This window comes from Sphaeramia orbicularis, chromosome 8 (genome assembly GCF_902148855.1).
Source record: "Sphaeramia orbicularis chromosome 8, fSphaOr1.1, whole genome shotgun sequence".
NCBI classification, from domain to species: Eukaryota; Metazoa; Chordata; class Actinopteri; order Kurtiformes; family Apogonidae; genus Sphaeramia; species Sphaeramia orbicularis.
This window is the reverse complement of record NC_043964.1, coordinates 53,819,935-53,942,434: the sequence shown is the minus strand read 5'-3', so window position 1 is coordinate 53,942,434 and position 122,500 is coordinate 53,819,935. Positions and strand designations below refer to the sequence as shown.

The 122,500-nt window shown below is 37.4% G+C and overlaps 3 protein-coding genes across 3 annotated transcripts in view; 2 read left to right on the top strand and 1 right to left on the bottom strand.

Moving 5' to 3' along the window:
- Positions 1 to 21,125, top strand: part of naa60 (N-alpha-acetyltransferase 60, NatF catalytic subunit) — a 23,162-nt gene extending 2,037 nt beyond the window's left edge. Inside the window, exons 3-7 of the mRNA XM_030140382.1 lie at positions 2,087 to 2,216; positions 11,096 to 11,192; positions 16,902 to 17,136; positions 18,419 to 18,584; positions 21,004 to 21,125. Coding sequence (XP_029996242.1) covers positions 2,087 to 2,216; positions 11,096 to 11,192; positions 16,902 to 17,136; positions 18,419 to 18,575 — 619 coding nt within the window. The 3' untranslated portion in view covers positions 18,576 to 18,584; positions 21,004 to 21,125. The remainder of the gene's footprint in view (positions 1 to 2,086; positions 2,217 to 11,095; positions 11,193 to 16,901; positions 17,137 to 18,418; positions 18,585 to 21,003) is intronic.
- A 17,813-nt stretch (positions 21,126 to 38,938) lies between these two features.
- LOC115423528 (calcium-regulated heat-stable protein 1-like) lies at positions 38,939 to 102,051 on the top strand. The gene is made up of 5 exons (XM_030140384.1): positions 38,939 to 39,148; positions 87,812 to 87,937; positions 90,183 to 90,291; positions 92,732 to 92,854; positions 101,366 to 102,051. The coding sequence occupies exons 2-5, from the start codon at positions 87,844 to 87,846 to the stop codon at positions 101,526 to 101,528; spliced, it is 489 nt and encodes a 162-aa protein (XP_029996244.1). The 5' UTR covers positions 38,939 to 39,148; positions 87,812 to 87,843; the 3' UTR covers positions 101,529 to 102,051.
- Positions 102,052 to 111,796: 9,745 nt separating this feature from the next.
- The window catches only part of LOC115424887 (uncharacterized), a 12,831-nt gene continuing 2,127 nt past the window's right edge, over positions 111,797 to 122,500 (bottom strand). The window contains exons 2-7 of the mRNA XM_030142283.1: positions 122,003 to 122,171; positions 119,351 to 119,710; positions 118,675 to 118,992; positions 114,926 to 114,977; positions 111,943 to 112,003; positions 111,797 to 111,838 (exon numbers count right to left, since the gene is read on the bottom strand). Of these exons, the coding sequence (XP_029998143.1) occupies positions 111,797 to 111,838; positions 111,943 to 112,003; positions 114,926 to 114,977; positions 118,675 to 118,992; positions 119,351 to 119,710; positions 122,003 to 122,039 (870 nt within the window). The 5' untranslated portion in view covers positions 122,040 to 122,171. The remainder of the gene's footprint in view (positions 111,839 to 111,942; positions 112,004 to 114,925; positions 114,978 to 118,674; positions 118,993 to 119,350; positions 119,711 to 122,002; positions 122,172 to 122,500) is intronic.

Sequence of the window (122,500 nt, the reverse complement as noted above, 5' to 3'; positions counted from 1 at the left end):
GTGGAACTGTGGAGACGCCCAGATCCACCAGCTGTTGGCCCTTTGGGCGGAGGACTCTGTTGTTGTTTTGAGCCAACACTGCTATGCTCGGGGTATTTCCAACGCACAAGTTATACGTCATACTATACACCGCCCTGTCACCGCCCCGTTGGTGAACGCAGGTCCACTGTGTAAAAGTCCAACCTGTCTCACCACTGCTACTCCTTTGACTTGGCTGTGGAAATCAGTCAATGGTGGAGAAAAGGTGGGATCACCATCTGACCTTTTTTTCAGGATCTACTGTGTAAAAGTGGCTATTGAAATGTGACAAACGTCACAATTCTGCGTCCCAGGAGGAGGAGTGGCAGGAAAAACATATTTCCTTCTGCATGGTCACATATTCCATCAGGACCTCTTTAGTGCATGTGGGTCACTTCAGGGTTGCATTCAGTTCAGAGTCAAAACTGATAGAAGTCGCATTTAATGTGGAATATGAACCAAAACAGAAAAAAATCTGATTTCACCAAAAAATCCAAATTGTGCCTCAAGACCTGCTGTCTGAACGTAGTCTTAGGCTGAACCTCAATTCACCCCTTGGCCCCTCCCCCTTACCCCTCCCCCTATGTTTTGCGCATGCATGTGAAGGGATAGTATTGTTAGTATTGTCCTGATTCTCAATTAGGCGGAGGGGAGAGGCTAAGGCAGAGGGCTGTATAGACCTCAAAATGGAGATTTTTCAGGACCACACTATGAATGAAGGAGTAGGAGAAATTTCCCATAATTCTGTTCGAGTCATTGGCAAGATGGAGGTTAACACAGCCAAAAAGTGCAGCAGTATGACGAAAGAAACACACACGTACGTATTTTCTTCATAAACAACTAATGCTGTTTCAGTGTGTTGTAGATTAGTGGTCCCCAACCTTTTTTGTACTACAGACCAGTTTCATGCATGAAAATTTTCCGCGGACCAGGTAGAGGTGCGGGGGATCCAAAAACAAAAAACTTTGTCAGTTCAGAGCATGTGATCTGAAACACTTACACTGCATATCAGGCAATTCCACTGATTCTGCAGTAAAATATGAACTCACCCTAATGCAGAATCAGTCGGAACCCTGGACTTGTTTCCCTGCAACTGGATGGTCCCATCTGGGGCTGATGGGAGACACACAGTCCAGTTGTGTTCCGTAGATCCAGTCCACTGCTTGATAATTCATCATCGCAGAAAACCCAGCCACACAAAGATATGAGGTTGGAAACAGAAGGATTTTCAGGGCTTTTGTGGCCATATCCACATGTTCTGCTTTGACTTGAATCCAGAATGCACAGAGGTTTGAAGCTGTCTCAAATATGGATTGATGTGCCAGAGCAGTTTGGAGGCGCTTATGTGTCACCTGTTGTGATGAACCTGGAACTGAGGCAGGAATCCTCACATTTCCTTCTAAATGCAGCGTTCTGTTTGCAGGCAGTCTGTGACCCTTCTGCAGAACCAGCGTTTCCTCACGTCTTCCTGAAAAAGTTCTCCAGTGAATTTTGTTTTTGGCTCATATCTTTAGCTTGTATTGCTAGTGATTCATGAAATGGCTCCAGAGTCTAGCAGTTATGAGGCGAGGGCAGAAACGGTTGCTTTTCAAAATAAAATCTCCGCAAGACTAATGGAAAAAATTGCTTTAATATTAACCACTTTTTTTTTTTTTTTCTTTGTGGCCCGGTACCAAATGATCCTGCTCCGGGGATTGGGAATTGGGGACCACTGTTATAGATCGTATTTCTGCAGTTTGTTGTCGATAGGTGCAAAAAGATACCCAAAGCCCATGGAGCAGAGATGGTTCCAGCTGCTGACAGCATGGGGAACACCTTCAGAAACAAACTTTTCACATCTGTTAATTGCAGCATCGATGACTGATGATGATGTAACAGGGTTGGAAAGGTTGTCCCATTTCACAGAGGAATGTTTCAACCCCTACCCCTTACAGCTCCATTTCAAGGGGTAGTCCCAAGGGGGAGGAGCTAAGGGATGAATCGGGATTGGGCCTTAGATTATTCCAAAGTTCTTCATTCTGTTTCCTCATCGTGTGCCAATGCTTAGTGTTCTGATCTGTCGCTGCAGGTACCCAGACTCATGGTATCAAGACATCACATCCAACAAAAAGTTTTTCTCCCTCGCTGCCACCTTCAGAGGAGGCATCGTGGGGATGATCGTGGCCGAGATCAAAGGCCGGACCAAAGTACACAAAGAGGTATGACGTTCAGCTCTGTTCCACTGCAGCAGCTCGCACACGACACAAGGCTCCTGTGAAGAGTTTTCTGTGAGGTAGCGCTCAGTGAGAGGGCCTCTGTGTCAACCATCTGCTCTGATGTAGTTCATTTAGGGACAGAGTTACGAGGTGGTGACTGTCCTCCATCAAATGCTACGCCATGTCTTGACAAAACTGACAGGGTTCCGCATTACCATTAATTTATTCAAACGCTTAGACTCAGTGAATTTCAGTCATTTGTGATTGTAGTTGCAGTGTTAAACAGATGCCCTCAAACACTCCAGCCAGTGTTACTGTCCATGTATTGACGTGTAATACTGAGTTTTACCGCCTTGAAGAAAAGAATAGGACATAATAGCTTTTACTCTTGCACTTCTTTCCACGTCTGGTTTGCTATAGTACAATCAGCCTATTTATTTATTTATTTCTTCTCTCTCTTTTTTTTTTCCTCTTCTCTCCTTCTTTTTCTTTCTTTTATTTCTTATTCTTATTCAGGAAATGTTATTTGACTTTTAGAGCGTAAGCCCCTTTTTATGTATTTGGCTGTGCCTGTTCAGTCTGAGTAAACTTTCCTATATCTGTCATGTTTAACGCTTTTCTTCCAGTGTATTAGTGCTTTATAATCTATGCGATGTTTTATTATGTTGGTCGTTTTTCCAGGACAAGAGATGGAAATTAGCTTCTCTGCTAAATCTGGTGCACACGTTTTGTTCTTTGAAACTGATGCCAATACGCACTGTCCTGGAACTAAATAAATAAATACCAATATGAATAATAATATGTAAATATTATACTTAATGAAGTTAAAAAGGTATGTAGTCTCTGATGATGCAATACTTGGCAAGGGGTATTGTTTATGGTTCAGTTTGTTTGGTTGTTTGTTAGTTTGTTAACACTTAAGCAGCAAAACTATTGGTTGAATTCATACTAAATTGGGTTTATAGATTGCCAGAATTACCCAGAATAGATGTGGTTACATTTTGGGAAAAGTAGGTCAAAGTTCACATTTTTTATGAATTTTCAATATCTTTTTTTCCCCATTTGCTTATAATGGGTGAAATTTGTCTATGTCTATGCTGACTCGGGGTGTAAGAAAATATTGATTGTGCAGTATCAATCAATATTGATTGTATTGTATCATTTCACAATACTGTATTGATATTTGTAGGTATTTATTCAAATACAGATATTGTGGAGGTTCATTTATGGTTATTTTGGTTTTCTTTTTTGTTTTTCTTTTATTTATTCTTTTATTTATTTATTATTTATTTAACATTTTTTATTAAATAATGCTAGGTCCTTCGTTGGGATTGCACAAAAATAATGTTCTGATGTTAGTTCTGAACTAATAGAATATGAACATTTGAACAGGATCTTAAACTGTAATGTCTGTAAAACAGAATTTAAGTTTGAACACAGGAACATTTTGTGATGTAACATTAGATCCTGTTGTGATCAAATAAAAATGGGTTTAATGTTTGTGCATATTTCTAGAGTATTTCAATTCTTCAAGGAAATAATCATTTTAAAAAAGAAACAAAGAAAAAATTGCCTTTTTAACAGTATTGTGATATATCGTATCATGATCCTAGTATTGTGATTTGTATCGTATCACCAGATTCTTGCCAATACACACCCCTACTACTGACATGAGCGCACACATAGATGTAATGACATCAGCTGGATCGATGCCAAAATCAGCTGTAATACATGCGAGGGGCGGGGTTTGTTGTGCCTGGCACCACTGTTTATTTCGACTGAATTAAATCAAAATTAGAAAAATGACTGTAAAATTAACTCTTATTTAATAAGACAAAGACAATATAAAAGCCTGTTATCGATGCTATAAACTACTTTTTCGGAACATTACAAACAGCCAAGTGACATAACATTAAAACAATTCAAAGGTAGAACATGTAACTCAATTGTGATGATAAAAACCTTTTTCAGCATCAAAAATGCAAGAAAAATACAAGTAAAATGAAGTAAAACAAAACAACAAACCATTTTAGCTGAGATTGTAACAAAAGTAATCCCAAAGAAGATAAGATCCCAGTCATGATATTAACGACGATATGAAATCCTCATTTTTGTTGTGTGGCCCTGCCCTAATTATCTTCATTTTCTCCAATCATATAGTTAGTGGAACTCCTAAAATATAAGCACATTGAAGCCCTTAGAGCACATGCTCTTCATCTAGATGGTACCAGCGCCGTCTGAATTTCAGCCCAGAACAGCCCTGTTCTGTTCACCGGCCTGATGGGACACCGGAGCTGAGGAGGAGGTTTTCCCTTCTGCTTCATTCACTGTCAGTCAGTTATCATTTGGACGTTTCTGAAGTGGAACGCTGACGGTCTGTGTTCTGTTTTTAGTCTGCTAATTAGATGAACTACATGCCCTTGACTGAGTTTGACTTTGATATTAGACAAGGAGAGGAATGGAGTAGTTAGAGCAGGGATGTCAAAGTCATGTTGGTTCGGGGGCCACGTACAGCCCATTATGAACTGAAGTGGGCCAGATCATTACAAAAGTAACATAATAATATATAAATAATACCAGTTCCAAAATTTGTATGTCCAACTTCTATGTTTAAGAGCGAAAAAAGTAAATTTATATTATCAAAAATGTTTACATCTACAAACTATCCTTTAAAAAAAATGTGAAAAACATGAACAAGCATGAACAAAATGAAATGTATTAAGAGAAAAAGTGCAATTTTAACAATTTAAGTAACCAAGTAAATTTTATTTATAGAGCACTTTTCACAGACAGGGAGTCACAAAATGCTTTACAGTGCAAGACAATTAAAGTACAGTTTAAAATACAATTTAAAATGCAATTAAAATACATTTAAAATGCAATAAATACATTAAGTGCAATCGGTTTGGAGCAGCCCTGAGTCAGTTTGGATTTAAAATGCCTGCTTAAAAAAGAGTGACTTAAAGGTGTGGGAGGCTTTCGTGACCAATTTTTCATCAAATCTGTAAAACCTCAGTCATATCCTCAGTATCATGAATCTGTAAGTCTGTCTGAGATTACTCAGCTGAATCTCTTGCATTACAGTCAACAGTGCCATCCACTATAAACAAAACGTGTGTTTACGAACAGAGCCAGGAGGTAAATCGGGCATCTTCGGAATTTTGTACAATGAAAAAGGCAGGTTTTCTGTGAGTTTGTTTTGAACATCCTCTTTATCCTTTGCCTCATATATCAGGGTTCGTACAGGTGCTTGAAATCCTTGAAAATGTTTGAATTTCAATGTTGTGTTTTCAAGGTCTGAAAAGTGCTTGGATTTTAGTTTCAGTGTTTGAAATTCTAAGTTTGTGATGGGGTTTATTTCTTTATTTTTTAATATTAACTCTGCCAGTTTAGATGGGAAGCCAAAGCTACTTCTAGAGACGTGAATCATTTTGAAAAATAAAACATTTTATTAAAAAAAAGAAAATTAGCAGGTGTTCTCAGGTGGACCCCAGGTACATTTTTATTTCAATCTTTGTCTTTGTGCGAGTGTGAGTGAAGAATGCCAAGTGTCTTCCCTTTTTTATTAGATAAAACTTTGTGTTCTCCTTACTTTTTGCTATTATGAAACATTAGTTTACATGTTTATAGCAAAATGCAGTGGACATCATTGTGATAAAAAGGGAAAAAATTATGAATATTAGAGCTGAAACAATTAATCGACTCAAAGTGATCCAAAAGACATCATTCAATCACAATTCTCCTGAATCAAAGTTTTATTTCCTTCATTTCTCTGCTGGGAAATTTTGGTTCCACTGATGTGTTTCATACGGATGCTTATTGTGACGCACAAAGAAGCTTCAATTCAGGAAAACTGCAATAGAATATTTCCCTTCAATCAATTCAAGTCGATTAATCGAATCGTGAATTTTTGCATTCGCTTCAAGCACCTAATCGATTAATCATTTCAGCTCTAATTAGTATATGTATTCCTGTAGATACTGTATGTATTTTACCCCAGTGATAAGGTGCTGTGCTGGAAAAATGTGAAAATAACCCTTAAAAGTGCTTGAAAAGTGCTTGAATTCGACTTTGAAAAATGTGTGCGAACCCTGATATATGGAATGACTATGTGTAGATGTCCATCAGATTCATTCTAAGTTCTGTTAATATGCAGTGGTGATGTAACCGAATTATCAATTTATTAGAGTTTTTTTTTATTTATTACTTCCATCAGGAAGTATTGTGATCACTTTGCTTTGTTTGTTTGTTTGTTTTTGTTTGTTTGTGTGTTTGTTTGTTAGCAACTTTATGGGAAAACTATTCCAACAGTCTTTACCAAATCTTCCCCACAGATAGGCCTAGGCCCTGGGACCAACCCATTAAATTTTTGTCCCAGTAGGCCAAAGTTCAAGGTCACAGCAAGGTCACAAAATCTACAATTTTCCTATCTCTCATCATTGAGCAATTTTCAAAAATTTATAAAAAAATTCAAAACAACTTCGATTGGCCTCCAATTTGATCCACCTGTAGCTTATAACAATATCTTGTATCTGGCACAAAATTGTCCACATCCACTGTGGAATGTGGACTCTGTGGACATTTACATTTAACACTGAAAATCCCATTTACCACACATTTTTCATTATAACTCAACAAATACTGATTGGAATTTAATATAATTTGACGAGCACATGACTGGTACCAAGCTTCAACATTTTCTGCTGTATGGAACAACCTTGAAACTGTTTAATTTAAAAAGAAATAGTCGATTCACACATGCACACTGTTCGGGGTGCTTGGCGGAGGTTTGCGTTCTCTGAACACTTGCTTATTTTTATTTTTAATTTTTTTTTTTTTTTTAGTTTTTTCTTTTTTTTTTTTTTTTTTTTTCATTTTATTTTCTTTTTTATTTTTTTATTTGATTTATTAGAGGTTTAATTAACATTAATGTGAGTTCAGGTTGAGTTATAGGAAACAAATTAGTTATGAAATGGACTTGAATTTATTCTGCTGGACCCTCATCAGAAGTCTGCTCCTCTCACTTCATGCTGTCATTTTTTCACTGAGTTCAGAGTCTGGTGTGGGAACAGAATTTGCACAGAATTTGTTTATGAGACTCTGCCTTCCTTCCCCTGGGCCAGTGGTTCCTAAATCTGCTTCTGCTTTTCCCTCTTATTACTTTTAATGTCACAGAAATCCAAATATATACACTGTAATATCCCATTCATTTGCAGTTGCCTTCATTTAATTATCAATATTTTGTATTTTTCTGACTCTTTTATATGAAGGAAGTTGAAGAAATCCTTTCTGGTCAGAAGTGATGATGTAACTGAATACTCACTATTTTGTAACCCTTTGAATAATATCAACAACTTGTTCTCTTTGTTTTTATTTGTATATTATTATTATTATTAACACACGATACAAGGTAGGTACATTCGTGTAATCTATCTTAATACATTGCGTAAATCTTGTAAAATTGATGTACAGCCAGATTTGTGTAATATATTTATTTTAAATAAATAAAAAGTTCATCACAAAAAAAAAACAACTTCTGATAAGTGAGGAAAACATTTGTAGATTAATGACAGTGATGGTTCGTTGCAGTTATAATTACGTATTTGGAACTATAAAATTTCAGTATCACTTGTAGACAAAAAAGATATAAAGATATAATCAATATAAAATGAAACCTAAAATGATCATGCATCAGTTTCTACTCTGTTTTGTTGTTAAAAACGTGCCTGAGAATCAGCTGTCTGACTGTTTCCATGTCTCCAGCGAGGATGGAAGTTCACAGCTGGGTTTGAGCCCTCTACGTCTAAATGTGTTTATTATACACTGAACAAAAATATAAATGCAACACTTTTGTTTTTGCTCCCATTTTTCATGAGCTGAACTCAACAATCTAAAACTTTTTCTATGTACACAAAGGCCTATTTTTCTCAAATATTGTTCGTAAATTTGTCTAAATCTGTGTTAGTGAGCACTTCTCCTTTGTCCTTTGCTGAGATAATCCATCCACCTCACAGGTGTGGCAGATCCAGATGCTGATTAGACAGCAGGATTATTGCACAGGTGTGCCTTAGGCTGGCCACAATAAAAGGCCACTCTAAAATGTGCACTTTTACTGTATTGGGTGGTCCAGGGGGGTCAGAAAACCAGTCAGTATTTGGTGTGACCACCATTTTCCTCACACAGTCTTCTTCATGAATTCTCTGACACAGCTTTGGAGATGGCTTATGGTAGAGAAATGAACATTCAATTCACAGGCTAAAGCTCTGCTGGACATTCCTGAAGTCAGCATGACCAGTGCATATTCCCTCAAAACTTGTGACATCTGTGGCATTGTGCTGTGTGATAAAACTGCACATTTCAGAGTGGCCTTTTATTGTCACCAGCCTAAGGCACACCTGTGCAAAAGCCATGCTGTCTAATCAGCATCTTGATATGCCACACCTGTGAGGTGGATGGATTATCTCAGCAAAGGAGAAGTGTTCACTAACACAAATTTAGACAGATTTGTGAACAATATTTGAGAGAAATAAACCTTGTGTGTACACAGAAAAAGTTTTAGATCTTTGAGTTCAGCTCATGAAAAATGGGAGCAAAAACAAAAGTGGTGCATTTATACGTTCAGTGTATGTATGTAATGGACATATTTACTGATGGAGAGCTAAAACTGATGCCTTTAAGGCAAAGATGAAATCCAAAAACCTGTGTGGAGACGTTCCATTTATAGTTCTTCGTCTCACCTTGTTTTCTTCGTGAAGAGTGTGGAAGGTGCAAGGTGATTATGGGAAAGAAAAGTGAAACACAGCTGGTAACAGTTGAACAACAGAGCCCTCTTGTGGATAAACCATGCAGATAAATTTATTAAACTAACAGCAGGTGAAGTGCTAAAAAGAAAAAGGAAATAAATACATTGACGGGCAATTTAATTTCATTTTTATTTCTTTGGTCCTTTTATGAAAGTGAGAACCTCAGAAATATGAGCATAATGTCTCAGAGGAGTTTTTCTCTGAATGTGAGTTCCTTTTGCTTCTTACAGGGACAGAACCTGGAGATAGAAGGTGTAAATCAGTGGGGAAATTTAGATTAGATTACACTAGATTAGATTAGATTAGGTTAAATTAGATTAGATTAGAACTTTACTGATCCTTTGGGCAGAACTCTTAGGAAATTGAGGTTCCAAAAGCAGCACAAACACTGAATATACACACAAGAAATACCTCAAGAAAATAAGAAAACAATAACTATAAAAAGCAGTAGTGGAAAAAGGCAGTTGTACATTGGAAAAGTTCTAGTAGGAACAAGTGGCAAAGTAGTAGTAGTAATAATAATAATAATAATAATAATAATAATAATAAGTATCTTATTATGTTATGAAATTATAGTATGCGCAATATATGTATATGTGTGTGTATAGTTAAATAATCACAGGAGAAAAGTTATAATAAAGTTATAACTGTAATAATCAGCATAACAATGATATACAAGTAGGGTAATATAAGCATGTAGGTAATAATGATAATAAAAATAATAATAATGATGATAATATTAACTAGTGCGTTGACCCATTTGGATCCACAGGTTCTAGATGTGGTCGTTTTTATGCTGTTGTCTATTCGTGCATGCTGTACCGGATTTGTCCAGCAGTCACTGCCAAAGTGTTCTGGCCATAGCAACGTGATTATAAGGCTATTGTATTAAAAATTAATATCTCCCAAAATATTGGTCCTATCAACTTGGCGTTTTCACTAGTCTGTTCATTGACCAGAAATACGTAAGTATGACAAACTGCAGCTCTGTACAGACCTAGTGTGAATCCTGAGACACACACACAGAGGCCACTTGTCTTTTATAATATAGATAATAATAAGCAGCGGTTAGAAAACTAAATTACCAACAGAAAGAAAACAAACATTTCACAGTTGAATAAACACTAAACCACATTCCACCACAGAACACAGACAGAGCAGATGTCCAGTGGTCTGTCTCCTCTTCCTCTTCTCAGAGTAACAGAACTGGTTCTGTCTTGTTGGTGGAATAATCTTTGGGGATTTTTTGTGACACTTTTTATTTATAAGCATTTCAATATTTACAGAACAAGAACAAGAAAGTGAGGTCTGAGGATGGCAGTTATAACATAAACATGCATACAACTTCAGCCTTTTTTTTTTTAAATTAGTACTGTTACAGTTTGTAAAGATTGTCCATTTTCTCTAGCGTCTTTTTCCCAGTTCTTCCTGGAGCCACAGGGTGAAAGTCATACATTCCATAAGTCTCATGTTTTCTACAATTGAAATGAAAAGTTTCATTGTGGGTGGCTCCTTCTGTAGGCAACATTTTGTTATGGCTGTTTTAGCTGATGTCAACAAAATCTTTAGGAGGTAAACATCGTCTGAATCCAGTTCATCTGGGAAGTAACCAAGATACAGTACTGTGAAAGAGCAGCTGATGGTAAAGCCCAGTGTTTTTGATATTATTTTGGATACCTTCGACCAGAAGGGCTGAATAAGTGGGCACAACCAAAAAATGTGCCCATGATCTGCAGTAGCCTCTCCACACTCTCCAACACTGTGCAGAAACAGTGCTGAATTTGCACTTTCGTTTAGGTGTTATAAAAAAACGGATAAGGTTTTTCCAACCAAAGTCAGGCCATGTGTTGCAGTTTGTTGATGAAAAATGTACTTCCCATGCCTTTATCCACATGGTCGAATAACCTTTGTGATTTAAAGCGTCCTGTAGTTTCTGACCCACTGGTCCAGATGAAGGTGAGGACTGTTCCAGATGGATCCACAGAGCCCATTGTTCGTGGTTCATGGTTAAACTCTACTCCATGTTGAAACAGAATGATGATTTTTCCTTTTCTTCTGTTTGTCCTGTGTGTCTGTTAGGATGGAGACATCCTGGCGTCCAGTTTCCCTGTGGACACACAGGTAGCCTACATCCTGAGCCTGGGCGTGGTCAAAGAGTTCAGGAAACACGGCATAGGTACTGCTCACCTTTAACCAGAACAACTCCAACAGGCTTTTCCTGAAGCTGATGGAGGACACACACTGGGATGTCATGTCTTTATTTGTGGATGTTTTACCAAAAAAATGCATGAAAAAGGTCTTTTCGTTGCAGTTTTGTGCGATATACCATTTGCTATATGCCCGTAGAACCACCTCTTGCCAGTGCAAAAGCTTTTAATCCAGAGTTTTGGCGACATTGTTGTTTTTCCATTAGGTACAAGTGTAGAAGTGTTTTTCAACCTTGGGGTTGGGACCCCATGTGGGGTTGCCTGAAATTTCCAGTAATTGATAAAAATTACAAAAAAACTTACTAACAAAAATATATGGTGAGTTGCGAGAGACAATCATAATACATAGAAGACATGACAAACTGTGGTTGTGAAACTGCAGCACTGGGGTTCTGTTTATCTGTCAAATGTTCATTGTGGTCAGTTTCAGATGCTGCAGCTCTTTCATAATTCATAGTTTCAGTTCTTGTTTCTTCAGTATTAATTGTCAGCCTTGTAAATCTAAGCTGGACTGACGGTACATATCCTGACCAAGGAAAATAAAATTCTCCCTTTGTGCAGTAATCTACACCTGGATTTACTGCCTCCGTCCACAATAATATACATTATATAGACTAAATGTCCTCTAAAATTAATCTTTATTTGATACATAGTATAGCAAACTATTACATGATCAAAAAAAAATTAATTTTAGCAAAAAAAAAGTCTGGGATCACCAGAAATTTGTGATGGTAAAATGGGGTCACGAGCCAAAAAAGGCTAGGAACCACTGCCATATAGGGTCTCGACCCCAAGGTTGAAAAACACTTGTAGTGTGTGTTTGTCTCAGTATTTATAGGATGTAGTTTCCCTGTCACTAAGAAACGGAGTGTTATGAGCTTTTCCCCAGGTGAGGTGTTGTCTTGACAGTTGTGTTTTGTAACACTAAGCCCTGGAAGTAACAGAGGTGAATTCAGCTGATGGAACAGTAGTAAAGGGAGTCACTGCCATGGGCATGATGGGATATGGCTCCTCTAGTACTGGAGGACACTGGCAGGTTTGAAGGTTGCTAAGCAAGGCAAGGCAAGGCAGGTTTATTTCTATAGCACATTTCATGTACAAGATGATTCAAAGTGCTTTACATAAAACATTAAAAGCATTACAGCAGAAGGTATGAGAAAAACAAACAACAAACAAAAATCAGATAAATAGATAAAAGCAATAAAACAGATAAAAACTTTTAGCTTAAAAGGAACAGTGTAGATCTGAACTGATGAATACAAACTCTATTCAAATGCAGCCGAGAACAGGTGGGTCTGTAACCTGGATTTAAATAAACAGTGTTTCAGCTGATCTGAGGTTTTCTGGAAGTTTGTTCCAGACATGTGGAGCATAGAAGCTGAACGCAGCTTCTTCGTGTCTGGTACTGACTCTGGGAACTGAAAACGGACCAGATCCAGATGACCTGAGGGGTCTGGTGGGTTCATACTGAGTCAGGAGATCACTGATGGATTTTGATCCTAAACCATTCAGAGCTTTATAGACCAGCAACAGAACTCTAAAGTCTGTCCTCTGACGGGCAGGCAGCCAGTGGAAGGACCTCAGAGTTGAACTAATGTGGTCCGCTTTTCTGGTCTTAGTGAGGACTCTAGCAGCAGAGTTCTGAATGTGCTGCAGTTGTCTAATGGATTTTTTAGGTCGACCTGTAAACACACTGTTATAATAATCAAGCCGACTGAAGATGAATGCAAGGACTAGTTTTTCCAGGTCCTGCTGAGACATCAAATCTTTTATCCTTGAGACGTTCTTAAGGTGATAGTAGGCTGATTTTGTGACTGCCTTGATGTGTTTTTCAAAATTTAGGTCTGAGTCCATCACTACACCCAGACTTCTGGCCTGGTTGGTGGTTTTAGGTCAATAGACTGAAGCTCTGTGGTGACCTGCAGTCGTTTCTCTTTGGTTCCAAAGACAATTACCTCAGTTTTGTTTTTGTTCAGCTGAAGAAAGTTGTGGCACATCCAGTCATTAATCTTCTCAATGCATTTACCCAGAGCCTGTACAGGGCCTTGGTCTCCAGGTGACATTGTGATATAGATCTGTGTGTCATCTGCATAGCTATGGTTGCTAATATTGTTGTTCTTTATAATTTGCGCTAGTGGGAGTGTGTAGATGTTAAACAGAAGAGGCCCCAGGATGGAGCCTTGGGGAACTGGCTAATTTCAACTTGTCTTGTTGTGAATTTTTGGCCTGAACAGGTTTAAAAATGTCTTCACAAGTTGTTCTCTTACTACAGGGGTGTCCAACTCCAGTCCTCGAGGGCTGGTATCCTGTATGTTTTAGATGTTTCCCTCTTCCATCACACCTGGAAGGCATTACATCATTATCAGGCTTCTGCAGAGTTTGATGATGAGCTGATCATTAATTGAACCAGGTGTGCTGGAAGAGGGAAATATCGAAAACATGCAGGATACCGGCCCTCGAGGATCAGGTTTGGACACCCCTGACTTACTATATTACATATATTTCTGTTTGTTTTGTGGGTTTTCTGTAGTAGGTCACATCAGTGATTAAAACTGTGCTTGGAGGGGGTTCACAGCTACAGATGTTTTGCATTGTTTGTTTTGTTGTTTAAAGAAAGAGAAAAATGAGATAAATACCACAGGAGGTTATAAGGTGAGCCAGGTTAATCCAGCATGCCCATACATTTGACTAGGTTGTAAAAGAGTCAGATATCCTTACTTACTTATTCATTTGTGTAGTTAAATCTTTTTCTTTTCTGTCTTGTTTTTTCCTTTTTCTGTTATTTATTTGTTTCTTCTCAATAAGATTTTCGGTGTGGTAATACATGAGGCTAGATCTAAGTTAAAAGAGGGTTTCGGCAGGTCATTAAAAAGCGTTGAAAGTCATTAAATAGATTTAGTGAAAATTAAGGCCTTCAATGACAATAAAAAGCACTGAATTACATGTCCAGAGGCATTAAAAAAATTAAATACAGCATTTAGAGCTGCAACCGATTAAAAGTGATCCAAAAAAAATCATTCAACCACAATTCTCCTGAATCAAAGCTTTGTTTCCTTCATTTCTCTGCTGCTAAACATTGGTTCCACTGTTGTGTTTCACACGGACGCTTATTGTGACGCACAAAGAAGCTTCAATTCAGGAAAACTGCAATTGAATATTTCCCTTCAATCAGTTTGGGTCGATTAATCGAATCGTGAATTTTTGCCTTCGCTTCAAGCACCTAATTGATTAATCGGTTTCAGCTCTAACAACATTGTTATTCACGATTTATTTTGATTATATAAACATTTAATAGTTTTGATCAGAAGTATAGTGTGATGATTGACAGGTGGAATCCTTTAATTGTCTGTTATTTATGGCTGATAGACAAAGTCACAACACTGGATGCTTGGAATGCAACGTGTTGCGAGTGTGTTCATGCTGTGGTGAAAGAGTGGAAAGAATATTAGCAGAAGTGATTGGAGGAGGAACTATTCAGAACCTTGTTAAAGCCTGTCGACGGTAAATGCATATATAAAACTATGTATAAAAGTGTATCTGCAGTTGGACATGGGTATAAATGTGTTTAAAGTGGCATTAAAAAGCATTAAATTAGATTTGCTGATACCTGCAGAAACCCTGTAAAAGAAAGTGCTCGTAAGTGAACAGTTCCGATAATCAGCCTGCATGAAGATATACCACGGCAGTATCCTGGAATTTTAGAAATGTATACGTCACCTCGCCTCTGTTCACAGTAATGCGTAATTTGGACTTTTTTGTTCATTTTTTAATAATTTTTTTTAAGCCTAATGTATTTAATGGGAATTTTCTTTACGGGATTAACCAACCTATTGTATATACAATGTTGAAGTACAACAACTGTAGTATGTCAGTGTATATTCTTTTTTTTTTGTTTCCATTTTTTGTCAGATTGTAATGGAGGGTCATGTGATAACCTGTGCTTTTCATTAAAGAGGAAGTTACAGTAAAGAAAACCCTCCTTGGAAATCCATTATGAAAAAAAAAAACATTTTAATGTCCTACTTTTTTGTGGTTGGTCACAGTAGGCAAGGTCAGGTTATTTGTATAGCACTATTCATACCCAGGGTAACTCCATTACAATCTGACAAAAAATGGAAACAAAAAAAATAAGAAAAACATCAAAAAAGATCACAGAAGAAAAAAAGTCATTGAAATTCCATTAAAAAAGGGGAAAAAAGACATTATTTTAAAATGCATATTGAAATCGTACATTAAAATTAAAACAGAGTAAAGCAAGACATTAAAATCAAAAAGTGCATTTAAAAGATAAGACTAAGAAGACTTTACCCATACAGTCCCCCCCCCCCCGACAATCTGTGTGTGCACCAAGGTTATATAGTTTTGGATTTTTCATTATAGTTTAGTTTTATTTAGTTTTGACTTTTTTTCTCTAATTCAGTTAGTTTTAATTAGTTTTCAGAGCAGGTTTGCTAGTTTTTATTAGTTTTTATTATTTTCTAAATGCTTAGTTTTAGTTTAGTTTGAGTTTTTTCGTACCTTTTATCTTCTCGCTGTCATATTCAAATAAATCCCAGACAGGACTCTGCTGCTTTCTCCCAACTTTAGTCTCCATGTTTCCAGGTAGAATGGGAATGAGAAGACAACTCTAAACCACAAGTGACGGTCCGTGAAGTGCTGCTAGCTAAAATTGCTCGAGCGAAATAAATCGATTTCATATCAGTCCGACATTTACGAAGACAAAAATGAAGGGAATTTTATCCATAATTTTTATATGTTTTAGTTTGTTTCGTAAGCTCACAATACAGTTTCAGTTAGTTATCATTTTTTTTCTTTTAATTATAGTTTTTATTTATTTCAGTTAAAGAAAATGTTTTTTCAGTTCTAGTTTTCATCATTTCGTTAGTTTTTGTTAACAGTAATAACCTTGGTGTGCACCCACATATTGATTGTCCAACAAATATCTAATATCTTTTCTGACATTATTCAGGCTATCAGATCTCCTCCATATGAACGTGGTAACTATCCCCCTTTAGCACCAACATCGGTGACCCCTAGAGGTAGAACTCGATTGATTTGGGGTGTTCCATCCAAGGTTCGAATAGTTTGGGATTTTTCATTAGAGTTTAGTTTTATTTAGTTTTGACTTTTTTTTCTCTAATTCAGTTAGTTTTAATTCGTTTTTAGAGCAGGTTTGCTAGTTTTTATTAGTTTTCTTTTTTTTTTTCTAAATGCTTAGTTTTATTTTAGTTTTAGTATTAATTTTAGTTTTGTCGTATCTTTTCTCTTCTTCTCCATCGTATTCAAATAAATCCCAGACAGGACTCTGCTGCTTTCTCCCAACTTTAGTCTCCATGTTTCCAGGTAGAGTGGGGACAAAAAGACGACTCTAAACAAAAAGTGACGAGAAATGACGGACCATGAAGTACCATATGGTGCTGCTAGCTAAAATTGCTAGAGCAAAATAAATCGCTTTTGTATCAATCCGACATTTACAAAGATGAAAATGAAGGGAATTTTATCCATAATTTTTATATGTTTTAGTTAGTTTCGTAAGCTCGCAATACAGTTTCAGTTAGTTATCATTTTTTCTTTTAATTAGAGTTTTTATTTCAGTTAACGAAAATGTTTTTTCAATTCTAGTTTTCATCCTTTTGTTAGTTTTCGTTAATGATACTAACCTTGGTGTGCACCCCCAGGCTCCCTGCTGCTGGACAGTCTGAAGGAGCACATCTCGACCACGGCCCAGGACCACTGTAAGGCCATCTACCTGCACGTCCTCACCACCAACAACACTGCCATCCACTTCTATGAGAACAGGGACTTCAGGCAGCACCACTACCTGCCCTACTACTACTCCATACGAGGCGTCCTCAAAGATGGATTCACATATGTGCTCTACATTAACGGGGGTCATCCGCCGTGGACAATATTATATCCTTTTACTAAAGCAGCAGAAAGTGTTTGTTAGTCTGGATGTGTCAGTTAATGTTTAGTCCGACAGCCTGAAGGTCCCATGGACTATTGGTATCAGCTGATTTTTCAAGAATCGTCTTCAGTTAGAATGTCTTGATATTTGTTGTGGAACATCTTTGGGGTAAGGTCTACCAAGTTTGATCAAAGGATTGGGAAATATTGATTTTTGAATTTTATAAGATGTTTTTTTTAAATTTTATAACATCCCCATTGGTTTATAATGGGACACATTTCAAAGTGCTATAACTTCAAAACAGTTGAATATATTGATTTAATTACTATTGGCAATAGATAAGAAGTCACATATGGGCTTTCATTTGGTGCCATGACCTTTGACCTTGTGTGAACTTGAAAGGTCTCTTGGTCCTACATAGCCGTTTCTAAATACGCGTTCTTGTCTATTCTTCCATTCTTGTGAAACATCATCAGTCGCAGCCCAAGTTCTGTTCTAAATTCACATGGTAAATGGACTGAACTTATATAGCACATTTTCTACACCTTCACGGTGCCCAAAGCACTTTACAGTTCCTCACATTCACCCATTCACACACACATTCATACACCAGTGGGCATGCAAGGTGCTGCCAGTCCCTACTGGGAGCAATGTAGGGTTCAGTGTCTGGCCCAAGGACACTTTGACATGTAGACAGTTGGAGCCAGGATTCGAACTTTTGGTCATTGAATGACCCGCTCTACCAACTGAGCCCCAGCCACCACACATAAACCCACACGTAAACTACGAACACATGTAATACTCGGATGTTGTTCTTGTCAGCTAGCTTAAACCAAGGATGCACTGGTTGGTGACTCGTGTAGACTTGGCTGGAAAATAATTCCCAAGATGCAGTTCGTGCCGGCGTGGCCATGAACCCACCAGTTCAGGTGTCACCAGTTCGGCTGTGCCCGGCTGAACCGATGAAATGTATTACATTTTTGAAAAATATACAAAATGTATACATGACATGTAAATACTAGTACAAATGTATTAAAAAAAAATCAAGTGACATTGTGTGGATTTGAGGGAAATACGTTCTGGAGCAGATGGAGTAAATACAGCAGAGACAGGGAGGAAAGTTCACAAGTACCAGCTGTTCAATTACAGATAGACTTGAGTTCTGAGGAAGTGTGTTCTCTGAGACCGTTCTTACCAAGACCGTCTCTGCATTCTTGGTTTTGAGAAACTGCCCTAGTCATTGTTTGCTGATGGTTCATGTCATATTTTCTTTAACGTCCTCCTCACTGACTACATCCATCACATCGGTTCCACCCTGGCCAGCCTCAGCCCCTGCTCCATCCCTCAGCGACTGTACCGACAGGCCCAGTCCCTGCTGCGCTCACTGCTGCCCTGGTCCAACATCGCCTCCAAGACCGGCATCCAGTACAGCAGAACCATGTGACACCATACGGTGCGTGCGATTCTATGATCTCCTCTAACCTCTCAATCAATCAAATTTTATTTCAGGGTTCCCGCAGGGTTTTAGAAAGTCTTAAAAGTCTTGAATGTCTAAATCTGGCTTTAAAAAGTCTTTAAAATGTATTCAGTTTGAAATGGTAGGTCTTAAGTTACATTTCCATGAACTTGTTTTCTGTGTTGTGTTTAAATGTGTCTGTGAAATGTCCAAACTACAAAGACAGTTATATTAGTCGACTTAAGGCGAAGACACACCAACCTGACTTTTGGTGGTAATATTAACATCTCAAAAGGAAAAATCGACGACAGTGAGCTCTGTGTTTTGGTCTAGAGAGATATTTCATCATTTCTGATTTTACGTCTTGCGCAAGCGCAGAATGTGCGCTGAAATTGGTAGTTGATTTGGTGTGTTCTTCACACTTTTGACTGCGTCGGGGAGATGGGAACTGACTGAAGTCGGGCTACCTTTTCTGGTGACAATAAGCAGTCGGGTTTAGGGATGCAAATTATCGATTAATTCATTAATCGTTAGTTGGTTGCCCTTATCAATCAATTAACGATTAATTGATAAGCGGCGATTTTCCTGAGAACCTGAATTTCTTTTTCAATACGGTCAGTAAGAATAAAAGCTAAATATTGTTTATACACTTCATGAAAAAAGCATGTCATATTCCTTAATGATTGATTTATTGAATTGGAATTCATCTGTTGATGTGGTGGTGTGTACTGGGGGGATGGACGCGTGTGTGTTTCGCCGGTGGGTGGTTGGGTGCACGTGTGTGTGTTTTGTCGGAAACGCAGTACGGCCAGGGGATGTGTGCATGCTGATTGGTAACTGCGCGCGTGCGTATGTGTGTCCCTTTCCGTCGTACTTCTAATACTGTAGGGGTACAGGCCAGTACAGTCTGTGACCCCGCAGAAGTGAAAGTGAAACTTTTCGCTCATTCATCTTTTCCCCACCTCCTGAAGCAAGAATAAAAAGTAGCAGGAAAGAAATTATCAATACAACGAAAAAGAAAAATGTATACTTGTATAAAGCTCTAAATATACAAACATATATGCAGCTTTGAACCAGATATACATATTAAGACACAAAATTAGAACAATTTGTACAATATTATGTACTGGACAAAATAAAAGGTCCAGATGTCCAATGAACATTTCTCCAGTATTTCTCCATAATTATTTGTGGTCATCAGCGGTTGTAGTCCAGACTGAAAATATGTCCAAACTTGGAGCCCATTACCTCAAATGTTCAGTTGTTGGTTGAACGGGACAGAGCAGCACAGCCGACAACCTGGAGGGGGCGGGGCCTGAAGTGGCTCATGTGCATTTAAAGGGCCAGCGCTCCAAACCACCTTTCTGGTGTCATTACTCAGAAATAGGGTTGAAGATGGAGCTGTGGAGTTGAATGAATGAAGAATTCAGACCTAAGCAGAGCATTTACAGTTTATGGAGAACACAGGGAAATGTTGGAAAATGAAGAATAACATTTAAAAAAAGACAAATATCACTGTTTTAAAGCTGACAGATCACAGTGGGTCTACAAATGCACAAAACATGTAGTAACAGGCAGAACATTGGTAAAACTGCACTCACGTCTCTGAAGATGTTTGAGGTTCTTCATATTTGTTCAGGTTTTTCACATTCAGAAAGGCAAACATTTTCATGGAACGTTACTTTTTTACACTAAAATAAAGAGAAACATTTGGAGTTGTCAGTTTTTACAGGTTACACAACATAATATATATATATAATGTTAACTCCAAACTTTTTTCTATGTTTTACAGTGAAAAAAGTAAAATTACATAATGGAAATGTTTACATCTACAAACAATCCCTTAAAAAATGTAAATGACATGAACAACTATGAACAAACAGAAATTTCTTAAGAAAAATAAGTGCAGTTTTAAAAGTTTTATGCCTCTGCTTGCCATCTACACATGTGCATTTTAAAGGGCTCATATTTGTCTAAACCCACTTTTCTGAGTCTGTGGTTCATTTCTTTGTGTATTTGGACCCTAATAGTTCATACAGTTTGAATTTGAACCAATGCCGTGAATGAATGAAGAATTCAGCCCCAAGCAGAGCGTTTACAGTTTATGGAGAACACAGGGAAATGTTGGAAAATGAAGAATAACATTTAAAAAAAGACAAATATCACTGCTTTAACTAAGTCTTGATGCTCTTTACTTCAATTCTTGAGGTCTGTCTTATTTTGATGTTATTTTAATGTTTTGTGTGTAACCTTTGAGATGCCCTGTCCAGACTGCAGAACAAATCTACCTACAGGTACCAAGAAGACATCACCCTGACCCTGACCTCGAAACTCACATTTGGTTTTGCAGTGGGTCCACCTTTGTTTTGACGTGTTCACTCAGTGTGTCTCTGATCGTCTCTCTTGTCTTTTACAGGAGTGTCTCATCAGTCTTCCCTTGTACACGCCCAGATGTACACACACACATTCTCAGCCGACTGCTTTCCACACACTGTGTTTCCGTCACAGGACTCAGGTCGGGCCTGCGTTTGATCCTCCTCCTCCTCCCAGATGATTATCTCCACTGAAACTCACCCACTGTTCACACAAGATTCAGGTCTGCAGCCACCGGTCTGTGCTCACTGACAAACAGGGTTGTTGCTTATTTGCGACATCGTTATAAGTGCAATGTTGTGTTTGCACTGAAGAAAACTCATGTTGTGACCTGGTGAATCCACAGGAAGTTATTCTGTTACTCTACAATCCCATATCCTGTCCTACGGTTACTATAGCAACCTGTGTTTACCCAGTCATACCAAAGCTGCACAAAGAGTCCAAGCTGCACACACACACACACACACACACATACACGTACACACACACAGGTTGTTGTTTTGGTGTGAATGGGCTGTAACACACACCAGGTTCAGACCCTTTGTCTCCTCCATCCTGTCCACCACTGTCACAGAGACTATGTATACTGTTTGTATATTATATATACTAAGCTAATATATAAAATTCTCTTAATGTATGTCTATTCTATGCTGTTGGTAGTCGGGCGATAGCTCTCCACTTCCTTTTCCCTTTCTGAACATAGACTGAATGAGTACGATTCAATTCCAGATGTAAAAAAAATAGAGAATCAAGGTCGAGGTGTTTGAAATGGAACTGGTGATTGAGAAACGTTAACGGGCTGGAAGGGTCCGATAAACCGGCACGACTCGTCTGAAATGGGCAGTGTATTCAGTAGCAACATGGGTTTCCAGAGGGGAGTGTTTCCTTTTAAAGATGCACTATGGAATATCTTCACATCAGGTGGTCCGCTTAAGTCCAGTTTATGTGGGAGTGTGTGTCTGCGTTGGGAGCTGGACATGTGTCGACCACAGATACGCCAACAATGGCTGAAGCTGCAAACGTCTGTAGAAGTTTCAGGTTGGAGTTTCCTCAAGAAACCCTTGCAAAAACAAAAAACCTGCTCTCAAGAACATCAGTTTTCATACTCAGGTTCATACCGGTTACTGAGAATAGAAGGATTCCCCGTTTCTTTTTTGTTAGATTAAAAAAAAAAGTTGATTTTTTAATTTTCTCTTTTTTTTTACTTTTACATGTTTCAGACAGCAGGGGGCATAATCGTCCTCTGTTGTCTGGTAAACTTGGGATAAAACAGCTGACAAGACCCTTCTGAGGAAGACTACAAGTGTGTACATGAGAAACATGTAAAGGTAAAAAAAAAAAACAAAAACTAATAATAAACTTTTTTTTTACCTGTCTGATGAAAAAGAAACAAGGAATCAGACATTTTGAAGCTTGAATGCAGCATATCATTATCTTTAGGTCATAACTGTCAAACTCAGACACAAATGGACAAAAGTATGTGGACACGTTGAATCCAGGTGTTTCTTTTCTAACAGGGGTCTGAGATACAAAACAATAAGGACTAATGTCAGAATATAGTTTTATATCATGAGATAAATATCATTGCATTGGTTAGTTTGGTTTAAATTGTTATCTTTGTTTTCAAAATGCCTCAGAGATGGTTGGAACTGAATTTATATCAACATTGATTTTTTTTTTTCTTTTATCCATGACTCTGATTTTAACTATTGTGAAATATTGCTGTTTCTAAACTATATGTACATAAATATGTGGACACAGCACCCAAAAATCACCCAGAAACCACTCAACAATTACCCCCAAAACAACCCAAAAATCACTTAATAATCACCCAGAAACCACCCAATTTTTTTTTTATCCATGACTTTGATTTTAAATGTTCTTTCTCTAAATTTCTATAATATTTTTCCTGCTCTGACTGTAACTAATAATTTTTTTCCACATCTAACATCTACTTTCATCACATCTGACTGAGGAAGAAAAATCTACCTTCAAACTATAGTGAAATATTGATGTTTATCAACTATATGAACATAAATATTGGGACACAGCACCCATTAATCACCTAACAATTACCCCCAAAACAACCCAAAAACCACTTAATGATCACCCAAAAATCACCCTTTTTTTTTTAAATCTGCGACTCTGATTTTAAATGTTCTTTCTCTAAATTTCTCTAATATTTTTCCTGCTCTGACTGTAAATAATAATTTTCTTCCACATCTAACATCTACTTTAATCACATCTGACTGAGGAAGAAAAACCTACCATTAAATTATAGTGAAATATTGATGTTTATCAACTCTGTGGACATAAATATGTGGACACAGTATGTCTCCAGCTGTCAGATGTCCTGTTCATGAGGGTCGGACACAGAAACATCAATATTTGTAATCAACTAGTGTGTTTGTTGGTTCTAGATGTGGTTGTTTTGATCCTGGGCAGAGCTGACTTTTAGGAAAACATGTTCATCTATATTTTATCAGTTCTGATTTAAAAATAGTTTGGTAAATCATTCTTTAAAATTTAAATCACAGTTAATGTAGTAATACCGATATCGAGGATTGAAGTCAGTAAAGGTGTTGTTCCTGTTTTTAGCTTCATTTCCCATCATGCAGCGTTGATACTGTGTTTCCCGTCAACTGTCATGGCCATAGCAATGTAATTGTAAGGTTATTGTATTAAAAATGACTAATATCTGCCAAAATATCGGTCCGATCAACTTTGTTTTCACTAGTTTGTTCAATGACAAAAAATATAAAAGTATGACAAACTGCAGCAGTCAGCTCTGTACGGATTTAGTGTGATGCCCGACACACACACACATACACGAACATAAACAGAGTCCACATCCCTTTTAATATATAGATCTGATATTTATCCCATAATATAAAACTATATTCTAACATTAGTCCTTATTGTTTTGTATCTCAGACCCCTGTTAGAAAAGAAACACCTGGATTTAACGTGTCCACATACTTTTGTCCATTTGTGTCTGAGTTGGGTCATTATAATACGAGGCTAATGATATGCGTATTTCCATCAGATAACAGACTAGGCTCTGCTGTTTTATCAGAAGGTGACAATGGAGGCTATCTTACACATGTGACCCACGTCCCAGACACCCAGATGACCTCTGCCTGGGTACATTTGACCTGAACTGAACTCTGTATTTAAACACATTAAGAGTTCAACAGTTTCAACATAAACTGATTTTCACGGCTTTTATCATTATCTGTTAAATTGACTAACATCATATGTAGGGGTGTGTATCGACAAGAATCTGGCAATACAATACAAATCACAATACTAGGATCACGATACGATATGTCACGATATATCACAATACTGTTAACAAGGCGGTATTTTTTGGTTTTATCTCTTTTTTTAAAATGATTATTTCTTGGAAAATATAATTACACCAGAAATATGCACTAATCCTAAACACATTTGTATTTGATCAGAATAGGATCTAATACTATATCATTAAACTTTCCTCTATAAAAACTTAAAATGCAGGATTTGGATAAATACAGGTTTAACGTTTATTTAATGAATTAAATCAGTGCACAGTCCTTGAATCCAACACTATTACATTTTTTTTTGTCCAGTTCCAACCAAGGTTATTATCGTTAACGAAAACTAACGAAATGACGAAAACTACAATTGAAAAAAAACATTTTCGTTAACTGAAATAAATAAAAACTATAATTAAAAAAAAAAAAAAGATAACTAACTGAAACTGTATTTTGTGTTTACAAAACTAAAACGGATAAAAATTATGGAAAAAATTCCCTTTGTTTTCATCTTTGTAAATGTCGGACTGATACGAAAACGATTTATTTCGCTCTAGCAATTTTAGCTAGCGGCACCATACGACACTTCAGAGTCCGTCACTTCTTGTCACTTGTCGTCTAGTCGTCTTCTGGTCCCCACTCTACCTGGAAACATGGAGACTAAAGTTGGGAGAAAGCAGCAGAGTCCTGTCTGGGATTTATTTAAATACGACGGAGAAGAAGAGAAACGATGCGACAAAACTAAACTTAATCTAAGCATTTAGAAAAAAATGAAAACTAATAAAAACTAGCAAACCTGCTGTAAAAACGAATTAAAACGAACTGAATTAGAGAAAAAAAAAAGTCAAAACTAAATAAAACTAAACTAGAATGGAAAAATCCCAAACTATTATAACCTTGGTTTCAACAAAAGAACTAACATCTGCTTCTTTCTGACAGCAAAAAGTACTTTTAGGACGATTGAAATGACCATTATTTAACAAATTAGTCTTATCCATTTTTAAAAAACTACATGCATGACCTGCAATATCACAGTAGTACTTTTTTAGTTTAGAAACAACAGAGAAAAATACCCATGTGAATATAGAAATAAGAGAGTTTGCAAGATTCCCAAAAATATAAAGAAAAAAGAAAAACAAAAAATTAACCCCTGCCATGTCTGCATTTGAATAAATACCTACAAATATCGATACAGTATCATGAAATGAAATATCACGATATATTGCGGAACTGATCTTTTCTTACACCCCTAATCACATGTGTAAATGCTGCCTAACCCAGACTGGATCACAGACTTCCATTCTGTCACCGCTGACCTTAATTCAGTTTTTTTTTTTTTTTTTTTTTTTTTTTTTACATAATATGGTCATGTGGAGCTCAACCAGAAGAGACGGGACTTTAGCTCTGTTCAAAAACTGTTTCCATTTCTCATTTGTCAAATCAACAACTTTTCTAACAAGGCCAAAATCACCTCAGTTGTTTGCAGGTTTTCTTTTGTGTTTTTTGGAAAGTCCATAAACATTTCAAACAACTCAAAATGTGTGTAAAATAACGCAGCTACTGTTTTTTTTCCTGCTCATCTACAGCCTGCAACACAACCTACCGTCAGCTTCCATCAAAGTCATTCCAGTTCAGGTTCTATGTACAGCCTGACATGATCTGAAGTGGGCCGGACCAGTAAAACAATAACAACATAATGTATAAATAATGTCACCTCTAAACTTTTCTCTCTGTTTTACAGTGAAAAAAGTAAAATTACATAATGAAAATGTTTACGTCTACAAACTATCCCTTAAAAAAATCTTAATAACATGAACCACTAGAAAAGCACTCCCACCCACCCCCCAAATCGCCGCCAAAATTTGATCATTTGTTCCTTGTGCCAGTATCAACATTTCCTGAAAATTTCATCAAAATCCTTCCATAACTTTTTGAGTTATCTTGTTAACAGACAAACAAAAATGGTAATGAAAATTCCAAAACTACTATTTTTTCCCGTTCTGGATCATGGTATCCAGAATTTTAGGAGGATCCAGCTCATTCTTCAATGTCTTGTAGAACCTGTTGGGAAATTTTTTTGTCTAACCACTGGGAATTTTACCGTGGTTTATCGTTATACTGGTAATTGTTACATCCCTACTTTAGACATTTTAGGTTGTTCATATTTGTTCAGGTTAGTCACATTTTATTGTTACAGGATAGTTTGTAAATGTCAGTATTTTCATAATTTAATGTTATTTTTTGCACTAAAACAAAGACAAAATTTGAAGTTGTCATTATTTATAGGCATAGTGTAATATTTTTTTCACATCAAACCGAGAAGAAAATATGGAGTCATCCTTTTTGGTTGTTTTTTATTTTTCTGTAGATCACATTGGTCTGTATGTGGAACCTGAACTAAAATGAGTTCCACAGCCTTAACTGTGGAATTTTTGCACTTTATCCCACGGGCCGCATTGGAACCTTTGGTGGGCCGCATGTTTGACACCCCCTGCTTTAGGTGATTCTGTCTTCTTTTAAGTGTGATGAGATATTTGGACTTGAAATGAGAAAAATACACTTGGTCAGATTTAGATTTTTGCAGCGCGTGGCTGACGTTAACCCTTTCATGCATGAATTATGAGAACCTTAATCAAGATTTTTTTTCCTGAGTGTTTTTATTCCCCTTTAGGCATGAAAAAAACAATATGATTGATATTTTTCTTTTTATGAACCTGTTTTTCATGGGGTTACAAAAATGTCCAGTCAGCTGGACACCATGCATTTACTGACATACTGTGTGAAAACTATGAAATACATTCGTTTAATGCTGTTAATCTGTTCTCACATTTTAACATTCTAGAACCTCCTGAGACCCAGCAATGCATTTGTGTCCTCTGTAGGGGACAAGAGTTTTACAGCTTTATAAAAAAAAAAAAAATGTCCACTGCAAAGGACATTCCATAATTAAAAAAAAATCTGTCTGAAAAACTGTTGCACCATGCTGTTCCTAATCAAGACAATTATTAAAAGTAAAAAAAAAAAAAAAAAAAAAAAAAAAAAACTTTTCCTTTCCTGGGTCTCTAGTTATTTCTCAGATATGCCAAAAAAAATGTTTGAAAAAAACACAGTTAATTACATTCTAATAACCATTAGCAATTGATTTATACTCAGATATGTTACTGCAGATCAGGTTGATCAAGAACAGTATTGGTATGAATTGCAGTGTATGGGATGATGCATAAGCGTCCACTGTGTTGGTTGATATGCAAGTAAAACAACAAAATCCATGAAAATACAAGAGAACAACTATGAATAGCAGTCCACTGTAGTGGGGGGGGTGCTTATTTCAGGAAAATTTTCAGATTCAACTTTAGCCCTGATTTTCTGATGCAACAAGATGTTCTAAGCACTCCTGTGTAATTTTTTGAAATTTTCATCCAAACACCCCCACCACCACCACCACCCCAAAAATTACTTTTTCAATCCTGAAAATATGGGGTTTTTTGTCAACTTTCAAACTTTCTTCACTTTTGTTAAAGTACAATGTGTCAATCTGCTCATGCTGGGCCCTAAATGTTTTTTGTGAGACATGTCATGTCTTCAGAGTGCTTTGCACTTCAAAAGGTGTAGAGTCAAGGTCAAATTATAGGTCAAAGGTCATCCAAATGGTCCAAATCTCTTTTGATGGAATTCAGATGTTAATGTGGGTTCTTCCAAATGTTGGGCTCAGGTTCTCTCCTCAGAACACATCTACTGACCACAAACAACTGACATTCAATAAGACACATTCAGCAGAACTATTCACTCATGTATTCTCCACACAGACATGTCAAAAAGAACAAACAGTAGTTTCACATGACTGACATTTACATGTGTTTGTCCTGTTGTGGGTGGTGCAGTGGATAGACCTGGGGCCTCACAGACAGAAGGTCCTGGGTTCAGTTACAACACCAGTCCATGGGGGTGGGACCTTTAGTCCATGGGGGTGGGACCTTTAGTCCATGGGGGTGGGACCTTTAGTCCATGGGGGTGGGACCTTTAGTCCATGGGGGTGGGACCTTTAGTCCATGGGGGTGGGACCTTTAGTCCATGGGGGTGGGACCTTTCTGTGTGGAGTTTGCATGTTCTCCTCGTGTCTGCATGGGTTCTCTCTGGTACTCTGACTCCTCCCACCATCTAAACATGTGCACTGATAGGTTAATGGGTTCATCTAAATCATCCATAGGTGTGAATGTGACAGTGATTGTTTGTCTCTATACGTTCAGCCCTGAGATGAACTGGTCACATGTCCAGGATGTACCCCGCCTTTACCCATAAGTAACTTGGATAGGCTCCAAGTGACCTGGTGAGGATAAACTGGGTTCAGAAAATGAATGAAGTGTTAGTGATTCCCTCCTAAACATGTGCTAGTGTTTCCTCCACACTAATGGCGGCAAATTCAAATGGAATGTACATGTGTCAATATTTAGTCTGTAATGTGTCTTTAAAGGGCCAAAGGCCTGGGGGGGTCCCACCAGGAAACCAGAGGGAACAGAACTGAGGACACATGTGATAAAATGTTGGAATAGTATGAATTTTTGAGAAAACTAGGCATTTTGGTGACCTTTAACCTCCAACATGACCTTGACATTAGACTTTTCATAGTACAAAGTACTCTTATGATACAGTATGGCACTGACAAGATCATTAAATGTCCCATCATGAACATATTTATACATTGCACTGGACAAAAGAGTGGAGGAGCTGGGAAAGCTGCGATTTTCAGAGTTAAAAAAGTAATTTTTGGGGTGGTGGTGGTGGGGGGGGGGGGCTTGGACGAAAATTTCAAAAAAAAACTACACAGGAGTGCTTAGAACATCTTGTTGCATCAGAAAATCAGGGCTGATGTGGTATTTGATATTAAGCCCCCCCCCCACTGTAGTGACTACTATGCATGAAAGGGTTAAACTGTGAGCAGCTCCCAGTTCAGCACAGACTCCCAGAAACACTCCTCAGAATCACGCTAGTATGAGCCAGTCTTCCATATTGGAACTTTTAAACCTTCATGAAGATGCCTGCTTTGCTGTGTGCAGTAAATGCAGCGGACCCTGTCCTGGTGCAGATGCATTTGGACATAGAGTTCATCATTACTCAGTCTGCATTCACATGATAGTACAGGACTGTTGGGGACATTTCTCTGTGTTAGATATTTGAATGGTGACTGGTCACAGCCCCGTCTCTGCTCTATGACTGTAAAACAAATGCTGCTAATGTAGAGAAATAAATGACCTTATGTTTTTTGGAGATTTTAAAATATGCCCCAGATTAGATTTTTACAAAGAAATAAAACTAATGGATGCACATATGGTTCAAAATTAGCACTGAGCACGTGCCAAATGTAGGTCTGTGAATAGTTCTATCACCGCTGGTAACTGGATCAGTGAGTGGATTTCTTACATTCGGTTGTGCTTCATACTGATTTTTACTGTGGCCCAGAGGTGCAACAGCCCAAACAATTATCCACTATATGAAAAAAAAGAGAACAGACCAAAAATGTATCCACTGTAAGAAAAAAAAGAGAACAGACCAAAAATTTATCCACTGTAAGAAAAAGAGAACAGCCCAAAAAATTATCCACTGTAAGAAAAAAAGAGAACAGCCCAAAAATGTATCCACTGTAAGAAAAAAAGAGAACAGCCCAAAAATGTATCCACTATAAGAAAAAAAAGAGAACAGCCCAAAAAAGTATCCACTATAAGAAAAAAAAGAGAACAGACCAAAAAATTATCCACTATAAGAAAAGAGAGCAGACCAAAAAATTATCCACTATAAGAAAAAAAAAAAGAGAAGGGACCAAAAAAATCATCCACTAGCCCAAAAAATTATCTTATTTCTTATAGTAGATAATTTTTTTGGCTGTTCTCTTTTTTTTGTATATTGGCAAATTTTTGGGCTGTTCTTTTTCTTATTCTTATAGCGGATAATTTTTTTGGGCTGTTCTTTTTTTTTACTTATAGTGGATACTTTTTTGGGCTGCTCTTTTGTTTCTTATAATGGATAATTTTTGGGCTGTTCTTTTTTTTATTATTATAGTGGATAATTTTTTTGGGCTGTTCTCTTTATTTTCTTATAGTGGATAATTTTTTGGGCGGCTCTTTTTTTTCTTATAGTGGATAATATTTGGTCTGTTCCCTTTTTTTTTCTTATAGTGGATATTTTTTTGGGCAGTTGCACCTCTGGGCCACCGTAGCTTTTACACACTTGAGCCAAACTTTAGATCCAGTGATTCTGTGAACGATGTGTATTCATTGGCCCAATCCACCCCTTGGCCCCTCCCCCTTACCCCCACCCTCCATTTTGCACGTTCACATGAACGTGTAGGAGTGTCCCGATTCTTGATGAGTCAGAGGGGGAGGGCAGCTTGACCTTCCAAACGGACATTTTTCAGGACCACACTACGAACAGAGGGGTCTGAGAAATCTCCCATAATTCAGTTGGAATCATCGTCAAAAAGATGCCCAAAGCCCATCCAACAGAGACGGTTCCAGCTGCTGACGGCATGGGGAATTCTGTCGGAAACAAATTTGTCACATCTGTTTATACACTGCAAAAAAGGTGGGTCTAAAAACAAGATAAAAACACAAAATCTGATGGAAAAGGTACAAAAAACAAGCGAAATATCTGCCCATGCAGCGAGATCATTTGACTGGACAAGATTTGTTGAATTCAGATTGTTAAAGTTAGAAGTAAGTATGTCTACAGGTGTATGAACACCTACAAGAAGACATTAACTCGTAACACAAGATCGATTATCTAACACTTAAAAATCCAAGTTTTGTTTTTTTTTTTATCTTGGTAAGACCCAAATTATTTGCAGTGTAGCGACATCAATGACTGTTGATGATGTAATGAGTGTGGAAGGGTTGTCCCATTTTATAGGGGAATGGACTACTACCCCTTAGAACTGCATTTCAAGTGCAAGGGCTAAGGGGGAAAGGGAAGGGCCAAGGGGTAGGCCAAAGGGGAGGGATAGCAGTATGGGGGAAGGTCAAGGGGGGAGGGATAATAGTAAGGGGGAGGGCCAAGGGGTGGGGGGAAGGGGAAGAGGGAGGGCCAAGGGGGTGGGCCAAAGGGGAGGGATAGCAGTAAGGGCGAGGGCCAAGGGGGGATGGGTAGTGGTAAGGGGGAGGGCCAAGGGATAGGGGTAACGGGGAAGGGGGAGGGCCAAGGGGGTAGGGGTAAGGGTAAAGGGGAGGGCCAAGGGGTATGGGTAGTGGTAAGAGGTAGGGCCAAGGGGTAGGGGTAGGAGTGTGTGGCAAGGGGTAGGGGTAAGGGGGGGGGCAAGGGGTAGGGGTAAAGGGGGAGGGCCAAGGGGTGAATTGGGGTAGGGCCTCAGTTTGAAGGTGAGCATGTCCAGCCCACGTCAGCTGACCTGACAGTGAACGTACGCCAGTGTGTGTGCGATAACAGAAGGGAGTGGAACCGCAGGTTCCCAGTAGACTGGACTGACCGCCCCGCTCTACCACTGTTTTATACTGTCACAACATTTGATTGTCATAAACCTGAGCCTTGTTTTCATTCACAATATTTCATGATTATAAATGTTTTTGTCTATTCCAACCGCCTCTGTTGTGTTTTTATCGTGTGAAAACGAGGTTTATGAAACGAGTGGAAATCAAATCAACGTTATTTATAAAGCATTTATAATGTGCCGTACACGGATTTTGAAGATTATTATTGATTAATGTTCAAACTAGACAAACACTCTGAGAGCGCAGACCTCCGCCAAGGCAGATCAGCCCCCCCCCCCCCCCCCCCCCCATCACCACCAAAATTTAATCATTTCTTCCTTGTGCCAGAATCAACATTTCCTGAAAATTCGTCCATAACTTTTTGAGTTCTCTTGCTAACAGACAAACAAACCTGATGACAACATAACCTCTGCCGTTTCAGTTGGCGAAGGTAAAAACTGATTTTCAACTAAAGCGCCCCCATGTGTGGACCCAGTGTTGGATTAAAAATTCATTAATTATGGGATGGCTCAGAGCAAGAGGATAATTTATTGTCATTTCTCTGAGGTCATCATTAGGTCCATCCTGGGGTTAAATCTGTCTACATTTACCTTCTATTATTGGGTCTGAAAAGATGGAAAAGTGACAGATACTAAAAAACACCCAGTTTCATGGACAGACCCATTTATTTTTGACTCATATACACACATATCTGTCTTATGCACATGAATACTTGGATAACTTCCTTACCCCATAAAAGTGTCCCAGTTGAAAAAGATGGATTTTACCACTCATTTAATCTGTAATCAGTGTCCAGACTTCCACCCAGGTCAGTTTGTTGCTGAATGTGTCACATATTTGATGTAAAGGACCCAGATCAACGTGGACTTCAGAGAGGACTTCATCAGCAGACCCAAACCACATGACCTCAGTCTTTTCATCGTTCTGCTGTAAGAAATTTAGTGACTTCCATGCCTTAAATTCTGCAAAGCACTGGAGTAGGTGTTCCACTGAGTATGAATGACTTATTTTGTGCACACAGTGGTGTCCACAATGGGTGAAATTTACAAGAGATACAAAATTCCATTCATGTATTTGTTTTGAGCAAAGAAATAAAAACATTTTAGTTGTACAAGGAACTACGGAAAAGGATTAAGGCCGCTGGAAAAAAAAAAAGTCCTATATTTTTATTATTATTATTATTATTATTATTATTATTATTATTATTATTATGAGATTAAAGTCAGAATTCTGAGAAAAAAAAGTCAGAATTCTGAGATAAAAGAATTCTGAGGGAAAAAAGTTAGAATTCTGAGGAAAAAAGAATTGAGAAAAAAAAATCAGAATTCTGAGGAAAAAAGAATTTTGAGAAAAAAATCAGAATTCTGAGGAAAAAAGAATTCTGAGAAAAAAGTCAGATTTTGAGAAAAAAAGTCAGAATTCTGACTTTTTTTTCTCTGATTTTCATTGTTTGTATGTATATTTTTAGTGTGGCTATACGACTATGATTTCCATTCTGTTTAACTTCTGCTGTTGTCTGGGCCAGGACGCCCTGGAAAAACAGATATTTAATCTTAATGAGCTGTTTTTCTGGTTAAATAAAGATAATGATAATAATAATAATACATTACTTTTACTTCCTTAATGATATAGTTCCATTTGTTTTGAGTCCTAATAATGTAAATAACATTAGGAAAGCTGATGTATATTACACATAGTAACTTTCTAAATAATAGTCTGCAGAACTTATAATACAATATATTTCAACAATAATTACAAACCAACAATGGTAATGGAAGTGAATGAATGAATGGTTTCGTTTTGGTTTGCACAGTAATCACAATAACCACAATACACACAAAAACAAAAAAAAAGGAATGGGCTAGAAGCAAAAGCTTATTTTTTGTCTCTCCTTTTCACCTGACACACCGCTTGCATTAAATTAAATGTGTAAAAACTAAATAACCAAAAAACAAAGACTCAGACGTATAGAAAAGACTGAATTAGAACGACTAACTGTCTTAACATCGTAAATACCAGGAGAGAGATCTGGCTGGCACCCCTTAAAAAAAACAAAACAAAATAATATAAAATAAATTAAAGCTTCAAACTCAAACTGTCACATTGTGTAGGCAGTAGAACATACCGACATGGTAAACAACTGCGAATACAAACCAACAAAGCTAAGACAGAGCCGAGGATGGTACAATAAGCCCCGCCCTCCCTGCTCTGTGACCACACCCTATGTTTGTTCAGTGTTTTCAAACTGTGGATATTCGGTCGTGCTGCAGATCCACACGCTTCCACAGTTTCACCCACAAACACAGACGGACTAAAGCTCCTCCTTTTTGTTCTTAAATGAAAGATGACATGTGATTTTGACGGCGCAGCAGAAGAGCCTTGACATTCTCCAGCTCACAACAGCCTTTTATGGAGTCTAGTGTGAGCGCTGAATACAGTCGTGACACATTCTAGTCCTTCTGCCACGGTTTATGATGTCACACCACAGTGGACTCAGCGTCCAAAACACACCATTCTTTTTTTTTTTTTAATTTATCTTTTTTTTTTTTTGTTCAAATTGTTTTTATTACATATTGAATCACAGAAAAGCGTAATACAGGTTTTTTTTTGTTTTTTTTGTTTGTTTTTTAACCCAAACCCATGAAGATTCCCACCATGTTGCACCAAAAGAAAAAAAGATAATTGACAACAACAACAACAACAACAATAATAATAATAATAATAATAATAATAATAATAATAATAATAATAATAATAATGCTAATAATAAAGATAATTGACAATAATGCTAATAATAAATAAATAAGGAACAGATATTAGTCACAGACTCGTATTAATCAGACTACTGTGGAATAAGTGAAGGATCTACCTCTTTTGTGTGGTTCAGAACAGGTTGCCAGGTACTGAAAAACTTATTGGCACATCTTCTTATAGAATATCAGATTTTTTTCCAATGTTAAATGATGTAAAAGATCCAGAAACCAAGATTTAAATGTTGGAAGTTGTTTATCTTTCCATTTTGGTAGTATTAGTCTATGAGCTAGAAGAGCGGTGAAGGCAGTTAGATTTTTAGATTTTTGGTTAAAATGAAAAGAATAGAATGGAATGGACTGGAATGTCAAATATCGCAGTTGTTGCCTCAGGTTCAATACGAGACCATGTTCCATCAGAAAGAAATTTAAATATACAGTAAACTGCCAAAAGTTTTTCAGTTTAGAACAAAACATTACATTGTTTTCATTTTTATCTTTTTTTTTTATTACATATCAAGTCGCAGAAAAGCATAAAACAGTCGTTGCTTTTTTTGTTTTTTAACCCTAACCCATGAAGATTCCCTCTATGTTACACACACAAGAAAAAAAAGATAATTGACAATAATGCTAATAATAAATAAATAAGGAACAGATATTAGCCACAAACTCGTATTAATCAGACTACTGTGGAATAAGTGAGGGTTCTATCTCTTTTATGTGGTTCAGAACAGGTTGCCAGGTACTGAAAAACTTATTGGCACATCTTCTTATAGAATATCAGATTTTTTTCCAATGTTAAATGATGTAAAAGATTCAGAAACCAAGATTTAAATGTTGGAAGTTGTTTATCTTTCCATTTTGGTAGTATTAGTCTACGAGCTAGAAGAGAGGTGAAGGCAATTAGATTTTTGGTTAAAATGAAAAGAATAGAATGTCATGTAATGTCAAATATTGCAATTGTTGCTGTTACATCAGAAAGAAATTTAAATATAGACTGCCAAAAGTTTTTCAGTTTTGAACAAAACATTACATTTTCATTTTTATTTATCTTTTTTTTGTTCAAAGTGTTCTTTATTACATATCAAGTCACAGAAAAGCATAATACAGTCATTGTTTTTTCAAATCAGATTTTATATTTTTTGTGTGTTTTTGTCCTTTTGTGTTGATATAGTAGGTTAAAGTGAAAAAATAATAGGCAGATGAGATAGATGAAGTTGTGCTGAAAAAGAAGATACTGAACATGGGTATAGTAAACATTTGTTTATATAGTATATAAAGACAAAATCAAAAGAACTCAAAAACAGCCAAAATAGGCTCAGACCACTAACAGTCCAGATGCCGCAGCTCTTTCATAATTCACATTTTTAGTTCTTGTTTGTTCAGTTTTAACTGTCAGCCTTTTAAATACAGGTGCAGCTCAAAAAATTAGAACATCATGAAAAAGTTCAATATTTTTTGTCACTCATTTCAGAAAGTGAAACCCATATATTATATAGAGTCATCAGACATAGAGTGAAATATTTCAAGCCTTATTTCTGGACATTTTGATGTTTATGCCTTACAGAGAATGAAAACCCAAAATTCTGTCTCAGAAAATTAGAATATTGCATAAAATCAATTAAAAAAGGATATTTTCAACAGAAATGCCAGTCTTCTGTAAAGTCTGTTCGTTTCTATGTTCTCAGTCCTTGGTTGGTTCTACTTTGACATGAATTCCTGCATCAGTGTGTGGTGTCATGGAGGTGCTCAGCCTGTGGACCTGCTCAGGTGGAATGGAAGCCCAGGTTGGTTTGATCGTGTCCTTCAGTTGGTGTCTCTGATCTTCCTCTGGACAGTCCTCCATAGCTTCTCTCTGGGGTTCAGGTCAGGTGGGTTTTCTGCTCCATCAGTCCCAGTAACATCATGGTCACTGAACCAGCTTTTGGATCCTTTGACAGCGTGGGCAGGTGACAAGTCCTGCTGGAAAATGAAATCAGCATCTCCATAAAGCTTCTCAGCAGAAGGAAGCATGAAGTGTTCTAAAATGTCCTGGTAGATGGAGGTGTGGACTGTGGACTTCAGAAAACACAGTGGACCAACACCAGCAGATGACATGGCACAACAAACCTGTGACTGTGGAAACTTCACACTGGACTTCAACGTGGATTCTGTTCCTCTCCACCCTTCTTCCAGACTCTGGGACCTGGATTTCCAAATGACATTCAAAAAGTACTTTCATCTGAACAGAGGACTTTGGACTTTCCACAGTCATTATTTTTGTTCATTTCATCCACTGTCACTGATCCAACTCCATGAGTTTTACTGGTGAATCAATCTTTAAATTATCTTTTTTATTATTAATTTTGTTTTTTTATTTTTTCATTTTATTTATTATTTTATACATTTTCTTACTTCCTTTTGTTGATATAATTTATTTTTGTTCATTTTGTTACCCGTTTTTACATTTTGTTTCCTTCAATTTTGTTCATGTTGTTGCTTATTTTATTCTTTTAGTCAATTTTTTGCTTATTTTTTCCACAGCATTATTTTGTAGGCTTTTTTTAATTATTAATTTTTGCTCATTTTATCTACTGTCATTGATCCAACTCCATGGGTTGTGCTGGTGAATCAATTTTTAAATTCTTTTTTTTTTTTTTTTTAATTCTTTTTTGTTTTATTTCATATTTTTTCATTTTATTTATTATTTTAGACATTTTCTTACCTCCTTTTGTTGATATCATTTATTTTTGTTTGTTTTCTTGCCAGTTTTTACATTTTTCCCTTCAGTTTTCTTCATTTTGTTGCTTATTTCATTCTTTTTAAAATTTTAGTCAATTTTTGCTAATTTTTTCCGCAGTATTATTTTGTAGGGTTTTTTTTTAATTATTAATTTTTGTTCATTTCATCCACTGTCACTGATCCAACTCCATGGGTTTTACTGGTGAATCAATCTTTAAATTCTTTTTTTTTTATTATTAATTTTGGTTTTTTTTATTTCTTTTTTTCATTTTATTTATTATTTTATACATTTTCTTACTTCCTTTTGTTGATATAATTTATTTTTGTTCATTTTCTTGCCCATTTTTACATTTTTTTTTCCCACTTCAATTTTCTTCATTTTGTTGCTTATTTTATTTTTTTTTTAATTTTAGTCAATTTTTTGCTTATTTTTTCACAGTATTATTTTGTAGGTTTTTTTTTTTTTTAAATCATTAACTTTTGTTCATTTTATCCACTGTCATTGATCCAACTCCATGGGTTTTGCTGGTGAATTATTATTTTTTTGTGGGGCGGCCATGGCTCAGTTGGTAGAGCGGGTCGTCCAATAACCGAAGGGTTGGCGGTTCAAATCCCGCTCTGTCCTAGTCAGTCCGTCCAGACACTTCACCCTCCTTGCCTCCAGTGCCACCCACACTGGTGTATGAATGTTCGGTGGTGGTCGGAGGGGCCGTAGGCGCAAAATGGCAGCCACGCTTCTGTCAGTCTGCCCCAGGGCGGCTGTGGCTACAGATGTAGTTTACCACCACCAGAGGGAGAATGTGAGAGCGAATGAATAATGGGTCAATAATGTAAAGCGCTTTGGGTGTCTAGAAAGGTGCTATATAAATCCAATCCATTATTATTATTATTATTTTTTTAAAATTAATTTCATTTTTTTTTTATTAATTTTTTTTTTCATTTTATTTATTATTTTATACATTTTCTTTCTTCCTTTTGTTGATGTAATTTATTTTTGTTTGTTTTCTTGCCCATTTTTACTTTTTTTTTCCTTTCAAATTTCTTCATTTTGTTGCTGATTTTATTCTTTTTTTCATTTTTGTCAATTTTTTGCTTATTTTTTCCACAGTATTATTATTATTATTATTATTATTTTGTTTGTTTTGTTTTGTAATTCATTTTTGTTTGTTTGTGTGAATCAATGTTGTAGAAGACGACGGTGTTTCCACGGTAACTACAAAACCCCTTAACATCCAAATGGATCATATCTGATGACCATGAAAAGATGAATAACTGTATTTTACACCAATTATTTAAATATATTGATAGGATCAGTGCATCAATAGCTATTAAACAGTTTAGATAAGGAAATGCTTTTAGATGCCAGTAGCTGTTTGGGTCTTTATAGGTTAAAAAAAAAAAAAAAAGTTGCACACAAAAAACATTAATTATAGTATGTTTATGCTATTTAGAATGAGTCAAAAGTCAAAGAAACTACTATTATCACTACTTGGTTTGTATTTTTTCCATAATGTCCCATATTTTTCTGATTTAAGGCTATTTTTTCATGTTTTTTTACCGTCTCCTTTGGCTCGGTATCCAGTTCTGTGGTTTTCATTTACGGTATGTTGTGTTTTGCGGTAGCGCTGCCGTATGCTTTACGGTAAAAGAGGTGGCTCGTGACGTCACAGTACCGCCCATTCACAAATAGGAGAGCGAGGGAGCGAGAGAGAGAGAGAGAGAGAGAGAGAGAGAGAGTGCGCGAGCAAGTATTTACGCTGTTGTTTGCCTCCGGACACCACTCTACGTTATCATTGTCGCGTCCTTTACGAAGCGGACAAACGAAAACTAAGAAGCACTCAACGAAAAGTTTTGCTTTTTCATTAATTGGACACTTTTTCTGAGCGCTCGAGGACGCAGCTGCAGTCCGTTGTGAAGTTGGAGTCAAGGTGAGTGACAGCAAACATATTCAAGCAAAGTGATGTGGTTAGGGTAGTCCGTGAACGCAGCACGGTGGAGCGGAGTAGTTTGACGGTAAATGTGCCAACAGTTGGATTCGGCTGTGGTTTATGTGTCGGTGTGGTGTTCAGGGGCAGATCCAGAGGTGGTCGGTGTTTTTCTGGGTCTTTTCGGTTCAGTCTGTTGAAGTGTGTTTGGCTCTCGTGCGGGTTCGGGTGGTGTTCAATGGAGGAGGTGGAGGCGCGAGCCCAAGCAGAGAGAGGAGGCATCACCCAATAAGACACAAGGAAAATGTGTGTGTGTGTGTGTGTGTCATCCAATTAACCATTCATAAGAAGTGTGTGTGTGTCCAATACAGAGGAGCTTTCATTCAGAGAGTTGAAAAGATGTCCTCCTCACACAGACTCTGGTTCTGAGTTAATGAAGGGCTGGAAGATGAGCCTGTGTGTGTGTGTGTGTGTGTGTACTGTACATGAACAAGTGTGTGTGTGTATATATTTTTTTGTTCAGAGTTTTTTTTTTTTACATATCTGGTCAGAGAAAAGCATAATACAGTCATTGTTTTTTTTAACCTAAACACATGAACATTCCCACCCTGTTGCACAAAAAACAAAACAAAACCAAAAAAAACTAGAAAAGCACTTGGATAGCGCAGACCTCCGCCAAGGCAGATCAGTGCCCCCCCCCCCCCCCCCCCCCATCACCACCAAAACGTAATCATTTGTTCGTTTCCTGTTACATTTCCTGAAAATTTCATCCAAATCCGTCTATAATTTTTTGAGTTATCTTGCACATGGACAGACAGACAAACAGACAAAGTACAAAGTTGAAGCTTGGTACCAGTCATGTGTATGTCAAATTATATTAAATTCCAATCAATATTTGTTGAGTTATAAAGAAAAATGTCGTAAATGGGATTTTAAGTGTTAAATGGAAATGTCCACAGAGTCCACATTCCACAGTGGATGTGGACAATTTTTTTGCCAGATACAAGATATTGTTATAAGCTACGGGTGGATCAAATTGGAGGGTAATCGGAGTTGTTTTGAATTTTTTAATGAATTTTCAAAAATTGCTCAATGATGAGAGATAGGAAAATTGTAGATTTTGTGACCTTGCTGTGACCTTGAACTTTGGCCTACTTGGCCAAAAATTGAATGGGTTGGTCCCAGGGCCTAGGCCTATCTGTGGGTACAGTTTGGTAAAGACGGCTGGAGTAGTTTTCCCGTAAAGTTGCAAAAAATACAAACATGCAAACAAACAAACACACAAAGCAAAGTGATCACAATACCTCCTGGCAGAGGTAAAATAATAAATAAATAAGGAACACAGATATTAGTCACAGACTCGTACTAATAAGACTACTCTGGAAAAAGCGAGGGATCTACCTCTTTTATGTGATTCAGAAAAGGTTGCCAGGCACTGAAAAACTTATTGGCACATCTTCCTATAGAATATCTGATTTTTTCCAATGTTAAATGATGTAAAAGATCCAGAAACCAAGATTTAAATGTTGGAGGTTGTTTATCTTTCCATTTTAGTAGTATTAGTCTGTTAGCTAGAAGAGTGGTGAAGGCAGTTAGATTTTTACCTCTGCCAGGAGGTATTGGGATCACTTTGCTTTGTTTGTTTGTTTGTTTGCATGTTTGTTTGTTTGTTTGTTTGTTAGCAACTTTATGGGAAAACTATTCCAACCATCTTTACCAAATCGCACTCACAGATAGGCCTAGGCCCTGGGACCAACCCATTCAATTTTGGGCTAAGTAGGCCAAAGTTCAAGGTCACAGAATCTACAATTTTCCTATCTGTCATCATTGAGCAATTTTCCAAAATTCATAAAAAGTTCAAAAGGACTCCAATTAGCCTCCAATTTAATCCACCCGTAGCTTATAACAATATCTTGTATCTGGTACAAAATGGGCTCTCTGCACAGCTCCACTACTTCCTGAACTTCAGGTGGGTCCTTTATTTCCTGTCTTTCATTATTGGACGCACTGATTAATCCAGGTGTGCCTAACCAATCAGTTGTCCCAACAAGTAGCAGACACACCTGGATTAATCAGTGTGTCCAATAATGAAAGACAGGAAATAAAGGACCCACCTGAAGTTCAGGAAGTAGTGGGGTTGTGCATAGAGCCTACTGTCCACATCCACTGTGGAATGTGGACTCTGTGGACATGTCAATTTAACATTGAAAATCCCATTTACGACACATTTTTCATTATAACTCAACAAATATTGATTGGAATTTAATATAATTTGACATACACATGACTGGTACCGAGCTTCAACTTTTTCTGCTGTATGGAACAACCTGGAAACTGTTTAATTTAAAAATAAATAGTCCATCCACACATGCACACCGTTTGGGATGCTTGGCGGAGGTTTGCGTTCTCTGAACACTTGTTAGATTTTTAGTTAAAAGAATGTAATGTAATGCCAAACATTGCAATTGTTGCCTCAGGTTCAATATGAGACCCTGTTACATTAGAAAGAAATTTAAATATAGACTCCCAAAACTTTTTTAGTTTTGAACAAAACCCGAACATATGAGACAGTGTGGCCAGTTCAGCTTCACAACGATCTCAAGTAGGATTCAAGTCCGAATTAATTTTTGTCAACGTCACTTTAGACCAATGCAGTCTGTGAACCACTTTGAGTTGAATTACTCTGTCTTAAACAGATTGAGGATGAATGAATGTTGTGAAGTATAGATTGTATAGAGTGTGTGTATATTTTTAATACATATAATAAGTAGGGGTGTAAGAAAATATCAGTTCTGCAATATATCGCGATATTTAATTGTACAATACTATATCAATATTAAGTAGCTGGGATAGGCTCCAAGTGACCCTAGTGAGGATAAAGCAGGTTCAGAAAATGAATGAATGAATGAATGTATTGACATTAAAAAGTACGGTATCGATATTTTTAGGTATTTATTCGAATGCAGATATTGTGGAGGTGCATTTTTGTTTTTTGTATTTGTTTTTTGTTAATATTTTATTTATTTTTATTTAACACTCTTTTATTAAATAATGTTAGTTCCTTTGTTGGGATTGCACAAAAATAATGTTCTGAACTAATAGAATATGAATATTTGAACAGAATCTGAAACTGTAATGTCTGTAAAACATAATTTAAGTTTGAACACAGGAACATTTTGTGATATAGCATTAGATCCTATTGTGATCAGATAAAAATGTGTTTAGTATTTGTGCATATTTCTGGTGTAATTCAATTCTTCAAGGAAATAATCATTTTTAAAAAAGAAACAAAAAATTGCCTTTTTAACAATATCATGATACATCGTGATCCTAGTATTGTGAGTTGTATCATAACGCCAGATTCTTGCCAATACACAGCCCTAGTCTGAAAATTGTGACGTCAAAGTTCCAGTCTAACACACCCCCCCCCCCCATTTCAGCAAAAACATGTTCTGTGATAGCCATATGCTGCGTTCCAGGCCATTTTTTGAGCCTGTAATTCACGACTTTGTAACGTTCCAGGTAAGTCACGCCAAACTGCCTGAGTGCAAGGAAGTGTGGTAGCTAGATGTAAACAAACCAGCATTTCAGACTGTACGTTATGTTCATTCATAATCATTTCTATCGCCAAAGGTGCTTGCTCCTTGGTTGTTTGAGGGAAACAGAGGAGTAAAAATGGCACATAAGGCAAGAAAAGCTGTTCTACCTTTTATGTTATGTCATTTGTATATTTGGATTCGTATTTGGTATTAATTTATTCTTGCACTCCATGGACTGAAAATTAGTTAATGCAAGAGTCGCTGCTGATCATACAGAACACTTGCAGATAAATACTGTTAAAGCAATACCTTGTTTTAATAAACAATCTGCATAAACACCACATCTATGGGGGTCACCATTGCTATGTGATGTCAGAACTCATAACTGGGAGTGCATCGACCTAGTACAAGTTTACAGGTGGGAAGTCACAGGTTTGACTGCCATTCAACGTAGAATTAGTACCATGCAAATCAACTCGCTCGTGTGTGTGTGTGTGGTAGTGTAGCAGAGGTGGAGGGAAAGCCCTTGTTTTCCCACTTGGGGTGGGGGGCTGGTCTGGTCTGGATCAGGCCTTCTGTTGTTGGTCAAAACAGAAAACATCATCTGATGGTGGGTGGAGTGTGGTTGGTTGCGTGCGTCTCAGTCCCAGATTTCTAATGAAGAGTAGAGTCAGGTTTCAGTCAGGATGTGGCTGCTGCTAACTGACAGACACCACACACACACACACACACACACACACACTAACCCATGAAGACCCAGAGCTACTTTTGCGTCAGTTTCCAAATAATTTTTTTCTCTATATCTAACCTTTCTTAAGTGATTTATCACCATTTTTTCTAATATTATCTTCTGTATTTTGTGCTTTTTCTGTGATCATGTGCTTTCCTGTATTTAATTCACTGATCATGTAGATGTTCATTAAAGCTCAGAGTAAAGTTGAGGGTTATTATTGGGGTGGGAATCTTTTACTATCCACGATTCAATTCAATTCTGATTTTTGGGCTACGATTTGAATCAAATCAAATTTTATTTATATTGCGCCAAATCATAACAAAAGTTATCTTATGATGCTTTACATATTGAGTTGGTCTAAACCAGACTCTAAGCCAATTTACAGAAACCCAACAGAATCCTCCAGGAGTAAACACTAGTGACTGGTGACAGTGGAAGGAAAAACTTCCCTTTAACGGCAGAAACCTGGAGCAGACCCAGACTCCTGGAGGATGGACGACTGCCAGTTGGGGTTAAAGAGAGAGAGTATAGGAGGAAAAAAGAGAGAGCGATAGAGACAGACTTGGGGAGAAGGGGGGCAGTAGGGGGATTCAAAATCGATTTTCGATTCAAAACGATTTGATTCATGATGGTTTCTGCTTCAATCTATTGGTGTGCAAAGGATCCTCATTATATACTCTAGTCTAGCCGCTAATCGCACTAATGGCGTGAGACTGCCGGTGGATTTGTTTTATTTTTTAAAATCAGTTTTGGGACCTTCTAAATTGATTCTGAATCGTAGTAAATGAGAATTGCGATTTTTTTAAATTTTTTTTTTTATACGAATTGATTTTTTTGGCACACCCCTAGTTATTATATCAGAAACAGAGAAAACTGAAGAAAAAGTGGCTTTTTCAACTAAATCGGTCATTAACTGAACATAAACCCAGTGTGTCCATCCACTGTCATTGATCCAACTCCATGGGTTTTACCGATTTAATCAATATTATTATTAATTCATCAGTATATATCATTAAGTCTACATAAAAACAAGTTCATGGCACATTTTGATTTATTTTTTGTGTTCAGTTTAGGGCTTATTTTGGTAGTTTATTAGTCATTCTTGTTCATTTTTATTCATAATTTTTGGATATTTTTGTTCATTTTGTTGTTTAGTTTATTCTTTTTTTCTACATTTTAGTCACTTTATTGCTTATTTTTTTCCATTGTATTTATTTATTTGTCCATTTAAAAAAAAAAAAAAAAAAAAAAAAAAATTTCTTGTTCATTTATTGTTATTTAAATTTAAATACATAAACCCAGCGTGTCCATCCACTGTCATTGATATAACTCCAGGGGTTTTACTGATGAATCAATGTTGTAGAAGATGATGGTGTTTCCACAGTAACTACGGAGTCTCTGAACGTCCAAATATGGTCATATCTGATGACCATGAAAAGATGAAGAAATGTATTTGACACCAATTACTGACATGTATTGATAGGATTATTGGATCAACAGGTATTAAACAGTTTAGATCAGTAGATGGTTTTGGTTAAAGGTGGACTTTTGGGTCTTTATGGGTTAAAAAACAGTTTAGATACAATATGTTATTTATCTGAAGTTCACCAGACTACGTTTGTTTTCAGTTACTTCTCATGTTAAAGGTGCTGGAGGTTTAACTACTGTTTTCACCTGCATATGCAGAATGTTTCTGCATGTTCTTACTTGTTCAACGGTTCAAGACACCATGTTTAAGGGAAGATTCCTGTCAGAAACTGGAGCAGTGTAAAAGTTACAGTGATCATTTTCTATGAATTCTTTTACATGTGAGATTTGGTTTTGTATGGAATGGATGTAGTGTCTGAGATTTAGCAATTCCACTCTGATGTTAATACAGTCTGTATAGTTTATTATTATTATTATTATTATTATTATTATTATTATTATCATTATTATTATATCCCCAAAACTCGATTTAGGTGGATATAATGGTTTTACCCCGACTGCTGCCAGATCTCAGTGTTTTGTTGATAACTAGAACAGATTTGGTTGGGTTTCTTCTCCTTGATAACCAACATAGTGGACCCCTAGTGGAAGAACCCTGTGGATTTCAGCTTCTCTATCAGTATTATAAGTCATCCACATTTGGGCGCTTTAGCTGAACATCAGTTTTTTGGACAGAAATCAACAGTAATAGGCCGGTTGAGATCAAATGTGGTTCATATTGATGGTCTTCCAAACGTCCATGTTCTGTCTACCATCCAGAGTTCATATGGGCTCATTTTCATTCACTAGGTAGAGTTTAAATGGGTTTTCTGACCATTGTTCTGCCACTATCAGGTCCTTGTAGCTCAAATTGAGTTCATATTGATTGTATAACAATTATTGTGGATAGTGCGGCTGCGATTAGTCAACATAATTGACCATGAAAATTAGTCAATGGCAATTTTTTTAGTGAACGAGTCATTTTTTCTCTTATATGCGTCTTGACTTTCATTCCCCCACTCTTATGGTTCAACCCCCACCCCCACTCCGGTCTGTGGATCTGTGTGCAGCCATTCATCCTTCCCCCTCCCCTCCCCCAGTCCCCCGCTCTTACATGGAAAACATCCCACTTTGTAATTTTTTGTTTGCTAGTATTTCAGTTATTTATATTGTTTACAACTGCAATTAAATTACAGTTGGATTCAAAATAAGATGGACACAACAAAATAACAGGCACTTGATTTTTTTTTTTTTAAATTAGTCGTTTAGATTAGTTGACTAATCGAAAAATTAGTCAAAAGATTAATTGTTAGAAAATTAGCCATTAGTGGCAGCACTAATCGTGGATAGATTTATATCTAACTGGACTGGGGGGATTTCGGGGATATGCCCTTGCTGTTGGCCCCCGACAGCGTAAGCCTCATTTTATATTGTTGTTTTTTTTGTTTTGTTTTGTTTTTGCAATTTATGCATGCACACTTTTTTTTCTTGCACTTTATTCTGTTGCTGCCTTTACTGTTGAATTTCCCTGTTGTGGGATCAGTAAAGTCTAATCTAATCTAATCTGATTTCAGTAATTTGTAGGTGAAAGCTTATCCAAAGATTTTGAGTAAAAATCCCCCTGAATATGAACATTTTTTAAAAAGTAGAATTGTAAAACTCAAATCTGTGAGTATTTAAGTAACAAAATGTACAAATACAACAAACTCCCATTAAAAAGTTAGAACAGAGGCATGTTTATCACTGTGTTGCATTAGATTATTATTATTAATAATAATAATAATAATAATAATAATAATAATAATAATAATAATTTCATACTATTCCGCTTTAGTGATTTATTCTGCACATAGAATGAAATTTAACATATATGCGAACAAGCAAAACATACATAATAATACAAATATCAACAATAATAACAATCATTAACAAATATTAACAATCTTAGACAGAAGAACAGCACAATAGTTCCATTTACATGCCCAAAAAGGAGTGGGAAGAAGTGCAACGTATTTAATCACACCCCCTCTCCATAAAATATCATTAATAATATATACTGTATGTCCCTCTTCCTTTTACATTACTCTTTTATATTTATATATCTATTCACACACACACACACACACACTCACACTCTCATTCATCCTCATACACATACATACGTGCATACGTTTATACATATACCCAGAACATACAAGTACACATACACGCATACAAATACACATATAACCTTTTACCAGTGTGTTTCTTTGTTGTGCTGGCAATTAAATAAATAATAAATAAGAAAGAAATGTATACATAAACAAGAGTAAACATAGGGTGACAATTAATAACCTTCATCCCTGTATCTTGTGAAAAACATTCTCTTCTAAGTGTTTTTGCCTGTTCTTATAGTTTATAAGACTTGAGCTGCTGAATACTTTGTGGTGTCTTCTTTCCAGGTTGCTCCATACATTTTCAATAGGAGACAGATGTGGACTACAGACTCATTCTATATGACTATGGAACTGTATACTGCTGGAACTGATGCAGAATGAGGCCAAGTATTGTCATGAAGAAAAGTCCATTAGACTTCAGGCTAAATAAACTGTCCAATCTTATCCAATCTCTGCCTTCACATTGATAGTAGTTTAACACTGATACATCTCAGACCATCACAGATGCTGAAGAATTTGTGTATCGAGCTTTTTGCCGCCGTTGAAGAAATGGGGACTGATGAAATGAGACTTCAGACTGTGAACAATTACTATAAGTCTGTCTCTGGTTGAACTTCTGAACTGTGATGAGCAGTGAGTTGGAATCACACAGATGCATCAGAGTTACATTTGAATGTGTGTCCATGTTCGATTCGTCTTCAATCTTCAGCTCCACACATTAGGCCAGGGCTCTCAAACTCATTTTCTTTCAGGTTCCACATTCAGCCCCGTTTGATCTCCAGTGGGCCGGACCAGTAAAATAATAACATAATAACCTATTAATAATGACAACTCCAAATTTTTGTCTTTGTTGTAGTGCAAAAACCCCCCCCATTACATTACGAAAATACTTACTTTTATAAACTATCCAAACAAAAAAGTGAATGTGAATATGTGAATTGCCTGAAAAAACTGAAATTTCTCAAGAAAGTAAGTGCAATTTTAAGAATATTATGCCTCAACTTATCATTTATACATGTCCATTATGGATCGGCTCTACAAAGACACTAAGCCCTTAATAACAGGCAGAAAATTGTTAAACTTGCGCTTAATTTTTTTTAGCATTTTGTGTTGTTCATATTTGTTCAGGTTAGGGATGGGAAGATTATCCAATGCGTATCGATGCTCCGACATGCGCGTGCACAATCCGAGTGCACCAGTAGAGAAGCCGCGAGTGAATGAAAAGTTTGGGATGATTTCGCTATGCATCGGTTATTGAATGTTTGCATCAATAAAATTCGATCCATTCATTAGAATCTATTTTTACTCTCATTCAAAAGTGTTACTCTTTATTTGGTTCAGGGATGTAACGATAACCGGTATAATGATAAACCATGGTAAAAATTTCCGATGGTTAGTATTACCGTTTAAATTCTAATTATTATGATAACCGTGTTCAATTACCGCACCTAGAAAACTCACGGTACTGTTCATGTCCTGAAGAAGCAGCGGCACTCCAGGCGTGTGTGCGCAGTTTGGAATGTTTGGCCTCTGAAAACATGGCAGAAGGCACCTGCACGGACAGAGCTCCAGAGATTCAGGGATAGGGGCTCCCGCGTGGGCCTAGTCCGTCGGCGCGCGTGCACATGGACCCGGTTCGTCCGACTGCAGGTCTGTCAGAGTGCACAGGCCCGGTCTGTCCGAGCAAGTGAGTGCACAGACTGGATCAGATCAGCCTAACATGTTTTAAAATCTTCATTCTTTCAGAATATTTACATTTGTTCATTAAATAGTTCAGGAAAACATGACTGTGTTTCACTTTCTGTTTGTGTGTACAATAGTGTATATGTGTGACACTGTGAATGATTTGATAATGGAAAGTGTTCAAACTCCACTATGACCTGTCCAACTACTGTTTTTCCACACTCAAAAACACCACAGGAATCAATAGGAGAATTGATAAGGAATTGGATTGATAAGCAGAACTGATAATGGCATTGATACTGATCAAATCCTATCAGTTCCACCCCTGGTGCAGATATCTCTTGTGTCCATAAGGTGCCAACTTTAATGCACATTTGTATGTTTGTTGTTTACATGTTATTATTTGAATGTTTCTGCAACAGAAAGTACATTGTGCATGTTACTTTATTAGTTTTTTTCAAAATACAACTTGGTTAAATAATTTCAGTGTGTGTATAAGTACTTTTTGAACATTTTTAGCACATTTCAACAATACTGCAATAATAATGATAACCGTGACAATTTTGGTCACAATAACCGTGATATGAAATTTTCGTATCGTTACATCCCTAATTTGGGTAAAGTTTTTCTTTTCTTCAGACCCACGTTAACAGGCGCCGTGGATTCGCGGATGTGTACACTGTACATGACAGTCTGAGCACTGGCACCAGCGCCGCGGATGAATACTGTAACGTCTGTATGTGAATCTGACAGACATGGAAGGAAGGTGACGACGTGGTTAACGAACGTCTACTTTTTTACTAGATCAGCTGTACTGAATACTGCCGTACATACCACAGATACTTCCTTAAACAGTCACATACATATCTTAACAGTACATCCCATAATACCTTACACAGGTGTCTCTTAAAATGACAGAACTTTTTTCTGTTTTACCTACACTACAAATACATTTCATTACAAATTGATTCGGTGAGGGAGCAAGAAGTTGAGTGTTAGAAACATGCAGAGAAACGACTTTGGAAACAAAGTCCTAACTTCTTCACCTGACTGAATGTGAGACACCTGCTCTGAAATTGAACTAAAGACACTTTGTGAAAAGTCATGTTCTTATTTGATAAATAAATAATCAAACTCATTGATTTGCACTGCATAATTTTTTTCTAGAATGAATGTGTTCGATCAGAATGTGCTTAATCACTATATCATGATTTAGGTGTGAATCGTATCGCATCGTGAGGTACCACACACGTATCTATAATATATTGAATCGGAGACGCTGTATCAAGATGTGTATCGCATCGGCCTTACAACTAAGATTCCCAGCCCTAGTTCAGGTTAATCACATTGTATTGTTCAAGGATAGTTTGTAAATGTAAATATTTTCATAATTTAATGTTATTTTTTGCACTAAAACAAAGACAAAAATTTGAAGTTGTCATTATTTATAGGCATAGTGTAATATTTTTTTTCACATTAAACTGAGAAGAAAATATGGAGTCATCCTTTTTTGTAGGTTATGTTATTATTTGACTGTAGATTGTATTGGTCTGTGTGTGGAACCTGAACTAAAATGAGTTCCACAGTCTTGACTGTGGAAGTTTTTGCACTTTGTAAATTAATCCCACAGGCCAGATTGGAACCTTTGGTGGGATGCTTTTGGCCCCCGGGCCGCATGTTTGAGACCCCTGCATTAGGCAGACGTTGAAAGATGAGGAATAATCTTTATTTTATTGGTACTCACATTTAGAAAAGAAAGGAAAGTTCCCATTCAGACTGTGGTCCATGATTCTACCTGAAAAAGATGATCATGTGATCTTCTGGTGAGATCAGCCAGCCCTGGTAGCATGACAAAAGGTCAAAGGTCACTCACATTCAGCAGTGGGTTCTGCCTTTGGCCTTTACACGTAGAGACTCTGAATCCTTTCTGTGTTTTCAACTGCAAATGGGCAGCACAGACCTCCGTTTTTTTGTTTCCTTCCACTGTCCATAGATGCTGTAACAGGTTAATCTGTCACTCCGTTACCCACAGGTGTGAATGGGAGAGGGATTGATCATCTGCATATCATTATCTTCACGTCATAATGACCTAACTCATCCTCAAATGGACAAAAGTATGTGGACACATTGAATTCAGGTGTTTCTTTTCTAACAGGGGTCTGGGATACAAAACAATAAGGACTAATGTCAGAATATAGTTTTATATTATGGGATAAATATCCTATTGATTATTAATATTGATGTTTCTATGTCCAATCCTCATGAACAGGACATCTGACTATGGAGGCATATTGCATTCACACACAAAAAAAAAATTCGGCTCTATTTTTCTGAATTAACGAGATCTCATTAATTCAGAAAAACAGAGGCGAATTTAATCTTTTTTCTTAAAACAGTATCTAGTTAATTTAGGAAAATGGAGCCGAATGTATTATTATTTTTTTTTGTGTGAATGCAATACGGTTTCGTATCTGACAGCTGTAGACATGATGTGTCCCAATATTTATGTCCATATAATTTAGAAACATTAATATTTCACTATAATTTAATGGTAGATTTTTCTTCCTCAGTTACATGTGATGAAAGTAGATGGTTAGATGAGGACATAATTGTAAAAGTAACATGACGGACCTGTATGTGGAGGACGTGGTGGGTTATATACCTCTGTAGATAAAGCAGTGAGAAAGTGAGAGTGAGCTCCCCTCACCTTATTACCGAAAACAAATTTGCAACTGTGGGGGTGGATCGGGATGATGTGCCAGACGATGCCCCCCCCATGAACCTCAATCCGTGACAGGGGGGAGAGTGTCCGTGTCCCCCTGGGGAGGCCTCCAGTTGGGAACCACTGTTCTAGCCATTTTTTCCTCTGTTTTAACTTTGAGTGTGTTACAGGTAGTTACATTGGTGAAAATGTTTTCCTGGTACTTGTCAGTTGAATTAAAGGTTGAGTATGAGATCTTAGAAAGAACAGTTTGAGCAGCTACATTTTGGAAATACTCAATTCAAAAGTCCAGACCCCTTTCTTCAGACATCCCCCCAAAGCCACACCTCTAGAGTACTGGCATGTGCAGTGCTTGTTGTCGAGGGTTCACGAGCGCTGCACAGCAACAATTCACCCGGCTCTGGTGGCCCCGGCTCTGGTCCATGCATACCTCATTCAGTCTCCTCCAACACCCCTGCTCTTCCAGAACAGCCCCAGTTCATACCTATCTGACTAACGGTACATTTACTGCTGATTTATGTTAGTGACTAAACTGTTTACCGGTGAACTTTCCATCCTAATATAGCTAGTATAGCTAATATAACCAATATAACTAATATAGCTAATATAATTAATATATCTATTATAGCTAATATAGCTGATATAACTAATATAGCAAATAACTAATATAGCCAATATAGCTAATATAGCTAATGTAACTAATATCGCTAATATTGCTAATATAACTAATATTGCTAATATAACTAATATAGCCAAACTCTGGCTTTGTCTTCGAAGAGGGGTATGAACAGAGGGGGGGAGGGGGGAGGGACAAATGGCAGTTGAGTTTGATTGACATATCACTGTTCAATCATTTCAATGGGCCGGCTAAAATGATTGGATGGTGTTTTTTTCAGTCCTGTCTGTTCCACAGGTGACTAAATTTTTTTTATTTTGTGTTAGAGCATTTAATTAATAGGTTGTAATCGGGGTGTGAAGGGGATTTTAAGCAATATAGTAAAAATGCTCCAGGAAAACATCTCGCACCCCACCTTTAATGTTCAAGTGAATTAACAAATCACAGTTAAATTTTGGAAAGTGTCCCAGCTTTTCTGGAAATGGGGTCTTGTGGTTATTAATTTGATAGAGGCAGAAGTTGCATCATGTATGTTAAATACCTGGAACATGTTTACATATTGAATGAACTGAACTGGAGGAGACATAGTGACATAGGGTAAAATGGAAGTGATCATCAGCCATTAGACTAAAACTCAGTGTAGTCATTGAGGCTTCCCTCCTGCACATACTGAGCATGTGTTCAATCAGAAAATGCTGTTAATTTAACCAGTGTCCAACAAACTATCCAGATAAAATGAGGCTTTCTGGGAAATGTGCCGTACATCGGCTGTTATTCAGGCAACATGTACTTGATGTTTACCACTGGTTATGAATGAAATCTGGACATGTCAATATGTTTAGCTAGACACATTATTCAATTCAAGTAACACTGGTTCCACACATGAATCATTTTCAGGTCACATCCTGCAACACTCGACTAGTTTATGTTGACCTGGTCATAAATGCTTGTTTGAAAATGCCCACTGTGCTGCTATGCTCTATAGTTTTTATGTTTTAATCTGTTTACAACTGTGCAATATAAGGGGCATGTTTTGAAGGACCTTGCATGTTGTTATGCAATATGATCTGCTTTAATAGTCCCCTGTGAGAGCTGGTAGAAGGCAATAAAGCAGAGATAACGAGAATGAGGCCAGGAGCAAGACAGGGGAGCTGAGAGATGGCTTACTGAGGGAAGACTAGTGGATTGGAAAATAATGCTGAGCATAAACAAGGGGGGGGGGGGGGGGGGGTTAATAACCTGATAGAGGAGAGAAGGGAAAATGACAGGAGTCTCCTTTTAATAAAAAAAAAAAAAAAACACTTCATCACCAAACATATAGGAGAGTTTTGTGGAAACCTGAGGTGTCATGATGGTTTTTCATTGTTATTTTACTAAAAACTCTGCATTTTTGCCATTAAATTTAGGATCCATAATATTAGAAGAAGCATGTCTCTCCATTAAATGTGGGGTGTGAGATGTTTTCATGGGGCATTTTTTACTATATTGCTTAATCCCAATTACAAGCAACATAAAGACCATATATGTTTAATAGTTGCCTTTTGCCTTTGCTAGATCACATTTATGAATTAAAGTGCTACTTGTTTTGCATGTTTTTTTTTTTTTTTAAATGTAATACAATCAAGATATGAGAAAAAAATTCATTAAAAAAAATTACACATCATTTTTCTCTTAATAAAAAATGAAAACGGTTCCCACAGACCCAAACACCGTACAAGGGTTAATAATATCAACATTAGTAAAACCTCCTCTGTCGTTGCCATGTTTATTATTACCGCATTTTCTGGACTATAGAGCGCACCTGAATATAAGCCGGACCCACCAAATTTTAAAAGAAAAAAATATTTGTACATATATAGGCCGCACCTGACTATAAGCCGCAGGTGTCCACGTTGTAACATGAGATATTTACACAGAAAGATGGTAAACAGAAATATTATTTAAATATTTATTTCCACACCTTAACTGTTTTTTTCCAAACAGTGCCTGTAACATGGCAGTAACATGGCTGGTTCAAAAACCCAGAAAAGTCATTGATCGCTACCTTCATCTTCCTTCTGCTCATTGAAACCACTGCAGTCGTCTTCTTCAGTGTCAGAGTTGAACAGTCTCAGAAAGGTTCCGTCACACACCTTCTCAGTCTTTCGTTGTCTCTCTTATTGTCTCTTCCGTGCTACAGCTCTATTTCCTTCTTTGACAGACACATCGATTGGTTTGAACTTAAAAGCTGCATCATATACATTTCTTCCTGTGTTTTCCGTGATGAGGGTTTGTGCATGACATGCAAAATGATTGTTCAAAGTTAAGCTTAAAACTTCTCCTCTTCATCACCTCTTCCACCTGTCTGTCTTGCTTTTGGGCTTCCTGCTAGAGCGCCCCCTGGAGGCTGATAGCCCGTAAAACTCTATACTTGAGCTGCATTGTTGTGTAAGCCACAGGGTTCAAAGCGTGAGAAAAAAGTCGCAGCTTATAGTCCGAAAAATACGGTTTTGACTTTCTTCTTCTCAAAAAACTTTACTCTTCTTCGTGGTATTCAGCCAATATGTTAATTAAGAGTGGCGCCCTCTGGTGGATTGACTAAGAAACATGCGTTCCAACATACAGGACGTACGTATGAAGGCAGTGACACATGACAACGTCAGAAACAAACAATTCTATTTACATACACAAAGTGAACACAAAAAATGAGCCTTAATTCCAACAGACAGTTGTCCTAAACCAGGGGTGGGCAATCCTGGTCCTCGAGGGCCGGTATTCTGCATATTTTAGATGTTTCCCTCTTCCAACACACCTGGTTCACATGATAAGCCTATCATCAAGCTCTGCAGAAGCCCGATAATGACCTTCAGGTGTGCTGGAAGAGGGAAACATCTAAAACATGCAGGATACCAGCCCTCGAGGACCAGGATTGCCCACCCCTGTCCTACACCCTCATGGATTTGGGACTGGGAGGTCTGGGATCTTTTCAGGTCAGTCAGCTTCCCCCACTATAGAACCTTTTTTGTTTCACAATGAAACATGAGAGGGCAGACACACACACACTGTTGTTGTTTTAAATATCAGATTTCCCTGAACTGCTGTTAATACTGAGAAAACGCCGAAACCTCAGTCAGAGGTGCAGGGTTAGACTCTAGATGTGGTTTGTCCGGTTTCAGGACTGATCCTATTGGCCCTGTTTACATCTACAGACTAGGACACAGGTGTTAAACAGACGGCCCAGGGGCCAAAACCCAAAATGTCCAAACCTAAAGGTCCAATCTGGCCAATGGGATGAATTTGCAAAGTGCAAAATTTACATTGAAAACATTAACAGTCAGTGCTGTCAAAACCATTCAATCAACCTAAACTTCAGTATTCTGCCTGTTACTTAATGTTTTGTACCTTTTGTAGATCCACTATCATCTGAAATGTACATGTAGAAGTGATAAGTTGAGGCATAATTTTGTTAAAATTGCACTTATTTTTCTTCAAAATTTCAGGTTGTTCAGGTTTTTTGTTATTTTTTGCAAAAGGAATGTTGTGAATGTAAATTTTCACAATTTAATTTAAGCTTTTTGCACTAAAGTAAAGAGAAAAAAATTGGAATTATCAATATTTATAGGCCATTTTTCTCGTGTTTTACTGGTTCAGCTCGCTTGAGGTCATATTGGACTGCATGTGGCCCCTTAACTAAAATGAGTTTGACAGCCCTTAACTAAAGGTTGGCTGAATATTATATGTACTATTCAGCATTTTGATGATTAACATTGTTTTTCTTATTTATTCATTCAAAATGTTTACTTCAGGACATGAGTTCTAAGATAAGATAATAAACTGCAGTATGGGTTTATGTTGGACAGCTCAATATTTAATCAGGATCATGACCAAAACCTTCAAAAGCATCCACAACTAGACACTAGTCGCTTTTCCATTGACCTTCAAATTGCGCAAATATAACTTGCGCATAAAAATTTACCTTATGGAAAAACACCAATTTTGCCAAAAGTCTCATTTTTCGATTAAAAGTTTTTGCGCTGGCAGGAGGTGGTTTTTCGGGCCGAGCGCAAATGGTATGTCACGCAAAACTGCAATGGAAAGACCTTTTTTCACAACTAGTCAGGTGAATTAAAAAAAGGGATGTTGATGGATGTTACAACAAGCGAAGAAGAAACGTGTCGGTATGTGTGGACACACCAGGAAACCCAATCATTTTTTTATTTAGTACGAGAAAGAGGGTAATGATGATGATGATGATGATGATGATGATGATGATGATGATGATGATAATAATAATAATAAATATATCTGTAAACCACCACCATATTTACGTTCATCGCCATGTTTATGGAATGACTTCTCGTGTCATCTCACGATAATAAATAAACTAAGTGTTCAGAGAACGCAAACCTCCGCCAAGCACCCAGAACGGTGTGTATGTGTGGATCGACTATTTCTTTGTAAACTATGGATGTGCAAAACAAATTTCATAATGATATTTCACGAATTGCATTTTTTATGATTTTTAAAAATGGTGCATAAAAAATAACAAAAGTCAACAGAGCATAACAGAAGACAAATGGAGCAGAACAATATTTCATACAAAGTTGAAGCTTGGTACCAGTCATGTGTATGTAAAATTATATTCAATTCCAATCAATATTTGTTGAGTTATAATGAAAAATGTGTCGTAAATGGGATTTTCAATGTAAATGTAAATGTCCACAGAGTCCACATTCCACAGTGGATGTGGACAATTTTGTGCCAGATACAAGATATTGCTCTAAGCTATGGGTGGATCAAATTTGAGGCTAATCGAAGTCGTTTTGAATTTTTTATGAATTTCCGAAAATTGCTCAATGATGACAGATAGGAAAATTGTAGATTTTGTGACCTTGCTGTGACCTTGAACTTTGCCCTACTTGGCCCAAAATTGAATGGGTTGGTCCCAGGGCCTAGGCCTATCTGTGGGTAAAATTTGGTAAAGATGGTTGGAATAGTTTTCCCGTAAAGTTGCTAACCAACAAACAAACACACAAAGGAAAGTGATCACAATCCCTCCTGGTGGAGGTAATAAAAATCATTGCATTTGTGATTTAATGGAAAAACCGACATTATACACTTCTGTTTTTTTGACATTTAGTAAATATCGGTAAAATTTTGTGCAGATGTCCAATGGAAAAGCGACTAATGTTTAATTTCTAAATGATTTTTGACCTAACAGGTAAATGTTTAGTTGCAGTTTTGGGCAAAAAGATGGTGCTGTTTGGCCTAGTTTGTCTGTGCAGAAAGTGAAACCAGTTTTCAGTAATCATGACTACGGCAGTTGGGCGCAAAGTCTGGTGATGTTGCAGCAAGGTGAGCGATGATCAAATGGAGAAAGAATTTTTATTGTGGCTGATCCACATTCATTTATTCTTGTGTGTGTGTGTGTGTTTATGTGTGTGCGTAAGGGACAAATTCCACTCACACTTTGTGAAATATGAGCGTAACGGCTGCTGCAGGCACATATCTGTCCTTATCACCACTCAGAGGCCCTGTCTGGAAAATGTATGTGTGAAGAGGCGTCACTGTACAAGGTCAGATTTTGCAGAACCAGTATTGTAAAACAATAATCCTCCCAATTTGCATGTTTATGAAGGCCTGCTTTGCTATGAAGATGGGTTTCAGGCAGTAGTGTAGGCGGAATCTGCCTTGGTGACACTGAGTCTCTAATCAGATACTGCTTTTGTAGAAGTGTATGAAAGAAATCAGGCCAAAGGCAGGAAATCGCAGCGCATGAATCAGTGTGTCATTGTTCTTTTCATATTCAACTGAGAATCCACAACTGGGAAAGCAAAAAAAAAAAGACTCACTATTTCATTATTCATGTACAAATCAGAAAACAAGTTGTTTTTAATTTTCATAACTGTCTTAAACAACTTCAGCTCTAATCAAAACTACCAAACATTCAACAATTTTCAGGATTTTAACCCTTTAAATGACAATTTAATGAGTTATTTATTACAAAAAACCCACAAACAATTGAATATTTTCTATATAATAAATAGTAGGGTGATGAAACTTTGGTGGTGTTTAGATCCTTGAATATGTCAAAGATTAGCAACTAAACTGATTTGATGTCATCAGTATTTTTTCTGTAGTGTCAGATTCTCCCTCTGGTTTCCTTCGCGGACAAAAATGTCCCATTGACTTCCATTAGAACAACAGTTTTTTAATCTCACTGCCGTTGTAATTGTTATAACTGTACATTTTCTAATGTCAACATTTTAAATGTCAACCATTTTCACAATATAAGCCGATACATGAAATTCTTGAATTTTTTCATTATATTATGGCATGTAAATCTGTGTATCATTCATTCTTTTCATATTCAATTGAGAATCCACAGTCGGAAAACGAAAAAATGCCTCATTATTTCATTACTCATGTACAAATAAAAAATAATAAAAGGAGTTGTTTTTCATTCCTCCCATTGTACGCACAAATTAAAAATTGGAAATAAACAAATGGACCAAATGTGGGGTTTCATGTTGACATTTTTGGTATCCTATTTGGTTTGACCTGTTAGTTACTGACTTCTTGGTGTGTTGTTCTGGACAGTTGTGGGTTTGCTAGTTTTGTGCCTAATGCATTCTGCAATAATGGAGAATTTTGTGTCCTTTTTCTTCATTTTGTTCATTGCTTTGGCTGTTTTTGTCCATTTTGTTGCTTATTTTATTCTTTTTTAATTTTTTTTAGTTTTTGGCTCATTTCTTCACATTATTATTTTGTAGTTGTTGTTTTTTTGGTTTTTTTTTTAAATTCATTTTTGTTTATTTTATCCACTGTCATTGATCCAACTCCATGGCTCTTACTGGTAAATCAGTCTTTAAATTTTTTAAATTAACTTTGTTCATTTTATTGCGTACTTTTTCCATTTTATTTATTATTTCATACATTTTCTCACTTGCTTTTGTTGATTTAATGTATTTTTGTTCCTTTTCTTGCCTGTTTTCACTTTTTTTCTTCACGCTTTTTTGTTACCGTCTGGATCCTACTAGGGCTGAATGATATGGACAAAATTTCATATCTCGATATCGATACGATATGACTACGGGTTTGGTGAAAACTAAGCATTTTTCAGAAAAATACAAACATAATAATACAAAAGAATGTGGAAAGTGCAGTTTTATTTATAAGAACTCACTGCCAGTCATCAACATTAACATAAAGTACGAATAAATTAAATTTGTTGTGACTTCCAGAGCTGTACATGCAGGGCGAGTGCGGGGGAAATCTATATCGATTATATCGTTGCTTTTTTGATATTAATATCTTGAATGTTCATATCTAGATATCAATACAATAACAATATATCTTTCAGCCCTAGATCCTACACAGGTCTACAGAGGAACGTTGTGGAACAGGTGGGATGCTTGTCGTGGATTTATGCATTATGTTCAAGTAGGAAGGAGGTTTGTTTTTCTAGACGGGACAGAAATAATTGTTATTAAAAAGCTATCATTAGGAGGTTCATCTCCTGCAAAAACGTGGACTATATATCAATAACCATTCGTGCCTTCTTTCTGTAAAGATGTCATCAGGGCTTGCATGATGACTCATAGTTCACGATCAATGATAAGTCATTGATTTGACTAATACACCACTGATTACCTTCCCCACCTCTGTCAAAGTGCAGCAGATGGCCACTTCTCTGCACCTTTCTATGGAAATAACATCCCTACCTCAGACAGTGCAAATGACACTGCCTCATCATTTTATAATAATGCATGTCAGGAACTGTGTATTTAACCTGTTCTTCTATATCATATATAAGAACATTACTTTCCTGTTGTGATTCACATCTGAATCATCTGGAAAATGGTGAATACTAGGCCATATTAGACATTCAAAAATGACATAAAATAGATTAAGGATATGAGAGCTGCTTATTTTTCGATTCTTTAACTCATAAAGAACCAAACAACCACCATCGACCAAAACCATCTACTGATCTAAACTGTTTAATACCTGTTGATCCACTAATCCTATCAATACATGTGAATAATTGGTGTAAAATACAGTTCTTCATCTTTTCATGGTCATCAGATATGACGTATTTGGACTTTCAGAGGCTCCGTAGTTACCATGGAAACACCATCATCTTCTACAGCATTGATTCCCCAGTAAAACCCATGGTGTTGGATCAATGACAGTGGATAAAGGGAACAAAAATGAATAAGAAAAAAAAACAAACAAAAAAACCAAAACAATAATGTGGAAAAAATAAGCAAAAAATTTACAAAAATAAAAAATAAGCAACAAAATGAACAAAAACAGCCAAAGTAATGAATAAAATGAACAAAAACTAATAATAAATCAACCAAATATTAAACAATATAAAAAAATAAGCTGCAAACTGAACAAAATAAGACAAAAAAGTAACAACAGGCAAGAAAATGAACAAAAATAAATTTTATCAACAAAAGCAAGTAAGAAAATGTATGAAATAATAATAAAATGGAAACAACTATGCAATAAAATGAGCAAAATTAATAAATAAATAAATAAATAAAATAAAGATTAATTCCCCAGTAAAACCCATGGAGTTGGTTCAGTGACAGTGGATAAAATGAACAAAAATGAATAATTAAAAAAAAAATAATAATATTAATGTGGAAAAAATAAGCAAAAAATTGACAAAAATTTAAAAGGAATAAAATAAGCAACAAAATGAACAAAAACAGCCAAAGTAATGAATAAAATGAGCAAAAATGTATAATAAATCAACCAAATAATGAATAATATTAACAAAATAAGCAGCAAACTGAACAAAATTGAAGGAAAAAAAAGTAAAAGTGGGCAAGCAAATGAACAAAAATAAATCAACAAAAGCAAGTAAGAAAATTTATAAAATAATAAATAAAATGGAAAAAGTACACAGTAAAACGAACAAAATTAATTTAAAGAATTTAAAGATTGATTCCCCAATAAAACCCATGGAGTTGGATCAGTGACAGTGGATGGGCACACTGGGCTTATGTTCAGTTAATGAGAGATTTTACAAAAAAAAAGTCACACTTTGTTTAATTCTTATTGTTTTGATATAATTACCATTGCATTTACTCTGAACTTTAATGAACATCTACATGATTAGTAAATTAAATATATGAAAATACATTATTTACACTGAAAAAAACCACAAAATACAGAAGATAATATTATAATAAATGGTGATAAATGACTTCAGAAAGGTTAAATAGAGAGAAAATGGAATTTGGGAACTGACACAGAAGTAGCTCTGGGTCTTATTATTGGGGCTGATGGTGTGAATATCCACAACACTGGTTCATTCTTTCAGAGGTGTGGCATTATGCTTTGGTGGACAAACTAGTCCTGGTCTGGACCATGAAGCCTGTCCTTATCTGTGAATGTGAGCTGAGGGTTCTGCACCAGACGGGACAGGACACACATCAGATCAGGTTTCCTTCCTCCGTTTGTTGTTTGACAGCCTATTTCTGTTTCACCACCACTTTTGTTGTCAGTGAAAGTTTGTTTTGTGCTGAAACTGCATGTGCAACTTTTAGGTCAACTTGTGAGTACGGATGTAACGATATGAAAATTTCATATCACGGTTATTGTGACCAAAATTATCATGGTTGTCATTATTATCACGGTATTGTTGAAATTGTGCTCAAAATGTTCAAAAAGTACTAATACACACACTTCAATTATTTAACCAAGTTGTATTTTGAAAAAAAAAAAAAAAAAAAAAACCCAAATAAAATAATAGGCACAATGTACTTTCTGTTGCAGAAACATTCAAATATCAACCCTTAGGGGTCTGAGCCTATTTTTTCTGTTTTTCAGCACTTCTGATTTTGCCTTTATATACTATATAAACAAATGTTTACTGTACCCATGTTTGGTATCTTTTTTCAGCACAACTTCATTTATATCATCTATTATTTTTTTCACTCTAACCTACTATATCAAAATAAAAGGCCAGAAAACACAAAAAATATATAAAATCCGATTTGAAAAATGTATATAATTTATTGCATAAATAACATAAAGATGCTTAACGAACCTTTTCAAAGACTTTAAAAGTGAATATTGGTTCCAGATATTAGGTATAGAAAATCAAAATTGAATTAAAACTATACTCAAATATTTGACATAAAAGCAGATCTTTACATAGGCGTTTTTTCCCCTAAAAGTGCAGTAATCAAACAGTTATCGTGATAATTAGAATTTAAACGGTAACAATAACAGTCTGCAATTTTACTGCAGTTTATCATTATACCAGTAATCGTTACATCCCTACTTGTGAGGAGCAGGAGCAGGAGCAGGACTCTGCTCCTGAGTCATGTGATGTTTCTTCTTCTTCGTTTTTGCTAGATCACGTTTGATCACATGAGATTTCTAGCTTGGAGGACTAGATTCTAGATCGGTGGTGGGACAGAATCATTATGTGTGTGCTGTGTTGAGATAATCGGAGCACACCACACACAGTACGATCAAAACTGTTCAATGCCTGATTTGTTATCTTCATATGTGGGGTCTGTACCGGATCAAAAATCTCTTCAGATTGAGTAAATCCTTAGGTGTGTACCCCAACTAAGTTTTCCAAAGATGTACTTGCTTAAGTCAGGATCATTGTGGCCATTTAGATTTCATTTATGAAATAGTTTGCAAGTTAATATGACAGATTCTTTTTTTTTTTTTAACCCTTTCATGCATAGGTCACTACAGTGGACAGCTATTCTCCAGCTGTTCTCTTGTATCTTCATGGGTTTTGTTGTTTTAGTTCCATACCAGCCAACACAGTGGACACTTACCCTGACATTCATATCATCACTGTAACTTTGCTGTTCTTGATAAACCTGATCTGCAGTGACATTTTTTAGTGTAAATCAATTGTTATTTGTTAGACAAGAAGGTTTTTGGGGTTTTTTTGCATATTATCTCCATGAAGTGAGTAATTACTAGCATTAGAATATGTTAAAATGTCAGAAGACATCAGATTAGGAGCCTTAAAAATGTTTTTGTTTCATTGTTTTCAAATCACTCTCTGATATTGGGTTTTAAACACGTTTCTTTACTTCAAAAATTAAATGCATGGATATTTTTGGAACTCCATAGAAAAAAAACTCAATCACATTGTTTTTTTCATGCCTAAGGAGGAATAAAAACACAGAAGAAAAATTTTTTAGCTACGGTTCTCACAATTCATGCATGAAAGGGTTAAACAACATATATTTATTAACACATTTTTTATATACACACATACACTTGTAAATATACACACAATTGTAGCAAGCATGTAGATCTATGCCTCACTAACAAAGGCACCTGCAACATTACAAGTGTTATAAACAAAAACAAAAAATTAAAAAAAAATTTTTTAAAAATTGCAAATAAACAATACACTTACACATCACAAACTTCTCAGCCATAAACATTTGTACATAATTTAATGCCCTGTTGCAGTTACAGGTATGTAAACACATTAACCCTGTTGTAAGGTTTACACAACTGAATATTTATTCCTCCTCATTGTCATTTACTAAATCAACACTTTTAACAAACATCTTAAAAGGTTCCCATGTCTTTTCAAACATATCCTGCCTTCCTTTTCATATTTGTATGTATGTCAGTCTCTCCAAAGGAAAAGTTGTCAACATTTGCTTCACCCAGTACATAATACTCGGCCTGCTGGTCTTTTTCCAAAACATTGCAATGGATCTTTTGGCATGTCAGACGCGTATCTAGTAATATTTGCTCACTTTTGTTGTATTTATGACCTTTTGGATAAAGCCCTAAAACAAAAACTGATGGATCCATTGGAACAGTTTTCAAAGTCATTTTCTCTATTGCCATTTTAACGTCCTCCCAAAAAGATTGGCTCTTACTGCATTGCCACACACAACAGAATAATGTTCCTTTCACCTCCATGCATTTTGTACATATATCGGGGATGTTCCGATTATATTTATTTCATGTAACTGGTGTGATATAAGTTCTCATTAGCCATTTGTACTGCAATAATCTAAATTGGGTATTGATTGATTGGGTGTGAATATGACAGATTCTTTTCTTGTCTTATCTTATCTTACACTGTTAAAAAAAAAAAAAAAAAAGTAAGAAAACAGTAATTTCCGGCAGCAGGGGTGCCGAAAAAATACTGTTAAATAACGGAAAATAACCATCTAATAAAAATACAGTAATTTTCCATAATTCAAATAGTTTTTTGCCCTAACTTAACATGAGATTTTGCTTTTTTTTTTTTTTTTTTACTTTTTAATGTTTACTAAAGAATATTTTCATGTATTAAAACAATCAAATTACATATATATATATATATATATATATATATATATATATATATATATATATATATATATATATATATATATATATATATATAATTTTCAATAAGACTAAGTTGTACAATCCACTGATAAAAACAATATACATTCACAAAAATACATTTATTCAACATTTTTTGTTGTCAAACCTCCTGTAATTACACAAGATATTTGTCAATTAACAAACAAGTCTTGTTAAACGGACAGAACTAATACTTCTTTTATGGTTAATTGTCAGTGATTTTATCTCGTTTTATTATTATTATTATTTATTTATTTTTTTTACATAAACAGTTTAATCTCATAAATAGAAAAGAAATATTTGTGAAATTATGATACATCTGCAAATGTATTTTAACTGTATTTTTCTGAAAAAAAAAAAGAAAAAATTTCTTTTAAAAAATGAACATTTTTTGGTTATTCACGGTTACAGTTTTTTTGTGTTATTTTACATTTTACATGTAAAATCAGTCTATTTTTGTCATTTCATTGATATTTTCCTGTATCTTAAAAATACAGGAAAAATCTGTAAAATAAACAGTGAAAATTCTGTTAAATTACAGATTGTTTTTACATCTTATCTTATCTTATCTTATCTTATCTTATCTTATCTTATCTTATCTTATCTTATCTTATCTTATCTTATCTTATCTTATCTTATCTTATCTTATCTTATCTTATCTTATCTTATCTTATCTTATGCTGAATTCTGGGAAATACCAGGAGTGATTAACTGGTACTGAAATGAAGTCAAGCAGGCTATTGGGAAATTATTTCACTTTAAAGCTCCAGACTCACAAAAGAGCTGTAGTGAAATTTCCCACTAATGCAATAGCAGTGGAAGTGGGATGCATTTTCTTGTAATTTTCAGCTCCAGTGGCCTCATTGAAAGCTCAGTGCTTTGCCTGGAGGGTCTAGTTTGTCTGAGGTAGTGCTTTAATGGCTCTGTAAGCACTGACCACGGCCTCGGCCTCAGTGTCTAATGTGGTGTAATGTTTTTTATAGGAGCACTTCTGTAAAACACCTAAAACTCAAGGTGGGTTTTAACCTGCGTCAGTACAAGAAAATGACCAGAGCAAACACACATTTCTTCTCTAAAGGATTAAACTGTAAAATCTTAAGATCATTTAAAAAACAGGCTGGAGAAAGATTCATAAAGAAACCAAGTCCATGTGCTGCTTTTCCTCTGACTGGTGAATGTACAGGATGAGGTCTGAGCGCTTCCTGTTTCCTTATTTATCCAGGAAATGGTGATGATCACCTTTGGTTGTGACACCCTAAGGAGAAGGTGGAATAACAAAAGGAGACAAACACAGCAAAGAAAAACAAGGTGGTGTCAGTGCGAAGACAAGAGAATTGGTTGAAAATGTCCTCAGAATAAGCCTATCCTAAATATAAGCAAGACATCTACAACATTATTAGAGCTGCAACCGATTTAATTGACTCAAAGTGATCCAAAAAAATCATTTAACCACAATTCTCCTGAATCAAAGCTTTGTTTCCTTCATTTCTCTGCTGTTAAACATTGGTTCCACTGTTGTGTTTCACACGGACGCTTATTGTGACGCACAAAGAAGCTTCAGTTCAGGAAAAATGCAATAGAATATTTCCCTTCAATCAATTCGAGTCGATTAATCGAATCGTGAATTTTTGCATTCGCTTCAAGCACCTATTCGATAAATCGGTTGCAGCTCTAAACATTATATCCAAATTAAGTTGTACAACCTAATTTTGTAGCTCCTAAGCATCAGTAGTCGCTCTTCCATTGACCCTCAAATTGTGTGAATATAACTTGTGCATAAAAATTTGCCTAATGGAAAATCGACAATTTCATCAAAACTCTTGATATTCGATTACAAGTTTTTGCGCTTGCAAGAGGTGGTTTTTCGGGTGTAGCGCAAATTATATATCACGCAAAACTCCAATGGTAAGACCTTTTTCCGCAACTAGTGTCAAAAAAAAAAGAAAAAAAAAAGGATGTTGACGGACATTACAACAAGAGAAGAAGAGTTTTAAAAGAAACATGTGGACACACCAGGAAACTAGGGATGCAAATTATGGATAAATCCATTAATCATTAGTTGGTTGACCTTATCGATCGATTAACGATTAATTGATAAGTGGTGATTTTCCTGAGAACCTGAATTTCTCTTTCAATACGGTCTATAAGAATAAAAGCTAAATATTGTTTATATACTTCATGAAAAAAGCATGTCATATTCCTTAATGACTGATTTATTGAATTGAAATTTTCATATCGTTACATCCCTAATTCTCTCACAGGTACATTTTGGGAATTGAAGTAAATTAAAGGTGGAGCGTTTGACAAAAATGGCCGCTGTTGCAAAATCATTTGTGATTTATATGCGTTTAACTGGGCATGTTCTGTATGTAACACCAGTGGACACGATGGGTTCCACACCAAACCTAGAATGAGACTGAGATCGATGAAAAGCCCATATGTGTGGATTAGAAAAACCACTAGGATCAACACATTTAACACAGTGTCTTTATTTAGAGTCTACAGAAGACCATTTACACACGTTTTCACATCTAATGCAATGACACCTAGGGAGATTTAATGTCCATATTTGGGTCCTATTTTTGGGCTCCATATTTGATTAAAAATGGATTAATTATGGAATGGCTCAGAGCAAGTGGATAATTTTTTTTGCATTTATCTGAGGTCATCATTGGGTCCATCCTGGGGGAAATATGTCTACATTTACCTTTTTATTAGTGGGTCTAAAAATCTGGAAAAGTGCCAGATACTAAAATAAACCCAGTTTCATAGAAGCACCCATATTTATATTATACAGAAGAAAAAAGAATACTGTAACAGATTAATTAACGTGGTCAAACCTCTTTTACTCAAGTAGCAGGTGACGGTAAATTGTGTTTCAGCCATTTTTCATTTCGCTACAGCAACAAAAGCACTCGAACACAACATACTCATAGTTTCGAATTCACAAGTGGAACAAATCATCTTCCCCACAGCACCTGAAGGCAGCATGAGTCACCAGACTGTAGGATGAAGTCCGTGTCTTTTGCCGTTGCACACATCCGTCCTTTACATGTAGCCTACACACCACATTGACGTCGAAGTGCACACAAAGAGCTCCATATAATAGGCTGTCTGAGATGAAGGCTAAGGTTTTCACACTCTGGCTGCATAATGGGACTGCGGCCGCTGTGGTGCATTCAGGTCCTCAATAACCTGGCCCCATCCAGTTCATTAATCCCGTCTGCTTAACAACAGACTGGGCAACCATCAACTACAAAAGCTCTTATGGTAAAATGTGTTAACTGCAGCTTACGTCAGTGATAGCGGCACTGATACAAAGGGTAATTAGAGGCATAAATCACTTCAGCGTTCCTGGTCTGGCCTTCCTGGTCACCGGTAGTCTGGCATCATCAGGTATTATCAGCAGGCACACATCTAAACGCCTCTGTTGAGCCGAACGCTAAAGGAATATTGTCAAATGCTCTCAAATGCGTCACTTAACCCTTTCATGCATGGATTATGAGAACCTTAATCAAGATTTTTTTCCTGAGTGTTTTTATTCTTCTTTAGGCATAGAAAAAAAAACTATTTGATTTTTTTTTTTTTTTTTTTTTTTTAATGAACCTATTTTTAATGGAGTTAAAAAAATGTCCACTCAGCTGGACACCATGCATTTCATTTTAGAAGCAAAGAAACATGCATTTCTGAATATACAGTGGGAAAACTATGAAATAAAAACACTTTTAATGCTGCTAATCTGACGTTTTCTCACATTTTAACATACCTGCATGGAGATGATATGCAAAAAAAAAAAAACTTTGTTTAAAAAATAGAAAACAAAACTGGTAATTACAGTTTAATAACAATTGCCAATTTTTTTTTACACTCAAACATGTTACTGCAGATCAGGTTTATCAAGAACAGCAAAGTTACAGTAATGGTATAAATATCAGTGTATGGGATGATGCATAAGCGTCCACTGTGTTGGCTGATATGGAACTAAAACAACAAAACCCATGAATATACAAGAGAACAACTTTGAACAGCTGTCCACTGTACTGACCACTATGCATGAAAGGGTTAAATAATCAATGAGATGGAGTATCCGTGTCAGTGGTGTAAGGAACCGTAAGAATATGCTGTTATAAAAGCAAAACAAGACTGAAGAGACAGAAAATAGTATATCCTTATCCTTATATCAAATGGACAAAAGTATGTGGACATGTTGAATCCAGGTGTTTCTTTTCTAACAGGGGTCTGGGATACAAAACAATAAGGACTGATGTCAGAATATAGTTTTATATTATGGGATAAATATCATTGCGTTGGTTAGTTTGGTTTAAATTGTTATCTTTGTAAAATGCCTTAGAGATGGTTTGAACTGAGTTTATATCGACATTAATTTTTTTTTATCCATGACTCTGATTTTAAATGTTCTTCCTCTAAATTTATAAAATATTTTTCCTGCTCTGACTGTAAATAATCATTTTCTTCCACATCTAATCATCTACTGTCATCACATCTGACTGAGGAAGAAAAATCTTTCATAAAACCATAAGGAAATATTGATGTTTCTAAACTATATGGACATAAATATTGGGACACAGCACCCAAAAATCACCCAAAAACCACCCAACAATTACCCCCAAAGCAACCCAAAAACCACTTAATAATCACCCAATAATTACCCCCAAAACAACCCAAAACCATTTAATAATCACCCAAAAACCACCCAGTTTTTTTAATCCATGTCTCTGATTTTAAATGTTCTTTCTCTAAATTTCTATAATATTTTTCCTGCTCTGACTGTAAATAATAATTTTCTTCCACATCTAACCATCTACTTTTATTGCATCTGACTGAGGAAGAAAAATCTACCATTAAACTATAGTGAAATATTGATGTTTCTAAACAATATGAACATAAATATGTGGACACATCATGTCTCCAGCTGTCAGATGTCCTGTTCATGAAACATCAATATTAATAATCAATAAGATATTTATCCCATAATATAAAACTATATTCTGACATTAGTCCTTATTGTTTTGTATCCCAGACCCCTGTTAGAAAAGAAACACCTGAATTCAACGTGTCCACAGACTTTTGTCCACACAGAAAATAACTTTTAAAGATGTCACAATAATAATAATAGGACGAGGTCAAGGGAAGGTTCACATCTGGTCAAAAAAAATTAAATTCCAATAATCTACACCAGACTTGTATTTTTGGGTAGGTTTGTAAAGTGACTCAGTTTAGTGCTGTCATCCTGGGTTCATTTTATAAACTCTATAAATAAACTACATTTATTCAGATACATTGATATTTGTCATATTCCAAACACACAGTCTGTAAAATTAATAAACGCATATATCTCTGCAAAATACATTTGAATATAATGTTAATATTATTTTTATGTTGTAAATATTGTAAATAAATGTATATGATATTGATAATTGAAATAAAAATGTTTAATTTGATATCTTCTTTTGTTGTCCGTCTGTGACGCTGACATTTGTCTAAACTCTTTCTATTTAGGTTTGATCATATATTTTTTTTCCTCTATAACCAATTATTGGGTTGTAAAATAGAGGGTTTAAGGTTTACACTGAATACATTTGAGGAGGAAAATATCAGAGGAACTTCACTGGAGAACTGTGGAATTCTGGAAAAAAAAATAGACGTACATTTTTTGTCCCTCTGTGACGCAGTAGTTTTGGATATTTTTCATTTAAAAATATTTGAAACTAAATGTTGCCTTTTGAGTCTGTTTCAGATGGCATTTAGACCTTTACAATTATATGGAATATTTGTGTTCAACAGTTAGGAATCCAAAAGTAGTGGGCGGTCCATCTGGGACGCCCCGGACCACGCCCAATAAATGATCTTTAGTTGCAGTCGTGCTGTTTTTGTTGGACACACTCTGCACCAAGGTTATTATTGTTAACTAACACTAACAAAGTGACGAAAACTAGAATTGAAAAAACATTTTCATTAACTGAAATAAATAAAAACAATCATTAAAAGAAAAAAAACAATAACTAACTGAAATTGTATTGAGTGTTTACAAAACTAACTAAAGCTATGAAAATTAGGGATAAATTTTCCTTTGTTTTTGTCTTTGTCAATGTCGGACTGATACGAAAGTGATTTATTTCACTCTAACAATTTTAGTTGCTGGCACAATACGACACTTCACAGTCCATCACTTCTTGTCATTTCTCTAGCTGGAAACATGGAGACTAAAGTTGGGAGAAAGCAGCAGAGTCCTGTATGGGATTTATTTGAATATGTCGGAGAAGAAGAGATTAGATATGAATAAACTATAATTAATACTAAAACTACACTAAAACTAAGCATTTAGAAAATAAAAAAGAAAACTAATAAAAATTAGCAAACCTGTTCTAAAAATGAATTAAAACTAACTGAATTAGAGAAAAAAAAGTCTAAACTAAATAAAACTAAACTATAATGAAAAATCTAAAACTATTAGAAACTTGCTCTGCACGGATTTAGATCAAATTCAACTCCATGTTTATTTTATTTTGTGTCCAACTCACAGAGATTACAGTGAATGAACTGTTGTTAAATACTTGTTTTTGATTGTTCAGGGGAATTTACCAGCTCAAATATTCAGATTAATTTCCCTTATGGCATCTGTTCTGAGGGGGTTTGTTGATATGTTAGGTTCTTCAGTATTTTTGTCTTATTTCAACACTTGAAACGTTTCCCCAGAACTGACATTTGAGTATAGAGTATTTAGAGAAACTTAAAGGTAAAATGGTTTAATGTGGAGTCTGGAAACAAAGAAGGGACTGTTTTTGTGTGTTACCTGCAGAAGCCTGTCATAAACACTTTTTCCATTTCAGGCCAAAGTTCCTCCAGTCTGTAATTACAGCAGACTTTACTCCCCTCTCTCTCTCTGTCTCTCTCTCTCTCTGTCTCTTTCTCTCTCTCTCTGTCTCTTTCTCACTCTCTCTCTCTCTCTGTCGGTTCACTTTCAGCTCTATTTTCTCATGCTGTCTTTGTGTCATGTCGTCCTCGTTGACATGTCATTCTATTTTTATTTTTTTTTTGGTAGTTTTCCCTCAGGGCGTTGAACAGGGAACTGACTGAACCTCTTACAGGTTCTGGTGCCTCACACAGTCAACCTGTTCTGCTCCATCTTGCTTTTTTCTCACCACATTATTGGCTAAAAGGCTGTTTCATGACGTCTGTTGTGAGTTGTGTTTAAAATGCTCCTAATAAGTGTGTGTTAACCTAAAATGTAAAGGGAATCCACCAGGTATTGAAAGTCAAAAATGTTTAATTCTCATGTATTGCTCATATTTCTGATAAAATTCTGACCAATCATTTTATTCGGTCCGAATGAAATAATTGGCCGAACCTGGCTGAGCCTCATGTCAATCATCCAGCCGTCCAGCATCCGATCCATTATCGCCGTCTCTGCATCCGATATGCGTACCTCTGAATCTGATGCTTGACTGGTGCTGCTTCTCCTGTTACTGACCATAGTCTACTGTCTGAGGATGTGTGTGGATAGGACTACAATGCACATGAATGTGAAAAACGGATTTATTAACAGAAACAACAACTAAGGGAACAAACAGGAGTCCGATGAAGGAAGGATGGAAATAAAAGTCCAGAAGTCGGATGTACTGGACTAAACAGACAGGTCTGCATAAAGCTCAGCTTTTATGACCGTGGCACTCATACAGGTACATGTACTTGGTGTCACACAATGTAAGATGACGTAGGATGATAAATGTATGGTCTAAGAAACCTCAAATGTCCATGGAAAATTCATGGAGGCCGCGCGTTCAGTGCGCGCGCCCATCGCCTGGACACCTCATCTCCCAGCTGAGGTGCAGTGAAGACACTGACCCTGCGCTGCACAGACCAGACCCTTAAATTCAGGGTCTACTGATGGAACAGGAGCAGCAGGTGGATGATGTGTCTGATTACTGAGGGAGGGGTCCGCAAACACACCACCGAAGTGGACCGGACCTCCACCTCCGCTTCCACTAGTCTGCGCACATCAGATGAGAGGAGGGGAGCATCAGAACTTTCTTCTTCTTCTAAATAAACTTTACTTTTCTTCGTGGTATTTGTCCAGTATGGGTTATTCAGAGCGGCGCCCCCTGGTGGTCGAATGACAAACGCTCATTCCAACACATTAAATGTCAGTAGCAGCACTTTGTTCCAGTCAGACTAACGACAACGACAATAAAGCACATTTACAAAAGGAACTAAGAATTGGAATGGGATTATTAAGGACTAGTGTCGGTACTCGGTATCGGCAAGTAATCAAATGTAAGTATTTGTACTCAGTCTGGAAAAAAGTGATATCGGTGCGTCCCTTGTTTGTCTGCTACAAACTTTTTATTTAATTGCAACCTTTTCGTGCTCTTCATCTTGTTGCGTCTTTTCTAGGCTGTTTTTGTCTTTTCTGTAGTTTTTTTTTATTTAGTTGCAGTTTTTATTTCCTCTTGATCTCATTACATCTCTTGTCTTGTCACATCTTTTATGTTGTTTTTATCATTTTTATCCTGTTACATCGTCAAAAAATATTTTAAAACCACAAATAACCATCTGGCTTGTCTGTGTTTCAACCTGTTAGATTTTTGGGGGGGGGGGGCGTCAAACATACAACACTATGATCTCACCTCAATCACATCCCTTTTTTGTCTCAGCAAAAGCTGTGTGTGTGTGTGTTAGTGTGTGTATGTGTGTGTGTTTTGGCCAGAGCTGATTTGCAGTATGTGTGTGTACATCTGCATGAGGTGTGCATGATCTCCTGTGTGATGGAGCTGCTGAGCTGGTATTTGCTGGATCAGCAGGGTCTGCATGTGGCCAGAAAACACCATCATGGAAAATTCCATAGGATGGATGGGGAAACCACTGCGGTGTGTGAGAGAATAACAAAGAGTGTGTGTGTGTGTGTGTGTGTGTGTGTGTGTGTGTGTGTGTGTGTGTGTGTGTGTGTGTGTGTGTGTGTGTGTGTGTGTGTGTGTGTGTGTGTGTGTGTCAATGCCAAAGCCACTGTTATGGTAGGGTCGCCATGGGGACGGATAGTGCAGTAGAGGCAGTTGGACAACTCCAACCTGATTTCAAGGACATTGAAAGTGTTTTATTGTCATGTGTTCAGTAAATAAACAGGTTTCCCCGCACAGTGAAAATCTTACTTTTCCGTCCACACTGAACACCAACAGAATTTAAAGGTGCGGGAGACTTTCGTGACCAATTTTTCATCAAATCTGTCAAACCTCAGCCATATCCTCAGTATCATGAATCTGTCAGTCTGTCATTACTCACCTGAATCTCTTGCATTACGGTGAACAGTTTCTTAGTTCCATCCACCATAAACAAACCATGTGTTTACAGAGCCGGAAGGGAGCTCAGGCATCTTCGGAATTTTGTTGTGATGTGCATTGTGGAAAACGCCAGTTCGCTCCGCTGTCTGGCAGCAGCAGCTGGAACAGACATGATGCAGAAACAGCAGGAGCTCTCTTCCCTCTATGCATATTCCTCCTGCTGTTTCCGCATTTTAGCCGTTTCCGCATCGTGTTTTTTTCATCCATATACTGTAATACCATATGCTCTTCACTTCCCACAGTGCATGTCACTACAAAATTCCGAAGATGCCCAAGTTCCCTCCCAACTCTGTAATCACATGGTTTGTTTCTGGTGGATGGCACTAAGAAACTGTTCACTGTGAGGGAAAAGATTCAGGTGAGTAATGACAGACAGACTTACAGATTCATGATACTGAGGATATGACTGAGGTTTGACAGATTTGATGAAAAATTGGTCACGAAAGTCTCCCGCATCCCCCAAATTGATAGCTGATACCAGATCAGATTCGTCAGATTGGGACATCCATACCACATGTGAAAGTGGCCTGGGTCGGATGTTTAAAAAATCTGATTAGTGCTGTTCAAACTGTCTTTCAGATTGGGTACAGGTCACATATGGGCAAAAAAAATCAGATTTGGGCCACATTTGGCTGCAGTCTGAACGTAGTCTAAGGGTTAATGAAAAAGCTCTTCAGATACAGTATCAGTATTTATTAGGGATGCACCGATACCACTTTTTTCCAGACCGAGTACGAGTACTTACATTTGAGTACTTGCCGATACCAAGTACCGATAAGAGTACTTAATAATCCTATTCCAGTTCTTAGTTCCTTTAGTAAATGTGCTTTATTGTCGTAATTAGTCTGACTGGAACAAAGTGCTGCTACTGACATTTAATGTGTTGGAATGAGCATTTGTCAATTAATCCACCAGGGGGCGCCGCTCTGAATTAACCATACTGGACAAATACCACGAAGAAGAGGAAAGTTTTTTGAGAAGAAGAAGAAGAAAGTCAGTAATAACAAACATGGAGACGACAGAGGTAACACTAATGTGATACTAATGCTGCAGCGTTTTCACTGGTAAGGTTTAAAAGATTAGCTTCAGCAGGAAGAGAAAAGAGAAATGAGTGAGAAGTTTCGTTTTCACTTCTGTTGGTGGCGGTCCGAACTGCTCTGTACACCCGCTGGTATTCTCATTCTGTTTACACATCCACCAGCACCTGGTAGAGGGATGGAATGTACGCAGAGGACGGACAGAACGCTGCGTCCGTATCTGTCTGTGTCTTTAACGTTACTTGCAGTCAGTGTTACTTTTATCACCGTCATTTATTTTGAAAAATCTCCACACTCTTCACACTCCCCACACGTTATTCCACCGCCACGTACCTGCTGCACTGAACTGTGAATGTCACACGGCTGTAAGTGGTATCGGTGCATTTGTATCGGATGTCTTTTACGAGTACAAGTATGAGTACACACATTGAGTATCGGAGCCGTGCATCCCTAGTATTTATTAAATGCGCTGATATCGAGGTAATGCTAAGTGTTTTTTGCTCTTCTTTTCTCTGCCTCCCATGGTTGAACTTCTTTCTGGTCGATTTCCAACACCATAAACATTCAGAAGAGGGGTTTTTATGTGACGAAGGTGTACGTTGGGACGTTCTGTGGAAATTCTGTAGTATTTTGATTCTTTGATCATAATCAGATCTCAGGTTCACGCAGAATTCTTGCAGTTGTGATATGACTCAGCGGTTATGTTGTTAAATTTGAAAAAATGGGTGTTTAGTTATTTGGCTCTTGGCTCTCAGTGTAAATGACATGAACGTACAGCAGATAATTCACAATATACCTGAAATTCTGAAGGTAGAATTCACTGCAGACAGAGCCATGACTTTGGATGAGGTCATGAGGTCCATTTTTGTTGTCAACCGTTCAGGATTCCCAGATGATAAATTCTAAGAACTCTGGTAATATTTTGAGTTTGCATCTAGCACCATCTTCAAGTCAGAACCTTTTCTTTTTCCCGGTCTCTTTCATCTTTGCTGTGCTAAGAAGCTAGACTGGGATGGAGAATATTATGGATAGATGTGGTGGCACTGTCATCATGAGTATTAATACTGATCATGGGGGGGGGGGGGTTATAAGACAGGCTAGGTCTCTCTGTCTCTCTCTCCCTTTCTCTTTCTCTGTCTCCTTCACTCTCCCTTTCTCTTTCTGTCTCTCTCTCTCTCCCTTTTTCTTTCTCTCTCTCCCTTTCTCTCTCTCTCTCTCTCTCTCTCTGTCTTTCCCTCCCTCTCCCTCTCTCACCCTGTTCCTCTCTCTCCCCCCTCTCTCTTTCTCTCTCTCTCGTTCTCTCTCTCTCTCCCTCTCTCTCCCTTTCGCTCTCTCTCTGTCTCTCTCTCTCCCTCTCTCACCCTATTCCTCTCTCCCCCCCCCTCTCTCGTTCTCTCTCTGTCACCCCTGTCTCTCCCTCTCTCTCTGTTCCTCTCGCGCTCTCTGTCTCTCTCTCTCTCTCTCTCTCTCTCCCTATCGCTCCCTTTTGCTCTCTCTCTCTCTCTCTCCCTCTCTCACCCTATCCCCCCCCCTCTCTCGTTCTCTCTCTCTGTCCCCCCCCCCATCACCCCCCCCGTCTCTCTGTCTCTGTCTCTCTCTCTCTCTCTCTCTCTCTCTCGATTACGTCGACTAATCGCTGCAGCACTAGTTCTATTCATATGAAGGGGTGGGTTTGGGGTACAAACTATGTATTTGACTTTCAAACAACACCGTACAAATGGACACTGAAGGTTTAATATGAAGACCAAAGTTCAGTAAACATACTGTCACAGAATGCTTTGAGAACATTTAGATCACAGGTGTCAAACATGCGTCCCGGGGACCAAATCCAGTCCACCAAAGGGTCCAATCCGGCCCGAAGGATGAATTTGTGACGCTGAAGATATTAACAATCAATGGTGTAAAAATCATTTTCATTCGGGTTCCACATACAGATCAAGTAGATCTCAGTTGGGTCAGAGCAGTAAAATATTATCATAATAACGTATGCATAATGACAACTGCAGATTTTATTTTTGTTTTAGTGTAAAAAAAAAAAAAAAAAAAAAGGAAAATTGCATGAAAATGTTTATATTAACAAACTATCCTTTTACAAAAAAAAGTGGATAACCTAAATAAATATGAACAACCTGAAACATCTAAAGAGAAGTAAATGCAATTTTACCAATATTATACCTGTTACTAAATGTTTTGTGTATTTAATGTAAGTTGTAATGCACATGTGTAAATGATAAACTGATAAACTGAGGCAGAATATTGTTAAGTGACACTCTCAGATATAATGATACAAACTGTAGAGCACAGGTGTCAAACATGCGTCATGGGGGCCAAAACCGGCCCACCAAAGGTTCCAATCCGGCCCGTGGGATGAATTTGCAAAGTGCAAGTTAGGGCATCAAACTAAAAAATAACAACATAATAATATATAAATAATGACAACACCATTTTTTTCTTATTAATTTAGTGCAAAAAACATTAAATTATGAAAATGTTGACATTAACAAACTATCCTTTAACAATGAAATGTGACTAACTTTAAAATGTCTGAAGTAAATTAAGTGCAATTTTAACAATATTCTGCCTGTTACTGAATGTTTTATGCCTTTGTAAAATCGGATCTGTAATGCATATTGTACTTACATTTCTTACCAAATTTAATTTTTTTCAGGTTATTCCCATCCTTTTTGTTTGGATAGTTTGTAAATGTAAATATTGGCATAATTGAATTGATTGTTATTTTTTGTGCTAAAACAATTTGGAGTTGTCATTATTTATTTGCTATCATGGTATTATTTTCAGTAGAGTCTGTTGTGGTGGTGGGCTGCACAGCTTCATATATGATCCAGATGTGTTTGGCGGTGATGAGGCAGGTAATGGTAAAGGAGCTGGAAGACGTCATGTATTTGTCCTTTATGTAGCTATATGTTCCCCAAGAGGAAAATTAGACGACAGCGCTTACGTCAGGGCTGCACTTGTGGTTTAAGATCTCCTCTCAGTTTCCTAAACAGATTTATGTGTGTGTGTGTGTGTGTGTCTGGAATCACACTGCCGCCTGTAAATGCAGAGGCGTGTTATCACATGTGACCACTTGACTTGACAGTCTGCATCCTTATCGCTGCTCTTTTATCTCCCTGTTTTCCACTTTACACCACAGATGACTCATGTTATGTGCTTCCAGTCTGCATGTCTCGGCATAACTCATGTTTTCAGCAGCCTTTTCCTGTTCAGGATTATTCTTTCTCTAACATGTTAAATCAGACACTAAACCACTAATTGTGAAGTAATGCATCGATCAGTTTTTGTGTATGGACAGTCTAGAACACAGGTGTCAAACATAGGGCCCGGGGGCCAAATCTGGCCCGCCAAAGGGTTCAATCCGGTCCCTGGGATGAATTTGTGAATTGCAAAAATTACATTGAAGATATTAACAATCAAGGATGTTAAAATCACTTTAGGTCATTTCAGTCTAAAGTGGATTAGACCAGTAAAAGACTATCATCATTACCTATAAATGATGAAAACTGTAAATTTGTTTCTTTGTTTTAGTATAAAAAGCTGTAAAATCACTCAAAAATGTTGACATTTACAGACTAGCCTTTTACAAAAAATGTGAATATCTGAAATGTCTTAAGAGAAGTATATGGAATTTTAATAATATTCTACCTGTTATTTAATGTTTTGTGTATTTGTAGATCCGTTGTGATTCACATGTATGAATGATAAACTGAGGCGTAATACTGTTAACATTGCACTTATTTTACTAATGAATTTTCAGATTCTTCATATTTGTTCATGTTATGCTCAAGTACAATTCATAGATGTAAACATTTTCATTACGGAATTTACCTTTTTTTACTCATAAGTTCTTATCCTATTATTTATATTATTTTACTGGTTTGGCCCACTTTATATCATATTAGGCTGAATGTGGCCCCTGAACTAAAATGAGTTTGACACCCCTGGTCTAGAATAACCTGAACAACCACCAGCCTTAGTTTAGGAAACACTGTAATACTCACCCTGCCTCAGTGCAATGATCACCACGTATCATGCACCTTGTGTGTGTGTGTGAGAGTCAAAACAATCATCCGCATTCCTGCACTTCCTTGAGTAGTTAGTCTGAGTGTTTTTTTTTTGTGTTTTTTTTAATGAATATAAGCTTTTAGTGTGTTTGATGTATAGATGTAACTTATTCCATAGACTGGAGGAACTGGAAAAGACAGAATTTTTCAATCAGTTCGTTTTTGGTTCGGGAAGTTCAAGGTGACCCATGGTAACCTGTCCGGTGCCATGGTTATGTCGTAGACCTCTACGCCTTATTTTGTCGGTAAGAAAGTCAGGTTTCCCAGTCACAAGAGCACGCCTCATAAGAAGTACTGTGTGTACGTGTATTCAGAATTTCATTTATATTGCTGCTAGGGATGTAACAATTACCGGTATAACAATAAACCGCGGTAAAATTGCCAATGGTTAGTACTACCGTTTAAATTCTAATTATCATGATAAACGTGTTTGATTACCACACTTTTCCGTAGAAAACACCTATGTAGAGATGTGCTTTTATGTCAAATATTTGAGTATAGTTTTAATTCATTAAAATTTTAACTTGATATACCTAATATTTGGAACAAATATTTAGTTTTAAAGTCTTTGAAAAGGTTCGTTAAGCATCTGTGTGTTATTTATGCAGTAAATTATATACATTTTTCAAATCAAATTTTATATACTTTTTTGTGTTTTCTAGCCTTTTATGTTGATATAGTAGGTTAAAGTGAAAAAAAAATAATAGGCAGATGATATAAATGAAGTTGTGCTGAAAAAAAAGATACCAAACATGGGTATAATAAATATTTCTTTATATAATATATAAAGGCAAAATCAAAAGCACTGAAAAATGGCCAAAATAGGCTCAGACCCCAAAGGGTTAATACTTGAATGCTTCTGCCAAGAAAAAGTGCATTGTGCCAATTATTTTGTTTTTTTTTTGTTTTTGTTTTTCCTTTTTTCAAAATACAACTTGGTTAAATTATTTCAGTGTATGTATAAGTACTTACAACAATACCACAATAATAATGATAACCATGATCATTTTGGTCACAATAACCGTGATATGAAATTTTCATATCATTACATCCCTAATTGCGGCATAAAAATTGTAATTATCTGAGTGTTTCAGTTGTATTTTACGGTAAAAAAAAAAAATAAAAAATTTGGCCTCAAAAATCAGCTGTAGACATGGGCATCAGTGTTAGAAAAACCCATATCAGTCGACCTCTAGTCTCTTGCCACATAAAGAGTTTGTTAACGTGTTCTTTTATTGGAAGTTCCAGGGATGAGTCTGGGTTCAGTTCGGTCTCAAATTTGACAAAATGTGTTCAGATCACAAATAAGGTGGACACTCAGCGCTGAGGACTCAAAAACAATGAGCCCCGAACATTAGATGAAATGTACATTTATTCACCCTATGGGTGGGCTCACCTGGACAAATGGGTTGGTCTTTAACTTAGCGTTATCCAAAAAGATCAAACAGATGTGGGGCCTTAACTCTAAGTAAACTTATGCCAACAGTAAGTTTACCCTTATCACCTATATTTGACAACACTATGTGTGTGAATGTGTGTGTTCAGACGTGTATCTACAAGAACAGAACCTACTTAACTCTTGTGCAGACAGATGTTTCCTATCTTAACAAGCTTAACCTACTGATAACATACTTAAACTACAACAGAGTACTACATAAATCCTGGTCACAAAGAACTCACTATTAACATTATTGAAGTAAAACAGATTAAACAAAAGAATCCTATGTTACAACAATAACTACTTAATACTAAAACAATTCATCCTAAAACTTAAATATCTAAAGTAACATATTTTACAATTCCCCCTTTTGACATGATTTTATCATGTCAACAATCATATGAAATTTGTCTTTTTGTATAACATCTTTATAACAATCATAAAATTACCCATATGTAGACTACATGCATAAACCAGATTACTTCATTATATCCAAAAACAAACAATGAAAAGACATAAACACCTACTATACTTAAGATTACGGATGTAACGATAGGAAAATTTCACATCACGGTTATTGTGACCAAAATTATCAGGGTTATCATTAATATCGCGGTATTATTGAAATTGTGCTCAGAATGTTCAAAAAGTACTTATACACACACTGAAATAATTTAACCAAGTTGTATTTTAAAAAAATAATAATAAAAAAATAAAATAATAGGCACAATGTACTTTCTGTTGCAGAAACTTTCAAATATTAGCCCTTAGTGGTCTGAGCCTATTTTGTCTGTTTTTCAGTACTTTTGATTTTGCCTCTATATACTATATAAACAAATGTTTATTATACCCATGTTTGATGTCTTTTTTTCAGCACAACTTCATCTGTATCATCTGCCTATTATTTTTTTCACTTTAACCTACTATATCAACGCAAAAGGACAAAAAACACACACACAAAAAAAAATCGGATTTGAAAATTTGATGTACTTTATTGCATAAATAACACAAAGATGCTTAACGAACCTTTTAAAAGACTTTAAAAGTGAATATTGGTTCCAAACATTAGGTATATAAAATCAAAATTGTAAAAAAAATTAAAACTATACTCAAATATTTGACATAAAAGCAGATCTTTACAAAGGGTTTTTTCCCCTAAAAGTGTGGTAATCAAACACGGTTATCATGATAATTAGAATTTAAACGGTAATACTAACCGTCTGCAATTTTACCGCAGTTTATCGTTATACCGGTAATGGTTACATCCCTACTTCAGATAAATGTTGTATGTTAACAGGTTCTGGATCAGTACCAGCCAGAAGAGGAGGGAAGCTGTTTGTCACTTTGCTCAGACTCCAAAGTCAACTTACTGTTTTTATTCCATTAGAAAAAATGATGAAAGCACCATGTGTTGTGAGCAGCAGGGTGTGTGTTTTATTCTTTAATCCCATTATTCTCTATGACTGCTGACGGGTCAGGAGGGTGGGAAGGCAACACTGATTCTCTGGAAACTGCTTGTGGACGCCTTTGTTCCACAGCAGGAATCTCACAGCGTTTCCAGTATGAACACAATCTGATCACATCTAAGCCCATCATGGGCCTGCAGGGGAGGGGCTAGGGTTCTGAGGCTGGGTTCCACAATTCCCATGAAAAGACTCCAAGATTCAAAACGTGTGTACAGTTAAGAAACAGACTTCCCTGTACAATGAAAATATTACACAGTGAATGCCAAGAGAATTTAAGATGCATAAAAATAAAAACAGTAAAAAAAATAGAATAATTTAACTAGGAAATTAACCCATAAAGACACAGTGCTACTTCTGTGGCACTTCCAAAATAATTAATAATTGTTTTATCACCATTTATTGAAATAGGATTCTGTTGGGTTTCTGTAAATTGACTTAGAGTCTGGTTTTGACCAACTCTATATATAAAATGTCAAGAGATAACTTTTTTGTGATCTGGCGCTATATAAATAAAATTTGATTGATTGAGTGATTTAATTGGTTTTCCCCTGTAAGTCGCTTTGGAAAAAAGCGTCTGCCAAATGCGTAAACATAAACATAAACATAAACATAAAATATTATCTTCTATATTTTGCAGCTTTTCAGTGTAAGTCATGCATTTTCCTGTATTTAATTCACTGATCATGTAGATTTTCATAAAAGCTCAGGTTAAAGTTGAAGGTTATTTTATCAGAAACAGAGAAAACTGAAGAAAAAGTGTCATTTTCAGTCCAATCTGTCATTAACTGAACATAAACCCAGTGTGTCCGGTGTGTTTACTGGTGAATCAATATTTCAATTTCAAATTATGATTTTTTTTAAATTTTGTTTATTTTATTGCTTACTTTGATTGTTTTGTTCATTTTGTTGCTTTTCTCATCATGTTATGTATTTTTTTGTAACTATTTTTGTCCACTTTTGTTCATTTTGTTAATTTCATTTATTTTACTCACTTAATTTTTTTTTTTTTTATTTCTTCAGATTACTTCAGTTTTGTTGCTTATTTTGTTCATGTTACTTATTGTTTTATTGATTTATTAATAATTTTTGTTCATTTTATTCATTATTTTGGGTGTTTTTGCTCATTTTATTGCTTATTTGATCTTATTAATTTTTTTACTTTATTTTAGTACATTTTTTGCTTAATTTTTTCCACATTATTTGTTATTTTTGAAGAGATTTCTGAAGAGACACCATAGCTCCTGGGATCATTCAGGCGCTCAAACTCCCCCACCACGGTAAGGTGGCAGTGCTGTCAAACGATTTAAAAATTTTAATCAGATTAATCACAGGTTTGCTGTGGAGTAATTTCGATTATTCACGATTAAATATCATTGATCTTAATCTGCATTAATCATGTTCATTTTGCGTGAACAAACAGACTCATTAAAGAAGTGAGTATATCTGCACTTAACATGTTTATTAAACACCTTCATCAGTTTCAACTATCCCCAACTGTTCCAGCTTGGGGTTTTTTTGTCCTCATATTTCCATCCAGAGGGCCAACGTGCTGTTTGTGCTCTTCCATCTTTAAGGGGTGGTTCTGCTGCCTGTCACTACCGGACCAACTGACCATTTGTTCATGTGCGTTAACGTTAACTCCACTGGACAAACTGACCCAAATGTGTTGGAGGAGACGTTCAGTCATTCTGCACATGGGTTCATGGAGTTATTATTTACAATCAGAATAATCAGAATGGATTAATCTGCGTCAACGTTAACTCCACTGGACAAACTGACCCAAATGTGTTGGAGGAGACGTTCAGTCATTCTGCAGATGGGTTCGTGGAGTTATTATTTACAATCAGAAAAATCAGAATGGATTAATCTGCGTTAACGTTAACTCCACTGGACAAACTGACCCAAATGTGTTGGAGGAGACGTTCACAGTCATTCTGCAGATGGGTTCGTGGAGTTATTATTTACAATCAGAATAATCAGAATGGATTAATCTGCGTTAACGTGTTCATTTTAACAGCCCTAAATAAGACAGTTGTAAATGTAAACACTGTAAACAGTCAGTCTGGCTGTTGTCGACTCCCGTCAGCTGTTACCGATGAAAACAACTCTTCCTCTTGCTTTTCATTCTGCTTATCTTATTTCCATTTTCAGATGCCGTCCTCCTCTACTGTTGTTCTCAAGCAGAGATTTTATCAACACGTCTTATTCTGATTTGTCTTTCCTGTTTTAGTTTGATCATCAGAAACTAATGTCAGCTTTGTGTCAACAAACAAACTAATCAAACAATTACTTGAGCATTCTTAAGGAGATTTACTACTCTATTAGCTGTGGGAATTGGTTCTGTCACAACACAACAAACTGGCTGAAATGCAAGTGTGTGTGTGTGTGTGTGTTTGTGTTTGTGTGACTAGTCATAACCTGGCCTTCATCCAGCAGGAAGTGAGCGTACAGAGAGACCGTGATCACATTATCTTCAAGTCTATTGAGTTAAGGCTGCTCCGGCGCTCTGCTCACTTTGGTCAACAGAAAAATAACATGTTTGAAACTGTACAACACGTGTGTGTGTGTGTATGTTTTGATGAATCAATGCTAAATAAAGCATTCAGTAAACATACAGTGCATCGGGGAAAAAACTGACCTAAAACTATCATCACCCATCAGTAAATCAAAGCCTCCAGTATCTGCTGAGATGGTTCTGAAGCCTTAGATCTGTCTGATCATGACTCTGAGCGGTGGCAGGATGTTTTCTGCCCAGTACTGCTTTTATCATCCCACACAGAACAGACAGGCGACTCCCTTTAGGAAGATAATTTTTGAAAAACATGTTCCCACATCATATCATTTTAACCCTTTAAAACCATTTGTATCATATTTGGTACACCAGGTTCTAAGACCTCTGTCTAATCAGCAAGATCCATCCACGATACTTTCCTTAAACACCTGTTGTATCTGACCGGTATGTGTTTTCTGCCCCCTGGTGGATTATCGTCCCACTGCAGCCAGTGCAAAGACTTTTTTAGCCTTTTTCAATATGGTCGCTAACGCTAAACCGTCCACACACTTTTTGCAGGAAAGTTTTTGGTAATTTTCAAAAAGCTACATTTAGAAGATTTCTATAGAGGGTATGCATGCGACGTTACCACTAGCGGAAGTCACTGCAGTTCCGCCCACTGAGTGGCAGAAAGAGGGAGATGAGTGGCAGTGTTGGCTTCAATACTGTCTAAACTGAAGAACAATATTTAATAAAAAATGGGGAAGAGCCGTTGTGTGATTGATTGTATGAACAGGTTTGAAAAGCAGTGGGAGCTATCGTTTTACAGACACCGAAAGACAAACCAAACCTAGATCTGTGGATCCTGTTTGGTGTCAGCTAACATTCATTTATGCTGTATTTTTGGGTCAAATCAGACCTTAAATGACCTATTGTTTTGGCTAATGTTATTGCTTAGTAAAACTCTTGGTTTCATGATCAGATTTTTCATGGTTTTTGTCTTCATTTTGTGATTCTGAACCTTGTGCTCCTACATGATTAGTAAACTAACTGAAACTGAGGCTAACCCAGTTTTTCAAATACAGCGGAACTGGAGAATAAAGCTACAACGGAGTATTAGGACCACAGAAGAAAAGAAGAACACTGGTCACTATGAGTATAAAGTCAGAAAATATTGATATAAAACCTTTAATTTTATGAGAATAAAGTTGAATACAAAAAGAATCACAATGTTATGAGAATGAAGTTGTAGTTATAAAAAAATCATAATTTAACAAAAATGTCATTCATTTATGAGATTAAAGTCGTCATATTCCAACAATAAAGCCATAATATTATGAGAATAATGTCGTAATTTAAAAACAGGTGGTATAAATCTGCTAATTTCCCAGAATGCAGTGGTGCCCTGCTGGTCCACAGCAGTAGTATCTGTGTTGGATAAAGGACTGGATCTGAACTAGACTCAGTAAATCTGCTCAGTCCCAGTAGATCATGCATATATTCACTGGGGTCAGTCCACGGTCTACTGTAAATGACCTTTGGATCAGCTGGTTCTGGGCCCTAGTTTTGGAGCCTTTGGATCAGCTGGTTCTGGGCCCTAGTTTTGGAGCCTTTGGATCAGCTGGTTCTGGGCCCTAGTTATGGAGCCTTTGGATCAGCTGGTTCTGGGCCCTAGTTTTGGACCCTGGTTGTCAGTGATGATGAAACCATGTATATTTGTTTCACGTAAAAATAGCATTGATTCCCTATACCAGGGGTGTCCAACTCTGGTCCTCGAGGGCCGGTATCCTGTATGTTTTAGATGTTTCTCTCTTCCATCACACCTGGAAGCCATTTTGTCATTATCAGACTTCTGCAGAATTTGATGATGAGGTGATCATTCATTTAACCAGGTGTACTGGAAGAGGGAAATATCTAAAACATGCAGGATACCGGCCCCTTGAGGATCAGGTTTGGACACCCCTGCCCTCCACTCTGGATCAGGTCTGGATCCTCCATTTGTGTCCACATGTCAGTGTTCATGGACCACTTGTTCTTTGGTAGCTCGTACAGATCCATGTCCAGTCCAACTGTCCTTCATTTAATTTCATATTTCACATTTTCCTGGTCTGGCTGTGTTTACTGCTATACTCCGTCATGTTGGGCAGGTTGGTTTAAGACACTCAGTCTGACTTAGAGGGGCGTGGCCTGGGGGAGAAGTGACCTATGTGCAAACCCTCTATTCTCTTTTTTTTTTCTTCTTTTTTTTTTTTTTTTTAAATAAGTACTTCATGATTTAAAAATTCTAGCACAAAATAAAACAAATGTATATAAAAAATTATGTGAAATTACTATATATAGTCATTATATATTGTTATATGTAGCAATTTAATTATTGTTTATAGTTGTATTGTTAGACCTTGTAAAAATAGAAAAAAATGTTTTTCATTTTCTTTGTATTTTTCTATTATGTTCATTTTTCTACCATGGGGTCTTAGAGTTTTGTAACTAAGGCTGTGTATCGGCAAGAATCTGGCGATACGATACAAATCACAACACTAGGATCACAATACGATATATCACAATATATCATAATACTGTTAAAAAGGCAATTTTTTGTTTTTCTTTTTCTAATGATTATTTCCTTGATGAATTGAATTACATCAGAAATCTGCACAAATACTAAAGACACTTTTATTTGATCAGAACAGGATCTAATGTTATATCCCAAAATGTTCCTGTCTTCAAACTATTACAGTTTCAGATCCTGTTCAAATGTTCATATTCTATTAGTTCAGAACTAACATCAGAACATTATTTTTGTGCAATCCCAACAAAGGAACTAACATTATTTAATAAAAATAAATAAGTAGTAAGTAAATAATAACAAATAAGAAAACCAAAAAAGAACCTCCACAATATCTGCATTTGAATAAATACCTAAAAATATCGATACAGTACTTTTTAATGTCGACACAGTATTGTGAAATCAAATATTGCGATATATTGCTGATCCGATATTTTCTTACACCCCTATTTGTAATGTCAGTTTTCTGTATGTGATGCACATATGGAAAAACCGACAGTCAAGCTGACTTTGAAAACGTCCAGACCAGTTTGGTAAACCAGTCTGTCTTCTTCTGTCCTCTCTCCTGGTCCCTTTGTTACTGTTTCCTTTCATTCAGTTTGGTTCACATCCTTCTTTTCCCTTCGTCCGTTTCTCTCTTTCAACAATATTCCCGGACCTAATGGGTATTTTTCTGTTTCATTGGATGTTAAAGCTGCTGAGGTCATTGTCGATGATGTAAGTCTCAGTCCGGGGTGAGTGGACTGTTGTTTTTCTCTGTTTGGTTGCAGTGTCACCGCTCTGTCCTCAAATTGGTGTTGCCATGGTGATATGGGTTGTCACAATGCACCCAGCAGGCCACTGATTCAGTGTTTTTTCGGGGGCATGGGGGGTGGGGGTGGGGGGTTGTGCTTTAGTACTGGAGATGATCCCAGTAGCACACAAACCCACATGTGTTGGTGAACCTTCTGTGCTCTTCTTCAGGTGCTTTCAAACCTCCCTGTCCCTCCTTCATCATGTCCTCTGAGGCCACGCCTATCCAAGGGTCACGACCTATGACCCCTCCTCTGAAAACTCCAGGATCGCCAAGTTCTGCCCCTTTGTCAACAGGTAAATGCACATCTAGGATACACATACAGGATATGAACCAAAAGCTGATAGTTCTAACCTTTAACTGAGCCCATCTCATGGATCTAAAACTAGGTTAACCCTTTAACCCCTGACATGTCTGTGGTGAGCCTTCTGAAGGTGTGATTTAATTTAAATATTCATATAAATTCAACTGCTTAGTCAATAGGAAAATTATTCCAATCATGCTGATAGAATAGACTTTGTTCTTTTCATAGACATCTGAGCATGCTCAGTTCACCCCCCACCACCTGTGGAAGGGGGGGTCAAACACAGAGCAGTGAGTGAGACTGACTCACTATAAAAGTAGACGGTTTGGGCTTTTTTTTTTTTTTTTTTTTACACCTTTTTTCTTGTGTTTTTTTTTCTGTTGTTTCCAGGGTTGAAGTGATTTTCCTTTTTTTTTTTTTACTGTGTTTCGTCCATGGAGTTAAACAGGTGTCAAAAAGCAGCTGGACTGATTAAGAAAAAAAGAGCCAAAATTAAAACTACTGGAACCAAATTTAAATATTTCTTGCTTATTTTATTCGTTTTCTTTTTTTTTTTTTTTACTTAATTTTAGTCCATTTTTTGCATATTTTTATGTTATTTGTTGTTTTGTAAATATTTTATTTGTTTTTGTTCATTTAGTTGCTTATTTTGTTTATTTTCCTAGATTTCATCTTTTAATTTTTTTTTTTTTCTTCAATTTTGTTCAGTTTGTGTCTTATTTTGTACGTGTTATGTATTACATTGTTGGTTTATTATTCATATTTGTTATTTCTTTGATCACTTTGGCTGTTTTTGTTCATTTCGTTGCTTATTTTTGTCCTTTTTTTTTTTTTTCAACCATGTAACTATTTTTTGGAATTCAACCAGGTGTCAAAAAGCAGCTGGACTGATTTAGAGAACAAAAAGAGCCCAAAACTAAAACTACTGGGCCCAAATTCAAATCCTTGTTGTTGTTCAGTTTGTTCCAGTTCTCAGTTGATGTTCAACATCCTAAATCTCTTGTTGATGTCCATTCTAGTGTCTTATTTAGTCCAAACCTGTCAGACTTCAATTCCTCTATTTGTCTTTTTCTGTTATTCCACCTGTTTTGGTAGTAAATGTGAGGAGGGTTAAGGGTTAAATAAATCCTGTTTTAGTGGGATATTGTCTAACAGTCAGTGCACCACACAACCCCAATTTGTTTTCAGGAGTAAAACCGTTTTTAGTCCAATGGTGCGATGGAGTATTAGTATCAGTTGTCGTTCATCCATCCATAAACAATTTTTCACAGAAACTTCTTCTCCAAAACTGTTAACCACTATCAATTGAAACTCATTGCAAAGGGTCCTTGGGCCCAGGCCTACCAAGTGATTGAATTGAGAAATATTAATTTTTGAATTTTTGATGACTTTTTGAAATTTAAAAAATCCCCATTGGTTCATTATGAGACACATTTCAAAGTGCTATAACTTTGGAACAGTTGAAGGTATTAGTCGCTTTTTCATTGACCCTATAATTATGTGAGTATAACTTGTGCATAAAAATGTACTTAATGGAAAAACGACAATTTCGCCGAAACTCTGGTTTTTCGATGGAAACTTTTTGCGCTGGCAAGAGGTGCTTTTTTGGGCGTAGTTAAACTGGTGTATCATACAAAACTGCAATGGAAAGACCTTTTTCCGCAACTAGAGTCTCATGAATAATAAAACTGATGTTGACGGACGTTATAACGAGAAGAAGAAGAGTTTTAAAAGAAACATGGTGTGATACGTGTGGATACACCAGGAAACCCAATAATTTTTTAATTTAGTAGGAGATAGAGGGGTAATATATAATAATAATGAATATATCTGTAAATCAACACCATATTTATGTTCGTCACCATGTTTATGGAATGACTTCTCGTGTCATCTTGTGATGATAAATAAACAAATCCTCGCATTTGTGATTTAATGGAAAAACTGACATTACGCACTTCTGTTTTTTTGACATTTAGTAAATATGGGTAAAGTTTTGCACAGATGTCCAATGGAAAAGCAACTAATGATATAATTACTATTGGCAATAGATAGGAAAGTCACAGTTGGGCTTTCATTCAGTGCATGACCTTTGACCTTGAGTGAAAGGTCAAATGAATGTCAATTAATGTCTTTAAATATGCCGACCCTTGGTCCTGTTTTTTTTCTTGTTACTAAATGATGAGTTTCTAAGGAGAACTAATGATGAGTTTGTGCCCTTTGTCCTGATGTCCCATCAGAGTCCCTCCGGCCTCCGGCGTGCAGACACAGAGAGCGCTCCCCCTCCCCTATGAGAGGCTACCTCATCCCCAGCCCCCTGCCCACCCGCAGGAACAGGACCTGCTCAGCGTAAGCACCACACCCACCGAACATTCAAGATGAGCAGAAAGGCAATAAATAGAGTTAACCCTTTATCAGGCACCCATTCCCATTGAAATACTCTGAAATTCAAAATGTCAACCTTGGTGTGTTAATATACACCGTCATCTACCTCCTTGTCGGTTGCCGTGACAACAGTCTCCCTCCTTTTGCCATAAAACATCTGAATAGCACTTGGTAAAAAGTAAACACAGGGGGGGGGGGGGGTGTTAGTCTTATAGGTCCCAGTGGAAAGGGCTGGACTTTTGGAGTATTCCAACCATGCACTTCCTGGAACCACAGTAGTCAGTTAATATGATTATATAATAACAATGAATGTGTCCATTGGTGAATTATTCTTCTCACACACAATGAGTTGGTACATATGTCATTTTATTAATAAATTAGAGGCTGATTTTAGACTTTTCAGCTAAACTTAACCTAACCCTAACCCTTAATCAATATGATGTCTGTCTGTCTGTCTGTACTCTAGCGGTCACATTTCAAGCATTATTGATATCAATCCATGTCCAATTGATTGTCCATATTCTCTAGTTGACCTGATTAGTTTTTTTTTTTTCCAGTATCAGGAAAAGTTCAACTTTGGCTCAGATATCAGCCAAAGTTCAACAAATGGTTATTTCTCCATAATTTCTGTTAAATTCATCGTATCGACTTCAAACCAACACATGCATTTTTCTATTCTGCAACCAATAGTCTGCATCATGATGTCATAGGGGCCACACCCTCGTTAGCGCCCGGGGTAAATATCAGGGGGCAGTAAACTCAGTTTTAAGACATTCCTAATGGTTGTAATATCACCAGTATTCATCTGATCAAACCTAAATTTAACCTGAAACATCTGTGTTCAAGTCCATTCTCATATGACAAATTTTGCAACTCTAGGTTGCGTGACTTCAGGTTGCTATGGTAACATATGTAATATTTGTCTGTCATTAATGACATCCGTTCTGTTTGTAGCGATTTCAGACTAATGCTAAATTATTGTAAATTCAACCCTCTATCCATTACCTGTATCATTTGTCACATGCGTAAATAGATTTTGACTTATTGGCATCTAAAGTGACCAGGGCTCAAGCGCCTAATTTACATATTCATAAAACGGCTTCTATCTTGAAAACTAAGACGAACATCGACTAACTTTGTATTATCAACTTTTAGGAAGTCAGATATGGTCTTTCATTTGGTACAGGTTTTATTGACCTTTAAAGGTCAAACTCAAGGTCATGATTTTCAAAATTTTTGACCGCAACCGTTTTGCAGAAAAACGACTGGTATCAGATTATGAAGTCTGAAAATATCGGCCAAAGTTCTCTGTCAAAGGCCTCCAGCAAACACTTTATGGCAGTTTTGTCTGTTTGTTTTGAATTTAAAACCAAAAGCAGCAAAGAAAAGCTCAGAAAGAGAGGAGAAAAAAAACATATTTGAAAAGGAGGAGGATGCAGTGTAACTTACATACTCCCTTTCCAGCTCCACAAAATAACTTCAAAATATGACATATATCAAAAGTAAACCCTGTCCAAGCATATATACATGATATACATTGTATATCGTAGTTCATTATTCATGATCATATAATATAATGCACATTATATACACTAGTGGAATTGTACCCGTGGTGCCATTGTACGATAGCATAAGTAGAACTTGTCTGCCACCACAGTCCATTTGTAAACTACCATTTAATCCTGCATTGTGCAGCTAATAATTGGAGCCAACATGTGAGGCATGAAGGGAAGAGCATGTATTTGTTTGTCCTGTCAAACATGATTACATTCATCCAGCGGTAGTGAACTGCAGCCTTCACATTGTAGCATCGTATGCTACCAGCAGAAATTTTAAGAACAGCAGCAGAATCACCTCTGAAAATGGAGTATGGCGGCAGGAATGAAGAATTCAAAGTAGAGAGAGGCTAAAATCTCCCAGCATACCTCACAACATTTGAATATGGACATAAAATTGTGCCTAGTAGATAGTCAGGTAATGTTTCTATTCATTTGGTGAGTTTGGCGGCGACGGGTCTGTGAAGGCTGAGGAAAACCCGTACAAACGCCCTCCTGTGCTGCAACATCGATGGGACACAGAACGTGTATTATATAGTAGGATACATTATACAATGATGTAACAACATTATAAAATAATTATGTTTACAATGTATAATAATACACATGATATGACATTATTTCTGATCATAAAGTGCTTTTATTGTCTTCTGTTCTGGTCCTACTGGTGGTGGTTTGTATCAGACTGTAGAATATCAGTGTGAAAACTCTATTAAATGTAATGCAGTGTAATGCAGTATTTCAGTGGTGGCTGTGTAAGTGTTGTGTTGGACTTGAATTGTCTTGTTACTCATTTCTCTGTTTCTTCTCTTGGTGGGTGTTGTCCCCGTCTCCGTCTCCGTGGACAGGACTGCTCGTGCGTCGGAGGGTCCTCTGTTTACTGGCGTGTGTAAATATTTCTCCCGCTCCAAAGGCCACGGCTTCATCACACCATCGGATGGAGGCAGCGACATCTTTGTCCACATCTCTGAGTAAGTGTGTGGTCATGTGCTTATTAGTGTGTGTGTGTGTGTGTGTGTGTGTGTGGGGGGGGGGGGGGGGGGGGGGGGTTGTGTGTTTTTTGTATTTTTGTCGAGTTTCACTGTTTTTTCACCTTTTTTTCCACCAGTTTTTATCTGTATTTTCCGGTTTGTCTTGTTCATTGATAATCTTAATTTCTCTGTAAATATTTTATAAATGTCTGTATATTTTATATACACTGTAAAAAAAAATCTGTAATTTAACAGAACTTTCACTGTTTATTTTACAGATTTTTCCTGTATTTTTACGATACAGGAAAATATCAATGAAATGACAAAAACAGACTGTGATTTTACATGTCAAATGTAAAATAACACAAAAAAACTGTAACTGTGAATAACCATAAAATTTCCATTTTTTAAAAGATTTTTTTTCTTTTTTCACAGAAATACAGTTAAAAATACATTTGCAAATGTATCATAATTTCACAAATATTTCTTTTCTATTTATGAGATTAAACTGTTCAAGTTTAATACTGTAAAAAAAAAATAAAATGAGATAAAATTACAGACAATTAACCGTAAAAGAAGTGTTTATTCTGCAAGTTTAACAAGACTTGTTTGTTAAATGACAAATATCTTGTGTAATTACAACAAAAATGTTGAATAAATGTATTTTTGTGAATGTATAACATGTATAAGCACTGATAAACAGTTTTTATCAGTGGATTGTACAACTTAGTCTCATTGAAAATTTTATATATATGTATATGTAGGCAATGTGATTGTTTTAATACACGAAAATATTCTTTATTAAACATTAAAAAGTCAAAAAAAAAAAAATGCAAAATCTCATGTAAAGTTAGGGCAAAAAAACTGTAATAATAATAATAATAATAATGGATATTTATATAGTGCTTTTCTAGACACCCAAAGCGCTTTACATTATTGATCCATTATTCATTCACTCTCACATTCTCCCTCTGGTGGTGGTAAACTACATTTGTAGCCACTGTATTTTAATTATGGAAAATTACCGTATTTTTATGAGATGGTTATTTTCTGTTATTTTACAATATTTTTTTGGCACCCCTGCTGCTGGAATATTACTGTTTTTTGTTTTTGTTTTGTTTTTTTTGCAGTGTATATATATAAATCTATATGCAGATCTATCCGGGGCATACACAGATGCAGTGTGCGTATTTGAGTCAGATGATGGATGTTTTTGTCAGTGAAATGAGGGGCTCTCACTGACTATCACACAGGATCCAAATGACACCAAAGAACCAAAAAGAACAAGAACAACACGGAAACAGTCATCTAGATACACTAACAAGTTCAAACACATGGAAAAGAGTTGAAAGCTTATTTCTATAGTCCCATAAAGTTTCATTATCAACATTTACAGTTGTTTTTCATAGTAAATCTGATTTTTAAAAAGTCAATTCTTAACTATAACACCCTGTTTGAAGCATTTATTACATATAATGATAAGTAATGGACAGATATTAAAGGTTTAGTTCTTCCTGAAAAAAGTGCAAAAGAATTGGTGAAAAAGACATTATCTGACACTTTCATTGCAAAAACAACATAAATAAATCAAGGCGGCCTGTTCTAATGGGTGTTCTTAAAGGGCACATATTTGTCTAAACCCACTTTTCTTAGTCTGTGCTTCATTTATTTGTGTATTTGGACCCTAATAGTTCGTACAGTTTGAATTTGAACCCTCCAACTGCTGCAAAACTATATTTAGATTCATTTGGACAAAAATCTGTAGGATTTGTACAACCTGTTTGAATTCCTGCTTAATTTGTTATGTTTTATAACCAGTTCCGTCTCCACTTTTGCTCATATCAGGTCCAGACTTCAGACCAACATTTCTCCAGTATTTCTCCATAATTGTTTGTCGTCATCAGCGTTGTAGTCCAGACTGAAAATATGTCCAAACTTGGAGCCCAGCACCTCAAATGTTCAGTTGTCGGTTGAACGGGACAGAGCAGCACAGCTGACAACAAGAGGGGGCGGGGCCTGAAATGGCTCATGTGCATTTAAAGGGCCAGCGCTCCAAACCACCTTTCTGGTGTCATTACTCAGAAATAGGGTTGAAGATGGAGCTGTGGAGTTGAATGAATGAAGAATTCAGAGCCAAGCAGAGCATTTACAGTTTATGGAGACCACAGGGAAATGAGGGAAAAGGAAGAATAACATTTAAAAAAGACAAATATCACTGCTTTAACCCTTGAAAGGGCACTCATTGAAATACTCTGAAGTTTAAAGTTTCAGTCTTATGCCGCGTTTCCACTATGTGATATCGGCTCGACTCGACTCAACTCTTACATTTTTAAAAAAGGACCTGGAATCTGGTACCTGGGACTAGTTTTTTGGTATCATCTCCGCCGAGGTTCCAGGACTGGGGACCAGATACTAAAATGTGACGTGTAAACACTGCAGACCACTGATTAGTTAGAGAGTCGTCTCTGTGACCCGCCATTTTACAAAAAACAGATGCGGAAGTTTACAGTAAATGTAGTGGTAGGTGAATCCACATGATGACAGCCTGTAAAACTACACCGTGGTTTGTCGAGGAGGTTCAGATGTTAAAATTCAGCATGGGCTTGAAGAGACAACATGAAACAAGCGAGTTTATCAGCAACTCTGAGCAGACGACACAGAAGTAATGCGCCACATCACTATGATGACCAGGTACTGTAAAGTAGGTAGTATCCTGTAATGGAAACTGTCCTGGACCTGGTACCCGAGCTGAGCCGAGTCGAGCCGGTTCCACGAAGTGGAAACGCGGCATTAGTGTGTTATTGGACATAGTAATTTACCTCCTTGTCAGTTGCCGTGACAACAGTCTCCCTCCTCTTGCCATAAAACATCCTATCAGCACTTGGTAAAAAGGAAACACATGCAATAAATCAACTGTGATAAGGTCATAAACTGACAAAAAAAATCACTCATATTTACTATTTACAGCTTCAACATGTCTGTTAAATCTGAGTCTCTGTATAGTTTAATAAAAAAACTACATGCTTTGCCAAAATGACCAAACATAGTCACTTGCCTGATGAAGAGTTAAAGGGCTAACTAGTCTTTCCAACATGCAACGATGACACATGTATACTTTAATTCAGTGGTTCCAACTATTTTTTACTCATGACCCCACTTTAACGTCACAAATTTCTGGCGACCCCAGACATTCAAAACAGACTTTTTTTCGCTATAATTTATTTGTTTTTGATCATGTAATAGTTTTATACTATGTTGCAAATAAACGTTAATTTTAGACATTAACATTTAGTCTATCTAATGTATATTATTGTGGATGGAGGCAGTAAATCCAGGTGTAGATTACTGCACAAAGGGAGAATTTTATTTTCCTTGGTCAGGATCTGTCCAGTCAGTCCAGCTGTGATTTACAAGGAGGACAATTAATACTGAACAAACAAGAAATGAAACTATAAATCAAGGTTATAATAGTTTTGGATTTTTAATTATAGTTTAGTTTTATTTAGTTTTGACTTTTTTTTCTCTAATTCAGTTAGTTTTAATTAGTTTTTAGAGCAGGTTTGCTAGTTTTATTAGTTGTCGTTTTTTCTGAATGCTTAGTTTTAGTTTAGTTTTAGTATTAGCTTAAGTTTTTTCATATATTTTCCTCTTCTTCGCCATCCTATTCAAAGAAATAAGTGAGGTTTCCCTGGATGCTTTATTTGGGGGTGGGGTTATTGCAGCTCTGACTGAGCACAGACACAAACATATGTACAATACCATGGATAAATTCACTGTAGCAGGTTGGGGGGGCGGGTGCGATCCATACACAATGTCATTTACGTGAAAATGAAACTGAAACTTTCTATACTTACACCGTTGTCCTCCCGACTTCTATACCACTGTTATACCGCTGATCTTAAACGAAATTTTCACATGTTCTATCCTATATCCACATTGACAAAGACAAAAACTGAGGGAATTTTATCCATAATTTTTATACATTGTAGTTAGTTTTGTAAGCACACAATACAGTTTCAGTGAGTTATCGTTTTTTTTCTTTTAATATGAGTTATTTATTTCAGTTAACAAAAATGTCTTTTCAATTTTAGTTTTCGTCATTTCGTTCGTTTTCGTTAACGATAATAACCTTGCTATGAATTATGAAAGAGCTGCAGCATCTGAAATCGACCACAATGAACATTTGACAGATAAACAGAACCACAGTGCTGCAGTTTCACAACCACGGTTTGTCTGATATGGATTGGGATCTGCTCTGTCAACTCAATATATAGTTTTTTATTAGTAAGGTTTTTTATTTTTATTTTTATTAATTACTAGAAATTTCAGGTGACCACATTTGAATTCCAGGCAACCCCACGTCGGGTCGTGACCAATGGTTATCGTTAACGAAAACTAATGAAATGACAAAAACTAGAACTTTTGATTTGCAATATTTTATTTGTGTAACGTTTAGCTCCCTGTCGGTTGAGCATATTCTTGTGTGAAAGTGACTGTTTTTACCAGGGATGCACCGATCCCACCGTTTTCCAGGCTGAGTACGAGTACTTACATTTGAGTACTTGCCGATACCGAGTACCAATACTAGTCCTTAGTAATCCCATTCCAGTTTTTAGTTCCTTTTGTAAATGTGCTTTATTGTCGTTGTCATTAGTCTGACTGGAACAAAGTGCTGCTACCGACATTTAATGCGTTGGAATCAAGGTTATTATCGTCAGCGAAAACTAACAAAATGACAAAAACTAGAATTGAAAAAACATTTTTGTTAACTAAAATAAATAAAAACTGTAATTAAAAGAAAAAAAAAAGATAACTAACTGAAACTGTATTGTGTGTTTAGAAAACTAACTAAAACGTATAAAAATTATGGATAAAATTCCCTTCATTTTTGTCTTTGTCAGTGTCGGATTGATACGAAAGCGATTTATTTTGCTGTAGCGATTTTAGCTGCTGGCACCATATGATATTTAACGGTCCGTCACTTGTGGTTTCCAGTCGTCTTCTGGTCCCCACTCTTCCTGGAAACATGGAGACTAAAGCAGCAGAGTCCTGTCTGGGATTTATTTGAATACGACGACAGAGAAGAAGAGAAAAGATACAACAAAACTAGAATTAATACTAAAACTAAACTAAAACTAAGCATTTAGAAAATAATGAAAACTAATAAAAACGAGCAAACCTGCTCTAAAAATGAATTAAAACTAACTGAATTAGAGAAAAAAAGTCAAAACTAAACAAAACTAAACTATAATGAAAAATCCAAAACTATTAGAACCTTGGTCTCGACCCCAAGGTTGAAAAACACTGCTTTAAATTATAAATCATCAGTGAGTTGACTGAGTTTATATGAAAATGGAAGATGAGTGTGTGTATGTGTAGTGTGAGCTCATACACACACACACACACACACACACACACACAGTTTTCGTCTCCATGGATTTAAAGGAGTAAGTGTTTTCACTCATTGTCTGATCAGGTGTGTGAGTAGGGTCCCCTTTGGGTTTAATCGTTGACATCAAACGGCGGCGGTGTGTGTACGAGGGACGGCAGCAGCAGTAGGAGTGTGTAGGAGGACCACCAAATATCTGATGACCTTCACCACCGTGCCTTTGTTTTCACCCACAAGCTTTAAAACACATAGACGTCAGCAGTACACACACACACACACTCATTTTCTCTTATGCTGCTTTTGAGAGTCGTTCCCGTTGCCATGTAGCCAATCATCACTTGCAGGTCGTGCTACTGTTTCCAATTTTCTCATGACCAAATAAGGACAAAATGGTGCTCATTATTATCAGTTAGTGTTGTGTTTTTATGTTCTGTTCAACTGGAATGGCCAAAAAAAAAAGTGTGTATTCCACTTAATTAAAACTGGGTTATTATGAAACTTTATGTGAATAAACATCCAAATTAATCAAATAAATCACAGTTTTACACAAAAAACCCCCCCGACAAACTCATTGTAAATGGAGACAGGTCGTACCCCTTTGTCTATTTTTTTTTTTTTTTTAATTATTACTGACAGTATATAGACTTAGCGCCATTAAAAACACTTAACAGTCAACACTTTCAGTTTCTGAGTACCAGTTTTCAGTGACTGAATGAACCTGTTCAGTTCAGCACGATTTGTCCACAGTTCATCCTGTAATGACCAGTGCTTCCCTCTTCAATCTGAAGGGAACCATAAACCAGTTAATTTAATATATCTACAAATATACATGTTTTTCTGAGCCGTGTGTTTTTAATGGCACTAAGTACATTTACCCCTCAGTGTCATGTGGTATTCTTAGACATATTTGGTCATTATTCTCACCTCCATCTAGTGATAATTCCAAATGGATGTCATGAAAGCATTTATTTTCCTTCTCATTGTATGTTTTCTAAGTGCGTGTAGAATGCATGATACGGATAATAGTGGTTAATAGTAGTTAAACGCAACACACACACACACCCACACAGTTTATTTATAGACTCTATTTCCAAATGTGTGCATGGTGAAACAGTAGAATAATATTAAAATATAATAGAATAATAATCAGATAAACCACAGACTGAGCTGAAAGTAAAATAAAAATAGAGCATGTGTAGTTACCAGACCACTCCAATTATTTAGATTAGATTAGATTTATTATACGGAAGCGTATTGCATTCACACAAAAAAATAAATTCGGCTCTGTTTTTCTGAATTAACTAGATAATTGTCTCATAATGACAAGAAAAAATAAGTTTAAAAAATTTGGCTCTGTTTTTCTGAATTAACGAGAAACTGTTTTCCGACAAAAAAAAAAAAAAAAATTTGCTGTGTTTATCTGAATTCCCCGGTGCGCTTGGAGGGCTTGATACGTGCGCGAAGCGGGGCTTGGAGGTCGGAGCACAGCTTGGTTCTGAGTTCTGTAAATGAAACTAGTTCCATGATCCGTAAACGGAACCAGTTACGAGAACGGAACCAACTTCATGCTCCTCTGAAGGGTTTTCAGCAGTGCAGGTAGAAGGAGCTCCTGCCTGGATCAGACACCACTGTCCCACTGACACAGATGAACAGAGCCCCATTTAAAGTTTTTCAGAAAACAGTATCTTGTTAATTCAGAAAAACGGAGCTGAATTTATTTTTTTGTGTGAATACAGTTCGCTTCCGTAAGATTTGATTTGATTAGATTAAATAGAAGATTCCTAGACAAAAAGGAAAGAAAATAATTATAATAATTATAATAATAATAATAATAAATCCCCCGTGACCCGGCCCCGGATAAGCGGAAGATAATGGATGGATGGATGAATAATAATAATAATAATAATAATAATAATAGTGACAATAATAATAATGATGATGATAATAATAATGATGATAATAGTGATAATAGTGATAATAATGATAATGATAGTAATAATAATGATGGTAATAATAATAATAGTGATAATAATGATGATGTGGTAATAATAATGATAATAATAATAATAATAATAATAATAATAATAATAATAATAGTGACAATAATAATAATGATGATGATAATAATGATGATAATAGTGATAATAATGATAATGATAGTAATAATAATGATAATAGTGATAATAATGATAATGGTGGTAATAATAATAACAATAATAACTAGAAGCACTCGGAGAGCGCAGACCTCCGCCAAGGCTGATCAGTGCCCCCCCCCCCCCCCCCCCCCCCCCCCGTGGGCCCCCCCACCCCCGATCACCACCAAAATTTAATCATTTCTTCCTTATCCCATTTCCAACAAACCCTGAAAATTTCATCCAAATCTGTCCATAACTTTTTGAGTTATGTTGCACACTAACGGACAGACAAACAGACAAACAGACAAACAAACCCTGGCAAAAACATAACCTCCTTAGTGGAGGTAATAATAATAATAATAATAATAATAATAATAATAATAATAGTGATAATAAATCCTGGAGGATTCTGTTGGGTTTCTGTAAATTTGATTTGATTTGATAAAGCACTTTGTGACTCTGTCTGTGAAATGTGCTCTATAAATAAAATTTACTTACTTATTTAATAATGAAAATAATTATCATGATGGTAATAATAATAATGATAATAGTGATAATAATGATGAAAGTGATAAAAATGATAATGATGGTAATGATAATGATGATAATAATGATAATGATGGTGGTGGTAATAATAATAATAATAATAATAATAATAGTGATAATAATGATAATGATGGTAATGATAATGATGGTAGTAGTAATAATAATAATAAGAAGAAGAAGAAGAAGAATAGTGATAATAATGATAAAAGTGATAATAATGATAATGATGGTAATGATAATAATGATAATAATAATGATGGTAATAATAATAATAATAATAATAATAATAATAGTGATAATAATGATGGTAATAATAATAATAATAATAATAATAATAGTGATAATAATGATGGTAATAATAATAATAATAATAATAATAATAATAATAATAATAATAATAATAATAATAATAATAATAATAATTGTGTGTTTTTTCTGCAGCATCGAGGGCGAGTACGTCCCAGTGGAGGGGGACGAGGTCAGCTATAAGATCTGCTCCATCCCCCCCAAACATGAGAAGGTCCAGGCTGTGGAGGTGACCATCACCCACCTGAACCCAGGGACCAAACACGAGACCTGGTCAGGACACGTCATCAGCAGCTGAACGGGCCCAGCCTCAGCACGCGGGGGTGGGGCCGGGGGCGGGGTCACTGATGTGTCTGTGGGAGGGATTGGACGGGCTGAATGGGCAGTAGAAAAATATGTGAATGATATCATCATATTTGACACATGTGTAAACGTGGAAGGGCTCACCCAGCAGATAGACATGATGTTTATGAGTCCACAGTCCTAATACTAGGTTTTTTCTGGGATGTTTAAATTGGAAACATGATCTGATTCCTGATGAAGTGGACATTTCTTAATCTCACTGTAACTCTGCAGCCTTTTAGCATCACCTCCTGAGGCTGATGTTGAGGAACACTCCCACTGTTTCAGCACCAGGGGTTGATTTTTCAGGAGGTGTGTTTGTGTGTGTGTGTGTGTGTGTGTGTGTGTGTGTATGTACCTACTGCCACTCAGAGCACTTACAGCTCTTTTGTGCCTACTCCCACAAATCGACCATCTGTTGCCTGTTTGATCATGTTTGGGTGTTTCTGTGAATGAATTAAAGCATTTTCAACAGCTGCCAAAGTGGGTGGTGTGTTTGTTTTCCTCTGTGTGTTACATTCAGGTCAGCTCAAGTGGTATGGAGTAAGGAAGGTGTCCAAATATTCATGTACATTAGGCAGATATGTGTGCGTATTAGCCTTTAGCTGTTAATATGTGTGCGTATTAGCCTAGAGCTGTTAATATGTGTGCGTATTAGCCTAGAGCTGTTAATATGTGAGCGTATTAGCCTATAGCTGTTAATATGTGTGCGTATTAGCCTAGAGCTGTTAATATGTGAGCGTATTAGCCTATAGCTGTTAATATGTGAGCGTATTAGCCTTTAGCTGTTAATATGTGTGCGTATTAGCCTAGAGCGGCTAATATGTGTGCGTATTTGCCTATAGCTGTTAATATGTGTGCGTATTAGCCTAGAGCTGTTATTATGTGTGCGTATTAGCCTAGAGCTGTTAATATGTGAGCGTATTAGCCTAGAGCTGCTAATATGTGTGCGTATTAGCCTACAGCTGCTAATATGTGTGCGTATTAGCCTACAGCTGTTAATATGTGTGCGTATTAGCCTACAGCTGTTAATATGTGAGCGTATTAGCCTAGAGCTGCTAATATGTGTGCGTATTAGCCTAGAGCTGTTAATATGTGTGCGTATTAGCCTACAGCTGCTAATATGTGTGCGTATTAGCCTATAGCTGTTAATATGTGTGCGTTTTAGCCTTTAGCTGTTAATATGTGTGCATATTAGCCTATAGCTGTTAATATGTGTGCGTATTAGCCTACAGTTGCTAATATGTGTGCGTATTAGCCTACAGTTGCTAATATGTGTGCGTATTAGCCTTTAGCTGTTAATATGTGTGCGTATTACCCTATAGCTGTTATTATGTGTGCGTATTAGCCCATAGCTGTTAATATGTGTGTGTATTAGCCTACAGCTGCTAATATGTGTGCGTATTAGCCTACAGCTGTTAATATGTGCGCGTATTAGCCTAGAGCGGCTAATATGTGCGCGTATTAGCCTAGAGCGGCTAATATGTGCGCGTATTAGCCTAGAGCGGCTAATATGTGCGCGTATTAGCCTAGAGCTGCTAATATGTGTGTGTATTAGCCTACAGCGGCTAATATGTGTGCATATTAGCCTACAGCTGCTAATATGTGTGCGTATTAGCCTACAGCTGTTAATATGTGTGCGTATTAGCCTAGAGCTGTTAATATGTGTGCGTATTAGCCTACAGCTGCTAATATGTGTGCGTATTAGCCTAGAGCTGTTAACACGTATGCGTATTAGCCTAGAGCTGTTAATATGTGTGCGTATTAGCCTAGAGCTGTTAATGTGTGCGTATTAGCCTACAGCTGCTAATATGTGTGCGTATTAGCCTAGAGCTGTTAATATGTGTGCGTATTAGCCTAGAGCTGCTAATATGTGCGCGTATTAGCCTATAGCTGTTAATATGTGTGCGTATTAGCCTAGAGCGGCTAATATGTGCGCGTATTAGCCTAGAGCGGCTAATATGTGCGCGTATTAGCCTAGAGCGGCTAATATGTGCGCGTATTAGCCTAGAGCTGCTAATATGTGCGCGTATTAGCCTACAGCGGCTAATATGTGCGCGTATTAGCCTACAGCTGCTAATATGTGTGCGTATTAGCCTAGAGCTGCTAATATGTGTGCGTATTAGCCTAGAGCGGCTAATATGTGTGCGTATTAGCCTACAGCTGCTAATATGTGTGCGTATTAGCCTAGAGCTGTTAATATGTGTGCGTATTAGCCTACAGCTGCTAATATGTGTGCGTATTAGCCTAGAGCTGTTAACACGTATGCGTATTAGCCTAGAGCTGTTAATATGTGTGCGTATTAGCCTATAGCTGTTAATGTGTGCGTATTAGCCTACAGCTGCTAATATGTGTGCGTATTAGCCTAGAGCTGTTAATATGTGTGCGTATTAGCCTAGAGCTGCTAATATGTGCGCGTATTAGCCTATAGCTGTTAATATGTGCGCGTATTAGCCTATAGCTGTTAATATGTGCGTGTATTCGCCTATAGCTGCTAATATGTGTGCGTATTAGCCTAGAGCTGTTAATATGTGTGTGTATTAGCCTACAGCTGCTAATATGTGTGCGTATTAGCCTAGAGCTGTTAATATGTGTGCGTATTAGCCTAGAGCTGCTAATATGTGTGCATATTAGCCTACAACTGTTAATATGTGCGCGTATTAGCCTATAGCTGTTAATATGTGTGCGTATTAGCCTAGAGCTGCTAATACGCACACGTATTAGCCTATAGCTGTTAACATGTGTGCGTATTAGCCTAGAGCTGTTAACACGTGCGTGTATTAGCCTATAGCTGTTAACACGTGCGTGTATTAGCCTATAGCTGTTAACACGTGTACGTATTAGCCTATAGCTGTTAACACGTGTACGTATTAGCCTATAGCTGTTAACATGTGTGCGTATTAGCCTATAGCTGCTAATATGTGTGCGTATTAGCCTATAGCTGTTAATACATGTGTGTATTAGCCTATAGCTGTTAATACATGTGCGTATTAGCCTAGAGCTGCTAATATGTGTGTGTATTAGCCTATAGCTGTTAACATGTGTGCGTATTAGTCTATAGCTGTTAATACATGTGCGTATTAGCCTAGAGCTGCTAATATGTGTGTGTATTAGCCTATAGCTGTTAACATGTGTGCGTATTAGCCTATAGCTGTTAATACATGTGCGTATTAGCCTAGAGCTGCTAATATGTGTGTGTATTAGCCTATAGCTGCTAATATGTGTGCGTATTAGCCTATAGCTGTTAATACATGTGTGTATTAGCCTATAGCTGTTAATACCTGTGTGTATTAGCCTATAGCTGTTAATACGTGTACGTATTAGCCTATAGCTGTTAACATGTGTGCGTATTAGCCTATAGCTGCTAATATGTGTGCGTATTAGCCTATAGCTGTTAATACATGTGTGTATTAGCCTATAGCTGTTAATACATGTGCGTATTAGCCTAGAGCTGCTAATATGTGTGTGTATTAGCCTATAGCTGTTAACATGTGTGCGTATTAGTCTATAGCTGTTAATACATGTGCGTATTAGCCTAGAGCTGCTAATATGTGTGTGTATTAGCCTATAGCTGTTAACATGTGTGCGTATTAGCCTATAGCTGTTAATACATGTGCGTATTAGCCTAGAGCTGCTAATATGTGTGTGTATTAGCCTATAGCTGCTAATATGTGTGCGTATTAGCCTATAGCTGTTAACATGTGTGCGTATTAGCCTATAGCTGTTAATACATGTGCGTATTAGCCTAGAGCTGCTAATATGTGTGTGTATTAGCCTAGAGCTGCTAATATGTGTGTGTATTAGCCTATAGCTGTTAACATGTGTGCGTATTAGCCTATAGCTGTTAATACATGTGCGTATTAGCCTAGAGCTGCTAATATGTGTGTGTATTAGCCTATAGCTGCTAATATGTGTGCGTATTAGCCTATAGCTGTTAATACATGTGCGTATTAGCCTATAGCTGTTAATACCTGTGTGTATTAGCCTATAGCTGTTAATATGTGTGCGTATTAGCCTATAGCTGTTAATACATGTGCGTATTAGCCTAGAGCTGCTAATATGTGTGCGTATTAGCCTATAGCTGTTAATATGTGTGTGTATTAGCCTAGAGCTGCTAGTATGTGTGCGTATTAGCCTATAGCTGTTAACACATGTGCGTATTAGCCTATAGCTGTTAACATGTGTGTGTATTAGCCTAGAGCTGCTAATATGTGTGCGTATTAGCCTATAGCTGTTAATATGTGTGCGTATTAGCCTAGAGTTGCTAATATGTGTGCGTATTAGCCTATAGCTGTTAACACATGTGCGTATTAGCCTATAGCTGTTAACATGTGTGTGTATTAGCCTAGAGCTGTTAACACATGTGCGTATTAGCCTAGAGCTGTTAACATGGGTGTGTATTAGCCTAGAGCTGCTAATATGTGTGCGTATTAGCCTAGAGCTGCTAATATGTGTGCGTATTAGCCTAGAGCTGCTAATATGTGTGCAAGGACATAAAATGTATAATGTGTATTTTATCAGAATAATAATGAAAAAGTTTTGACAACGAGAATTCCAAACATGAAACCCAACTTTCCAATAGTGTAGCGGTTGTCTTTGTGCGTTGTGTTAAATAGGACAAAACTGAACCACTTCGGACACTGGTCGTTTATTCCCGGCAGAAGAACGTACGGTCAGTCTCATCAGTAAAACCCCAACGTGTTCTCACACTGTTAAACGACATTTTAAAAAATTACAAGTTAGCTAACTCACCATGTGTTAATAATACTGTGAACAAATAAGTAAAAACTAGGGATGCTCCGATCCGAGTATCGGGCATCGGCTCCGATACTCAGTGTGTGTACTTGTACTCGTACAAATGCACCGATACCACTTACAGCTGTGTGACGTTCCCAGTTCAGTGCAGCAGGTACGAGGAGGAGGAAGAATGTGTGTGGAGACTGAACCAAATAAATGACGATGATAAAAGTAACGCTGACTGACAGTAACGTCACAGACAGACGCAGCGTTCCGTCCGTCCATGAGTACCCAGACGGAGAATACCAACGGAACCGTGGAGGTAGAGGATCTGATCAGAGAGGCGCTGTGGGAGTTAGAGAAAAACTACTGACACATGTAGGACGAGTACCCAGGACTGGACCGGTGTACAGCCTACTGATAATACTGTGGAGGTACGGACCGGACAGAATACCCTGTGTTTGGCTCCATCCATCTTCCCATCAACTCTGACCATCTTCCCTGTTCCTGCTGAAGAGAAGCCCCCCCCCCCCAGAACATGATGCTGCCCCCACCATGTTTGACAGTGGGGATGGTGTGTTCAGACTGATGTGCACTGGGAGTTTTCTGACACATAGTGTTTTACATTTAGGCCAAAAAGTTCCATTTTGGTCTCATCTGACCAGAGTACCCCCCCCACACACACACACACACACACACACACACACGGCTTCTGTCAAACTGCTAACTTCTTGTGGTTTTCTTCTTCCCACTCTTCCATAACGACCAGATTTGACTAATAGTTTTCCTGTGGACGGATTCCCCACCTGAGCCGTGGATGTGTGCAGCTGGTCCAGCGTCTCCATGGGTCTCTTGGCTCCATCTCTGATCAGTGCTCTCCTTGTTCAGGCTGTAAGTTTCGGTGTCTTGGCAGATGTTCAGTTGTGCCATTTCTTTTTGTCTTTCCATTTCTGGATGATGGGTTGAACAGTGCTCCATGAGATGTTCAAAGCTTGGGAAATCCGTTTCTAACCTTCTCCTGCTTTAAACTTCTCCACAACTTCATCCCTGCCCTGTCTGGTGTGTTCCTTGGACTTCGTGATGCGCTTTGCTTCCCAGTATCCTCTTAACAAACATCTGAGGCCGTCACAGAACCGCTGTGTTTGTACTGGGATTCAGTTACACACAGGTGGACTCTATTCAGTCATTTGGTCAACATTTGATCATTCAGCAATCATCAGACAACTTCTGAAGGCAATTGGTTGTACTCAGAGAACAAGGGGGCTGAATACTTTTGCACGCCGCACTTTTCAGTTTTTTATTTGTAAAACAACATTAAAATCATGGACCTTTTTTTTTTCTACTTCACAATTGTATAGCACTTTGCGCTGGTCTTTCACATAAAATTCCAATAAAATATATTTACGTTTGTGGTCATAGCGTAACAAACTGTGGAAAAGTTCAAGGGGTATGAACACTTTTGCAAACCCCTGTAATAAACTTCCCTCAGATCCACTTCATTCCTTTCCTTTCTTGCTAAATTCCACTGGTGTTCTCAGTTGAATAACCTCTCAGCGGGCGTGTCTGTTTCTGCATAGGAAATTTGACAACATGGCAATGTGGCCCTATTGTTTATCTGTTGCTAGGTAACCCACTTAAGTGATGATTCTGTGATTCTGGGCATAACAACAGGATTGGCCACTGAATTCCAAAATTACTGATATCTGCCAAAATATTGGTCCGATCAACTTACCGTTTTTTTCTCTTCCTTGACCGAAACTACATAAGTATGACACGCACACACACACGCACACACACATACACACACACACACACACACACACACACACACACACACACACACACACACACACACACAGGTTCCTGTCCTCCTGTTATTGTTTTCCACCTGAATACTTGTGGAGTGTTCTGATTCAATCTGTTTCAGACCTTCCTAAAATACTGAGTGCACCCTCACAAACCCATTCCAACACTACTGTTCTAAATTATATGGAGAAAAACATACATTCATGTGACATGTATGTACTGTATATGATCAATGGAAACATGTATTGAATATTGATCATCTGTGTTGAAAGTCTCTTCTTTTCCTTCAGGGGGCGACATTATCCAGAGTAAACTCCTTCCAGAAGCCTCCACTGGACTCATCAACTTCTACTGTTTGGCATCACACTATTTTACAGACTTTAGAATGTCGTCAATATGTTTATATGTTTCAATAATCTATAACTACAGTACACTTTATTCATTTATTTTCATTGTTTGTATATTTTCCAGTCAGCGTCTATGTTTAAAGTCATAGTTTTTACTTTAGACTTCTGTTCGCTCTGATTGGTCTGTGATCCTGTCCTCTACTGTCCTCTAGTGGTGATAACACAAACTGCAGCTCACTGTTCAGTCATTTATGGAGCTGATCAAACCTGTTACTGCTGTCATGGAAAACACACACCTGTTCACACACACACTTTAATAGAACTGTTCATTGGACATGAATCAGGAGTAAATACAAGTCATAATAATAATGAACAGACAGAGTAAAAGGAGCAGATATGGAGGATTAAAGATGGAAAAGGATTAAAGGGAATTTAAGCACTGATACATGTTGGACATTCAGACTGCTGTCTTCACCTGAGGGTCAGTCTGCATCACAACTAAACAATACAACAGTAAGGCAGCAATAAAAAATATACAAGAAGTCCAAAAAAAAAATACCACAGATATGTACAGAGCTTTTATATATTTATATATATATATATATATATATATATATATATATATATATATATATATAATGACCAAAGGTCTTGTAGTCCATATTTAAAGACATTAACCCTTTCATGCACAAATTATGAGAACCTTAGTCAAGATTTTTTTCTTCAGTGTTTAGCCATGAAAAAAACAATGCGATCGAGTTCTTTTTTTCTATGGAGTTACAAAAATATCCATGCATTTAATTTTTGAAGTAAAGAAACATGTGTTTAAAACCCAATATCAGAGAGTGATACGAAAACAATGAAATAAAAACATTTTTAATGCTGCTAATCTGATGTCTTCTCACATTTTAACATATTCTAATGCTAGTAATTACTCACTTCATGGAGATAATATGAAAAAAAACCTTCTTGTCTAACAAATAATTCATTTACACTCAAACATGTTAGTGCAGATCAGGTTTATCAAGAACAGCAAAGTTACAGTAATGATCTGAATTACAGTGTATGGGATGGTGCATAAGCGTCCACTGTGTCGGCTGATATGGAACTGAAACAAAACCCATGAATATACAAGAGAACAGCTGGAGAAGAACTGTCCACTGGAGTGGACAGTGCATGAAAGGGTGAACTGGCATTTGTTTGACCTTTCAAGGTCAGGCCAGGTCAAAGGTCACGGCACCAAATTAAAGCTCATGTGACTTCCAATCTATTATCAATAATAATTAGATCAATATCTTCAACTGTTTTCAACTCATAGCACTTTGAAATGGGTCCCATTATAAACCAATGGGAATTTAGAAAATTTCAAAAATTCAGATAAAATTCATAAATCAATATTTCCCAATTCTTTGAACAAACTTGGTCGACCTCAGCCCAAAGATGTTCCACAACAAATACCAACTCATTCTGACCGACGGTTTTGGGGAAGAAGGTTCTGGAAAAACTGTTTCTGGACCACAGCTGATCCCAGTCGTCCATCGGACCTTCAGGACGTTGGACTGAAAATGAAACCTGACAGGTTTAGCACACAGCATCAGCAGGTCAGTCAGAAGGATGGTGTTTCCATGGCAACCGCCGGCATCCTATCCATCTGTCAAATACAAGTGACATCACATCCTGAAGCATTTAAGCTGGTTTGACTTTAGGGCCACGAGCCACCAGCTGAGAAGCTTTAATACAGCAGAGATTCAGCTGTAGGCCCTGATCAGAGTTCAACAGTAGACTGTATGGACACCATAGAGACCCAGACAAACAGGACAAAGGCACAAACAAGTAGGATGACAGAAAGACAGAAAAGCAGTGAAAGAGTGAACAAAACGACAAACTCTATTAGAACTGTGGTGTCAAACTAAAGGAACAGCCCGTAGAAGTGCTGAATTCATCTGAAGGATTTCCAAGTGTTTGCAGCTGCTTTCAGAGCAGAGTTCATGTGTGAGCGTGAACCAAAGTGTTGAACAGCTCCTCTGCTGTCCTTTGAGTCAGGACTGAACAGGTCTGAGTCCAAGTCCAAGAAGAACCAGGAACCAATGAAACACAAACACACTGAACATTCAGACCGGACCAGGACTCCAGGACCAGAACTGGGACTGGAACACAAACAACACACACACACACAACTATTCTGCAGAGTGGACGTGGATGTGGACGAAGATGTGGACATGGATGTAGACAGTGGTCGTGGTCGTGTATTTCATCCTGTGTTGCGTCTCTTCAGTCTGAAGCGCCCCCTACTGGCCTGGAACAAACATACAAACATGTCATCATCATGTGTGTGTGAGTCCATGTCCAGTCCATTCAGTCACTGAATCCAATCAGCTGATCAGGTAAATCCTGCTGACATGGGACGGCTCTGAAAGCACACAGACGTTCAGTCTCAGTGTTTGTTTGTCTGGACTTTTCCTGGTGGACTGGAACAGACAGGAGGTGGACTGACTAAATCCAGGACTTGGACTCCACAGACTGGAGTTCCCATCCTCAGTCCTTCCAGGTTGGAGCCTTATGACCTGAGTCATGTGATCTCATCTGTGTGGACATTTTCCAGATGAAACCCAGCCCAGTTCAACCAGTCAAACCATTCAACACACACATGAAGGGCATTGGTGTTGGACGGAGGAAAAGCACCATGAAGAAGAAACACCGATAATGAAAGAACTTTTGGCCGAAAGTTATTGGCCTGGTAAAAAAAATTCTCTCTCTCCCTCTCGGAAATAGTTCATTTTTTTTGTCTGTTCAGGTCTTGTTGTTTTTCAGTCTTCGTCCAGTCGATGTCAGTGGTGTGACTCTGACTTTCTTCAGTTTTTTAAACTTCCTTTCTTTCTTTCTAGGACACATGTTCTAAGGTCATCAGTGATCAGTTTTCTTTGGTGAACAGTTCATTTTATTCAAATTGTTCCATTTACCACAAACAGTCTGATAGATTTAATACCAGAGGATAGAACAGGATTAGAGTGGATTCACAGTGAACTGACTGGACCGAGCTAACTGCTGGCTGGTTATTAGCATTATTAACTATTAGCAGAGAGAGAGGGGGGGTGGGAGAGAGAGAGAGAGAGAGTAAGGGAGGGAGAGAGAGAGAGAGAAAGAGAATGAAAGAGAGGGAGGGAGATTTTAATCACAGTTCTATCTAATAAATCAAACTTAAATACAGTTATATTCATATATTTTTACGTTATTGGCTCAGTTATTACATTTGCAAAGAATTTATTTTAAACAGGACAATAATATAATAAATTATTCTGTTATCGGTTCAGGACCGTTATTCCATTATCGGCCGTTATTCTGTGATTGTCTTCTCCACACCATGAGTTTGGTAAACCTGCACAAACACATGTGTCAGATGTTGGAGGTAAACCCAGTTTGGCAGAAGCGTCCCATGTCAGCGTTGAAGTGTGTTAGTGTTGAATAAAGCTGTGAACTGACCCGACAGTAGAAGTAGAGGAAAATGGTCCCCGTGATCAGGATGAAGTGGACCAGCACCACCCTGATGATCAGGTTTCTCACCAAGTCTGAAACACAACAACAACAACAACAACAACAACAACAACCATCAGAGTGGAGCTGAAGAGTCCTGACGTCTGGAAAAGCTGACAAACTGCATCTGTTTGACACTATTCTGCTGATCACAGTGTGAACAGAACTGATCCCATCAACACCTGGAACACATGCACATCTACTGATGGAACACATGCACATCTACTGATGGAACACATGCACATCTACTGATGGAACACATTCACATCTACTGATGGAACACATTCAGTGTGAAGAACATCTGCACTAACAGGACACATTCCCATCATGAGGCTGTTTGTGCTGAGCTCAGTGGGATTGTGTGTCTGAGTTCAGACTGCAGTTGGATTTGGCTCCAAATGGGAGTTGAGTTCACACACACAACTGTTAGTGTTGGAACAGAATCTGTTCAGTCCTGGTGGTGGCGCTGGTGCAGTGGACAGCACTGTGGCCTCACAGCAACAAGGTCCTGAGTCCAGGTCCACCCACAGGGGTCAGTCTGAGGCCCACGCCCATTCTGGGACAATGTGCTCAGACCGTCACCCATATCTACAGCAGATATCTGAGGACCATATTTGATGTTTTTGAAAGCACACTGACCGTAAAATACAACTGAAACACTCAGATAATTGAGATTTTTACGCAGCGATATAAATGACATGTTTAATCCACGTACACATAGTACTGTTTGAACATTTATCTCAGTTCAAGTTGAAGAATAACTCTTGAATAAATCCAGTTTTGCTGTGAGCTGCTCTAAAATGTCCCAGTCACCTCATGTATTTCTCTACTGGTGAAGCTTGCCTCCCAGTTCAACTCATGGACGTCACTACTGATAAGTTCAGGGTCAGTTCTTTTCACTGGAGAAGATGTTGTGTCTACAGAGGCTGGGAACTCACACTCCAATAGATACACGTCTACGACAACAATCACAACACTTTACGTAGCACGTTCTAGTAGCAAAGACGTGAACTGACGGTCGGCAAGTGGTGTCAACAGGTGAGGTCCAATCAGAAGACGGAGTCAGAAGACGTTACGAAGTCCAACCTATTGTTCGGGGTGGAGACATCCAAGAAGATACTGTAAATTCCGGACTATAGACCGCACCTGAATATAAGCCACAGACCCGTCAAAACTGGACGGTAATTGCATAAAGGTTTTCTTTGAGTTCAAATGAAATTATTCCCTGTATGTAAATGGGTCTGATATGTGTGAGCTTGCTGTCATATCTATAGGTTGATTCGTTGTTAATATGATGATTAAAAAATGAGGCAATAAAAGGATAGTAATAAAAGCACATTTTCTCTTTCTTTTTTTTTTTTTTGTCGGTGGACTTATCGGGGTTTCCTTTGGATTCGTGCCGATATGGGATTTACTTGCTTTTGCGCTGGCTGTGGATTCACAGACTTAAAATGACTTGAAAGACACTTGAAAGTGAAGCAATTTTTGTTTGTTATTAGAGTAGGACTTTTAATTTATTTTTAAAATATAAAGATTAAAAACAAGTAATTATGTCTGTTGTAATATCATTTTCATTTAACATTACGCACGACGTGTAGTAGGGACGAGATGCCACGGTACTTGGCACCATGCTGTGGTACCTGGTACCGAGCTGTGGTACCGAGCTGAGCTGCGGTACCGAGCCATACTCCCACAGCACCATGGCACCTGGCACCAAACTGTGGCACGGCAGTACCACGGCTCGGTGCCAGGGGCCATGGCATGACTAAGGTGCCGCGGCACCTCGGGGCCAACACTAGGTGCCGTGGCACTGCAGTACTACGGCTCAGTGCCAGGTGCTATGGCACCGCGGTGAGGCATCACCGGCACCTCGAGCCGAGGCACCACCGCGGTGCCACGGCGCCTAGCGTTGGCACTGAGGTGTGGCACGCGGCACCCCGGCGCCTCCGCTCGAGGTGCCGCGGCACCAAGCCGTGATACTGGTAAAATCGGCATATAAGCTGCGTCGGAGTATAAGCCGCAGTGTTTAAAGCGTGGGAAAAAAGTAGCGGCTTATAGTCTGGAGTTTACGGTAATTATCAGTCGGACCTGGAATTTGGGGCTTTTTGCGACTTGAGTTCCTGTGGGAGCCCTTGTCCAGAAAGACCAGCGCTGGTGTTTAGGTTTTACATGTGATCCAAATAAATTCTTAAACTGAGACCAAGTGCGTCCTGAACTCGTCTTTGGTGCTTCCAATCAACGAACACCAAAAATGCTTCCAAAGTGCTGCCCACACAGGTGCCTGATCAAATATCTGACAACATTTGGACTACTGATCCAACATGACCCCCTCTAGACCCTGGACATGTGGACCACACACACACACATGTACAGATGCACCTTGAACTGTGGACACTAACTGGGCTTCACATTCAACTGGATGGACTGGGTTTAAACCTGGGTTTAAACTCAACTGTGGTTTGAACTGAGCTCAGATTAAAGGAGTGTTTGTTGGTTCAGCCCAGTCTGTGACAGGTTCAACTGGACCGGCTTTACCTGATCTAGTCCTACCATCGTGGTTCTGCTCACACCTGTTCACTCTGCTCACTGGGAATGTTGTGGAACATGGTCATGTGACTGTTACTGATGCATTGTGGGTGTTTTGTGTGTGTTTGTCCTGACGTTACCTCCGACAGTGAGATAGAGGGCGGGGCTCTGAGATGACAAGAAGCTGTGGTTGAAAACGTCCACGTGATAAACACATGTGTGGCTCCCTTGGTGGGCGTAGCCCATGGCAGACAACAGGAAGTGGGCGGAGTGATTGACAGCTGGCAGGGTGAGGTTCAGCGGCTTCTTGGTGTCGGAGATCAGCTGGAAGGAGCCTCCTGGGTACTGTGGTTGGATGGAGCATGTGATGGTGAAGTCGGAGCCCACCAGCACCCGGAACCCCAGCTGGTAGACCCCAAAGACCCCGTCAGACAGGGAGATTTTGGGCTGAGGCAGATCTGTCCACACACAGAGACATGATTGGACCAAGCAGCACACATGAGCACAAACAAGCAGTCAGAGAATCCATCCTCCTCAGAGACACAGATGGATCTGATCCACAGGAGTTTGGGATGGGATGAACACTGACCAATGAAAACATGGACGTTACAGAGGTCAATAAACTGACACCTTTGACAGAAAACACAATGAACAGACAAAATAATCAACTGATGAAATGAACAGATTCATTAGATGTAACTTTAAACGTCAGAGTCAGAACCATCTGGTCACTGAGAATTCAGTGACGACAAAGTTTGTGTCTATTTGTACCTGAACACACCACGTCCACAGCAAATGAGAGTCTATAATAATCATCTGCCCACCGTGGGCCAGTATGCACCCCAATGCCCTGGCCAAGCATCCAAGAGGACCCACCCCCATCCTCTCCAACTCCCCACACCCACACACATAGACCCATCCACATATGCACATGCACACACACATATGCCCACACACATACAATCACACACACACCTACCCGCATAAACACACCCACATATGCACACGCACACACACACCGACACACCCACATGCACACCTACTACAGATATGATGACATGGAAATTCCACGTCACAGCCCCCGCGGCCAAAATCCCTACAGCCATCATCACCACCACAGCACCACAGACATGCACTCAAAACACCCAAAGAGCACCCACACACACACACACTGAAACACTGCAGACAAGTTCCAGCCAAAAAATAAAAACACAAAAAATAAAAAAGGTAAAAAGAAAAACAGTTCAATGATAAAAATAATACAGTAAAATAACACACTCATTGCACCCCCGCTGGCAGAGGCACCGATACATTTAACATGGAAATGCTGGTGTTACTGCACTGGCAGATAATTGTATTTGAAATAAAACATTTTAACCCAATAATGACTTTAATTTTTTTTGTTTGTGCAGACCTTTTTTTCTGTGTACAGATTTTATCCATCAAGACTAAAAACATGGATTTAATAAACCAAGCCTGCATTGACTCTTCCCTCCAACTGTATTCTACACCTTGACTGTTGTTCTTTTTTCTGTCCTCCTTTCCTCCTAAAGGGACGACAGATGGACATGAACATCAACGTTCTAATCTGCTCTGGTCCATCTCTACTCTGGGTTGAAGGTTTTCTGTACATGGACCCTGAAAAATAAGCTCATAAACTAAACTAAGTTTTACAGTTTTACAGCACACGCTCCTACCAACCAACGTCGACAGAGCTTTAAGCATCTAGTTCAAATTGTCAAATGTAAGAACTTGACTTTTCCTCAGCTGGAGTTTTATCTTGGATCCCTAAGGACATAGAGATGATTATCAGTCTGTGGTCCATGTCCAGTCCGATGGTCTTCTCTTCTCTGAAATGCCCTCTTCACTGTCTCTGTCTTTGATCAGGACACTAGTTAGCGCCTCCTCATTCTTATCTCCTCATCTCCTCTACTGTGGTTCGTGTTCTCCATCAGATAACTTCACATATTTGGGCAGCAAAATTCAGAGGTGGGAAGTAACTAAGTATAAGTACTTTGTTACTGTACTTAAGTAGATTTTTTAGGTATCTGTACTGTACTTGAGTATTTATTTTTCTGGGAACTTTGTATTTTTACTCCCTACATTTTTGCATAAATATCTCTACTTTATACTCCTTACATTCTCAGAACAGACCCGTTACTTTTTTAAACTAAATTTCAGAGCCTTATGAATCGAAATCAAATCGATTAAGGAAATTGGCCATGATACCCAGCCCTAATGTGTATTATTCTGTGTACCTGTTTTACAGCTGGTCATATGAAAGAGCCAGAGTTGAAAAAGTGGAGTATTGACTGTAGTATTGAGTATTGATAAGGTGGAGTATTGACTGTAGTACTGAGTATTGATAAGTAGTATTGAAAAATGTATTTTCTCCATTAGCATGAAATGGCATCAGGACCAAAGGTCGCGTCAACTGAAAATATTCCATCATTGACGGATTTTTTTTTTAAATGACGGAAAATTCTGAAGGCTGTCCGTCATTTTGACAGATTAAAATACTGAGGGTAATCTCAGCTTGTCAAGCTCAGCTTGTCCGACCATAGTCAGCAAGCACAGGAGAGATTTCCTCCAGGGCCGATGTCGGGTTAACTCCCTTGCCAGTAGTGGAAGACAGCAGCTTTTATTTTATGCACAGTATATCCATGTTAGAACACTTTTTCCTTCTGTCCTCTTACACACTCATACTCAAAACTGCCGCTCTCTCACCTTGCTCGACCACTCGCGCCATACGCACACGCACGCACCACACACACCGCTCTCGCACTTAAAGGAACACACACACACCAGTCTCATACTACCGAAGAAAGTTTTCACACAACACTGTGAACAGAATCTGCTGCAGAATTGCTGGTCTGTCTGTCTCTGAACAAGTCATCAAACAGTCCGTAACAGCATCCTACCTGTATAGAACCAACAGCACCACTGTTCACAACTACACTGAATACAACAGCAGTACTACAGTCACATGACTCACTGTTAGTCCATCTGTAGTAGACCCCTTGTCCAGTTAGTCCACCTGTAGTAGACCCCCTGTCCAGTTGATGGTGAGTGTGCATATTAATCAGTCAGTGTCCAGTCTTGTGTCGTTGTTTAGCTGACTTTAGCCAAAATTAGATGCTACTTTGCCAGCGCAAAATGTGAAGACAGCCGAGTCTCCTTCGTTATTTTAAAAAGCCCAGTAAATGTGATGGCATTGATAAACGCAGTGAAAAAAAGAGGGACTGATGCAGTGAAGGATGACGGACAAGCAAGGAATACACTAGTTCTGATGGCATTTGGTGTGTTATATGTACGCATTTTCTACCTTTCATGTGTTATTTACGGTGGCCCAGAGGTGCAACAGGCCAAAAAATAATCCACTAGACGAAAAAAATTATCTACTACAAGAAAAAAAAAGAGAACAGCCTAAAAAAAATTGTCCACTAGATGAAAAAAATTATCTACTACAAGAAAAAAAAGAGAACAGCCCAAAAAAATTATCCACTATAAGAAAAAAAAAAGAGAACAGCCTAAAAAAATTATCCACTAGATGAAAAAAATTATCTACTACAAGAACTACAATTTTTTTCATCTAGTGGATAATTTTTTTAGGCTGTTCTCTTTTTTTTTCTTGTAGTAGATAATTTTTTTCGTCTAGTGGATAATTTTTTGGCCTGTTGCACCTCTGGGCCACCGTAGTTATTTGATGGCATGTCAATTTGTGAGTAGATCTGTGGTTCACATAACTCGAACCCTAACCCTCAGTACGAGGTATCTGACACTGCGTGAACATAGATAACACACCAATTAAAAGTGGCGTATATAATTATGCGAGTCGTGATATCACGTTGGTTTATCAGCCAGCAGCAACTACAGTTGCTGCATCACTGAGATGTTTTTAAACATTAAATACTACTAAATATATCTCTTTATCATTAAAAAATAAAAAATTTAAAATGACGGATAATAATATGTGATGACAGAATTTTTACGACCCATTCCATCAAAATGACGGACAATAAAAATGTCTAGTGCAACCTCTGATCAGGACATGGATCTCCATATGGAATGTTTTCGACCCAGAAGTGAGAGCTGCAGCAGAAGGTGTGTGTTTTCAGATTGGAGCTGTTTCATGTGGTCTATCCCAGCACTGACCTTGGACCACCTGGAGCAGGACTTTAGACCTCAGGACGTCTCCTTCCCTGTAGACGGTGCAGATATACACACCTCCGTCTCTGTCTGTGGGGTGTTTCAGAGTCAGACTCATGTCTTTATTCATCTGTGTGCGGCAACGGTAAAACCTGTCCTGTGTTTGAAGATCATCAGCTTTATTCCGGAACACGTGGACCACTATTAGTTCTGGATCGAAGTGAGTCCAGTCCACTGTGGTGTCTTCAGGCAGATCGGCTGAGGCTTTACAAGGCAGCTGGATAGACTCCGCCCCCTGCTGGACCACCACCTCCTCCTCGTCATCTGACAGGAAACGGACCACAATGATTAGAACATACAATAAAGCCCTCTAGAACTTCAACAACACACATTATTCACATTAAATGGAGAGGAACAATAACAACCCAAGGTGTATTTTCAGCAACAGATTGACCAGAAGTTCAGCTCAACCTTCATCCAACCAGTGACAAAATGGAATAATCCAGTCAGCAGCTTCTGTGCATAAACAGTCAGGTTGAAGTTGCTGCTGTAGTGGGTGTGGTTTATATCTGACCTGTGTCTGCTGTAGTGGGTGTGGTTTATATCTGACCTGTGTCTGCTGTAGTGGGTGTGGTTTATATCTGACCTGTGTCTGCTGTAGTGGGTGTGGTTTGTGTCTGACCTTTGACCTGCAGCTGTACTTGTGTCAGTCTCCATTCTTTAGGCCCCTCCCACCTGCTTTCCCATTGGAGGTTACAGGTGTAGTTGCTGCTGTCAGACAGTTGTGGTTTCTTCACAGTGAGGCTGAAGTCTCCAGTTTCCAGAATGTTCTTCTTCATTGACATGCGTTCACTGTGTCTGTATTCCTCTTCCAGTTTGTAAGTGTCATATTTAAGCAGGTGGATGACTGTTTGGTTCAGATCAGAGCGTCTCCAAACCACTGAAGGAACCTCTGGGAACATGCCAGAATACTGGTAGGGCAGCAGGACCGACTCCATCCCCTCATACACCTGCACCACTACAGCCATTGCATGCTGGGAAACTGAGGACAGACACACAAACAGAGTTGATCTGTGAATGGGACCAGAAGAACCCAGGTGAGTCCTTCCTCAGTGTCCTCCTTCTGATTGTTGTTTATCATCCTTATCTGTTCCACACTCACATTAATAAGGCTAGCATTTTCCACCAGAACTTTGGCCAAATTCGTCCTGTCAAAACATACAGGGTGTGATTTGTTGAGGGGGGGGGGTCAACCCCTCCTCTGGGGCGGGGGGACACAAATTCATGGGGCCCATCATTTGTGTGTCCAGTGGATACAGGTTAGAAGGTGTGAAAATTTCATTGATGATCCGCTGTATAATAGAGGAATAGAACCAGGGAGTTGGACGTTGAAAGTATGGAAAGGTTCACTTTAGTTTCACACCAGCGTTAGTTTTGTTAGTTCTGGACCACACCCCCACATACAGAACTGCTGCCAAGTGCGTAATTATAATTGTGCATTTACATAATGACTTCTATTGCAATTGATCACTTTGTATGTTTATTATGAAAGTCAGTGGTGTAATGTAAACTGTGCTGTGCTAAATAAAGTATTACATATATATGTGTGTGTGTGTGTGTGTGTGTGTGTGTGTGTGTGTGTGTGTGTGTGTGTGTATATGTATACAGGGTTTTTTCTAGAAAAAATTAGTAAGAGGGAGCACAGGTAGGCAAGGGACCGAAGCAACCAAGCAGGGGGGATCGTGCGGAAGGGGGGGGGGGTTCCCTTTTGAAAAATTGAGGTAAAAATGGAACATTCTGAGGCTATCTGAGAGGGATATTGTAACTCTAGTGGCCCTCCTGCAGTTTTTTAAAACAACCAATTAGGGGTGCAGCTATTGAATATTTTAGTATTCGAGTATTCTACTGAAAATTCCTTCGATTTATCGAAGGCTTCCTCAATTGAGAACTGGACGGGCTAGGGACTCCTTTATTCCTGCAGCTATTAGTAATCTGAATTCACGTAGCTGATATCTAGGGGTTTTTTTTGTTTTTTTTTTTCTTTTTTCATATGTCAATTTTAAAAATCTTTTTATGTGATTATTTATTTTTTAAGGCCCATGGCCATATGGCAATTAACTTGTGTACTGCCCAATTGGACCTTTCTTTTTTTTTTACTTGTGTTGGGAAGGGGAGTGGCTCCATTGTGTGTTGTCCTGTTTTTTGTAATTTTATTGGGGTGGCATATGGGGGTGCTGTTTCTGTGTATGTGTTTCTGCGTATGTGCTTATGTGTTTATGACCCCTGCTGCACACCGAATTTCCTTTTCTAAGGATAAATAAAGTTGAAGTTGAAGTAATCGGATAAAGCCTATTTTTTCTTGGTTAAAGAGCAATTATAAATACACAAGAGGAAATAAGGTATTTCACTAAATAATGAAGGACCAATTAGTTTCCTTTTTTTTTATTTATTTATTTTTGATAATTAACAGTTTTATTTGTCACATTCATATTGTGCATACGCAACAAAATGTATTTTCTTGACTAGAAACATTTTCAGAGAAGCAATTGCAAATACAAATAAAAATAACTAAAATTTAATTACTTTCAACTTAGTATTTCTTGTAAGTATCGAACATATAAGGCATTAATAAATTAAAAAAAGCATAAACATTGCCTTTTTGATGTGCAACTGAACTTTAGTAGCGCTAAGTTTCAGAATTTTCAATGTAGACTGAACAGGAATGTGTTGTGGCATAAAAGAGGAAAGAACATTTGAACGGGAACTGTGAACGAGTCCATGCATGAACAGTTTGACACATTTCTGCTCGATTCAGGAGAATCAAGGCAATGGTCCCCCCACCTTATCTGTCTGTCTCATAACCTGTAACCCCCCCCCCCCCCACACACACACACACACACACACATACATGTCCAGTTAATGGATGATCGGCTTCATTTTAGCAGTAGTAGTTGGATTTTGCCAAAATTCGGCCGTGACAAGGTAAGAGAAAGCTTTCACCAACCCGTGCACCATTTTGGCCGTGCTTTTGGGAAATTAACCGTTCAAAAAAAAAAAAAAAAATATATATATATATATATATATATATATATATATATATATATATATATATATATATGTCGAGGCCCAAAACGGAATCTGGCCCGATTCAGAATCAGGCCGGCCCAGAATGGAATTCTATTCTAGGCCGGCCTAGAATGGAATCCTGCTGCTATAATGTTATTTTTATACCATGTTCACTCAGAGTGAAGTGCACAGTACAGAGATGTTCCACTAGATGAGATGGGGGGGGGGGGGGGGGGGGGGGGGGGGGGCTGTTTTATGGTTGTCTTACCGTGGATGAGGATCACAACCACCACCAACACTTTCATCTTCCTGCACAAAGTCCACAGTTGTAGTTGAACGTCCTTGTGACTGAAGGGACCCAGGCTTCAGAAGCACACAGGTGTCACTTCACTGCTTCCACTCAGCTCCACTGTGGACTGTTTCCACCCAAGAACCTTCTGGAATGGAATGGAAAACAGGCTGAGCAGCTTTGGACTGAAGAGGCTGGGAAGAGTTCACTCCAAGACTCTATTCTCTAATCTGAGGAACCAAACATTTCACAATCCAACTGTTTGACAGAATATGGATCAGCAGGTTTCACACCCAGGTATTCACTTCCTGTTTGACTTACTAGTGGAGTTACCTCTGAAGGCTTCATTCACTGAAGATTCCAGTGTTTCCCTCTGACCCAAACTTTACTGAACAGGTTGAGTTTGTGTCATTTGAACCTCCTCAGACCCAGCTGTGGGTTTTCTGTCCACATATGTGGACAAGAGTTTTATAACTT

Coding starts and splice junctions, on each gene's coding strand:
- LOC115423528 (XM_030140384.1), top strand. CDS start 87,844: ATGTCCTCTGAGGCCACGCCTATCCAAGGGTCACGACCTATGACCCCT. Junction 87,938..90,182: donor TTCTGCCCCTTTGTCAACAG/GTAAATGCACAT, acceptor ATGTCCCATCAG/AGTCCCTCCGGCCTCCGGCG. Junction 90,292..92,731: donor AGGAACAGGACCTGCTCAGC/GTAAGCACCACA, acceptor CTCCGTGGACAG/GACTGCTCGTGCGTCGGAGG.